The sequence below is a fragment of the Chroicocephalus ridibundus genome, chromosome 12 (genome assembly GCF_963924245.1).
Source record: "Chroicocephalus ridibundus chromosome 12, bChrRid1.1, whole genome shotgun sequence".
NCBI classification, from domain to species: domain Eukaryota; kingdom Metazoa; phylum Chordata; class Aves; order Charadriiformes; family Laridae; genus Chroicocephalus; species Chroicocephalus ridibundus.
Genome location: NC_086295.1, coordinates 6,569,737 through 6,713,915, shown reverse-complemented (window position 1 = coordinate 6,713,915; position 144,179 = coordinate 6,569,737). Strand labels below are relative to the sequence as shown.

At 44.8% G+C, this 144,179-nt stretch overlaps 1 protein-coding gene across 1 annotated transcript; it reads right to left on the bottom strand.

Annotated features, from left to right (window-relative positions):
* Nucleotides 1-88,104: 88,104 nt before the first annotated feature.
* Nucleotides 88,105-135,844, bottom strand: BMP7 (bone morphogenetic protein 7). The gene is made up of 7 exons (XM_063350367.1): nucleotides 135,063-135,844; nucleotides 110,613-110,805; nucleotides 99,816-99,964; nucleotides 94,887-95,084; nucleotides 92,985-93,061; nucleotides 92,235-92,345; nucleotides 88,105-90,930 (listed from the first exon to the last, which is right to left on the bottom strand). Exons 1-7 carry the CDS (start codon nucleotides 135,592-135,594, stop codon nucleotides 90,781-90,783), a joined length of 1,410 nt encoding a protein of 469 aa, XP_063206437.1. The 5' UTR covers nucleotides 135,595-135,844; the 3' UTR covers nucleotides 88,105-90,780.
* Nucleotides 135,845-144,179: the final 8,335 nt, after the last annotated feature.

The following is a 144,179-nucleotide window of genomic DNA, read 5'->3' as shown; positions in this document are numbered from 1 at the left end:
AGGACTACTAGGATTGCTTCACCTCTTTGTGTTGCTGATCTTCAGGGTACAGTGGAAAATACAGACAGTTCCCAAACCTTAAAAAAAGTCCAAGGCTCCTGTTAAGAGGATTTGCATTTGGAAAATTTTGCCAGGTTACACAAGCAGATGCAATACTTGGGATATTTCTGCTTAGGTTTTCCAAACCTCCCTTCTCCAACATCCTCGTGGTAGGTAACATTGCTTAAGATGGGAGCAGATGGACCTCTTTACATAACCTTGGGTGAGTCTCGGGGATTTCTGATACTGGGGTCTCTTAAGCATTGCGGCACCCAGCAAGGCAACAGCCAGATTTCCATGTGCGGAATAGATGCTGTAAGGCAGAGAGCAGCTGTGGCATTTCTTATTTCTTGTCTGTACCACTGTTGTATTACGTCTTAAAACCCACTCCCAAGACACTTACACAGTCATAAGGGTGCTATGTGATTTCTTAATGTTGGCCGCTTGTTCTTTAATGGTATAACATCATAGCATTTTTCAGTGGTGTTTTTTAGAGGGTTTGGAGGAAGGAAGGGTTTGGGTTTTTTTAAATGGTTTTACACAAAATGATTTTGCACATTGATATTGATATTTCACAGATATTCAGCCCTAGCCTAGCAGTGTCTGTACTGGTCATTTTAGCTCTGACCGGCATTAGGAGAGCAGTCTGAGCTGGCACTACAGCCTCTCCGAAATCTCTTGTCGGAGCCATCCCGATGCTCCTTCGGCAGGGCTGCGCTGATGCCCTCTGTTGGGTGCAGCCGGCGAGATGCACACCCGTGCAGCCTGGCTGCTCTCGCGCATCGCTCCATAGTCTCTTCCCTAGAAATATTTTAATTACAAAAGTATTCTGGCACATACTACTCACTAACTCGAGCATTGTTGATATGAGGAATCTGCATGACTATATAGATGTGCAAGATACCAAGATTTTACAATATTTGCATGTTTTTGAAACATCTGCTTTAAAGGCAAGAGCATTGATTGCTTTTTTCTCAGAGACAAATGCAGTCTCGCTGCTGGAGAGAAGTCCTTGGTGTAAGTACGAAGGTTTCTCTAGTCTCTAGACCTTAAGGTAACATATTGGTCAGGGATCAGTACTGTTGGTAACCTTTCACTTGAAAAGCTGCCATCTCTAGGGAATGAAATATTGAGGACAGATGTATAAGCTATTGGACCATGACTGTTTGTTGCAAATTCTGTGTCATGCAGCACATCTTACATACATTAAGCAGCAAATGGGCTCATTCCCATGGCAGCAAACTTCACAAATCAGAACAAAAATTATTTATCATGACAGGCAGGTGGTACTGCAGAGAGAAATGGCTCTTGACCTTGTGGAAATACGGTTGCCGTGGTCTCACAGAGGCTGATTTTTTTCTTCCTGCTGGTTTGAGAGAAATCCTCTGGTTTCAGTCAGGGAAAAATGTTTTCAAATGGTGATATGTCTCAGGCCTGTGGACTTTATAACGTACTTGCTTCTTTGCATCCACTTAAGCTATGAACTTGAGGTGTTACGCATGCTGTTTAAAACGTATTTTTCTTTTTATCAGAAAAACTACTTCTGCCTGAGTTTGAGCTAAATGTACAACACTAGCTATTACACCAGCACAGCGCACGGCAATTTGACTAGAACAAGGTGCATTGATCCTGTTCCCAGAATCTCTTGTGAAAACGGAGATAATTCTGTGCAGGGCAGATTTTCAAAGGCCACGTTTAACATCTCTAAAGATGCAACGGAGGGGCTGGGGGAGTTGTCAGCAGTGCCCTGCTGCCTGGCGCCTGTCTGCATTCTTCTGGGGGAAATCCCGGAGCTGGTGGCGGCCAGTTGGGGAGTGGAGGCAGAGGCTGAGCCCTGGGTCCTGGGGTGTGCCTGATGGAGAGGCGGAGGTTGTCACCTATTCGTGTCAGTTGTGAGTGCTGCGTACCTTTCCGATGTCCTGGATTTAAAGAAGTTTAATTCACACTGGGTCAGGGCTACTCGTAGGATGTGAGAACCTTTATTTGCAGGAAGGAACTGAGGAGCCTGGTATGTTTGCCTTAGCAATGTGAATGCAAAAGGGAGACGGGTTTCTTCTCTCTCGGTGTGACTGGGGAAGGTAAAAAGGGGAGGGAACGTATTTAAGCTAAATTACAAATGTTGGTGCAAGAGCTACTAAGCAGGAACTAGCCAGGACGCTCCTGGGCTGGAAATGAAGAAAAGTTTTATAGCCATCAAGGCCGGGAGGTTTATGTCCAAGAGCAGTGATGGGAGCAGGAGCAACACCTACCCAGGGCACTGTTAGGATGTGCTGGATGGATTTGTGAGATGTGTTAGGAGATAGAGACAGGAAGGGGCAGACCAGTGGGTCAGGATGTCCTTTATATCACAGGACAAAGTCTTAGTAGGAATGTGTTGAGTACGTTTGCTGCTATGCACGTACAACGGCTTTAACAGATAACAGAAAAGTAGCTTTCCAAGGAACACATCATTCAGTGCTGCAGTGCCTCTCAGCTACCCCAGATACACACATGGATCCTACAGGAGGCTGATCCAGCTTTAGAGTCCCTGCTAGCCACCTGCGTACAGGCCCAGACTGATGCTTTACAGCAGGCCAAGTCAGAAGAGTGGCTCTGCTCTTCTCTCTCTTTCTTCCTCCGCTTCTGCAGTCAGGGGAACGGTCTCTAACCCACCTTTTCCAGCAATACCTCACTCCTCTGAGACACAGTGGCTTCATTACAATTTCTGAAGAGCAGATGCTCTGTATACATACAGAATATCAGGGGCCAAAAATGAAGATTTAGGGGTGTTGATGTGCAATTCCAGATTTTTTTGTTAGTGGATGACATATTTGCAAACCAGGGGTGCTGCAGGGGAGGAGGGAGAGGTTCGTAAACTCCTCTGTTGTGGAATGAATACACCGCTGAACTAATGAATAGAAACAAGATGTTTTAACCACCACCTAGAGAGGTTGCTGAGTGGCCATAATCAGTGCTCCCTAGGAGGTGGCCAAAATGTCTCCTTGCTATTCATTAGGTCAGAATAGCTTTCGTTTTATAATGTGATCCTTCTTCTTGACCTCCTTTCTGTTCTTAAATGACTTCAGGACTATAAATTCCCTCCTAGAAATAGCTTGCTTTTTTTTTTTTTTTTTTTTTTTTAATGTCTTGTGTTTATTATGGTCAGTTGTGATCTTTCTTTAGGAGATGTCATTTTGAATCAAAATGGAATTTAGTGGTGACAGAGTTTGGTGCCCCCCAGTTTTTCTACTGAAATATGCTTTGCATGCGCTCAGATTAGTTTGTTTGCAAAATGTTCCTGCTCTTTATAACTCTTCTGTGAGAAATGTTTCTGATGTATTAGAGCTGGTCGTACCAACATTTCAGGGCTAGTTTGCTGCTGCTTTAAATATCAAGGAAGATTTTCAGATGGATCCCTAAGGCCTTGGCTACAAAACTGAGCAATCCACAGCTCCGCGGGCACAGGCGTGCTGTAGCACTCTTGGGACTGCTTTCCCCTTTTGGACACAGCAAGTCTCTGTTCCCAGCAATAGAGCAGGTGATTTCTAGTGCAATCCTGCTCCTCGCTGAAATCCCCGGCGCTGTAAGGAGCTCAGCCAGCCACCGGGGAGCGAGGAAAAACCTCCACGGTTATTAAGCTTCATCAGCTTCTCTAAGTACTTCGGGCAATTCCTTTTGGGACTTTTTAGAATTTGCATAATAGGTATTTTTCCATCCTTGTGAAAAGCACTAGATATTTTACATTATATTTCATCCTTAGAAAGTGCTGGAGACTTCCAGCTACACTTCAGCAGGCAGCTGGGGACGTTTATCAGGGCACCCCCATTTCCCGCAAATCCGTTGTGAACGTGCACGTCCTTGTACTGAGAGTGGAGCACAAGCTGCTCTTTGGATTGAGAGCCCTTTTGGGTCTGTCTGTGGGAAGAAAGTTTGGGAAGTGCGGGGCTGTGACCTTGCAGTTTTCTGTTCCACTCTGTATAGCCACAGAAGGAAAAATGAATTGCCTCTAGAGAGGTAGAGTGGGTTTCTGTGCAAAACGAACAACATGAATGAATGAATGAAAAGTATATACCAGAAGAAATGGCTTGTGTAAAGGTCAGACTTTAAAAGGTTAATAGTAAAGTGAGGGACATAGAATTTAGAAAAAAAGGATAAAAACCTGGGGGGAGGGGGAGGGTGTGCTGATCCAAAACCCATTTAAGTCATCGCAGAGCAGCCAACACCGAATCTGTCCATTTGGTAAATCATGAGCTTTGACTCCGTGTGTCAGTTCTTAGCAGCTGGCAGTGGTGGGAGATTCAGGGCTGAACATCTTCTGGAATCAATGGGTATTGACAGAGCTGTATGAAACGGCAGCATCTGGAGAGGACAGTTGTGTTGGTAGAGATCAATGTTAGGATGAAAAAGTACAATATCTGCTGCGCTTTCAAAGACTTCAGTGTAGAAAGGCTTAAAACATTTGCATGTGGACAGTCGTTCATATATACTTGCCAAGGGGTGAGCTGAAGTGGAAGCTGTATGCGCAGCTTGTCACAGTATGTATGTACCGTTTACACCTACAATAGATATTTGCAGTTGTCTAGAGACCACTATGACAGCCTGAAAATCCATTGTTTTCTCCACGGCACTGGAGTTGCAACAGAGAATTTGCCTGGATCCTAATCCTAATCATTTACGGGAAGTCTGCCAAAGGCAGAGAAAAACCAGCTTTTTGAAAAATACAGGAATATGGCTTAACCAAGCAATATTGATAATGTCTGCAACAGTTTGTCCTGGATATTAAGAATTAATTGGCAGGTTTAAAACCAAACCAGTGGTTTGGTTTTCCGTATTTCTCAGGAAGTTACTGAACTTAAAATCATTTTTGTTGTTTTAATGCAAGGGTAATGAATGAATGAATGAACGAATAAAAGAACCAGGCCAATCTGCAAACCAACAGAGATTTTATGTTTTATTTTATTCTTTGTTTATGGGGTTCATAAAAGTTCAGTTTATGTTTTACTGGGTCTGAGCTTCACACAGTTCCAGCTTCAGGGCCAGATGTGGAAAGTACCTAAATGCTGTAAAAAGCAGTTTGAAAGATCATCTGAGTCAGATGGAGCTTGAAAACCACAGAGATTTCAGAGAGACTCTTGGGAAACCTCCAGCTGAGATTCCCAGATAAACTGGGATTAACTTTGAGATGGTGTGACCCAGAAGTCGGACACTTGGATTAATAAGGTCTCCAACAAAATATCCAAAGCTCTCAGAAGTTCTCCCAAGGTTAAGTGTGGGGGAAGAGGAATTGTGATTGTCAAATAAATTGTATAATATAATGCTTTGTTTGTAGCTTTTGAGTTCAGCAAGCATGTCCGCTTTGAAGATCAGTGCTGTTCTGTCAAATCACTTGAGACTTGGTTCAGAGCCCATTTATATTAATGGAGTGACCCCCTTTGACTTAGTAAACTTGGATACTTCTGATCAGTTTTGAGAGCCTTGCCAGCCAGCCAGCCTTTTCCTGCTGATGTACTAATGGGGAACCAAATCTAGACAATGCATTTGGTGCTGGTACCTGCAGATGGGCTTTAATCGACTGTGGTCGCCAGAGATGTTCTCCGTGCAGAGTAGGGAGCGATTCAGCTTGCCTAAGACAAACATTTGCACTTGGCCTGAATGACTTGCCAGACTTCATTGACTATGTAGGGGGGTGTGTGTGTGTGTATACGTATGTAACCAAAACTATACTTCCATTTTGGCTACTGCTTAGCCCTGAAAGCTCCTAGAGTCCTCAGTAGTCTTGCTTTACTCTAGGTTGCCCAGGTGTCTTGAGTATCTTGCCAGGGTGTGTGCAAAGTATCTGCAGGGCTCAGCAGCTCAGCATCTTTTTCACGCTATGGATGCAAAACCCACATTCAGGGTTCAGAAATTAAGTGTTTTCCTCCCTCTGTTCCCAGAGAGGCATTCAGGAGCATTCTCAGAGCAGAAAATACACTCTGACTACAAAACGCAGCCATCATTTGCTTTTCCAGCACAAGCGTTGGAGTCAGTGGTGGTGCAACAGCAGGGTGAGGCCAGGCAGATAGGGTAGGGACAGATTTTGAAAGCTAGATCGAGTCAGCCCGCAGATTTTGCAGAAGTATGTGAGTGGTGTGTATGCCAGATTCTGGCTGATTACAACAAACTAGGTGAAACTGTCCTTTAATCCCTCTGAACTCAAATTCAGGGGAGTTACCCTCCTCGCTCTCGCTGCATTGGATTTAAGTGTGCAAATACCTTTTCAAACCTGACCTTGCATCTACTGCCCTCCAAATTAGTGCATTTCTTCCATCTTTTTTTTTTTTTATCTAACCTAATTTCACATTTTTTAAAAACTGAAAATGACAGAAAGGATGGCAATCAAAATCACTTGGTAGAGCACAAATGCTGATAACTACTTAACAAAAAATGTCCCTGGCAGATATATTTAGTTTACCTAAGAGTTAATGGAAAGCAGTGTCCAATTCCAAGTGTTGACATGATTTGTCAAGTTTGCCATTCTATATGTTTGAAGTTTCCTTTGAGGGGAACTGACCGAAAACTGTAACACTAAATAAACACCCTCTTCAAATAACCAGTGGCGGTTTCCTAAATTGCCAATCAAATCCATAAATAAAGACACAAACTCTGAGTGTATTTAAGTCATGTTTAGCAGAACAGAACTAAACAATAACATGCTTGTTAAAATGTATTTTCATTTCAAAGCCGTTTTCCCATGAACATTCCAAATGTAAACAGTCCTAAAGATTTCTAAATTATCTTTGCCTTTGCTTCTTGGGTGGGTGGGGGGAAAGAATGAATCCAAAACTACATTAGAAACACTGAAGTTGGATATGAAAGTCACAGAGACACAATACTGCATATTGTCATAATTATCGCTTCTTTCTTAAAGAAAAGAAAGAAAAGACCAGTTGACTTGGGTTATGAAGACTCTAGAGTCTAAGCAGCATTTGAAGCGGTCTTATGTTGCAAAAGACAAGGAAATAGAGTTTTGTTCACAGAAAACACTGTCATTGTGGGCATTATTCACAACCCCCAATTTTAGCATAGACATCCAGGACTAGCATCTACCTTTCCTAAATCTTCTGGGTGAAATCAAGGGAAAGAGAAATTCGGCTCCAAATTGCTTGGTGGAGTGAGGGTTAAGCAGGAAGCAGAGTGTGTGAAAGCAAGCAGGAGAGGGAACAATTTTAGGTTAAATTAGGCTTCAAGTTCTGCCTTTCTGCCATGTCAGCCTGGTTGGGCTTCCCACTCCACACAAGTTTTCTCTCATGGTGCTCTCAGCGCCTTCACTGCTGTGTAAAATTAAGCCTGTCTTTCACTTGCCATGATATTGCACTGTTCTTAACGTCTCTTTGAATTAGGCCACTGGGGAAAATGGAGAAATGTTTCAAGGAAGACAACTGCTTCTAAAATCCCCCTTCTCCTCCTGTTGGATTTGGTATTTTCATGGGATCCCCGGCTTCAGAGCTATTTTCACAAGGAGGTGATTCAAGGCCCATTGGAGTTAACAGATTTTAACTAGCTTCAGTGGGTTTTGGATTGAGATCTTATCTTTCACAGACATTCAATTCTTACTGCAAATAGGCTTTCTCATTCAGATCACGTTCAGATGGTTGCTGGAAGATCTTGGAAATCCTAGTCAGTGTCCCTAAAAAAGGGAGCAATTTTGTGCAGGATTCCCTATAACACATGTAGCCCCATCTCTGAATTAACTGCTGTTTCCGTTTTCATTATAGACATGGGGGCACATTTTGTCAGTTGAAAATAAAGGAGGTTAAAAGCCAGGAGAAATCGTTCTTGCGTTGCAGTAGTCTTACATACCTCCCAAAGATTATCTCCCATCAGGTCTTCCAGAGTTGCAGTAAGGGAACTAGAGCAGAAGCACTGGTTTAGAGTGTAGGTTTTGCCCACGACTCTCATTATTGTCCTTTCTCAATTTTCAATCCATGCAGATTTTTTTTTTTTTTTTTTTTTAGGGCTAAACCAAACCTGTATCAGGAGCCTCCGCAGTGAAGGGGGCGGAGGGCTGGCAGAAATGCCAAGCCCTCGCAGGGGCTTATCTCCCTTTCTCCTGGTGCAGGGGAGGGCACAGCCCCGGGAAAAACCTGCCGAACTCGCTTTTTGCTCAGAATAGCCACCTTCAGACCAGCAGTTTTGCCACCACAGCGATGCCTCCCAAAGGCTATGCATTCCTCAGGCTCCGACCTCGGCAGAGCGCTGAGACAGCTTGCACCCTAACGCCAACAGAGCCCACCTAAATGGAGACAAGGACCAACTGCAAATTCAGCGGTGTTTTAGGCTCTCTCCCAGCTGAGAATTGAGGACTATCTCGCCCTCTCCCACTTTCCAGACAGTGTCCAGCAGAGGAGATCAGGAGGCTCTCAGTGCATCCCCTCTATCCGCTTCTGTTCCTAACCCCAGGATTAGTGTCACCGTGCTCAGGGAGATGTCATTCTGGAGTTTAGAGAGTTAATTTTCCCTTCGTATGAATCAATAGCTATCATCACATGATGCAGAGCCTCTGAAACCTCAAATCTGTGCCAAAGTGCTCTGCATTACGCACACACCTCTGTTTTGCCCTCAGGTGCAATATGCAGTTTAGCGAGAGCAAAGATGCCAGTTTCTGTGCAGGTATTTCACATTATCACTTAGATTTGCCCCAGGGCGAAAAGGAGGAGGGAATCCTCCTTTCAAAAGGATATTTTAGTCTATGGGGCCACTGGGAATGTGTTTCCCTAAGTGCTATCTACAAGCAACAAGAAACAAAAGAGTCGAGAAAGACTCAAACCAGTCTTTGTCACACACAAGGAACACCACAAAGAGCACATTTATTTTTAATCTGGTATTAAACCACAAGAATTAATCCACAATATTCAAACACTTAAGCATTTAAGTAACATTAAAGCTCACTTTTTTTTAGAGTGCCTCACACAAAAAATTTATGGGTGCTAGTGAAAACAGTAGCTGGGAAAAAGCTGCCTTTTGGTATTCCTTCAGGAGAAATCAGGGGGCTGGTAACTTCTGCTGCAGTTTGGTTCAGTTATTAATAATTCATCAAATTTTAAATTCCCTGGAAAGTATCTCTCTGCCCCTCCCCAGAACCACTGAGAAGCCCTGAAGTTAGTGAGGATGAGAAGATTGTATGACAAAGAATCAGTAGTTGTGAAAAAAATAGGAAAAAACCTGAGTACTTTTTAGTTTATTCTCACCTTGCTTTGCATAATGAGCTTTCATTTGAGCTTTTAAAGCCTTTAAAAACTTTGTGCCTGGGCACATGAGATACTAAAAGAAAGCCAAACTAAGTTCGGATCTTCCTGTGTGAAAGGTGGGCGACAGTAGGGGTGGGAGGTAAAACCACCCCGAATTGGCCAGGCTTTGCCATGGGGCAGGAGCAGACACACAGGCATCGCCGCAGAGCAGCTCACGGGTGCTCAAAGAACCCCTTGGGCTCCAGCAGGAAAACCCCAGCGACCAGAATGGGACCGTGATAAAATGGCTTCAAGACTGGGATAAAAACAACATTGTACACATATCTTCAGATTTTAACTAAAATAGTGAACACCTTCAAGGAAAGAGACTTCTCTCAGGGTGATATTTTGCTGAGATCGAAAGGGAAGTCCTGTCAGCTGAGAAGAAAGAGTTGGCAGAAAATTATGTATTACAGCAGTAAATCTTCTAAAATGTATTTTTATAGCACCTTTTATCTGATACGTAAACTCTGTGAGGCAGAAGGACGACATCATTCCACAAAAGCACTCAGAGGTGAAATGATTAGCCACAAATCACATTGATTCTAATTTTATATTCAGGATTGTAAATCTGGAGTAAGGTCTTTGAAGTAGAGAAGACATCCTCAATTTACACCAGGTCAGCATCTGGCCGCTAGCCTAAAATGAAGCTGGGGCCCTCTTTCCCTATTTGGACAATATTCACCACGCCAAAGTAAAACCTCCTCATGACGATGTTTTAAAAAGCAGATTCTTGCTTTTGTTACACAGTACCACTTGGGTTTGTAGTGCTTTTGAGGAGCTTAGCTCTGGTTGAAAATTTGTGCGCTGCACGCCAAGGTGAGGAGTCTGGACGTGAGGTTGGGGGCCACATCATGGAGATTTTCTCTAATGTATGGATAACTTCGACTCCATCCTGGTTTTGGTCTGACATCCCCTCTAATATCTTAGCCTTATGCTGCGTAGTTCAGCTGTTTTTAAAATGTGGTTTAGCTGATAGAAGTCTGGGCTCTGACTCAGGCATCCCATTTAGGAAAATGTCTGGATTCCTATTTTTAAAAAAGTACTTTTAGTTGTTTCCTTCCTTCCTTGGAACCTATAGTCTTTGTCCTAAAATCTGTGTGATTTACTCCAGTTCCTATATACTCCATGCCTGTGCTCGGAAAATGGCACCAAAGTCATTGATGTAACTCCATGGGAAACTGGGAAGTACTTCATTTGCGTTTTGGTTTGGAAGAGGTGCCAGGCATGGTGTGATTTCCAGGCAGGACCCAGGGGGGCTGTTTGTCAATTACATCATTTTCTAGATAGTTTCACAAAGCGCGTAGTGAATGTTAAAAAGGCAGCGAGAAGCCTGAATATTGCAGAGATGATAAATCGTCATGTGAAACTCAATAGGAATTGTTTCTTTAGCCGTGCGATATGTGAAAACTGTGCTAGAGGCTACATCTCTCAGAGCTGCCCATTACCTAAATTCCCTTCAGCTCAAATGTAAATCCTTTTAAGAGACTGAAGATGCTTTGAAGTTGAAGAGTAGCTCCCAATGACAAATTTATATTTTTTCTAAATGATGTTAGTCCTTTACTTCTTCCAACAAATCCCTTCTCACAGTTTCTGTAAGATACAGTTTAACTATAATGAAACAAGCCTGGAGTTATTAATATTTTTGAAACTGTCGCCTCCTGATCTTTCACGAGTTTGATTGCTATTGTTACTCTCACTTTGGTTTTCTTACGTCGTGTCATCGTTAATGTTGTTGGAGTGTGTGAAAAATGAAATTTTGGGAGAGCACGTGGAGGCTGCCGAGCCGCGCTGGGTGCCAGCGTGCTGCGGGGCAGTGAGGGCCCCCTGAGGAGCTGGGCTCCCTCCTGCGCTTCTGTGCCCAGCAAGTTCGCAGCAGTACGAGCTGAGGTGGAAACGTTTGATACACAAAAGCCGTGCACTCTGTGGAAGAAAGCCTGTCCCAGGTGAAACCAGAAAGTCAGTCGGCTTTTGGAAAGCACCGAAAATGAAGCGTACGGAAGGCTGGAGCTAGCACGTGCAGGTTATCGTAGAAATTTCTTGTTGGCAGAAATCTGTACTTTCAGCTCACATTGAATTCTAAAAATTTTCTTTCACAATTTTTCTGTGGGAAATATGAGATTTTTTTTGTTTTCCATGGGGAAATGTAAAATTCTTTTAAAGGTTTAGCTGCATACTTGGGTGAAAAATGTTGACTTTGTTTATAAAGCAATTTTATGAAGTAGAGGTTTTGGGTTGAAAAAATCCAAAGGAGAACAGTTTTGAAATTGCCACTGTGTTCCATGGGATTCCTCAAAACACACGTCAACACAAACACACCCTTGTGTTCCCTGTGTGACTAAATGTGGACAAACAGTTCCCACTTGGATTAATAGGAGCTGTATGTCTAAAACTTCTGTGTCACTAGGCCTTTCTTTTGCTGTATGGGGACGGTCTTCCTAGAAGGAAAATAATATTCCGACTGTTGAGAAACCCACAGAAGCTGCAAGGTCACGGGCTTGGTAGAAAGCAGCATGAATGTCATAGTATTAAACTTTGTAAGTGGTGAACCTTACCTGAGTGAGTTTTTGACCAGAGAACAGCAGCCCTATTTTCCCATATCTTTTCCTTATGTTCACTTTGCTTTCTCTCAGTGCAATTCCCATTAGGGTTTCTTTATCTTGGGAGCTGAGGGTGAAGCTCTCCAGGAGAGGAGAACTAATGTGCTTGGAGAAGCCCAGACTCAGTCGCGGGGAGTTCGGGTCACGCTGCTTGTGCTCTGCATTGTTCGGCTGTGCAGGGGTAAGGAGGAAACTAGGTGGGTTGCAAACTTCAGATTTAAGCCTATCCAAATTTCAGAGCTCTTTGGATTTTCCTAATTATTCACCTCTGAAAAGCCAGCCTACTCAGATTCTGTTCTGGGCTTTTTCAGTTTCAAGATCTCAGTTCGTGTAAGCCGTGAAAGTTAGCACTTGGACACCATTTTGCCTTAAAGGGGTAATTAAAAATCTCAAGTAATTTTTCCTTTTCGAGATGAGTTGCTAAAAACAGAAATTACAGAATTTAGGGTGGGGGTTTTGTTGTGGGTTTTTTTCTCTTCACAGGGCTGGAGGTCACCATGACTAACCTAAAAGGTATTCCCAGGCCCTAATACTGTTTTGCAAACTATTCTATATTAAATATCATCCCTCTAGTGAAAGCTGTCAAAACACTTTCATCTAGCCTTCACCAGTAGAAAAATCTTAGTGATGCCACATAGCAAACATTATACAAATAACTGTCAGGGTTCATTAAATCTCCTTTGAAAAAATTATTTTCTCCTGTGCTGTGAGTGTTTTAATTTTTTAAGGTGTCATTTTTAAGCACTCCAGTGCTGATTTGCTTCTGGTACTTTTAGATCTCATTTTCATTAATTTTAAAGGAAGCTTTAAAATGCAGAATACTAGAGAGCATTTTCCTGTCCCTGTTTATATTGTCTTTATGCCATTTCAGTGACACAAAAAGGACTGGCTATTGCTTCAGATGAAGCAGCTGCAGATGTCTGCATGTCCGTCATGCTTGGGGCAGAAGTGGCTGGAAACTGAGTACGGAGGCTTTGAGCAGCCCTAAATTATACGAAGGCTGCTTCGGTGCCAGCAGACTGTAACGGCGTCTGAGGCGACTTGTCCTTCTGCTTCATTCATCAGCAACGGAAAATCGGTCCAGCTCAGGGATGCTCTGGCTCATGAAAGGCTCTAGATTCCAAATAATTTTATCTGAATCATTTATTTATTATAACACTTAGAAACTCTACTTTGAGAGGGCTGGACCACACATACAACCAAACCACTCTCCTATCCCAGAGACAGGTCCCAAACAGCAGGTGAATAAAGGCAGAAAAGTGTTAGGAAAAATTGAGACCATGTTGGGTCTGCAGCATCAACAGGTAGCAATTTCTTGTTTTCTGTGATAGCTTCTGTAAGCGTGGAACTAAATAAATTGCTATTTTGTACACATTCGCACATCTAAGTATTGAAACTATGTAAGGGAAAACCTTCTGCTCTCAAGTCCTGTTTAGACGCCGAGAGTGCTAATGTAGCAAATGAAGGTGTGATTATAGCACTGCTGCACAGCGCTTCAGGACGGGGAACGCCTGCCAGGGAGGCTGGGGTAGGGATTTCGCTGCTGGTTTGCTGGCGTTGCCAGGGCCGCAGGTCATCCCTTTGCATCCGCACAGGGGCAACGGCTTGGCACAGTCTTCCCATCGTTGCCTGGGTAGTTATTACCTTTCTCTACCATTTCTGTCGTGCTAGTAAAGCTAGGGACGAAGCCAGCAGCCCTTAGGTGTAATTAACCCTGTCCCCGCAGGAGCGGGAGCCGGCGCGGTGGCTCTGGGCAGCCCTGCACAGCCACCGCTCCCCGCGGGCTCTCTGCCCCTCACCTGCAGCTCGGGGCTTTCTTTTCGGTGATAAGATAAGGACCTCGCTGGACTTTGGAGTGCACTGACATTTGCTCCGAGAACAGATTGAACAAAATGACACAGAAAGTTCCCAGAGATCTAAAAGCAGAAACATGTGTTGGAATATGAGTACGGGCTTTTTCTTCTTAACTAAATTGAGCAGTAGGAGATAGGAGTTTGGGTGACCCCTTCCTCACAGTGGGTGTTACGCAGTCTCAGGCTTTAAGCACTTCCTTAAGGACTGTCAGGAGACTGGGATATAATTCAGTCAAAGAGGGCAGCACAAGCTACAATGTCAAGGGAAGGATTTTATGTTTCAATTTAAGTGAATCCATTTGTTTTCTTTCTAATGGGAACAGCACTGTGACTCTGCAAGAGTTAGAAATGAGCTCAGCAACTGGAAACTGGAAAGCAGAAATCCTATTGCTCCTCGGGCTGAGGTTTGTGCGTCGCTGTTGTAATGGTTATTTCGGAGATCCAGGGGATGGCTCCCTGCCTTGCTGTCTCCGTACCTGCACAGATCACTTTAAATCTGTCATCCATAGATTGCCTGTCCCTAAAAAAGGGTATGATACTGCTTGTCTTGACGTTCAAGATTTCTTGAAAAAGTGGGGATATAAAGATCTACACGTATTGTTAGTCAGAATGCAAAGCAGAGATGCTTCCATGCTACATCCTTTGTAGGGTAAGCTTTCTGAAGGTGCCAGCTGAAGTGAGCTGAGAGGCAAGTGCTGAGAGAGCTGGAGCGAGCCACATCTTCACTTGGGGCTCCTGGCGTCGCCTCTGCAGCCAGCCAATGCTGGGCTGGTCACAGCTCTGTCACCTCTCCTGGCAGGTGTTTACAGGCTTGGTGCCAACGGGAGCTTTAATAGCTACCCATTTCCACCTGGAAACCTTACAGCTAAACCTCATGGGCAAAGGGGTCTCCACTGACAAAGGGGTCTCCAAAGCTCCAGGTTTAATCCGGAGTGATTCAAGGAGCCTGGTTTCACGTGATAGTTTATATGCTACTAGATTTTTCTCTTTTCCTTCTCTATACATTTCTGGAGTTCTGCATTTTAGAAAGAGTGATGCTCCTTTTATTCTAAGACATATACAGTTTCATTGTTTTCCTCTTCAGTCTCTGTATCCCGTGGTGGCAAAACTTGGAGAGCCAGCTAACCGAGCTGGGAGAGTTTTCCAGAGTACTGTCGAGTGGATTATTTATGTCCATTACAAAAATAACTGGGTTTCTAAGTATCCATCTTGTGGGGCACTCTTTGCTCAGTGTAACATTTTCATCATGAATAACCAATTAAAAAACTCATCTTGCAAAGCTGTGTTAAAATGCCCATGTGGGAATCTGCAGGCAGTAGCACTATAGCGGATCTGCTGGGAAAATACACCCAAAAAATGAATTTTACAGTATGTTTCAGAAAGTCGTATATTTTTACACATTCTAAAAGTTTTATAATTTATTATCTGGACTGTTTTAATGTTTGATTTGACTCCAGATCCCTAGCAGAGGTGCTGGTGCAAGTGCTATTTCACGTTTGCCCTGGCTGTCTCAAAATAAAGCTGTCTGGAGTTGGGTCCGGGGCCCCGCTGCAGCCCTCCGACCACGTGAGGACGGAACGAATGTGACCTTTCTCAAGTGCTTCGATGTGAATCTGCGGGACAGGAAAGTCCCTCCCCGTATAAGTGAAGGGATTGGATTCGACACCTGCCCGCTGAAGTACAGGCTCTTGTGAACCAGCAGAGAGCATTTCCAGTTTGCTTTGAAGAGGCTAATGTACTTCAGCTGTTCAACGCCTATAAAAGTCAGGCCATTTATTTTGGTGCTTGCAAAGATGTAGGTTTTTAAGGTCAAAAACCAGCATGGATTTCAGTAAGGAAGATTTGCCTTAAAACCTATATGGCTGTGAATGTATGATTTAATTCAAAACTCAAAAACTAGAAATACAAGGCGTTGTATCAGGTTCTCTTTTGACAGATACTTGGCCTTTACAGATCCTTCTGCCTGTCCTACCCGTGCAATGGAGACCAGAGGCGTACCAGCGGGAACTTCGGAAGTGTAGCACCGATCCCCCTGGGACACCATGTGGGCCGGGCTGTGGGGCAAGTTGATTCCTTGCCCCAACATCTCGCTGGGAATCGCTCACGTGCCTCTCTGCAGACCCCTCTGGGCAATGGCCTTGCTTCCAAAAAGCCCCGAAAAGCCTCTTTTTCTGTGTAAATTTGTAATTGCTGTTATTGAAAGACCCATGAGTTTAAATAAAGCCCAGAATCACATGGAGTGTTCCAGTCAACACATTTTTGGTTTTCCTTTTTAAAACATTCTTAAAAACATTCTGCAGTCAGCTGTGTGGCAGCCAACAGCCATTGCTTCCTTCCACATCGGAACATGTAGGAGCATCTATTTTAGTTGGGAGAAAACAAAAAATCACACTAACTTGATTTTCCCTTTGATCCCTCATATTTCCTACGTGCTTTCCTCTCTGTTTATAGCATCTGACATAATTCCTTTGGTCAGATTTTATGCCTGTAGTCATTTAGGCCAATTTTAGCTTCTTTTTTTTTCAGGGCTTTGACGTCTCAAGCAACTTAATCTAGGTCAGTAAAGTACCTGCTGTTGAAAGGAATTTTCTTGAGTAATGTTTTGATGTCAGAAGGGCCGTCCTTGGCATGTGCAGGTCGGAGGTCGCCAAGCGCATACAGTACGGAAAGGGCAAGCCACTGCTTGTTAAATATTGGTCAAAAAGCAGTCTGCAACGGTATATATACATATTTTAAATCCTTTTAGGTGAAGGGCTTTGTGATTTTTAAATGGCTGAAGTGATGTAGTGTAAAAATTCCAGCAATGTTTTCTTTGGGGAAGAATGTGGTTATTAAATGCTTGGGTTCAGGATCCCACCGCAGAAGTAGCAATTACACCGGTTTCAAATAATTCCCAAACCAAATCTAATTGCTGAGTTTACAAGTGTGTGATCCCAGTGAGCTCATTCCTGAGAACAACCACAGGATTTGGCCCATGGATTACAATGAAGCGTTGGTAGCCCATTGCAGGAACAAACCTGATGTAGTTAATATCGACACTGCTGACTTTTGCATCAAGTTCATAGTTTCCAGCTTCTGCTTTTTTTACTACTTCAAGGTGCATTTTTGAGGACCATTACAATAACCTCCAAAAGCCAGATTGTTCCCAGCCACCAAGGGCGTCAGAGCAGTTCTCCGTTAGGGCCTTTCACGGCTGTGTCTCTTGCAAACGCCTAACGAAGGCTCTGGGGCTGGGTAATTAGTGCTGCAGCTGAGGCACAAATACCAGCTGCTGTGACTGGGAGAAAACCGAAGGAAAACAGAAGATGTTGCATGAGCACCAGAACTAACAAAGATTTTTTTTTTTTAGGGTTCATATTTCATGATTGATTTAATTTTATATCTGAATCGGGGAAGCTCTAGATGAAACTTTTCCTGCTGTTGGGTTCAGACGTTTGCAGGGACCTCTCTTCTCTACCTACCCACCTGTTTTCAGAAAAACTGAAGGAATTTAAATGACTATTTATCTGACCTTCTGTCGCATTTGAGTAAGAAGGGTTCAAACATAACTGAGGTGGGTCACAGGTACAAAGGCAAAAATTCAGCAAAATGTATAATTGCTCTTCATTTCCAAATGACTAAAAAAGGGGGTTGCCCAGTCTTTTCCCTAAATTTTTAGAAAAAATAGTGTGAACGACATTTATCTCTTTCTTCAGTCATTTCAAAAGAAGAAGCACGAGCCAATATTTCAGCACGGGTTTAGAGCATCCCCTGAAAAATCTAATTTGAATGACATTACTGGAAACTAAAGTGATTGTGTACGTGCTTATTTAGCTCATCACCGAGTAGTCTATCAGTAGTACACTAACAAGTAGTGATATTTTTGCCCTTTTAAATTGACTTGCCTTAATTTGTTACATTTGGTTAGCTGGTTTCTAGTGGATTAAAGTAAGACACAATGGTTCTCAAATTATGCTCTGCAGAGCATTTTTTGGTGGGCTTGATCGAACCCATGGTCATGAGATGCTGTTTTCCCTCATTTCCAGTTGAGAAGCTGTATTATGAGACTCTAAAAATATATTCACATGTTTTCATTAAATTGTTTCTCCATGGTAGCAATTGTTATAGTTGCAGTGTTCATGTCTTTGATTGCTATTGGGAGGAGTGGTGGCTTTTGTGATTGGAAATGGATGAAGAACGGAGCCAATCCAAATATGTGTTTGCATGAGGGATGTATTTTTTGCGGGAGAGAGAGAAATCCATTTACGTGTGTATTAAGCGGAACATGCCTCACTAATTGTTTTTGCCTTTTCTTCCTTATGTGAACTGCTAAAGTAGGAAGGTTTACTTAATGAACTTATTTTTAGGCTTCCGAAAATGAAAGGTGTGGGATTTATCTCTGGGAAGGTCTTACATGTATGCATACAATGTTTCGGTAGGCAAAGAATAACTTAAATTGTGACCGTTGCATTTTAGCAAAGATCTCTTTTATTCAAACATTTCTTCAGGCATCTGCGTTACATAGGAGGTTGCCAAAACAAAGCTTTGAACACCCAGAGTAAAACACCTTTCCTTCTGCTTGCTCAGCTCTCCTCTTTTAAGAAATGAGATTATGAGAGGTCACCATTCAGAGAGTTTCTCAGTTGCCATCGTCTTTCAAGCTAGACAGGATCAAGAATCTAATAAAAGAAGCTATTTAAATACAGAAATGTTTTGTATCACTTGTATGAAAAAGAATTAAATAGGTGATTTTTTCGTTCCCACTGCCTCTTTCAGAGTTCAATTTTAAGATACAGATTTGATCCTGAAGTTGTCTCAAAAATGCCCTTTTAACTAGGACTGGCCAAAACCTGATTTCCCTACCCTGAAACTTTTCTGAGATATATTTAAAAAAATTCCCACTCCAAATAGCCTGAAAAATTCAAGCTCTGTCCCTCAGAATGATGTAGCCAAGAACAGAACATAAACTTATAAAAGGGAAGTAAACTGAAATATCTTCATACGTAGATGTTTAAATTGAGTTGTTTTTAATAGTAAAGTTCATTTAAATACATAAATGAGCAAGAATTAAATTTCAAATTTGAAACAGAGATTTTTCATGTTACACTAAGTGCAAGAACTCCCCACTTACGGCTACACAGTGTATTTTTAATGTTGGTGTTTCCTGGAGATGGTCACCTGAGCCGAAATCTTTGCCAATCAAGCAAAAAGCAGAATTCTCTAGGATTTATTTCTTAGCCTTGTTCTTTTCTGGGGATTAAAAGTGAACCTTCCTCCTCCTTACGACTATAAATGTTACAGTCCACACGAAAAGAGATCTATTTGAAAGTGACTGAATAAAGTCAAGAAGGTAAATTAGAATCATCTGCTTTCCAAAGCCTTTCTTGTCTCCATAAAACAATACCCTCTCCTGCCTCCCAGGCTGTGACTAATTCTCTAACAGTCCTTTCATTCCAAGTAAAACTCTCATGTAGGCTGACCGTATTTTAATGAACAAATGCAGCGAAGATTGACTTTACAGGATTTTTTCCCCCTCTTTACTTCAGTGGCGGTAGGCGCGCGAGGGACAGAAAGTAGAGAATATTAGCCTCGACGTAGATGTTGAAGGATGCTCAGAGGTATTTTTTACTGCTGTGTGATTTTGACATAGCTGTGAGTCGTGGCATGTGTACAGTTAATTGGGGTTCATAATGAGAAATGTTTAGTACCAGCATATACGTCGGGGGCCTCTGTGAGGAAGCATATGCTGAGGGCTGAGGATGTTCCTTAGAAAACCATCATGTCCCTGCTTTGGCGGGGAGCAAGATGTGGGAACTAGCTCCAGAAGGCTGTAAATGGAGGGCTGGGGGTCTGTGTCACAGCCCTCCCTTTGGAGGCCGCGGGACCAGGAGTGTCCCCAGAGGGCTGCAGATCTGCCCTGGGAGGGACACAGGAAAAACAGCAGCTCAAAATCAAAAAATTGCAGCTCAAAATCAAATGGATTTCTACCGGGTTGCAACAGCCTGCTCAGAGGGGTTAAAAGGGTTAAAAGGAGGACAGTGTGGTCAAATCTGCAAAGAACCTATGTCATTTAAATCCTTGTCATGAAAAGCTTGATATCTTTGCATAGTTCAATAGTGAGCTCCACTTTGATGTTTGACAGCACTAATCTCCCTTTGGAGGTGCACATCAGGCACTGTCAGGCATTCTCTGGACAGTTTTTAGAGGGAAACCAGCTCTTACGACACTCAAACCAGTTGGTGAAAGGGAAGTAACATTTATTTGAAAGAATTGAGGCATATTGGCCACCTCAAATTCTCACAGATTTGACACCTTTTTAGGCTGATTTAGCCCAAAGTAACTGAACCTGCTTTTCTAGTGATTCCATTTGCAGCCCCGAGACCTGTTCTTCCAATTTGCCTTCCTGAAAATTAGGGAACCCCTTGAATGGTCATGAAGGCTGTGGTGGTCATGAAGACTATATCTTCCATATGACCACCTTTACCATTAAAAATCACAAGCCAATTGTAAATTGAGCTACAGGAATAAATCCAGAAAAGCTCTTTTGATTTCAGCAGTTACCTAAAATTGTGTCAGAATGAGAAGGATCATCCTTTTTTTCTTATTATTTTTTAACCTTCTTTTGAAGGTTATCTTCATCAAGGAGATCAAGTGGATTTGAGGCCCCTTTGGCCGACCCAAGTGCCAGAGGGTCATGCAGTGCTTCGTAGCTTGATTGCAGGGGCACTTTATAGGGAATTAGAAGGAAAACTCTAGGTCTTTCTTTTTTTGGACACCAGTGGCTGGTGCAACGCTGAGCATAGTAAGGAATTTGTATTTGGCCAAGGTTTTGCTGGTTCCCTTGCTGCAGGTGCAGCTGGCTGGGGATACACCATCCCAACCGCTGCTGCAAGCAACAAACCATCGGTGTGGAGGTTGTCGTGGCAAAGGACGGAGCCGGGAGGCTGTGCGCCGCGCGCTGGGGTGACCGTGGGTGCGCGTGGCATGCTCGGTGTGCTCACAGCCTTTTAGCAGTGGCGCAAAACAATGGGAATCTGCTGACCTGATGTGTCAGTAATGTGAAATTCGTGTTGCTAAATGCTGCCTAATAGCTGGGGTAATAAAAACCGATGCGCGGATCACACGGGGAGTTCCGTGCCGACAGGCGCCTCTTGAAGCCAGCAGTGCCTCGGAGCGGCCAAAGCGAGCAGCCGGGCTGGGCGTTTGGTTTCCTCTAAGAGCTGGTTGTTTCCTGCTGTTGCTTGACCAGCAATCCTCGGACCAGTGTCTGAAGCGGTGTCCGTGCGCTTGGAGTCACTGCGGCCAGCCCAGGCTTCTTTCTCCCGCTCTCTTTAAAAAAGTCTGTGACTTTTCTTTAACTGGTGGTTCCCGGGCTGTGAGACTCCACACACTTTTGTAAGGACAAAGAGCTGCTTCTGCAGCCACATCTGGTCTCTGAAATCAGGGCTCCTTCGCAGTAACTCCTGCATTGTTTCCCCGCCGGCCGTCGGGGACAGAGCTGGGAACAATGGAGCGATGGAACGGCATTTCAGGAAAACATAGATCCTATTTATGGGGGCAAAAAGCACAATTTATCTGCCTGAAAAACTTAGATGGTTGAAGCTGCAACCTGAATTCAGATGACTTTAAAAGACTGTGGAAATTTAAAAGGGATTTCAATCAACTCAGGCTAATTCCTCTGATCTTCTTCAATTGAATGTCTGGTTTAGTTCCTGTGAACAGGATCCAAGATCGCTTGTATAAAAAAAGGGTCTTGGGGGGGATGAAAGGGGGATGATGATTATATTTTCAAATAACCTTATATCATTAGAAATCCCCATGAAGACAATTATTCCAGTAGTAATGACATTTGCATGTAAGCAATGACCCTACAGTACTTTTTGCTCATAGTCACTTCTTGATTCTACTTGGACTGATTCTTGTTTGTTAGCTCAGGAATGTCAAAGATGAGAGAAGAAACCTGCATATGTCTTCCACTCCCCCATACACATTGTTTTCTTGTTCGCTAGCAAACCTCTCAAGCTTTGTGTTCGTTTGTTTGTTTTTATTCACTATGCGCTCTTGTATCTCTTAGTGCCTTAAAACTATGCAGGCTAAAGGTCTACATACTCAGCATGGTTTAAGCATCCTTAATTTGCTGGTTGTTTTATTGCAGCTTCAGTTGTGAGAGCGTTACAGGAGTAAACATGTTGGCAGCCCGTCCAACTCGTGAGGCAGTACCATGTAACGTCAGCACTGCTATTGGCTGTGCAAACCCAAATGGCTTCTTTAATAACGTTTCTGACAAGAAAAATCACTGACACAAATGTAGTTGATATGCTTCGAATTTAACATCTTGTCCCTTGGACATAGTGCCTGGGGCTTAAACCACAAACAAATCAGCCCTTCATAAGGAGATGCTTGTGTGCTAAATCCTTCTTTTCCTTGGCTTCGACAAACATCAACAAACATCTTGGCAATAAAGTGCAAGAGATTACATGTTATATATATGGGCGGCAAGCATCTAATGCAGCAGAGGGCGGGACAATATCTGCTCCTGATGAAAGCAGAACGCCGAGTATTATGCCATTAGTCATGTGAAATGCACCCAGCACCGGCCTCGTGGTCAGAACTAAAGCTGATGGCTCAGGGGTGTCTCGTCAGGGCTTGGAAAGCACAAACCTCCGGGGGTGTGTCACTGGGTGGGCAGATGTCTACCTTCACTGGGCCTTCTTCCAAGAGATGATCTGCTCCTTTCAGTACTCCTTTGCTGCCCCCTTCCCTTGTTCCCAGCCATTCACGACTCAGGCAGCTAAAATACTGGTTGAAAAGGGCAAATGCTTAACTGGAAAAAAAACAGTTAATTGAAAATAATGTCATATTTTTACATTCTGCAATTGTCTCTGCAGGGACAGTAATTGCTGTTTATTTTAGTGGCTAATGTATATGTTTAGAGTGTTGGGGTTTTTTTTTCACGAGTAGGACATCACTTACACTTAAGTTGCTTGTCTTACTTTTCAGACCAATAAAACTCCCACACATGAAAGCTTGTCTCACGTAAAAGAACTGTTGAAAAAGTGTTTCTATGGACATAAAATCTGACATGATGATGATCTGAAACTGCTCACTCCTCAAGGATGACAAAACTCCAGCAACTTCAAAGCAAAGAAAGAATTGCCAGAGGGGAAATTGTAATTAAAATTAGATAACCTGTATGAAAAGCATCCAATTTGTAGTCTATAAAAGTGTTTTAGAACCACAGTTCTTCACCCCAGGACCATAGCTGTAATAATTATCTCAAGACTTTCACAGTGGAATCAAAACATGTTAATTTGTTAATGAGTCCGTATGTAGCAGTAAGGAAAAGACTCTGACAAGGGAATACAAACATAAAGACTGCCTTTCTATTTTTAAGCAAACGCACTGTTTAAGTCGAAGCTTTGGTTCCTGTGAAGGTTCCCCATCCCTTCCTGAGAAAGTGGTTTTGAACAGAATGAATTGGTCTCTTCCACACTTGATCTTAGACAAAAGGCCAAGAAGCGCGTCACTGAGCCCTTCGGACGGTGTGGTTTCATCTCCAGCCGTTTCTGCAGGAATTCCAGGCTTCTGTAATACCTGTGCCTGGCTGGGAGCAGTGATCGCCCCGCACACCTCCCTTCCTGGCTGGGATCCCTTGTGCCATCTCTGAGCGCCCCCCCCCCCACACTTTCAAGTGATAAAGCATGTGAAATAAGCAAAGCACCCTCTTTTGGCTGTCCTCGGAGGTGAGTAACGGCCTTGCTTGTCTTAACTACCTGCCTGGAGCGGAGAGGCAGTTGCTGGACTAAGGATTACATGGAGCGCTTCTGGCCTGAGAATCTGTGCGATCTCGAAAAGCAAGGAGCAATCTTGAACCCAGCTGAGAAGGTAGATTTCTTCTTGTTTCCCCGCTTCCCAGCAGAGTTTTTCATCCACCCTCTGGTTTGCAGCAGCTAATCCATAGATCTGCCGCTTCTCCCAAGCGACTGCACTGCTAGTGGCTGCTCCCCCAGCAGGGCAGAGATGGAGGCTTCCCTCTTACTCTGCCAACACAGAGCAGCAAAAATAATATTTCCGGCTAATTATTGTATGCCTTAGATTAGGAGAGGATTAAGGACTTCTTTCAGAGTTTGGGTTGTTGTGGGGTTGGAGGGCAGAAGTGCAATGGGGAGAGATAGGCAACAGAAAGAAAAGCCTGAAGAGAAATAGGAAAAGAAAGGAGAAAGAGGGAAAGACAGATGGGAAGATGAAGAGGTGGAAGCAAGGAAAGGAAAAACTGCATGTGAGGAGGAAAAGTAAGGTAGTGGAGATGTCAGAAATCCCATTATATTTACATGGGTTGGACTTCATACAAAAGAACTTCAGCCTCAGGTCAGATAAATCTTATTTATTTATTTCTCCATTGTGCTACTACAGCAGTCACACTTAATGTAAGAGGAGTTTAAGGCCTGACAATATCAGTACTATCAAGTAGTGCAGAACTCAGGGAAGTTTTAAGGCCAAAATAGCCCTTTCCATCACTTGGCTGCTGAGTGCACCATCACTAGATCTGGGAAAACCCTGCTAGAATTTCTGTAAGGAGAATGTCTCCTCACTGTTGTGTTACCTGCAGTGTTGGTAGTCCCCAAGGAAACCCTGCAGTGTGATGGCAGGATGGCTTACATGGAAATTAAGGACTCTGGGAGAACAAACTGGTGTATCAGTGCCCAAAAGCGTCTGAGTCCCTTTCACGCCATTTGTTGCCAAGTCCTTTCTCTTTTCTATGGCCAGTAAAATTTGGGATCCAAAGGTGCATCCAAAACTACCTGCATCTCTCTCATCTTTGCACTTTCCAGGTCTGTCCTTAGATCAAATCCCGTTTGCTGCTCTGTCCTCATTGAGCAGGTTGTAATTTTGGTTTCTGATTGAGCCACAGAGAACAATATATAGTGTTCACACACAAAAGCGTGTACTGCGTCATTGCACGTGAAAGCAGTATAGGTACCTACCGTAATCACCTCCCTTCACTTTATTACCTTTGGTGACTTCACAATATGATAATAATCAGAAGGACTAGATTCGATCAAATAGGGAGGAGATAAGTGTTTTCTCTGCCTTCTTCCACATGGCGCAGTAATCCAATGTGTTGTACCTGACAGGGGGGAAAAGCTGCACATCTTCTTAAACACTCTAACACATGGTCTATGCTTGCAAGCATTTATAATGATAACATATTTATTATATCATTTTTGCTTAAGGCAAAAATATTCTGGTGATCTGATTTAAATGCATGGTGTTATCTCATGCTGGTCTCTATTTATGGGAGCAGTGACTCCAGGTGCTGCTATTATTAGCACTGTTATGAATGCTATTTGTGCTTCATTGCAACACTTCTCATTTAATCTAACATCCCAAGGCACTTTATGAAAAAAGTTGTTCCATATCAGTAGTGCCAAATGTAAGTAAATATGCTTCCAGCCAGGGATTTACCTTTACCTGGGAACTGCAGGCTGCTGGCGACTGCATGGGCCCAGGATTCAGCAGATCTGGATTCCATTTGCAGTTTTTGTAAAGGCTTTCTGTGTCGGAAGAAAGGTTGTCCAAGGGTTAAAACCTTTGGGAGAATAGAGAGATGGTGAAGCAAAGGATTCAACTGCAAGGTTCTTTACCTTTCTAAATCTTTTTATATAAGAAAGACTTCATGCCTTCCATTGAGCTCCCCTCCACGTTGTCAGGCTCTGAGTGATTCCGGCCACAGTCAGGGGACTCAGGTGGAGCAGAAGAGCTTTTCGAACTCACTGCTGGGTGCACAGCACAGTGACCGTCGGTTATCAGGCAGCCCAAAGCGGGTCAGGAGAATTGCTGGAGCCCCGGGAGTCATGGCCAGGTGTGGGCTGGCGAGCTCCTGTTCTCTCTGGTCCACCTAGGACACCACGGATGGCTGGATCCCAGCTCCATACCAGACCTTGACCTGAACGTCCATGCTTCCTGCTTTCCAAGTGAAGGAAATACAGACATGCATTCTAGATGGGAGGAGGTCCAGGTGGGGACCCAGCTCATCTTAAATGGAAACAACAGAATCATATCTGTGTGTCTAGTTGTTATGGATTTACTCAAACAGCAGGATGAGAGATCGAAATAGGGACTTTTCAAGGATTCTGCCTTCTGGAAGATTTTCATCTACCAAGTCCCTCCTCAGTGACACACAGTAGCTGGCACAACTTTGACGCAGAAGGAAAAGGCCATGCAGCACCACTGTCAGTGCATAACTTAACTGTGAGAACAGAGGCCATCAAGTGAGTCTCCCACACAGTAAACGCCACCGATAAATACCATCGATTATAACAGTGTGTGCCAGAAATGTAAATATCCTGGTGAAGACTTTCATTCAGGAAGTAGGGACAGCAATGCATACCAAAGAGGGTGATTTTAATTATGCCTAACCAGGGACAAATATGTCTTTTTCGTTTATTATTTGTCGTTCTGCTCTGGCCTGGAAAGAGGTATTCCACTGGGCTTTATTATCAGCCTTCCCGCTGCTCCGCATAAAATGTGGAGGGTCGTACCAATCCCCTGAATCAATCACTCAGCGGCATTGTTTGGGTTTGGTTTAGGATGTTTCTCAAATTCAAGTTGAGGCTGGTTTGATGTTTCGCTCTTCAAAGTTATTCACCACCCAGCCCTTTTGTGGCTCCATTAAGTTCAGAAGTTGGCGCTGGATCCATGTGCTGTATCTGAGCTTTCACAATAGCAGCCAAACAAATTAATCTTTTCCAAAGATGCAACGTGGAAGACTATTGCGCCTTCTATTTTTATGGCAGTGTTTTTTGCTTTATTTGACACTCAGACTCTTCATCCTGTGCCATTTCCTTGACTTGAGTACTGAATAACTCCTTGCGTGCTGAAGTTACAGTATGTCCTAACTGTAGTTCTATAAAGCAGGGCAATACGCCAGTCTAGGATTTTCTACGAACGAATCTAAACTGACCTGCAGCCTTACCAGCATTCTCGTTTCACAGTTTCACCTTTCGTTTGACAGTCAGACTGGAGGTTCCTAACCTTTTAATTAAAATAATAGAAATAGAAACATGGAGTAGTCTCACGTCCCAGACCGTCGGTGTCAGCTGATCCGTGTTACACAGCATAAATAATGGGACCGTTGGAATGAGAAAGCAGCGATAAATAGCACTGAGCTCTTTTATGGTGTCCATTTGAGAACGCTCATCAACCACACAAACTTCCCCAGCCGAACAAAAAGGTAAATGACATTATACTTTCTTTACACCTAGTTATATAGCCGAACTACACGCAAATCCGAGGAATCCTTCTCTGGGCTCTGCACTGTAATTGTAGCAGACGCTCCCTGTTACATCTAAACACAAAACGCAGACCCAGAATTCATTCCTACCCGACAGTAACGTTTCCTGCCTCACAAGCCGGAGCTAGCTCTGGCCCCAGACAATTCCTGCACAAGTATTTACACAAGTCCTTACATTCGTATTGGCAGTGGGTGTGCGGGAAAACACAAGCGTTGGGTGAATCTTTCTCATTCCACTAAGCAAGAACAAAAAAACTTTTCCCCTTTTCTTACCCGTGGCAGGACTGCCAATTTAAAATTAGATGTTAGTCGTATTTTGTAACTAACACGCGATGCAGTTCAAGTCTGCTGTCAGCTGAAGGCAAGATACTGCTGCAGTGGACTCCAAAGCCTTTTGCATTGCCTCTGGGCCACAACATTACCTCGGGAGGAGCTAAAATAAGACAGTCATTTTAATAGTGAGTTTGCTCATGGCCTGGACAAGGTGGAGCACCATTGGTGGCAAGTTTGGCTCCCTGTTCCACAGCAGGTCATCCCAGCGACAGCGACATGAAAAAGGAGGAGGCAGCGTAATGGCAGAAAAGGTCTAGCAGTATCCAGGGCTGCCCAGCGGGAGGCTGCCGGCAATCCTTGCAGCCTTCCAGGTGGGCATCCCCCCAGAACAGCACCAGGGGCACCTGAACCCTTCCGCTCCGGACCCCCCAACTCCCGACGGTCTCAAGGGGCAGCTGGAGGCGCTCTTCCTGACAACTCGGGCAGTACAAACAGTGGGGGAATCTCTCCCCTTGTGAATCACTGAAAATGGAAAATAATCGTCTTAAATTAAAGATATAATCAGTCTGCAACTAGCAAAACTTTGTCAGCACAAGAACAAGACATTCTCCTTAATCCTGTCCTTGCTGAAAGAAGTTTATTCAAGTATTTATCTAACCTTGTATTTAACCAGGAAATCCAGCTGAGCTAATCACTTTCTGCCAAAGAAGTATTTGGGCGCTCGTCTGCTGTGACATTTTTGAGTGATTCTTTACACTGTGGCCATTCTTTTAATGGTTTAGTCACACGCAGAAAGAGCCACACATTTTTCAATGAGATTTCCTTCAGAAAATCAAAGAACATTGTCATCAGAGAAAACATAAGAAAACGTTGTGCGTTGTTTGTAGAGGTGACGCCTCGAGATGGGAGGCCAAGAGGTTCTGCCTCACGTGCTTTGTATGGACCTTTTCTTCTCCTGTCCAAGTTCATGCTATTTCATTCTGCACTTTACATCTTTAACCTGTACCAATGCTCTCTTCTACTGAGATTTCAAACAAGAGGCTCCTTTTTGTGCCGTAACACCTAAGAGTTTGATGGCTTGGTTACCCCTAGCAATATCTCACCTCAGAAATAATACAGCACTGTGCCTTGCTGCATATCTGCTTACAATAGCAAGATATTCCCCGTGCACAAACACACACATGCTTCCACGCGCGGGTTGTGATGAGCTTATGGGTACAAAGACATAAGAGAGAATGAAGAAGTTATACTTTTCACAGAGAGGAAATTATATGGATAACAGCGATTCTGGGAACACTAGATTTGCAGTTATTCTGGGTAGACGCTTGCGCACAAAAAGTCTCAAGGGCAGTTGCTGAGGGAACTGCCACCCTCAGGTCTGTAACGCCAGAGAGGGCATCGTGTGCCTCAGTTTCCCTGCAGGTAAAACGGTGGTGATTGAACTGACCTCATTCCAGGCCCGTGGCTGAACAGTACCACGTACGTCTGCTCCTGATGCTGGTGCACTCTCCCACCGCGGCAGCTGCAACAGGAGCAAAACCAACCCCAGGTGGCCCTTGGGTTTCACCACCTCAGCCACCTCCGTCTGTGCAAGGCTCACATGTTAAGATCATTAAAAAAGAAGACCAAAAAAAGAAAAAGAAAAAAGGCAGACACTTGAGACTCATCCCCCTCCTCATCCCTTGGAAGGATTATTCAACAATAATAATTGTCAAATAATTAGCTGCCACCACCCCCTCCATTGTCCCCTTCAAATCACGGCCATGCTGAGTCACGCTGTGGCGAGGGCCTTGCAAGCCCTGGGTGTCCCCAATGTCCCAAGGCACTCTGGAAGGCGGCCTCAGAGCGGGTCCGCGTGAACCTCCCTGACCCGGCCCGACACCCCTCCCGGGCGGCATGGAGCTGCCTCGGTTTCCCCTGGGACATGGGTGGGAGCTGAAAGGCTCGCAGCAAGCCCTCCGCACCCGCAGCACCTTCCAGGATCAGGCCTGGAGTTAGAAAGTCATGCGGACGTGGCCACAGCCAAATATGAAACAGCTGAATATGCTGCAACTGGGCACATTGTCTTCAGATCAGGCCCTGGAAGAATTAAAACCAAGTGTGTGATCTGAGCATGCTGAAATGAACTCCAAATGAAATTAGAGTTAGCTCTCTCCTTAGCAGGGAGCACAGGATCAGATTGTTACGTTTTAATAAAGTGTGGCCAGTATTTTAATAAAGTGTGGCTAGTACATTATCCAACATGCTTTTACAATTACTGCAGAAACAAGGACAGGAACTTCATTAACACTTTACAGGGGAAAGAAAGCTGTGCTACAGGCAAATGATATATTGCTATTGTGACTGTAGGTGTCCTGCATTTAAGAAAACAAGGAAAAATCCTGGGGAAGGGAGTAATTACACTGTCAGCAAATGTGTTTGTGTTAGCAATGAACGATTCCCTTCCAAGTCCCGCAGCTGCTGGGAGCCTGCATCGCAACACGGCAAATTTCTAGGACAGAAGGTGATTCCATAAACACAGCGAGAGCCGTAATGTGAGAGACAAAACTCCTGAAGGAAAGAAAAACCCCGTGCAGAATCATTTACAAAATGTGTTTTCCAGGCGGCTGCAACAGCCATTGGCAGGATTACACTTAGGGCTTTTAAAGCGGAGGTTAACTGCTTTGATAAAGCGCAGGTGAGGTGTATCTTGCGAGTTGCATGTCAGGCAGGATTAGCTCCTTGGCAAATTATCAAAGCCAACTGATAGCAAAACAAGTTGGGACTCTCCTACAGTGGCAGTTTAAAACTAGGTGTAACTTCACCTAAAACAAATGAATACTGCGGGGGTGTAAGGGGACTACCTAACTAATTAACCCCTTCATTAACTCCCAGGTGGATTACAGGGTTCTGTAGAAATCAAGGAGGTCTCTAGAAACTTAAGATGGTGTTGGGTAAGTTAGAGTGAAATTCAGTTACCGGGAGAGTTCTTTCTGTGGAGTTTGGGGTGTTAGGAGGGAGGAGGCGGCCGTGAGGTGAAGTGCTTTGTGGCGTCTTCAAGTGCCCGTCGCTGCTTAGCTCCGCAGATTCCCACCTTGCAGGAGCAAGCTCCCAGTAAGACACACACAACGCTGCTCAGAGCGGGGAAAGGCTGCTCTGCCGTTTGGAGAGAGTAGTTCTAAGTGTCCGCTGAGGATGTAACACCACCCGTTGAATCGCTGTAGAGTCTGGAGGCAGATTTTTTCCTGTTTTGAATTAGAACAGCTGAGGCACTACAGGAGAAATCCATATACAAGGAATTATTAATTCCTCCAAATAGCCAAGACAGTAGATATCTATAGTGCCTGCAATAGTATAGATAGTCACGCACAGGCTCAGAAATGCTGCCCTTTATCTTCAGCTGCCTTCTAACAACTTTCTGATTTTGCATTTTTGTCTCACTGTGGGAGGAAATACAAACAATTGTATATGCTCACAGTGAGCATGTGTCCTCACTTGGCGTCCCGGCTACCCCAACAAGATCATGCAGTTTGGGGAAATTCGGAGAGTAACCAGTTTTGTAGCACTCCATATGGAAAAACCCGGCATGCAAAACTGGATGTTGGGCTGAAAATGTGGCTTGTCAGGGATAATGAAAGAGACGGGAGGCAATTAAAAAGGAGAAAAGTGACAATCTGACAACATGCTCAATTAATGTAATCAGATTTCACATTGACTTCATGAGTAGTAAATCAAAGCATAAGTAGGAATGATATGAACTTTTTAATATTAAAAACTATTCCCATAATATGCAAAGTCAGGGAATACTAGTAAATTTCTATCTGTCTGTTGCCGATCATTAACTGATTTAGGATAGACCTTGTTGAGTAATTACGTTTAATAAGAGCTTGTCCATACAGGCTGCTATCAGATGTCATTTTATACAGTTTCAAGCCAGATATAATGGGTTAGATGCACATATTAACTTTCTGCAATACTGTACTGGCTTTTTATGGGAGAGGGGTGGGAAAATTCAAAACTGATTATTGTGTGGCTTTCTTTCAGACAGCTGTATTTGATCTAATTTGATTTATTGCTGCACATTTTGAATGAGCAGAAATGTCTCGAGGGGAAAAAAAAGACTTGTTACAGTAAATGTTCACATTAATATATTTTCACCTGCTTGCTTGGTGGGCTCCATAGTTGGCTGTATTCATTACCGTTTGGGAGTCTTCTGGACTAAAAAAGCTACTCTTTATCTTTTTGCTCTCTCTTGTAGGGATGTAATGAGCTTTCCACACCCTCCACAAGAGGTGATTGTGTAACTAATCCATGCTGGCACAACAATGTCTTCACCTAGATTACTAATATTGCTAAACATAAATGCAGGACAAAGGCAGATGTCTATTTTTGTGAGTAAAGCACAGCTGTAACTCATAGGCAATTTTTCCCAGGTGGTCCTAGAGGATAAACGTCTTGAACCTCAAGGAGAAGTGAGTACGGAGGTTAGAAGTTCCACTTCTTTTTAGAGAAGCATGTAAAAGTTTGGGTGCTAATATTACTTGAAGGCAGAAAACCACAAACAGTTTTCCTGATTGCTCAAGGGTGTCTGGGTCCCCAGTGTAACTCAGCTTACTGTAATGTCACTGGTTTTCTTCAGCAGTGAGACACGGGGAGATGAAGGAGTGCCTTTTCTATCACACTCTTTTTAAGAAAGGCATACACACTTAAAACACATAAGAAAATGCATAAACATCTATGCATCTGAACTACTCGCTCTGCGGTGCAAGGACTCGGGGTTCTTCTGCAGTTTTAGCACAGAATCAGAAAATTAGTATTCTTTGGGCAGACTTTTGTCACTGACTTTCTAAATGATGGTTGGAAAGAGACGTATCTTTGCAGTGAATAGTTCCATAAATCCTTGCTCTAGGAACAGTTTCTTTGGGGAATTTATTAGCATCTGTACTTCACGGACTGCTGCATCCTGTGAGCCAGGGCCATATACAGCAGCACCACAATTTCAGGTGACTTGTCTCCGCATCTGCACCTGTGTGTTATGTGTTTGTAAACCCGCACGCTTTTCCCGATATCAGTCGGACAGCGGGTTGCGTGCACCGGCTCTCAAGTGATTCACACCATTTACTATGTTTGGTATTGACTGGCTTCTGGTCCATCTCCCCTTTAAACAGCATTGCTGATGGGCGCTGCCCGGGGACCAGGGCAAGTCACATGAGTTCTCCTGAAAGCCTGGAGAGGGACAGGACATAAATCACTGCACCTGAAAACAATAATCAAAACACTCAGTACAAATCCATCCCTTTCTGAGGTGGGATTCAAGTTCAAAATCAGGCTTTCCTGCCTTATCTACCTCAGGTAAGTCTCATTCACTAGCATTGCAAAAACTTGTTACGGTTTTATTTGGTACTGTCTGTTCTGTACGTGAACTGTCTCGCTGGTGCCATGTGACGGTAGTGGCATGTGTTCACCTTGTTGAGGGAGATCTCAGACATCAACGCTTTCTGCTTCATGGTATGATTTATCTTAGTCTACAAAGGATTTTTGGGTTCGTTTTGATACTGTTCTTCATTGGGCCAGCCCTGCTTTTGCTCTGTAGGTTACATACATGGGACTCCTTTCAAACAATGATGCAGCATCTGCGTGTGCAACACAGGCAAGTCTGCTGTGTTTGTTGCTGATGGTCTGAAGAAGTACCTTCTAAGTTAGGTCTTGACACGTTAGATGTTGGCTAGGGAGGTAATTTGTTCTGCTGTCACTGGTTTGGATATTTTAGTTGTGTTTGCTATTCACTATGAGATCTTTATGAGAAAAAAAGCGGAATTTATATAAAAATGGAGGAATAGGGATTAATTTCAACATAAAAGGAGGGGGGCTGAGAAAATAAGATAATGCATTCTCGTGTTCTCTTGACCTGTTTGGTAAGGTTTCTGTTGAAATTTCTCCTGTTACAGCATAAGTTTATGGTGTATTTCAGTATGGTCTGGGTATATCTCTAGAATGGTCTAAATGAGAACACCTCTAAATCTGTGGGAACTTCAGATTTCAATCTCCATCTAGATGCGAAGTTTGATTTTTCTCAACTGTATTTGCATCCTGAGATATACAGAATACAGAAAACACAAACATTTGATATTCAGAGAAGTTTATGGCATTTGCATTCGCATCTCCAGCAACTGCACGTACCGTCTGCCGGAGTGCAGCCGACGTTGCGCGCACAGGCTGGGCTGCCCACATCGTTAGGGTGACAGCGCTCCCAAATCAAATATCCTGCGGAGCGACTCTGCCTTTTCTCACATGCATACTCGTTAAGGGAATTTCTCTTATTACCTGGGCTATAATCCCTCCCTGGGGGGGATGCCTTGTGCACAAAATTAATTTCATTTGGCCACAGAAACTCCCTGTGCCTTTGGCATGTAAGTCTTTATACGTAGAGGAAAAACCATCTAAGGCAAAGCTACTTCATTTATAAGACCCAGTAGAAAATATCTCACACCAAGGTGTACTGGAGGTCATTATTGAGCTAAACTCAGACAATACTTGTTTTAGAAGGAAAGTGTGGTTTGTTGTTTTGGTTTTTTTTCTCCTTTGACAAGCCATTTGAGGCTTGATCTGCCTTCACTGATTGAGCCAACTGATGTGCAGAGGGACGAGCTGAGTCTGTTCGGATTTGGAGATGGACTAAAGGCAAGTCTACACCTGGCATCGCCTTTGCAACAGACCTCACAGCTCAAACGGGGTGAAAATTTCCCACATTTCCCATATTTTTATTTTAGTCTTTCCTCCCTTTCCTTTCAGACAGGTAATTATATCTGCCATTTTGAGAGGTACATGTTGTTTCAGCAATGAAAATAATTTTGCAGAAAGTGTCTGCTTTTTTCCAGAAGCATTGTTTTTTATGGAAAAAGTGAAAATTAACTCAGTTGAAAATAAAAATAAAATTCAGTCCAAAAGCCTCTGAGCTTTCAGTGTAACTTGAAATGTTTGAATGGCTGAAATTCCTGCAGAGGATGGAAGGGAAAAAACAAACATGTTTTCACCATTTCTAGTGAGTCCAGTGTTTCACCTCAAGGGCTAAGTTGGGTTGGTTGAAGTTGTTTTTTCCACAGCAGTTGCTATTTGAGTCCTCTCATCCCCTCTTTCTCTTTTTATTGCTTTCTCCACAGTTTAAAACAGATGCTAATATTTCTTATCTTCCTCCCCTCTTTCTCTCTCTAAAACACCCAAATCTTGCTGTCATTTTGCTATTTGTGAAAGGAGAGGGGGGGGAAAAGGAGACGCACAGCTGAAAATGATCATTTTTATCAATGATAACAGAAATTAAAAATAGTATATTGATTTTTTTTCTCTTTTGGTAATGCTTTTTTTAAAAAAAATTGTTTCCCTTCTCTTCCAAAACTTAATAGGCCCTACTTCAGTGTTTCTTAGATGGCGTGTGGATTCAAGGGCTTCACATTTCATCAGCATCCCTAATGAGCTTGAGGTGCCTCTAATAAATCTCAGCCCTTTTAATGAATTCTTTATAGCTCTTAACTGCTTCAGATAGAGATTGACGAGTGTAACCGGTAGCGCAAAATCTTGGCATGCAATAAGACGAACAGCCCCATCCTTTCCCTCTGGCATCCCATCTGAATTTCTGTAGCGGAGATAACCAAGAATCTGTCACTGCTATGAAGTTTGTGAAATTTAATTAGGAAACTAATAAAACAGCTCTCATACAGCACTACAGTTACCTAGGAGATATTATGTATTGTTTAAGAGCTTCTACCAATGGAGTAAGATTGCATGTGCTAGAGACCTGTTATTTGAGCGAAGAGAGTTTAAAATTGACCACTTTTCTTTTGAAATCACTTTCTAGTAGGGTTAATACTTTACTAAAAAGACATGTTTGCACTCCTTGAATGAGCCATTTATACACCATTGAGAAGCAGAGGCTGAGATATTAAACACCACTCACTTTGGAGAGAGATTTGGGCCTTTTTTTTTTTTTTTTCTTTTTCCTGGTTTCTATTCTTGGTCACATCCTCGATAAGAAGGGCCCATTTTCCAGTCCGAACTCCAGTCCTCTGGAAATCATCCTAGCACAATTAGAGCTTTTCTCTTTGGACTTTTCAGAGCCAAAGACTGGGACAAGTTGTCTCGGCTGTAGTAGAGGAGCCATAAATGACTGTAAGAGTAGAATCAGATTAGATTCATCACGGTGGATCTTCCTGCAAGATCTCCTCCCGAGCAGATGCTGGGTGTGATATGTCCAGACCTACTGTTTCGACTCAGTGGACGTTTTGGCACTAACTTCAATCAAGGGAGTTTCACTTCTATGTGATTGCTTTCAATATATCTCATAGTCAGTGGATTCGATTTTATTCTGGCGGTATCCTCTATAAAACATAGTCTTGTCAACTAATCTGTAAGCATATACAGTATACAGCTAGTCTTAGAATTCACCAGAAAATAGGTTAATTGTATCTTGAGAACTTTTAATATTTCAAGCCTTTTTCCCATAGCCCATCAGAAAACCACTCATCTTTGTATTTGTGCTTAGAATTTTTTTTGGTGATAAGTTAACTTATATTTGAAAATGAAAAGCTGCTTCAAATAAAGAACTTTTTTTTTTTTTTTTCCAGTTCTGAAAATGCCCGAGAAAGCTTCTTTGACCATTTCAAAACCATTGTTTTTAGAAGAATAATTGAAATGAAAAAAATCTAGCGAAGCCATCCCACCCCTCCTAACTATATCTGTTTGGGCAAAGCAGCATAGTCCAGCAATAAAAAGAAACCACATTAAAAAGTGTTGACCAAGTCTGCTTAATATTTATTGCTCTTTGATAACTGAAGAGAATAGGAAAGTCTCCTCAGCAAGGCGCCATGAGAAGGATTTTCTTGGAGAGCAGTTTTACTGAGAAAATCATGGCTCCGTTATGACTTTGTCAGCTGAAGACCTGGCCTTTTGGCCTCTCAGTAAATGAACGTTGAGGACTTTTTTGTGCTTCCTGGAAGCTCATGGTAAGGGGATTTAATTGTTTGAGGCTGTAGAGAGCACACTAAGCTGAAAAGGAGGCACTTTTTTCCCCAAAACGCTTGGATTGCAGTGGGCTGCTGAGGGGGTGGTATATGTGTTTGTGCAAAAGCATGATTGTTGGAGCCTTCCAGTGACAGATGTTGTTTAACTGATTTATTATCAACATAAAGGATGTTCAATAATAATTAAAACAATAATGAATCCTCACTTTCTGCTGCAAGGCAGCAGCTCATGGCCTGTGGCAGGCAGATGACTGAACTCGTGAGATGAATTCTACAGACTTCAGCTCAGCAAAGTCAAAATGTTTGTCCTTTAAAAATAATAAGAGAGATCTTTAGCATGCTTCTAGTGCTCCAGAATAAAATACTCTGAAAGGAACTGTATTTTCACAACAGTTCAGGGCACTGTCCTAATGACTGATAACAGCTTTCTCAGCTGTGCTGTGTTTGTGGTGCAGAAAGTGTCTTCACCTGGTTGCGACAAGGGAGTCAGGACTCGAGTCTATTGTTACATCCCTTGTTGTCTTGCAGAAGTGTCAAGTGACTCATTTTACCTTGATGAACAATAGTGACCTCATTAAGGTGCCGACCTGCAACTGACTAATGAACGTGGCACTGAGCTCCTTCTGCAAGGTAGCGAGTTCCCTTGAGCCAAGAAGCTTATGAATTTATATCCATGAGCGTTTGACCTATCAGACAAACCTTGTGCTGAACCAATGACAGTGTTTGACCAACACATCGTTAAGACTTTCTCATGGTTAGAAAGGAACTGTGTGGAATTAAGTGATTTTCCTGCAGGCTGAAAGGCTCTCGGGAATGTTATTTGATTATGGAGCTTGCTGCCTCTCAGTTATGCATTCAAATCCAGCCTTATTAACTCTTACTGAAAAATGACTTCTCTGAGTTATATCTTGTCCCTATTGATGGGGCTCTGCTCCAAATGGGATGTCCGTAATGTGACTTAGTCATCTTTGTTGTAAGGAATATTGGGTGCTATCATAAAGACCAAAGAATGAATATCAGTGTGCCACAGGCATCACCAGAAGCAGAACGTCTCAGAGTAAGGATGGAGTTAAACTTCTGTCTCCATGGTATAATTGCTGAATGAAATGGGCTGTTTGTAATTATGACGATATTAAACCTGATAAAATTTTTGGGCCAGATTCTCTCCTCATTTATACTGGTATGAATCAGGAGACTGTGAGAGGAGCTCTTGGCCAAAGAGAGTTCTTCAGATAAACCTCAGGCTAAACAAGATTGAAATCTTCCACACCCATGATACCCCTTCAAACATCTCTTCTGTTAAAGGCCAGGTATATTTATGGTGCAAACCATATTAAGTTATTGCTATTAATTAACTATGTTCTGAAGTTTTTAATCTCATCCGCTTCAGGAGCACTAAAATAATTTGCATACCAAAACAATAGACAGATGGAAACTTTTTCAACACTTCCATCTTTTCCAAGAAAGTTTTAGACATTGGCCTTTTTCCCAGGAGACCATGTCCCTGAGGAAGCGTACCCTGACCCGCATGCCTTTCACACTACGCTAATTAAGGTGTTGCTGTGTGAGTCACGGGGACTTTCCTTTTCTCTCATGAGTGGTGCTCTTTGGGAGGCGGAAAAAAAACCCCCACATCCAAACAGTGTTACTAATAGGGAGGAAGCACGATAGCCTGTAAATTCATCTGATTTTAGCTGATACAGACAGAACCGTATAAGGGCTACGCTGTCAGATGATGTAAATAGCGTAACTCCACCGACTTGCTGATGAGCTGTCCTTATACATTCAATGTATAAAGCAAATAGATGACATCAGTAAATCTGGTATAGCAACGTGGCTTTGGATGTAAACCATTTCAAACACTGAACAGATTCAAACGCAAAATGAAAAGCTGTTTATGAAAAAATTACCATAAAAAAATCTAAATAAACAAAACTGTATTTATTTGCAATGCACATAATTTCAGCAATTTATAACAAAACCTCAGTTCTTTTAGAGATAAAAGCTGTTATACAATGTGTTATCTCAGTGACTATCTAGCAATCATTCTTAACTTTATTTACTTAAATACTTGCAACTTGTCTTAGTGCATACAAAGCGACGAGAAAATCTTGATCGCTAAGTGTAATTTCTCTAAATCACCGCTCTCATAACAGGAGTTCTAAGGAAAATGAAACGAAAATAGGAAGCTCTCCTACAGCAGGTGTCTCCACTCCTAAAACTCTCCTCTCAACCAAAAAAAAAATGTAATAAATTCCTACTTTTCTACATTCTGTACACTTTGTACATGACCAGCAATGTTGCAAAAAGTTAGCAATGAAATTGGTGGTGTTAAATTTGTAACAAAACCACAATGATGAAAAATTGGTCTATGCCAAATAGAAGTTTCAAAGAGTTGTCCATTACAAAGAAAGTGGGAGAGGCTGTTTGTAAAGAGGAAGGTATACTCTTTTGTGAAGAAGGCAATAGAAGATGACATCATAGCAAGAGATCATCAAAACTGCTATACTGGCTCCAAGTTTCTGTGGTTTTCCCAAGTTTAGAACTTGTCCACACAGCTGTGGTTCCAGTTCAGGTCAAAACTGGAAAAGAACTGTCTCCAAAGCCAAACTTTGTGCCCGAGGGCACAGGAATATCACAAGAGTAGCTGATATTGCAAAATTTTTATTATTTGGGACTTAAAAAAGCCCCAAAAGCAGCTGATGGGATTTTGCCATTCCTGCTGCAAACTCCGCTGGTGGCGTTTTGATGCAGCCTCGAGGCAGAAAGCCCTTGCTGTCTTGGAGACACGGGCAGCAACTTTTTAGTCATTAAGATATTTTTTTAATAAATGCTTCACCAATCCCCTGAAGAATTACCTTATTGCTTCTTATCCCTAGTCTGCTGTTTTGAATCCTTTTTTTTGTCGTCCAGCCTTGGCTAAGAACTGAATCGTGTTGTAGAGTCAGTGCAGCAGACTGGTGCATGAAGGTACTTTTAAAGTTATTTCATGAGTCTCATCTGGACCCAAGTCTGTGCTCAGGCCAGGCACAGACCCCATGGGGAAGGGAAATACGGCTGGGTGTGGCCTGTCCCATGCCGTGGGGTGCAGTTCCCCCTGCCCAGACCAAAGCTGCACGTGCTCCTGCTCCAGCCTGGCAGGACTGAGCCCTCCACAGGTTTGTCCCTGGCGAGGTGCAATTCAGACCTTTCAGCACTGTCACCGCAAACTGCTATCAAAACGTTTCTTGGCAATTAGGAAGCGATTGTTGCCTGGGGAGCAGCGCTACGCGCAGGAATAGCAGAAATGGGACAGTCCTGTACGCGCTTTTGACAGATTTCAGCCAAAACAGAATCGTACGTGACAAGGCAGGAATTGGTTCTGCCAAGTATAAGAATGTTTTGATTTTGTTTATGCTGGTGCCACCAGGTTTATCTCCAGACTGTGCTGGACCAGGACGTGATCTGAACGGGTCTCTGGGTTAGAGGAAAGGTGTGAGCGAAGCAGCTGCCAAATCTGCAGCTAAACCCCCTTGTCCTCCTCCCCCAGCCTGGAGCTGAGGAGGGCAGGTTGGAAGCCACCACCTGCCTCCCATCCCGAGGGGAGCCCTTGGCCAAGGACAAAACTGCGGGCAGGGATGCCCTGGGAAATGGGTATTTCTCCTTCCTCCACCTGAGGAACTCCATGACCCAGACATGGAGGAGGGCAGCGGCAGAGGGAAAGGGCTTTGTTCCTTGCCTTCCTTTGAACTGGCAGTTCGCGTCGCCCTTCTATTTTCACACAAATGGGTATTTGGTAATTTTGTATTCTATAACAATGAGTCTGGTATTTCCGTAGCGACGCATATTGTTATAATCTCTCTCTGCTTTGTTTCCTCGACATATTTTTTTATTAAAAAGTCTTCCCAGCCTTAAATAAGTACAGAATAAGTGTGGTCATTCTGGGAACATGAGAGGCCTGATTATCTGACCATCAAAGCCTATGCTGTAAACAGGATACTAGTAAACAGGAACTGAACCCCATATGGAGAGTTTGTGGTTTTCTTCAGCCTCTGTTTGTTATGTCTTACATCCTGTTAATTATAGAAAAAGAGCTGGAAAGTTGGAAATAATCTTTTCTCCAGATTATTTCCAGCTTCCCTCAGATAGAAGAAAATGCAGTATAGTACTGTCTTACCTTGCTTCCTTCAGATGTAAAGCATTAAGACAACTCGTTCCAAGGGGATCACTTTTCAAGAGGATTATAAGTAGATTCATTTTTTTTTAATTACAAAATGAAAATTAAGATCTTAGCATCTTAATCAGGGAATCCGTTCGATTTTAGCACAGCTTTTCAGCGTATTTGGAGTTTGAGAACTTTTGATAACTTTTTTGAGACCGTTTGTGTGGCTGGTATAATTCACATCTGAGTAGGTGGGTTCTTAGAATGAAGATTCTGTTGCATGAAAACAAATGACAGAATTTACTTTAAAGTTGTAGTTTTCAAGTTATCTATGTTAGGACGTCTGGATAATAGTGTATCATTCCTAGGCTACTGGCATTGCTTGCTTAGCTACAGCAGATTGTCCGTGCATCCAGAGAGGTTTCTCCAGAGCTGGCCGAAGCAGTGGGCAGAGGGGACAGCTAAGCCTGTGTTCCCACTGCTGGTTCTTTACCTTTGGTTTGTATGAATAATTGCCCATCTTTCCAGGATGGTTCGATGTTCCTGATTCAGAAGCAAAATACTGTAAAGTTTTATCTCTGACGTTTTGCATTCTGTGGTATGTTCCCTGTTTTTCTTGAGAGCCTCTTTTATAGTGTTGGTGCCTGATGGAGCCCCATCAGAGGACGGGTGTAAGAGAGTCATGCTTTGTTTAGGTCTACTCTTATCAGATTAGGCTTTGGTTTTGCAAAGCTAAAAGCCAAAATCTATTTCGTTCAGGGTTCCATGTTATCTGTGACGAACTCAAAGTACTAACCACTGCTTACGTTTCTTAGACAGCCCTGAACCAGAGACCACAAATAAATCTCCTGTTATGTTATTTTTTAGCTCTCTACTCTCAACGCTGTTTCTTTAAACAGCTCTCTGATGCTAACCATCTGCTCCAAATTGCTACATTACTCTTGAGCTCCACAAGGCCAAGTCTCGTGCATTTTACCCCCAGCAGCGAGCTCAGCATCCCGGCTCGGGCCAAGTCCTCCCTCTGCGGTGCGGAGCCGCAGCTGCTGCCGGGTCCCATCCCCGCCGGCAGGAAGATGGAAGAGCTCTTCTGCCCCGTATCCGCTGTCTCGAGGCCTTGCAGCAGCTCCAGTCCTGGGGCTGCCACTGGGGCAGGAAAACGATGTCAGGATTATCGGTTCACCAGAAAAAATTAAAGCAACGTCAACAGAATTGACTGCTTATGGACAATAAGGTTTGGCTACTATAAAAATGCTCAGTTCTGGCATAACTCTCCTATTAAACTCAAGGAATAGAATCCCTACCAACTTTACCAGGAGCAGAGTGTGGCTAGTGCTGAGAGCTTTTGAAAATCCCACTGTATAGCTGCACTCACTTTATGTATCCTTTTTAATGACATGATTAAGAAAATACCAGTGGAGCTCCAAACAGTTCTGTGTTCGTTTTCCAAAGCAGTTTGACTCATCCATAATCATAAGCAGACTTCCAATTACACTGGATTTTAATTGTTCTCCTTTAAGGGTAATTACTGGTACTCTGAAAAAAATTACTATGAGTAGCTGGTGATGAGTAGGAATAGGCATCCTCGCTTCTCTCGGTCTGCTCTGTCATTTGAGTTACGAGGAATGTAATCGGATATGTGACACCCAGACAGAGAGTGGTTTCCAGGATCTGAGAGTGCTCTGTTTCAGTTAATGTGTTAATTTGGGTTCCATCTTCTCATTTGTTCTGCTTTGATCTATCATTTCATAAAGGCAAAGCACCAGATTATTAAGTGTGTGTGCTTGATTTATGTGCAAGACTGCATTTGCATACACATTAATATTTTTAAAGTTTTGGTCCAAATTTCTGCAAGCCATGGTATGGAGTAATACAAGCTGTAATTTCACACTGCATGGCAACAACTGGTGGGAATAAAATTGTCCTGCAATTTGGCCATATTCACATACCAGGAGCTATTTTCCATTTGGAAATTTTGAATATTGCCAATTGAAATATATCTGTAAGCAAGCTGCAAAGTGAGGGATTACGGGAGCTGAAGGGCATGGAGCAGTAGGCTGAATCTCATGCTCAACGCATCTAGACTTTCAAGAACATGACATTAAAATCTCAGCAAGCGAGATTTATTCTTTTTGCCAGAGAATAAACAACCAGGGACCTTGTCTCCTGACCAGGAATAGTTAGGACTGAGTTTTCTGAGGTGGTGCCTGAGAGATTAGACTTGTGATTGCTTTTGGCATGACTGTATTTATACTCGCCTAGTTAAAGTGCCAATGCCAGGATTCTGATGCCATTTATCCATAAACACAGGTTATACAAGGGTAAGGAGGGTGTCATTGTGACAGACTGGGCCTTTAAACTTTCAGGGCTCTGGAAAGTTAAAGATTTATATTTTTTTCTCTGACAGCTAGCTCAGAGAGGTCAGCAGAGCTGCTAAGATCCAGAAATTATTGTACTTCTGTAGTATTTTCTACTTATAATTCATGTAGGATCCTTTGAGACATAAAGTAATACAGTATTGTAAATATCATCTCATAATCCTTTAGGTTTTATTATAGTAATTATTTGTATTAGATGAGTATTCTTTTAATAATATTGTTTTTCTTCAAAGAACTCCACAAACTCCATATGATAATTAATTTTATTTTTAAAAAGGTTTCCAATGGGAAATGCTGACCCTTAGAAATGTGTAGTCTTGCTTGTAAAAATAGCTGTTCCGGTGATACTTCCACCCATCACGGGTGAAATTTAGGAAAATTTCAGAAAAAAAAAAAGGTTGGGATGCCAGCTTACAACTCTGCCAGGCAGATGTCAGGCAGTACGGCTGAGGGTCTCCGGTTCAATCTCTGCGTCGCAGCCTTCAGCTGGGGAACGGGGACTTGGCACTCTCTTAAATAAGTTGCCCCCTGAGCTATGAGATAAACTGGATCTCCCCTTCTCTGGTTGGAAACGTTTGACTTTATTCTTTGCTGAAATGAAAAGCTCTGCTTGAGTTAGCCTGATTTCTGGTTGACTGGTTGGCTTCAGAGATGCTGGTTTGTATTTTCTATGAAGTATATCTGCCCCATCGCTGCTGTGGCTTTGCATGTTATGGTGGAGAGATCTGTGGAGTTTGAAGACTCTCGCATTTCCTAGAAGTGGCCAGTGCCCGGGTTTGCCTTCCAAAGTCTAAGAATTTATTCAGTGGAAAGACCATCTAAAATGTGAACCAATGTCCCCTGCCCTCCGATGGTTAGTGATTTGAATCTGCTGGGGAGGGATATGGTTGTCCTGCCCATTCCCGGCCTGGCTCATCAGTGAATCTGAGATTGCGAAGGTCCGTGACTTGCTCCGAGCTACCAAGCCGTTATCAGATCTGGATCCAAATCCAGAAGTAGATGATTTTGAGAACTACCCTCTCAGTTGGAAGACATTGTTTTCCCTCCATTTTGTTTCTGCTTCGTAAATGTGTAGCAAAATTTTGCCTCCTTTGAGCTTGTCAGAATAATCTAATCCAGACATTTCTGATTTAAATTATAGCCTTTTCCAACTAACAAACTTTCAGAACTGGCTTTCCTTTTAATCCCTTTTTATTTATTTATTTTTATATATCTTGTCTTAACAAATTATGTTGCTTCATGTCATCTTAAACGATGTGGTGTAAAATTAAAAGAAAAGCCACTTTGTAATGTATCAAAATGTTATTTAAAAAAAAAAAAACACCAAAATGTTTGTCATTTATTTTGCTCACAAGTAATCCCAAGCGGCAGCGCGCTGTGAGGTTTTCTGTGAATGCATTTACAATAGGAGCCAACCACACATTTCACTGAATCAACAGGCTTGTCTCGAGATATTTATGACATGAATGTTGAGACTTCTGTTTAGTCAGCCATCCCCAGGGAGGACAACATTTTTGATAGCGCCTAAAGAAAGCAGCCACATGTTGTCAAAAGGGTCTTTGAAACACCTGGAAAATCACTGAAAATACAACTCTGACAGCTAAGTCATTTAGGGTCTTGCAAATACTGTGCTGAGTACCTAATTCCCACTGCTAAAAGAATGGAAAATGAATGTGCACCACTCCCGGCAGCTGGAGCCAGCGGCAGCACAGCTATCTTCACCATCACCAGCAGAGACACGACAGCAACAATCCCATTTTGTCGCAGGAACTGAGAAACTACCATCAGCTCTGGATGTGTCACCTATAAAAAAATCACTGGCTGTCCGCACAGCTTAAAGGCTGGCTTTCTGTCACTCCCAGGGAGGACGCTGCCCTTCGGTTCACCCAGGGAAGGCTGGTCGCCTCTGAGCTGGGACTCTCTGGCCCACTTCTGGGGGGGGGCTGTGTGCTAGTTGACGAGTTTCTCATTACTCCGTGTAATGTTTGCAGTCTGTGTTCACTCCAGAACAAAGAGGAGTTTTTCTTGTATTTGGGGCTCCATCCACGGCATCCCTAAGCAGCGTTAGCAGCAGACCCTGAGGATGAAAGGCAGAGGAATGTTCTGCAGCGGCTCATGGGTGCGAGGGCAAAGCCCACCCGGGGCAGGGCTGAGCAGACCGACCCCGAGGCTGATGCCAACCTTGGTCCCAGTTCCCCAGTCGCCTCCTCTTACCACAACCCCTTTGAGTGTCATCTGAACTATTTTTCCAACTATTTTTCCAACTAGCGCCAGACTACTTCATCATGTCCTCGGTATGAAAAAACTTGCGAAGGGGGCAACCTTTGATCCCTAAAAGCTTTCAGAAGTGCTAATTCCATGTCTGGAATATTGTCACGAAGCGGCTGAATTCCAGCGCGTAGAAGAGCAGAGGCGGCACCCAGGGGGTGAGTGCAGCCTGTGCCATGTGGAGAAGGGCATTTCTTGCTAGGCTTTGTGTTCAGGCTTTTATGATGCTTTTAATATGAGAGACTCTTATCATGGTTCATTTACTTCCATGCTTGTGGTTTTGCCACTTGGGAGCAATTATAGGATCCTCTGATTCATGCTAAGGGAAGAGCTGACGTTTGGATGGTGAATTATGTGGCTATTTTTTGGTGGACTCTTGTTGGTATTGAGCTAGAAGATGTTAACGCACTTTGGTCCAATTAAGCTGGCGATTATCTTGTGCGTGGACACACAGCGTATTTTGTTAGCTACGCTCTTGTTTGAAAAGGAAATATTGATAGAAGTTTGAACACAAGCTGTTAATGATTTGCCTTTGCTATAATAAAGGCAGGCTCTTAATTAAGATCCACTATGTTTATTTTCCAGTGCATTTTTTTATTTATTATTTGCTTTGATTTTCCAGAATGTCTATGCTCTAACCATTTCATTTGGTTTCTTTTTTTGTCCCACAAGTATTGATGTCACTTGGAGATCCGATCGTCAACATCATAAAAACAGTCCTAGGAAAAGCCACAAAATACTGCATAAAGTCCAGAAGGACTGAAAGCTGAAGGATTTATTTCAGGAGATAGATTTTTTTTTTTTTTTTTTTTTTTCACTTGTGAGTAGGTGGGGCCATTTTATTTTTCCTAATTACAGTCAAGAACAGCTCAAGTTGCTGCGACTGGTAGTTTGATGTCATTGATCATCTTGCTGAAACAATTTGACAGCAGCTGTGTTTTTCCCCAGTGCCCTTGTTGTAAATTATATATGTTTCATACTCCATTATTAATTAAAAACAGTTTTCTTCCATTTAAACAATGTAATTTCTTGAGGTGGGAAGAGGATTTCTTTGACTGATGATCCTTCATTAAATTGGGAGTAGAAACGGTTTGCATCTTCTGAAGTTGAATGTAAATCTGGCAAAACATTTATTGCAAAGTCTGAAATTGGGCAAAACTCTTTGGAGCCCTGAGGCTCAGATGAAGTCTGGAGTGGTGGTCAGAGGAGTCCTAAAATGAGCTGAAGGCAGGAATTTTAAGGAGAAGAAAACATATGTGAGTGTTTGTTCTCCTCTCAAGCATTTGAGGGGATTAAAAATTGCACCCAAAGTGGAATGTTAAATTCAACCTCAGCTATGGAGACTCGGGCTAGAAATTGCCGTCCCTTTGTAGCATTTCAGCAATGGAAAGAGCGCGGAGAAGTGCTGCAGCTGGCCCTTGTGGGGCAGATCCTCGCTGGGGCAGGGTTGTGAGCAGCCCCAGTGCCGCAAAGGGCTGCTGGAGGCGCAAATCTGAGCAGTTGTGCTGGATGGAGGTAGCCCCGAAGATCAGGGAGTAAGAATAACTTTCTCCATGCTCCCTCCTCTTTCTCACCAATTTTTCCACGTTGAACACTCGACAGATGTAGAATAGCTTCAAAACAAGTTTTCTTTCCTCTGTCAATTATCTTTCTGTGAAAAATAGCCTACAGACCAGCCAGCCTACTCCTCTCCTACACGCTTACTGATTTCAGCCAAGTAGCACTCCCGGAATCATTCATTCAATTAATTGAAAGCCATATTTTCATCTGATATATTCAGATTTCTTAATGGAGTTTTTTCGGTTGTTAACCTTCTGCCATCTTAATCACTTGAAGATAGGAGAGAGCCGGACAGGGAGAAATACATGCTCCACAAGGCGGGTATTTTCCCTGCTGGACATTTGGTCACAAACCATTACACAGGCAACAGCATCCACCTCAGAGACAGCGATGGGTTTTGGACAGGACAGATTAACCCAAAATAAATTGTCCGTTCTGAATGGTGTACATATCATGACTTTACATACCGTGTCTCACGTTGGCAACATTCTTCCCCCAGATTTACATGATCCAGGGAGAAAGGAAAGGAGGGACACTCCTCTTTTGGTTTTGGAATCTCCAGAGCTGAAAAGGAGTTTGTTTCTTTTCCAAAAAATTCAGCCTTACCCTTACGCTTACTCTAACTGTACGGCACACTGGTTTGAAATATCTCTGAAGTCTTCTAAATCGCAGGGAAATCTCTCTCTCGCTTGGATTTCTTAATTACTAGAGGGGAAGGCTGTTTCCACAGCTCCCCCCGACCGATGCAGGCTGGGTCGCTGTGGTTTTCCCGCTATGTTGATGTGAGCTGGGAGCTGCAGACCACGGGAGCGGCTGGCAGCCCTGTCTCCTCGAGGGGTAGGCTCCCCAGAGCAGCCGTGTGCTGTGTTCTGGGAACACGAAACAGGTATGGCATACGATGCTCTCCAACCTGTTCTTCTGTTGGACTGTCCTTGCTTCACGGGCTATCAAAACAAACAAGAGATTAGAGGGAACGGAGACTGATCTGGCTTCAGTTTCTGTTTAAAATAAATAAATTAAAGGATAAACTGACCACAGCAAAACACGTTACAGAAATCCAGACTTTAAGTAACAAAAAGCATGGATAACTAGTTCAAGATTGGGGATGGGAGAGGAACAGAAGGGAGTGTAGTGATATCCCTTAGATGATAGAAGCCATCTGAATACAACACACTTTCTAAAGGACAAAGTGGAGTCAGTCTTTGCTGGCTGACATCCCACCACCAAAGCAGGGACATTTGATTTCCTCCAAAGGAGCTCAGAAGTATTAAGAGGATTTCAGTCACTGTTAAAGGTGGGGAGCTGGGCTCATGCCCTGGCATCCTGTGGGGCAGCAGCAGGGAGACTGGGCAACACGAGATGGACCTTCGGCTCCTCCAGGCTCTCCCCCTCTTCACCAGCCTTGGCTTAGTCTTTCCCTGACTCAGCTTCAGCCAGATATTTATGACAGACAAGCTTTAAAAGAGCAAAGCAGAAAGGCTGTTGGTTTTGTTTATTACAGAAGAACTGTTTTACCAGGTATCATCTTTGTGCTTATCCTAAAACTGTATAAAACATTCTGTCAGTTACAGAATATATACAAATAACATAGACTCATGGGGTTTAAGAGGATGAAATCCAGATGGAAGGTTGTTTTCTCAACAGAAAACATGGGCCAAACCCTAATGTGCTGCAGACTGGCACGGCTGCCCGAGGACAATGCCAGTTTGCTGTAGGAGAGCCCAGACACATTTTCCTACGCGTTTTCCTACGCAGGCTTCGCTCCTGCTGCCTGAGCTCCCCCACAGCACGCATCTGCTGTACAGTTACCTGCCCCGGCTCCAGCGAGCTCGTAGAGACTGGGATTTTTCATTCACCTGAATGTGATTCTGGGGGTGAGAGCTGGGGCAGCAGCATGAACATAACTTGTGTTTATCCCCTGGGCTGTGAGGCCAGCAGCTGCTCCTATTAGGAAGATTTGCATATGGCCTTGGCACAGTTTTAAGTGAATCAACTGTTCTTCATGGGTGGGGACAGAAAATCTGTCTCCTTTGGACTTGCAGTCATTGCTGTAACATTAAACCTGCATTTGGGGTGCAAGAAAAAAATGGATTAAAGAAATAATGATCTTTTAAAATTAGAGTTTTTAAAGTAATTAAAACCAGAAAATAAGTGGTGTGAGAAGATGAGCAAAGAGCACGTATGTATATTCATAGTCATCTAAATATAAACCTCTTACTTTCGAATGCTAATCTCTGCCTCTCCCCATACAATCACAGAATCATCTGGGTTGGAAGGGACCTCCATCCTTCCATGTCCCCTGCCAACAGGGCAGTGTAAACCTGGAGAAGGAACACATCTAGCAGTTAGTGTCAATCTCATCAATTCACATCACACAACCTGAGTAGCTTATTTCTTTGCAATATAATATCTTATTTCTGTGCAGGTATCTGTTTGTCAAAGCAGGAAGGGGTAGCTGGGACAAGGGCATTGCGGATGTTGGATGGCAGACCCTTTTGAGTCCGTTCCGCAAGTTTTTTAGGTTCTTAACTTTGGTTTCAGTGGCAGTTTGGCACCTATACAGCAATCGGGTATTTAAACATCGCTGTGTGTCTGGTGGTTCTGTGCTAGGAACAATGGACGAGGAAAGCATAGATGTGTCCAAAGCCTGGGTGGGACAGAGAAGGTGAGCAGGGAATGTCTCTTCCAAGAAAGCAGCAAGGGAGTATCAAAATGAAAGGAGCAGATGGCAGATTCAGAGTCAGGAAAAGGAGATTCTTCTTAACACGCTTCATATTTCATCTATAAAACTGTCTTCTAGGAGACATTGTGAATGCTGGAAGTTTAGGTGGGCTCACATTTCAGGGAAGAAAAATCCGTTGAGACCTATTACGTGCAGTAGCAGTAGCTGTGAGTGCCCTTGCAGCGCACATCCCGGGAGGCTGAGCATCCTCCGGGGAAGCCTTGTGCCATACCGGCTGCACCCCCGCGCTCCCCGCCAGGCAGGGACAGGACCGCTTCCGACAGACCTTCGGTCGGGATGGCTACAGCCATTCCTAATGCTCTTAAAAAGCCTCAACAGATATTTCACAAGGCGGCTTTGAAACTTGATTAATGCAGACAAATCACTTTGAAATTTTTGGATGAAAGGGGCTGCATAACTGCTAAGTCTAGCCCAAAACTGGCTTCGTGCGATGTGAAAATGATAACTGAGTTGACAAAAACTCATTAAATGCAGCACCTTTATCGTGCAGTGTGATCTGTAAAATGTTGCAACACAAAATGTTGGCAGGTTACCAGCACATCATCATCCTATTTCAGTTACAGAACAGTGACATGGTGATAAGCTCCTACTTGTTCAGCATCAAGCGCTCCTGAGATGATGTATTGGGAAATTCCCCACCGGGTACCTAATGTTTTATTTATTTCTGCCCCGACGGCTTTGTGCCGGACCGGGGAGATGAGGAGCTGCGCCCACCGGTGGCTCTGGCTGCCATCGGGTTGTGGGGCAAAGGCTCCAGCAGTGCTCCAGCAAACGGCGATAGGCGTGGGCAGCAGTTACAGAAAGCTGCTTTGAAAAAGGCTGTACAGATTTCACAATTAGGACACACGTCAGTCTTTTGAGGATTAAGACGAGCCTGGTCCTTCTCATGCAGCTGATCTCCACTTGAAGGACATAAGAGTTGTTTTTCTGGTTTTGTTGTTACAAGCAGAAATAATTAAGGTTTGGATCATGCATATTTTATCGTGGGGGGCAAAGAGATTGAAGAGGCTTTTGGCATGGTGATAGCGTTTTGGAAACACTTTTGTGAGAATCCGGATTTCTTGCTGCTGTCTGGAATAGAGAAAAAGTTGCTAGGGTGTTTTCCTGGATTTTCTTATAGTAAAATAAGTTTTAAGTAAAATAAATCCAGCGTTTTAGCAAAATGGTCTGCATAGTCTATTGTTGAGTTCACAGGCAAATGTAACAAACAGTATTTTCAAGTGGTTTTGTATTCCAGTGAGACTATTTCGCAAGCTTGTTCTTAGCACTTATGGAACCCTTTATATTTTCAGAGCTCCTGAAAACAACAAGCTTGCTAAAAAAAATACAAGCACTATTTTTAGCACTGCAATGTCTAAAATAATAGCACATTGACAGGAACTTCATCAATTTCAATAGGATGCCACAGTGCTTGGTGGTTTACGGTCCCTTTCCAGTTCCCAACTGGCTCGGCTCAGGCAGACGAGCCGGGCTGGCTGCGATGGAGCCTGGGTGGGCACATTGTCTGGGCCGGCCAGCCCCCGCCGCCGAGCCGTAGCAATCTCTGAAATGCAGCCACCTCTGTGATAAAACCTGGCCTCTTTTGAACGCCACCAGCGAGTTTTCATCTCCAGCTTTCTGGTGTGAAGCCTGAACTTGGAAAAAAGTGGATCTTCAATCAGAGCGCCTCTCCCTTCTTACCAATTTTTGACCCTCTCCTTGATTTCCCAGTGAAATCTCTCAGCCGTTACTTCTCCCATCCCTGAATTCCTTTTCCAGTGTTTTATGAGAGAGAGCAGAAGCTTTCTTCAAGCACTGAGCACCTACTTTGGCATAAAGACATCTGCACGGGGAGTCGGGCGGACATGCGGTTCCCATCCCGTGGCTCTCTGAGCCAGCCATCCGAGCCGCCTCTGCGCGGCGTATCCATTCTCACTGTAACCCTGTTGCTTCTCACAAAATGTAATATGAATCCGGGAGCAGCTTTGTTGAACTATAATCTGGGTCAACAGTGTCTGGTAGGTTGAAAGGTCACGCTGAAACCCCATCTGTTTTAGCTCTCCATTGGAACCATGAAAGTACTTTAAACTTGAGACGTTCTGTAGCATTCCTAAATTATCAGTAATGTGTAGTGACACCAAGAACTGTGGTCTAGAAATGCCATGTTTCTCTCTCTTTTTTTTTTTTTTTTTTTTTGATCTAACTGGGTGAAACATCAGATTTAGGAAGCAAATTCAAATCAGCTGGACATAGGTCAGTGGAAAAGGGGCGGTATGGTAGGTGCCTCTGGCCCATAAAAAGCCTGTCCTACTGAGATCTGGCTCCGGGGCTTATTAAATACCATCCATTTTTGACTAGTAAAAGACCAAACAAAACGTGCTTTTTCTCCTTTGATGATTAAATTCAGCCTGAAGTGAGGGGTATCATTTATATAAACAATTGCTTTTATGTATGTGCTGTCCTAAGAGATTGGCACATTTGCATGCTTACTTTTAAGGCTTTTTTCCTTCCAGGTGATAACAAACATAACCTATAGACCGAGGGACGTGCCAAGGTGTCAGGGAGGGCAGGGCACATCTGCCTTTCTTCTGTCGCCTGGGAAGCAGCCAAGTCTCTTCAGAATCTGCCCTGGAAGTGCTCAGCGCTGCTGGTTCCCACTGCTCCTCGGCCCAGCTCCAGAGCTCTCATGAATCGTTTCCAATGCCGTTAATTTCTGTGTGCACCAGGGACCCCTCTTTCAGCGCAGTTAATTCTGGAACGTAAAGGAACAAATTCACGTGGGAGGAAGGTCAGGAACACCGACGCTTTTATTTCACTCTAGGGGCAAGTGTAGATTAGGTCTAAGTATCTCTGATCATCTGATTTGTTTTATCCAGTTTCCATGTTAGTGTTAAAGCAATAAGGGCTGCCTGATGCAGGGCTGTGCTTGGTCAGTCTGGGCTGTGGAGTATTAACAGGGGAGCGGCGGAGACTGCAGCTGCAGGAATTGGTTTTGCTGTTAAGATGGGGGAATCATCAAGCTTTAACTTCAGCAACTTTTCATAGTTTTCTTAATGTCTCTGTTGGGCCGTGTAAGGCACAAGGTGAAACGCCCCGTGAGAGTGACTCTGGCCGCACTCCAGGGAGAAGAGTGTGCCCCCCGTCAGAGAGCACATCCTTCTGAGGATGTAATGACTGCTCCAACCATGCCATCCAAAATCAGGCAGGTTACCTTGGAAATAAGTCTTTTCAAACTCAGCTGGGTAGGGAAGGAGCAATGTGTGGCTGGCAGGGGGCTGGGGCAGTTACCTCCTGACGTGGAAGAGGACACTGCAATTGCAAGACCGTCAAGAAATGGCCGTGATTTTTCACACAGGGCTTTTTTCCTCCATTAGAGACCAAAAGAAATTGACTGGCACTGCGACTGCTTAGGGGCTGGAACGCAGGGGCAGCTTCTTCCTACTGGAGTGTTCTTGAGAGGTCTTCTCCTACCGACAGCCCCTGCGCTGCTTGCTGCAGGCGCAGACCTGCCTTGATGCTCTCTGTACACGCATTCCCAGCACCTCACTGCCAGCCTCCAGTATGGTGTGGGTTTAAAGCTGGGCTATAAACTAAAGACCACACTGGTTTCTGTTATTTATGGCTAACACAGAGACGGTGACATCCTTGGCGACTTCCTGCTGCCACCTTTAACCTTTCAGCTCTGTCCGCTGCCTCCCCATCCTCCAGTAACACAAAGATGAGAACCAAACTCCTTGCTCTGGACTGCAGTGTGATAATTGAGTGGAGTCACGCTAGCTCCACAGAGACAAATCTGCAACTGATTATGAGGTTTTCTTCTCAATTAATTGTCAGAAGCAAAGGGACGTTTGATGTTTAATGTCTTTTTCTTCTTGTTAAATGCATTCTCTTTGCCACCCGTCCTCAGACACTGGGAATAGACAGAATTGGACAATGCAAAGGCTGCGGAGTCGTCAGTGTATTCATGCGTAATCCGTCTCAAGCGTTCGTCTGCTCTTTTGATGTTACGCACAGGTCTGTAGGGGACTTCAGTTTTAGCTCTGTTGACAAAGTGACATCGACATCTTACTTGGAGGCACCGAGTGAATCCTAAAACCGAGTTCAGTGTGTATAAATGTAGATGCTGTGCATATTCTCTGGGCCAGGAGAGGGAGGATGTGTCTCTTCTGCGCTCCACGGACACGGTATCTGACTGTGAACGTTAAAGCGTGCCTGGACTGTCCTCACGGATCTGTCTTTGGACAGAGGAAGACAATTTCTCTGTCTTCGAATATCTTCTATGGAACTGATGTTTCTTTATGTGGTCTGAGCCCAGGAACAGCCCTTTGGCTGTCAGGAGTATTTGCAGGGAAAAAAAAGTAGGGAAACAGCAATGGGAGGGAGGTCAGTGAGCGTTCTAAAAGGGAGAGGAATCAAGATGTGCCCTGCGCAACCAAACAGCAGAGCCTTCATTTAAAGTGAAAATTTGGGATCAAAAGGACGATTAGTTTGTGAAACTTTCTGCTTTTGTACTTAATTCATTTTTATTTTAAAAAATTGTGAACATCAACAGTTTGTGGACATTTTGCATCTTGGGAAGTGACAAACTCCTCCAGTATTTTATAAATTCGGAGGCTTCACAAAGGTGCAGGGAAGCAGCAGTTCATTTTTGGGACGGGAAGATGAAGCTGAGCATCCCGGGGCCTCTCAGTGCTGCGCAGTCATTGCGGGAGCTGGCGGAGAGCATCCCTACCGCGCACAAAGCAGAACCCCTCCGAATCAGGCCCGTGGGCGAAATCCTAACCCCAGTCAGGTCAATGGCAAACTCTGTGCTTGTTCCTACGGGACTCGGTTTCAGCCTTAGTGCCTTTCATAAGGCTGCTCAATACTGTTGGGACTCAAAATTAAGCACAACTTGAAAGATCTGAACTAACTCAAATTAGTTCAATTCAGCAAATTACTGGCAGAACTCTGATTAAGACTTGAAGAATTCCTGGCTGCCAGTCCTCTGCTGCGACCGCAGGCAGGATTGAACCGATTACAGAAAATCTTTGGGAGGCTCATTATTTTAGATCTAATATTTTGAACTTTCAGGAAGATCTAATGTAGATCAGAAAGTAATGAATAGCTCTATAACAAGGTAAAATAGAGGCTGGGCTCTTTTAACTTTGAAATTGCTGGAGAAAACAAGTAAATCATTCTGCAATAGACTGTATTTTAAGTTACCGATTGCACCAATTACTTAAGATAAATCTCTTAATTTGTTCTATTTTAGAAACAACAGGGATGCCATATTTCACTCAAAAAGCTTAATAAAAACCATATTTGACGTACTATACATCCCTTTTCAGATTTTTATAGGGAATCTCATGTTATATTAATGATGGTTTACATGCTGCTTAACCACTTTATTACAGCTAGAGTGGAGGTTTATATATATATGTTCATAGGGTATACATGTATATAAAATGAATAATTGCTGAAGTTTGGCAATTACGGATGTGCTGAATGAACTGATGTGCTGAATGAGATGGGGAGCCGGACAGATTCAGAGGAAACCTCAGCCCTGCGTATGAATCTGCCTGACTGATTTTTCTAGTGCAGTTAATAATTTCCCTTGAACGCGCTGCAGAAGCCGAGTTGATAATTATTTGTTCAGCCCAGATGCACAAGCCAGTTGTGCAGCGCGCACAGTCCAGCTGGCGTTTCTCCTGGCTGGTCTGTGCTTTTCAGGCACAAAGCGCAGAGATCCTTGGCTATTCGAGATGAAGGTTTAGCTATCGCACAGCTGAACTTCAGCACTGCCTGCTTTCATCCGAGGTTTTGAGTCTCCTTCATGCCTAGGGAAAAGATTACAATAACGTGGACTTTTGGTTTGCTTTCTTTTTCTTATAAATTAACAACATGTTTAAATGTGCTGTCAGATTTGATTTCAGTTGCAATGAAAGTTCAAGTCACTTCTTGTCTTATCCAAAAGAGTGCATCCTATCTTCACCTTACGCACACACAGCCTCTTTCAGAGGTGTCAGACTGAGCACCCAAACTCCTTCGTTAACTTTTGAAAAAGCTGGGCAGCATGAAAGCCCCCTGCCTTGTTCAGGTCATCTCCCTCTGCTTTGCTGAAATCTCTCCCTATATTTCAAGCAAGGAAAATTCCAGCACTGGCAAAATCAGCAGTGTTGGAACATTAAAAAAAAATACCACTTCAAGAAGTACGCAGACCAATTCCCCAAAAAGTGTTGAATGAAATTAGCTGTTCTTTTGGCTTTATCAAACGGACCATCGCTTTTCTGGATCCCAAGGAATAAAAGGACAAGTTCAGCTCGTGTCATCCTTCTCAATTTCCTTAGCTGACACCTATCTTACAGTTGGATGCATCGTGTAAGTAGACACAATACTTTGCAAGAGACTTCGTACAAAGTCCTTCCTGTGAGGTCCTGTGGGCATTATAATATACACAGCAGCATCGTTTGCATGGCAGCCCTGGCTGCAGCGCGAGCCCTGGCTCCTACAACACGAATCTCACTTCTGAATACACTACAAAAATTAGTGAATTCGAAGCAAAAGTCACTGCGGACAAGGGCAGAGGCAGCACATTGCATGAAGCATACAAAGAAAAGTTGCTTCTGTAATGCATTAGCTAAGGCTTTGTAACTCATTCAGGTTACAAGCAGCAATGAAAAACTGTGGGGAAAGGAGGGCTTTTCAGATAAAACCAGAGCGAATATGTTTGTTTTCTCACTGGAACCAGAAAGTATTTCTGTTCTTGCTGAAATTTGTTAGCTGTTAGAGACAAGATGTCCCATGCAGAATCTTCTACAAGAAAAGAAATAACAAAAATATAGTCCCAGCACTGGGAACCACTGACCCACAGGTGGAGGTGCCAATGTGTTCTTCTCCGCTCCTAAGTTGAAGGGAAGAGAGATGCAGGAAGGCTGCACTCAGTTCCCATCTTTGCTGTTCTGTTTTGAAAACAAATGAACAAACAAACAAACAAGCAAAATCCCTGGACCTTAGAAATAATCTCTCTCAGAAGTATATACGTGCCTTTTTCCATGAACCCCAACAGCTCCTGTTGGAACTATTCCACTAAATCACATCCTGAAGTGGTCAGTGAATCTGTGGAAGATGACAAAAGATGGGGTTCGACATCCCCTCCGGCACTCCGAGGTGGGCTCTCCCCCATGACATGTACCTGCTCTAACCACTGACCCACAGGGAAGGGGAATCATCTCCCTGGATTTGGGACGCGGGACGCTCACCCTGGAAAGGTTTCTTTTATTTGAAATCGCAGAAATGGCATTTTTAGTGTTGCCTGGATCTGTTTCTTAGTTCATCGCATCAGCTGCCAGGCTTGATGTCGAGGTTGAAGTGAGGTCCTGCCCGTGGCTCTTGCATTGCAGACAGACACGTTATGAAGTCTCCTGCCATCACCAGTAACAGATGATGAGGGTGGGACGTGTTTTGCACACCTTCTCTGCTCAGGCAGTTCAGATGAACCGCCAGGACGTGGCTCTGGGTTGGGTTTTTGGTCTTTGCCCGTTGTGCTGGGCCAGCGCTGGCTGGGGAAGTGCAGACTCTGGCTGTACTCGCACGCACACGCCGTCATTTTGGCTCAGGCGGGTGTAAGGCAGGCTGACGTGTGGTTCATTGGGATCACTGCGTTATCTCCAGGCTGTGCAGGGGGACCTGTAGGCTAGATGCTGAGGGTCTTCCAAAACTAAGCCTCAAAACAAACACAGTAAATTAAGCTACAGCATATGCAACACATCATTTCAGTATTTATGTTTGCAGCCTCCAGCTCTGATATCAAAAAGCCTCAGAGATGAGTGCAATAAATAGCCAGTTCACAGAGGAGTTGGCAAGATTTATTATGTTTATGATTCTGCACAAATAGTGTTGACAGATTTCTTTTGATACAGAGATAGCTTCTGCACTCACATCACTGAGGAGAGCTAGACTTGGGAGGATTCGTCCCCAGATGAAGTCTGTATCACTAGGTGCCTACAATTCCTTGCATGCTGTGTTTTAAACACTGCCATATAAAGGGGCTTTACACAGACAGTGATTTTGTGCTGCCCCCCTGAGATGGTAATCCTAGCGTCATCTCTTTGGCGGGTGTTATATCATTGCAATTAAGTGATAATCGTTATTGGCTATTTCAACGGAGTCCTAAATGTGTGTGATGTGCTGCAGTAATTGAAACATGCGGAAAGCATCCTATTAAATTTACAGTCTGAGGCTTTGGTACAAGTGCCATGGAATCAATGGGAAGTTTTTCCTTGATTTCAGCAGGAGCTGGATCTTGCCCAAATAGCGCAAAGCAGCCTCCCACGCTCCAGAACAAATACAGCGAGGCATATGGTTACTGTCAAGGGAACAGGTGGATATTCATATGGTTTGTAAAGGAGTGGGAGACAGCTTATTGCATTTTGATAAGAAGGTTATTCCAGGCGACTGGAATAGTGTGAACATGGGGAGAAGTACAACACGGGCAGAGGAGGCAGCAGAAGCAGGTACAAGTGAGACTGGGATATGAGGGAGAGGAGAAGCCTGACAAAGTTATGCAGAGCTTTGGAAATGAGGAGGAAAAGCTCAACCAAACATGTGAAATAAGTAGAGGGGAAACTCGGCGTGTTCGAGAGCAAAGGGCTTTGTGGTGGTATTTGCCAGGGCTGGAAGTGTTTGTGGGGGATGGAGGGAATGGGACGGTCCACGGGTGGGTGCAGTGGGAACAGGGCAGTGTCCCTCTCAGCGCAGACAGCTGCGCCGTGGCGGCTGCTGCTGAGATTTGCCCCCTTCCTCTCCCCTGCCCAGGCATGTGGTTACAGGGAAAAGCAGCCAGGATGGCCCCCCCGGCCCAGGGCACGGTGCTGAGCGGTGGCAGGGGTAGCCTCGTCACACCCAACAGCGGCAGCCTGATACAGCCCGGGCTTCGTGTCGCTCACACCTCTGGAGAGCAGTAAATTAGTGGAACCGGGGGAACTGTTTTGCTCATGCTGGGTTTGAAAACAAGCTCCCCTTTCAGCCCCTGCCACTCAGCACAGCAGGAAACCAAAAGCTTCTGATAGCAAAGATGAGATACGGCTTCAGTGGGGCAGAACTGGGCGCAGGGACTCATTCCTGTGCACTTGTCCCCACCGCAAAGCTGGTGTTGCGGTCTTGCGGGCACGGAGCACGGTCAGTACGGCTCACACTGAGAATATTCAGCTGTTTCCTCTGCCCCGGGCTTGGAATAATCTTTGTGTGTGCTGGGACTGGGTGGGGTGGGTTTGGATCAGCCTAGGCTGGGAAACTGAGATAATCTCGTGAAATGAGCAAGTGAAGACATTTTTGTGCAGCAAACCTGAATATGGGTTAGCCCATTGCGTTGTGGTGAGATACTGCAAATGCTCAAAACAGAACAAAGATTTATATAGTGTTGTCATGCAGCAGATCAGAGATCTGCTAGAGATCTCATAAAGACTATCGGAAAATGTTCCATGTAGTAAACTGCAGTGCATAACTTTATAATGGGAGCCATTGTACTTTTGCCATTTGCAAAATGAAGGCAATAAAATGTAATTAAAAAAAATGAAGAATCCTGTGTGTATGAGAAAATTTTGTAACTGGAACTCCTTGTTTATACTTGCTCAGCAATTAAGCTCCTGTGATGCTAAAATAGGAATGTTAATAATTTGGAAATGCTAGATCAGCACCGTAGCAGTTATTCTTCTAAAAGATGTGTTTGGAAAGGTATTGAGAGAGATAACCGATCCTTGTTGCTATTTTTTATTAACTCGGGAGTAGCTTGTCAGGGTCCTCTTGAATATTTATCTGGTGTATCTGCCAACCCCAAGGAACTATTTCTGGGTGAACAAGGCCCTGTTTCTCCCAGAGAAAGCGTTAACCAGCCACCCTTGTTAAAGTCGGTGAAGAGGAAACCCAGCACAGAATCCTTTCATAATCACACTGAGATGGCATGGAGGCATGCTAGTGCCAAGAGACTTCTGTTGCTTGTCTTTGAAACTGAATTTTCATTTTAGTCTTAAACTTGAAGCTAAAACAAAGCATAAAAGCGGATCATCCAGTGCGCCTTTAAGTTGTAGGAAATCCTTGCCTATCTCTGTGAGAAAGACGGTTGTAGCAGAGCCAGCGGGTGAGTCCTGTGGCCGAGCGTTTGCGCTGCCAACGCACTCGCACAAGGTCCTTGTCACCGGGCACTGCTTCTCACCAGTTTCTGTGGGCACACCAGACGCGACCCCAGGCTCGGTGAGGCCCGTTGCTGGACCCAAAATAGGAGCCATTAGCAACAGGGGGCTCGAGATGGCCGGGCACGTACCTGCGCTAGGCCGATCTGCGCTCGCTTGTCGGATTTACTCGGGCTTGTGTCGCTGGTGCGAGCGGCCGGGCAGGCTGCACGCCCGCTGCGCTGCGCCCGTTGCGAAACCAGGCGCGGCGCCCCGCGGGCAGCAGCCGCGGCTGGAGGCAGCGGAACGGTGCAGCGTGAGCTCCCCCTGCGCGCAGCCACCGGCAAGGCCCGCCGTCCCCAGCCCTCCCTCCTCAGCCCTCTGCTCCCCTCTTCCCGTGTCACACGCTGCGAAGGAAATGCACGCCGCTTATTGAAGCCTTTTTTAAGTCCAGTAAACATCGATGACTCGGGAGATGTCAAGTAGGTGAGCGCTGTCTTCGCAAAGTGCTGCGGGCAGCAGGTTTGTCCCCTCCCGGCACACCCTGGCTTCCCCGTGCTCTGCACAACGGTGGGTGCTGCAAGCCCCAAAGCAAGTGCTCCTTCCCCTCCCGCTCTCTCCCTTACCCGCAACAATACGATCAGAAAGTAAAACTGGCATCCAGAGTATCTTGCACAATAAACATAGCAGAATGTTTACCTGGGTACTGCATTTCAATGAGGCGAAAGGTTTGTGGGTTCCCATTTGAAGGTGAATGATGCCAGAGGCCAAAGCCACAGGTCGGGAGCGGCTCAGTGATCCTCTCAGCTGGGAGGGGAGAAAAGGGCCGACAGCATATTCTCAACAGAAAAATCATATAGATACAGATATGTAAATAAACACATAAGGTAGCCTAAAGGAGAGGACCTGTGGACCAGACTGGTGCCCTGAATGATGCCAGGTACTGTGTGAGTTGAGTGGCAAAGGTTAGGAAAAGGAATACTGCATCCATATAAAATGTGATTAGTTAAATATATTTTTTTTAATTAAAGCAGGACCATTTGTGGTGTGGCTAGCTAAGTTATTGGTTCCGTAATTGGTTCTGGCTAGCCTCTGCTCATGCAGGAGACCTGCTATATGCCAAATCCAATGTAGCGTTTCTGTGTGATATAATTGGCACACGCGGCTCCCGTCCAGTTTAGAAGCACAGTAATAGTTTCCACCCCAGTGGTGTGTGCGGTATAGAAATGTCACAGAAGTTAACTTGGGCTGCCAAAGCGGAGTAGTTGGAAAATGTTCTTATAAGGAAAGTAACAAACACACTTGGCTAAAAAGTGCCAGTCTGGCAGTGCTTATGCAGGTTCTTCCCTGGCAGTCTGGGTATGTTATGGAGAAATGGTTGCTTTGGCCTCGTGCATCAAAGCAGGGAGCAGCGATCCCACGCTCAGCCCCGATGGAGGGGCCGTGCAAGGGCCGTTGTCAGTGTCTGCACCTTGTATGTTCATGGAGTTTCGCTTTCCAAGAGCCGGGCTGAGCCTGGACAGCTTGTTCACGCTCATCCACGCAGCGCTGTCATTGGCACCCGCCTGTCCCTTGTCTCCTGCGAGTGGCCTCACGCCGCACCAGGCAGCACGTGGTTTGGGGCAGCTTTATGCTCTTAGGGTGACTTAGAGAAATCAGCTAGCGTGAACAGACCCTGCTCTGATGCCAGCTAAGGAGCTAAGTGAGCACTTTTTAAAAGAATCTGGACCGTGTTTGTTTTTTAGGAAGCGCTGAGAGCAGCGCGTGTAGTCAGTGGGGCTGGGGGTACAGGGGATGTGGGCTGGGGGCACAGGGGATGCGGGCTGTGCCGCAGGAGAGGTTGGTATCACAGGGGAAACAAAGAGGTGCCTTGATTTGTCGGTATTTCTAAGCTCTGCCACTCTCCTTTTCTCACCCCTCCTGCTAAGACCTCTTCTTCTTGCTACCTCTTGTTTTCTCTGTTTTCCCCCAAGAGCTCTTGGCTTTCCACCTGCTCCCGTAAGGCAGAAACATGGAGCCCAAGAAACCCCTCTCGGTCCCGGTCTTTTTCCGAACCGTCTCGCTCTTACCAGCACATCGTACCGTGGCTCGTACTCTGTTTTTTCCCCCGTGGTGCGGTGGCGTCTCCCGTGTTTCGCAGCCGGCCCCGCTCTGCCGGCAGGGGTCAGCAGCCCATCTCCAACGCCGCTGCGGGCAGCGCCGCGCCGCGCCGGGCCCCCCCCGCGCCGGGAGCCCCGTCGGGGCTGAGCCGCCGTAGGGGACAAATGCCGTGCGCGGTGACACTGGGTTTGCTTTGCAAGAAGGGGGGAAATAAACGGCGCTCAAAGTCAATCCGAGGAGAAAGGCTGATAAAGAAATGGGTGTGTCTGGAGCGTTGCTGAGGATGGGGTCTGGAGGGCAGAGCTCCCCGGGTTTTCTGCGTTTTCTGCCCTTCTCGGGGGTTCTCAGGGAAGGAGGAGGGTGTTGGGGTTTTCCTTCGGGGGTGGGGACACTCCTCGCTCTGGCAGAGGAGCTAATTTACCTGCGGTCTTCTCGTGGTGCCTGGAGGTCTCGGTGACAAGTGACAAATGCTGGCCCGAGGGCCTGTGTGCGGGGTGGCACGGGCACAGGCAGGTAGCATCCCCCGGGACAAGGGTCGCTGAATTCTAAGAGCCTTAAGGGAGCCTTTCAGTTGCAGCAACACTTTCGATGGCAGCAAGTACAAATAACCAAACTCTTGCAACCTCACTTGGTGAACAGGGTGAAATTATTCCGTATCAGTAATGCCTCCAGGAGGTGAGAATTGATTTGATAAAAAAAATACTTAAGCCTAATGGGGGAAATTATTTTACCTAAGGAAAACAATATTCTTTTTATATTATCGACAGTGAGATGGTACCTGTGAGTTGCAGAAATGACAGCTTTTTGCGTCTTTCATCCACAGTGATTCCTTAGTGAATAGTGAAATGTTCATTCTCATGCCCCAGAAATGCTGTCTCTAATATTTAGGTCTATCTCTGGCAATCAGAAGATGCAGTTTTGGTCTTGAAAAGTTTAAGGGAGCTAAAGACTTGTACCATGGGGAAGGTAGTTAGGTCACAATAACAGGAGATCTGAACATTTGTTCCTGCTTGACTTTCTGAAATAAAAGGCACCATAAGGAGGAGCAGGAGTGGGAGCCGTGTGCGGCAGTGTGATCCTCCCCTTCTTACTCAGCCCTCTGGGACACTGCTTACCAGTTATTCTGTTGGTAATAACAAATAGCAGCATTGCTTGATTCTCCTCCAAGAATTTGGAAGTGATTGCAGTGGGATTACACATTGTCCCTGGGTTACAAACATGCCCACAGAAAAACAGGATTATGTGGTTCTTTCAGTTTAAACCATTGGGGAGGGCCGGCCTATAAGATGAAAGAGACTTTTATTCCTGGAAATCGGGATTTCCTGAGGCCAGGGCTTAGCAGACTCTTCCACTGGCGCTGGCGTAAGCTGTCCCCACGCTGCACCCCTGGCATGGGGGCTCTGCTGGGCCACTGCCACGTGCACGGGGCCACGAGGGCACCCCACAGCTGGTGGTCCCAGCGATGGTGGATGTCCACGTGAGACGTGCAGCACCAGGGCTCTGCACCAGCCTGCTCGGGTGCATAAAGCTGCAGAAAACACAGGGCTAGGGAATGCTTTTGGCTTCTCCTGCCTCTGGTGTTGCTGGGGCCCCCAGCCAGGGCTCTGTGGGGTGTGTGGCACTGCCGTGCGCACTCCTGCAACGCTTTCTCAGCCACCCCCAGCAGCTCCATGCCCTGGTGCTAGTGCAGACAAGGCTCAGGAGAGGAAGGGCTGCTCTTCCCACACGCTCGGTCTGGACACCTGCATGTACCAAGTGTCCTGGTCTCAGTGAGCTCCTTTCCTGCTTCACTTCTAAACACCACAAAAACCTTCGTCAGCACAATTTTTCCACCAGAAACACTCCTCTTTTCTTCTCCCAAGTAAAGGCATCTGACACCAACTACTCATTTGGGAAGGAGGAAATCCTCCAGACATAGCCACAGTTACCACTAAGCCCTGCTGTGCCCACAGTCTCCCTGATTTGGTTCCCATCGTACACATGGGCTACCAGCAGCCAGAGGGGACCCTAATTCCCATCAAGGTGCTTCAGCATTTGCTACCTGGGACTCTCCCATTCACCAGTCTCCTTCCACACATCCCTGCTCCTGCGTTAACCCCCAGCAGCTGCAGTCTCCACAGCTGAGGGTGGGGCTTTGTTAGGGTTTAATTATCTGTGATCTGGCCCCCATCAGAGACAGCCTGTGTTGTGAGCGGCTCAGTGTCATGGAAAGCCATCCCATGATGTTAGAGATTGTCTGTGGTCCTCACAGGTTCTACCTGGACAAGGGTGTGTATGAGGTGCACTGTGCCGTGTATGCTGGCACTTGTGTGGAGGTGAGGCTGATCCCTTCAGAGAAGTTAAAGCCGTACTTAAAGACTAGTGATTTTTCTCTTCTGAAGTCACTGGCGCTGCTGCTGCATCTCTCCAGGCCCCGGGGCAGCAGGCAGCGCTGCCCATCTCCAGGCAATGTCACGCTGAGGAAACATGGTGCGGTGGATAATTTAGAAAAGCAGCATTTAGCATCTTTTCCTGTTTCCTTTATGTCATATAACATTGACTAAGTGTTTTAATCGATGTGGATTCTCGGGGGATATAAAGGAGCGCAGCTCAGCTGACTACTGGGTAAAGTATTTATTTCCTGGGAATCTGGTACTGGGTCTTATCTCCTTGTTTCCAGCACAGGGCTGCTGATGTTTGTTTGTTGAAGGATGTTGAAATGTGCTATTGTTATTATTGATTTAATAGTATACAATTTGTAGAGTCTGCTTCAGACGTTTTAATCTCAGGTTTGCCTATTACTTTGATAGATTTAGACAAATATTGTAGCAAAGTACTCATTTAATCTCTCTTCGCTGGGCCAATTGAAAGTGCTTTGTATAATGACAGTAGAGAGTTCTATGTTTTGTATTAATATTTAAAATTCTTCTGTGCTAAAAGAGTTGATTATAACTAAAAGCGGGGTCTATATATTTTTCATTTGTAGTTTGGATTCTTTTCATTGCAAGGTACCAATAAGGCACAGCATACCAAAAATAGCACAGACAAAAACAGTTTGGCTACTTAAACAATGCCATGAGAGATTAGCAAAGTATACGTAGACACAAACCATGTGCAGACAAGAAAGAAACAGGACAAATCAAAACGGTTTTAGCAGGTAAGCACCCACACAGCAGCATGTGTCATATATCAAAGAGGCACAGACTGTAAAACAGCGTCCCGCAGTTTGCAGCGAGTAGAAAGGCTCCCAATAAAACCTTGATCGTCCCTCTTTGGTTTCACAAGCCGTCCTGGATAGTGATTGCAAAATTGAGTTGCAAGCATCAAAAGGAGACCAGAGTCATCCTAAACCATGGGTATAAGTTTCCCTGGGATCCAGCAGGCTGAGAGTCTTGAGTGCTCGGCTAATGCAGGATTCCTGCTCCGTTGGAAAGTCTCTCTTTGCTTCATATATGGAGCTCATCTATGCACTATGAGGTAAAACCAGACAGCACAAGGGCAATTCTGCTTTCCTCTCAGCATCCATAATATGGGTGAAGTTCCTAATTCCCACTAAAAAATACTAAATAATACTAAAAAATAAGCCAATTTTGAACTGATTAAAACCTGAGAGGAAAAACTCTAAACCATATTTTTGTGTATGTAAGCGCACTGCAGTAATATAATAAGAGAGAAAAGTGCTATTTATTATTTATGTATTTATCTACCTTCCAACTGTGTTGACTTGTTTTCAGGGTCTTTCACACTAATTTGCCGGAGTAGGTGGGCAGCGATGCCAGGAGGCAATGCCATACAACCAAGAGGAATATGCAGTGCACTCTTTTTGGAAGAAACCCTTGTTTGATGGGTTTCCCACACCAAAATGAAGGTCACTGACTTCGTGTGTGCAGGATGGTCTCCGTTTAGGGAGTGTGTGGCTTTTGTTAGTATGTGAAATGCAGAGATGGTTACAGAATTCTTTTTTAAGGTTAAAATTATCCTTCTGCCTCCTGTCTCCCAATACCTGTGGGAATACACTGGTGCCTGAGGGCAGCGCTTCTCTGTTTAGCAAAGGCACAGCGGGGAAAATAGCAAGAGTCTTTCGAGATGTCCCAGTACTCAGTGTCACTCAGATGACCCTGGTAGAAAGAGCAGGGTCAAAGGGTGGAGGCACCTGGTGTACCGGAGGGCACATCAGTCTGAGAAAAAGCCGGATTAGAGGCTGTATAAATTAAGGTCAGTGCAGCTGGTAATTCTGCAAAACATCAAGCTGGTTGGCTTTACGTTGCTCCGGCTCCAAGCCACCAGGAGATCTGGGGCAGTTGGGACTGCGCAGTTTCCCAAGGCATATCCAAACCTAGCACCTCCCTGGGTACAACAAGAACTCTTTAAATGCAATTAGGACTTGGGTTACAGGCTGCTTTTGCTGTGTAATTATTAGCATTACTGCAGCATTATCAAACCTGGTTTTCACCGCTGATCTGGTGGATAATCCTTACACGGGTGAAACGAAAGCCTTGCTGCTCCACCCCGATCTCAGCCTCCCACGCCTGCGCCCGCAGCAGGCAAAGCGCAGGACTTTCCACCCCAGCTTGTGTTTGCAGTATCTGTAGTTTGCGAATTATCTGCTTTGGTGAATACATGGTGTGCGAATGGGCCAGGGCAAAGGAGGAGCCTTTTAGTTCAGCCCTTAACCAGGGTTGAAGAATACTAGCAAAAATTAGCCAAAAATATTTGTGTTTCCTGCCAATCCCTCTCAGTGATTTCTTTCTTTTTCCTTCTTTTTTTCCCTCCAAGTTTCACACAAAGCTCCGTCTTTAGGATTAGCTCTCCACAGGCAGCTCTTTGTATTCAGCTGAATTTAAGATTATGGCTGAGCCATAAAAGGGGAGAAAGGTGACACTGGAGAGTTTCTGCAGCAGTAAATCCTGAAATATTTAGGCCCATGACATTTTTGTAGCTGGCAAATGCTGAGCGAGGCATATCTGGTCGACACTGAGGCCCAAACCTGGTTAGATTTCACAGAAGAACCTGCTGTGAGTCTTAAGTTTGGGTGGCATCATATACATTTAGAGAGATCTTTCGGGTCAGATACCAAAACGCTGTTTTCCTTTGCTGCTGTTTGCAGTGAAAATGCTGTTTGATGAAAACGCTCCTGTGGTTAAACCTCGCAGGCTGGAGAGCAGCCAAACAGCAGAGGAACTGCAGGAGGGAGCATCGTGTCAATAAGGGCCGGAGGGACAAACATTGTGCTGTCGTGGCATCAGGACCTGCTTATCGCACATTCGTAGGCTTTTTGAATTCACTGTGAGGGAGCGGGAAGGGGATGTTCCCACCCGCTCTCCACCCTGGGCTGGAGGAAGGTAAAGGATAAACCCTCTCTTACCCCCACTGAGGATGGGGAAGTATTTGCCGAAGTCATCTGGCGCCCTGCAGTGCATCCATGGCTCAGTGCAAGGAGTTTGTGTTGTGCAGGAATAAACCGATGCGCTTTCTGCTCTGGTCTGCCCCATGCACTCCCCTCTGAGGAGGGGAGAGGTATAAACGCAGCTTCCCCTTGGTGCAAAACCCGGTCTCCAGTGTCTGGATGTAACTGTCAGCATTCACGTACAAAGACGTGTTTATTCTAGGTTAACAGCAGGGTCTCTTATGATGCAGCGACCAGTACTACTATTTAGAGAGGGAATGGAAACGTTAAGCTGCGTGGTGTGCAGTGTGTAGTGGCTATCAAGGGAAACCAGCTATGGTTGTGTGGAAGCTCATGGTTTTCCCAGAGCTGTACAGCTGAAGTTGGCACAAGTAAAGGTCCTTTAAGGGCAGAAGGTCTGCTACCCAGAAAGCAGGGCTAGAGTGAAGGGTGCTTTTTCCTGCTGGTTTCTGAGCCTTTTTTCCTAGGGCTTCAATGCCAAGGCCTTGCTGTGGAAGCACCTACCCGGAGGACTGCTTGGAGGGGTAAATAACTTATAGGAGAACGAACCACTAAGAGGTTTTACACTGGTTGCCAAACAGTCCTGAGCTGTGGATAGCTATGGAGTATTGGGATGTGCTTCGACTGAGGTGGAAGTACACGTGTGTGTGCATGGAGGTGTATGTACATCAGTTAACCCTGGCTGAAAAGGTTAATGGCTTGAGGCTATGCAAACCCAAGCAGCCTTATTCAAGTTCTAGTTCATCACTGGAACCACTATTAAATCAACCACTAGTTAGAGACGCATGTCTAAGTCACCGAGCTTGGATTCACAGACCTTGAGACAAATGGGATCTTGGGGATTATTGACCTAACGTGCTTACCACAGGCTTCCGCGATGGAATTCTTGTGCTAGAAATCATACTTACACAAGTGAGGCTCATACAGGCAATGAATTTTAACTCCAAAATTCATGTCTCTGGTGCTCAGAGGCAGGAAGGCAGCTTGAGATGTGGTTTCTCCCCATATCTAATGAGTGTTATTATGAGGAAATCTTCCACTTGATCAGATGTGTTCAATGATTCTTTAAAAGGCTTTGGATGTATTTAACAGGGTACCAGAGCTCACCACAAATGGGAAGAGGAAAAAATTTATGAAGTCTGAGGCTTTGTCACCATGGTGACATCTATTTGAGTTTGGAAGTTGCATTAGTTTGAGCTCACAGATTTTTCGTTTCCTGTCATTAATGTCACACCTCTTATCCTTTCAGTTACCTCCTCCTCCTCCTCTTCCTAGCCCACGATGACTGCATTTAAAAACTAAATTTCCTTTCAGGGAAAAAATACACAGGATACATTACCTCCGTCCATTACTGCCTCCAGCAAGCTGCAACTGGTGTAGTCCACATCTAAGTGGACCTTAGGTATAAATGCAAAGAGAAAAAAATAGTCTCTCTTCTCTTGTGCCAAACAATTTAACAGCTATGATCAGATATGCCCAAATGTGAGAGGCCTTTATCCATCCTTTAATAATCACAGAGCTGACCACGTTCACCCCTCCAATGACTCCACTGGATTAGGTGGAGTTCACAGCAGAGATGAATTTGACCTAGTAAGTACATCAGTGGTCTTTAGGGTTTGCTTTACATAGCACGCAAAGAAGCTCTTCAAAGGTTTGTGGTACAACATAACCTTGACTTCAACTCTAGTTTTAATGGCTACTTGGAAGATGACAAAGACCACACGCTTTGGGAGACTGCCGTAGGGTGAGAAGCCTCAAAACCACATGGCCAAATCTGAGCATAAGTGAAGTCTATGCAGCCCACACAACTGCAGTGGCAGCTGTCGGAAGTATGCCAGAGAAAGCCATGCTCCTGGCTGACAACTGGAGGGTAGAGAGTCTGAAGCACAACTTAAAGGAAGAACGTTCCTTTGATGGATATCCAAAATTGGTGACTGCTTCCTTTCAGGATGAGCATGCTGTGCCTAGGGAGATGCTGATCATCTCTTGAAACAACACTGCAATCAGCATGGATTGATGGTGTGACAGGAACCATGATCCATAAGCAGTGGCACTTAAAGCACTTGGTTTTGATGAATTTTGGTGTTTGTTTAACTTGTCAGAGGGAGAAGCCAAGCTGTGGTTGATGGGTAGAGACGGGACCAGATTTATCCATTTGCTAATGGTTTTCTGGCCACTGAGGAGCTTACTCTTGAACAGCAGAAATTCTCTCCTAGCACCTGATTTTAGAAAGAATTTTCTCCCCAGCACTGACCAGCATCACACATCATCCCTCCCTGCCTCAGTCTGTGCTCACAATCAAGTTCACTCTCAGTAGCACGTATTTTATTATATTTGGCTGTGAGAATGTCACCAATTATGAAGGGAAAAGCAAGAGTGAAGGTTAGGGGGGAAAGGTGAAGGTTAAATTCAGACATTCATGAGTTTATGGGGCAGTTTGTCCTCAAATCAAAGCCAGGCATTCATGTCCAGCTACGCAAACAGGAATAAACGCTCATGTGGAACTTGCTTAAGAAGCAAAAACCCATAAGAATGCTTGCAACAAAATACATGCTTTCTTCTCCCTTCCTCTCCTCTCAGCCCCGAGAAAGGAGATTGCTCAGAGCATGTTGCTGTCCTGGACAACGTGATGCCTCTGAAGATAAAGACAAAAAAGCCCTGCCAATAGACACATTCGTGCTCGGAAGGCTGCTGTGTGCTGCGGCCGCTGCTGTGAGCACAGCCTGCAAACTGGCTCGCGTGGGATCCCAGAGCAGAGGCGCGTGCCCAGTCCTGGCGTTAGGAGGACACATCCCGGTCCTTCCTGAAGTGTCCAGGAATGTTTTTCTTCAATATCACGCTCCGTAAAAGGTTTAACTCAAGGTAAAGTTTTGGGAAGGAATAAGAAAACCTGTGAGAACGCTTTTTTTAAAAAGCAAATTAACCTCAGATCTTCAGCTACCTTTTATTTACCAAACAGAAGAAGTTTCCCTGTGTGATACATTTCTTAAATTATAGGTTTCCCATTTCCTGGCATCCTAATAAAGTCTGGATGAATGATGAGAGAGTCTGCTGGGAGAATGAGTAAACATCTCCTACTGTCTGGAATGTAAGAGGACTACTGTCTTATCCTTTGTTACAGGTTGTTAAGATAAAATTACCCTATATATCAACAGCACTGTCAATGAAATTAGAAAGGGCATTCTGCCTCCAAGCTGCCTGGAGGGCTTGAGGAGGGAGGAGGGAAGGCAGTTGCTTCTCTGTTTATTTTGGTTTTCCCTTTGCTATGAAAGAAAGAAAAGGGGTTTGTTTTGGGGTTTTTTTTGGCTTTGTTTTGTTTTTTAATGCAAATGGAAAAGAGGAGAAAAGCCAAGGAGGATGCACGAGGCAGGTGCTGGATATTTCACCAGCTGTGCGAGCAGGAGAGGAAAGACGTTGTGTCTTGGTGAAAATCCTGGAATCGCCTGAACTGCAGTGGCAGCAAAACCTGGGTGCAAAGAGACCCCGCACCTGTAGATGTTGCCCCCATGTAGGGCTGAAGCTGTGAGTCCCTGAGCCAAGGACGCTTCACCTCTCCTGGGCTTCTGTCCCCCAGCAAGCGTGACCTGCGGTGTCCTTAAGGGCGCTCTCCCACGGGGATGCTGGTGGCCAGCAAGCAAGGAGCACCCTGGGGTGTTTCACCAGCGGCACCTCTCTCATCCAGCGCTTGAAAATCCTTACTGTCGGCTGTGGCTAAACATAACCAGTGGGCTGAAAAGTTAAGAGGTCTTGGGAAGACAGAGGCGTATGTGTGTGACATCTTCCCCGCAGCCTCATTCACATAGGAAGCGAAGCTGACAAGGAACACTTTCCAGACAAGTGTCATCTTTTCAATTATTTTCAATTCCCTTTAAATAGCCAAGGCTGCTGGGGTAGTGTGTGCAGGCTCTGCTCGCTCTGATGAGTATTAGCTTGCGCAGTGGGTCCTGCTGGAGGTGAGCCAGGGGCTCTGTCCATCCCGTTGTCCGCGTGCGACTGCTGGGGAAGGCAAAGCAAATCCTGGCACCCCCGTTCACACAACATCTGTCCTGGCTCCAGCAATGGCCCCTTGGTCCCAGGGAGACTGGCTGGAGAGCAGGGAAGGGTGTACATCAGCATCAAGCTGAAACAATGGAAGGTGAGGGTTGGCATCCTGAGACATTTGCATTTTTTGAGAAGACCCATTCTAATCTGATTTCTAATTCAGCTCTGGGAAGTGCCTACACATTTTCTGCTTTCTCCGGGTTTCCTCAAGACACCTCTCAACGTCTGGTATTCTCCTGATTTGCCCCATTTTTGTTTCCACTACTCTTTATCTGCTGCTGCAAATTTGTCAGCTACAGTTTTAGGAGCACCCTCTTGCACGTCCCTGTAATCCACTACTGTGTCTCTGGTGTCTTTTTTATCAAATTTTGATGCTGTTGCAGTTTTACTGGTCTTTAGAGAGAAACAACTGGAGGAGATCTCCTTCTCCCAGAAAGTATTTTCTGGAAATATGGAGTCTTATAAGTGTGCACTTGATTGCCAAAATACTAGAAAGCAGTCTATATTATCTGCCTTTACTCAGGAGAAATCCAATGTTGACCTGTTTTCCTTGTAATTAGGCTGTATTGCCAAAGTTATTACCTGGTTTCAACTTGTTATCTTAATTGTGTCTTCAGCTGTGACTAATCTTGCATCCTATAGCTATGAGAGTGGGATCCAAAACTTAAATCCCATTGCCCCTGTTCCACACAAAACTGTCTGCGACAGACCCCTCCCTGAGACGACCCCTGGGCGCCAGGAGGGGATGGGCTGTGGTGGAGCTCAGGAGTTTCTTGTGGAGGGACGGGGCTGTTGTGGAAGTCGAAGACAGCCTCGTCACCTACAGCTCCTCTCTTGTATCCCTGCCAGCATCTGTTACAATCTCACTCCTTTGCCTTTCCTTCCTCTGTTTTTACCAAGCACTTTGTTTTGCTTCCCCCCCCTTTTTTTAAGTTGTTTTTCCATTTTTGAAACTCAGACATTTCACACTTAGAATATTTTTGTTTTGAAATCAGAAAAAAAATGTAACTGAAAACAATACCGGAGAAAAGCTGGAAATAAAAAGCTGAACTTGGGTGAGAAAGGCTCTCGGATTCGCAAAGCATTCCTCACTTGCCACCGTCTCATCTTGTAGTGTGTCAGAAACTTGCCATGTCACTCTCTCGTGCGCTTGTGTATGTGTACATACATATACTTACGAGAATTTTCTCTGACAAGGGTTTTGCTGCAGATTTTCCATCCCCAACCACGTCAAGAAGAAAATATCTTGATGCTCTATTTACAAAATACTTTTGGCCTGTTTCCATTTGCGTGTTATGCTTGTTTGCGGAGGCAGTTCATAGGGGAGTTCATAAAACCTCTTTTTTGCCTGCATTTGTGAATGCCTGCCCACTGTATGGGCTTAAAATGAAATTACATTGGAAAAGGGACTATTTTGGGATGCGCACATTTTGCACGTATCCTTTAAGTAACTCAGATGTGTTTTCAAAGGAGGATGTTTTTCCTATGGACTGAAGGACACGTTTGTACCACCTACTAATTTCTTGAGCTCCAAAACAGCACTAAGTAAATAGTTGAGGTTTTTGCCAGCTCAGTGTTTTCAGCATTTGTATTTTCCTCTTAGAGAGATCTCTCGTTAAAGGGCAGCCTCTTACTTCAATTCTCGCTGCTTGGTTCCAGCAGGAAACTCTTCTCCTACCTCCGTTCCCAGCCTAATACTGTGATAATGGGGACAAAACTGCTTTTCGCAGTCCTGCTGCCCAGCCCCGCGCCGCGGTGCCAATAGCAGCCAGCACAAAACGGATGTTTGCCTTTATTAATCATACACACGCAATCTGCAACCTGAACTGTCTACAGACAGGAATGGAAAAAGTGCAACCTGACCACAAAAGTATTATTTTATAAATAAGGTCCTTTCGTAGTAGTTAATTGGATACACATTTTGCTAGATTCATGGAACATTAAAAACTATCATATCCGAATTGACTGACTGAGTTCATGTTACATCTCCAAATTACCAATGACCATTTCGCCTTGCAACATCAGACCTTGGGTTCAGAAATCTAGCTCGAGGGCCTTTTTTAAGTACATGGCGCTTTTTTTTTTTCTAATAGAGATTGATTTAGTGTATGTTTAATGGCCCCATAAATCACTCAACATGCCCAACTTGCATACAAATTCTGCCAAAAAAAAAGTTTTCAAGGAAGCAGATGCCTTGTTCTTGGAACCAATTTGCCTTGCTCTCTGCGTGTGCGCGAACCCACCGTTTCAAGATCCTCCTTATAAAAATGTTCTGCTCTCCCAGGTCTGAACATTGGTCATTTTCTCTGGGACTGCTTTCTTACCATGCCAAGTTAAACTCGGGCGATTCCCCTGCTGTGCCCGTTCTGTTCTAGTGCCTTTTAGATCAGCAATAAATAAATTCATTGTGCATTTCAACAAGAAGAAAAAGAAAAAGCCGGAGTCGCATTGTGCTTGCTCTTGTGAAGATCTATTGTGTGCAAAGTAGTGTGCTATCAAGTGGCGTAGGTCATTTTTCATTACCCCACTGAGGATGCAGCTCAAAGCAGAGGATTATAGAAACTCATTTCCTTTGGTTAAGGAAAAAAAAAAGAGTTAACATTCAATAAACTCAAGGTCTATGACGCAATGTGGCCCTCAGAACCTTCCGAGTGGAGCTGTTAATAGCTTCCTTTCCCAGGACGCGGGTTTGCCCCATTCACTTATCGACTTTGATGCATTAGTAAAAGAAAATATCAACCCCTCATAACTCTCAGAAATGATACAATACATCACTTGAAAGTAAGCTAGGATCAACACATTGTTAACTGTTTGATCTCTCGAGTCAAAATTAATGATAGGTGTTTTGCACACAAAAAAATGAATGTTAAAAGCCTATTTAAGCTAACTAAAGACATCCATACAACATCAGGGTTGAATTGGAGGTGATTTCCTGCAATGCAGCTGTTATAAGTTTATCAGTCTGCGGGTGGCAGTAACCAGTAATCATAACCAGATTGCAGAAGGGTGGGATGGAACTTATCTTTAAATAGAAGATCTAACTAACTAACTAACTAAAGAAAGCTGGTTGAGAACTAAGTTCACGGTATTATTCACTAGAACACCCAAGGGTCTGGGAGAAGCCAGTTTTCTGTATATTTTAAAGAAATGAAACGATTCTGAAGGTTTAACTGCTGGGCAGGGAGAAACCAAGGTTCGTAATGATTAACAGCAGACCTCCTGCGCTCTTGTACTCGCAACATTTACACAATAATGATAGCTAATAAGAAATGGCATTAAGAAATGACTTCAACTTTCTCTGCTGAAACGTTGCCATAGGCTGTTGATGAACTTTTAGCTCATTCTCTTGTGGCATGGAAAGGAAAGATCTGAAATGTAGCATATATTTCAAGCAGAAGAGCGATTGAAAAAATTCCAAGAAATCTCTCTGAAGAGCCAAAGAGAAGTGTTGCACTGCGAGACAATGCCTCTGGACAATTACAGCCTGTTAGTTTTAATGCATCTCGAATTGCTTCCGTCTGCAGCTAATCTGACCACTGGAAACAGTCACTTTTGCAATGCCCTTTAATTTTTCTGATTTGCGTGTGGGTGGTATCTGTTGGTATTAATATGAATGTTTTCCGGATTGAATTAGAGAAAACAAGACAAGCTTTCAAAGTAGCATCAACTTTCTTTGAGAAATGTGAACTCAGGAGCATGAACGAGGCGGTGGCAAGCCACACGGGTGATGTAGGTCTGTCCCACGTCGCTGTCGCGCAAACACAAAAAGGAGTGACAGAGAAGTCCCACTGGATCCTCCGGTCTCCCCAGCACTACTCGATAATCTCTTTAGCCCTTTTTGTTCTTAATTTTGCCAAATACTCAGCCCTTTGTGGGCGCTGCTTCAGGCAGCTCCAGCTCCGTCCATTCGAGCCGCGCTTGCAGCCGGTGGGGATACCCCTGTTTCCGAACTCACTGACCCATGCGGACCCGCGGTTTTCTATGAATGAATGAATCCCTTAAACAGTTAAGGAGCGAGCCAAACTCTTCTTCCATCCCCAAAGTCAGACGAATACACGCTTTGTTTTTAAACTGACCCAAGTTTAACTTATCTGCTGCCTTAGCCTTTCCCATCAGCAGACCCAGCTCCTGCCGCCTCTCAGCGCTCCCTCCTGCAAACAGCCACCTTCCCATCGGCTCCTGGGAACGGTCTTATGCCTGCGCTCAAACCTGATTTCCGGAAACTGCAGGCCCAGGGAAGTTCAAATTTGCTTTTTTTTATGGAGAACAGACTGAAAAATGGCAACTACATTGTAACGTAAAATTCTGGTAAGTATTAGTATGTTTTTAAAAATTCGTCACACAGCTTTCCTTCAGATTTTGACAAAAATTTAAACGTAAAAATTCTTCCCCATGTCTGACATTATGTATACAACACCTTTTTTCATAGATTTTTTAAAATTTCAGGCGGTGTTCTTCAGTGGAGAAAAAGAAAATTATTGATAAAACTGAAAAATTGAAATATGTTTCAATTAAGACACTCGGCCATTTCCATTTTTTTTGTTTTCTGAATCTTACTCAACAAAACCTCTTAATTATTTCTCCATAGCTATGGGGTCAGCTCACTCCCTTCTTCTCCCTCATGGGACTATAAAATCCTCAGCTGGCAGATGCGTACGCCCAGCAGTGAGATGTGATACATCACAAATATCTGGAGAGGGTACATTTTCCATTCAGCAAAGCAGCAGAGAGAAGCAACGCCATTGCCTGTGTGAGGACAGGTGGGTGGTGGCCAGACACTTCCCATTTTTTGACTTGCTATGTGTTTTCCCAGTTGCTACTGGTTTGGAAGTGACCCATCCCAGGCAGTCTGGTTACTGGGCTGGGACAGCTGGACTGGGCAGGACCTGTGGACACCTGGTGCTTGCCCTCACACCATCTGCTCCCTGGGAGCGGTTACTCCTCGCCAGGCTCCTTGGCACAAACTGTGCCCTCCCGCAAGCAGTGCCAGGGCTTTGCATGTTTTACAGCCCCTCTCATCCTATCAGTTCTTTTACAAATTCTGCCACATCTGCCAAATCCAAACTTTACGGGCAGGGAAACTGAGGCACTGATGGGTGATGCCTCTTGCCCATAGTTGTGCAGTGGATGATGAGAAACAGAGATCGGGACTCCAGATCCAACTCCTCCCCTATCATACTGAGTTACGTCTTGTTTAAAGAACCAAAGTGAGTGTAGCAATTGCCAAAGTTCAATATAGGAACTTTTTCTGCAGTAGGTTCTGAAGTACCCTGTTGTGTTAATCATTTAAGATACAGTAAGAGCTACGTTAGGAGCTTGTGTGGTTTAGCGCAATCCTTAGACTCACAAACGCACTGTTCAAACACAGCCTTGCGGGAGCATGGGAAGCGCTGCCCGTCAGTTTCAACTGGAGGAAAATCTATATGCAGAAAACGGGAATTGGTAAACAACCAGTTAAGCGGTTCATCCCGCTGTCACTCTATCCCCGCTGCATCATCGCAAAGTACTGAATTCCTAAATGTGGAACGCAGATGCAAAAATAACAAAGACCACATTAAAGTGATGCTAATCATACAAGCTATGGCTCTAGAGGAAGACGCGGAAGTGCTTGGGAGGCTGATATAGGACAGGGGGAAAGATAGCACAGCTTCCAATTGCTTTTTCAAATAACGTGTGAGGGGAAGAAGGTTTCTGTGCCTCTACCAAACCTTGTGTGCAGCCTCGGGCATCTGAGACCCTGTGCGTACGCCCACACGGGCTCCCAACCCCTCTGCAGATGTGGGGCCCCTCAACTTTCTAGGCAAGTTTGGGAGAGGACTATCTTGGTAGCAATCCATACTATAAACCAACCATGGGATGTGAAAAATCTATGTTTTTTATATCAGGCTTTCCGGGGAGCCAGTGATTGCACTAGAAACAGCCCAGCTGGCCACACGAAAGCAGCCCAAGCCCCCGCTCAGAGAAACACCTGGTCCTCCTGCTTCTCCTTGCTGGTGGCAGGACAGGCCTGGCTGGGAGAGCCCCCGGGAGAGGAAGCCAGGACAGAGGCAGGTTCCTCCTGATCCCCACTGTGGGATCAGGCACACAGGTGGCTTCTTGTGGCTGGCAAAGGAGTCTGGCAACGGCTGTGTAACAACACAATACAATTAGTTGAAGGTGAACACCAGCATGCACTTAGTAAATGGATGATTGCTTCATTAGTGAGCTCTCTGGGGTTGGAGCCTGTGAGAAGGGCAGATATAGGCACCTCCATACTTAAGCCAAACCACCTGGGGGAGAGGAAATGATGCCTTGTGATTGAGAAAACCTGATGGGTAAATTATCACCAAATGAGGTGAAAATCAGAAGCTCCCAGAAAGGAGGAGGTTACAGGACTTTGAACCAGTTGCTGAGAAGCTGAGCTGAGAGCTTGGTGGTGGAAGAGGCCTGGTTAGAGAGGGTAGGGTTTGTCCTGAGGAGGTGAAAAGTCTCGTGGTCTTTGGTGACTTCAGGAAGGTGTGAGCTCTCCTTTCCCTGGAAGGACGAATTGCTGGTGCTATCTTGATGTTGCAGCCTGCTTCTCTTGAGAAGACTCTCTGTGGGGGAAACGGAAAAAGGCGGCCTCTGTACTGGAGAGGTAAGCATTGTCTTTTGAGTCCTAAATAAAATCCTATAGTAGTTGGGAATGACTGAGAAACACAGCAGTGTGGTTGATGTGGGGGTAGAGCTGGAGTGGCCAGAAGTAGGGTCTGGAGGAGCCCAGTCTTGGGCAGAGCTACCACCCTGTGTTGGGGCACAGCAGATGAACAGCCCCTTCTACCTTTATCTGTTGGCCTTCTGCCAGGCTAATTACAAGTCTGGAAGCAGAGGTGTTGGGATGTTGGGGCTGATCGCTGAACAGAACAGACTGCGGCTTAAAATACTCTGTGAATCCTGTGAGAGGAGTTTCTGTGCAATGTTTTTAGAGTAATGTTATTTTAGTTATTTTTTTGAATGCTTGATTTGCTCTGGCTTTATCTTCTTGGTCATGACTAGGGTTGGGGCTGGTTACGTACAGAGGTAAGTTAGGCAGTTGCCTCACTTGCTGTGGCTAGCAAAATCCGTCTGCTGGCTGTGTGTTTTGTGCCTTGTTCTGCTGCTACCCTCTCTGCTCTGCTCAGCAGCAGGATTGAGTAAAACACGGAGTAGGGGGAAGGTTCCTCCAGGCTTTTCCCACCCTGCAGACAAAATAATCCTGAACTTCTGAATTTTGCTGCTGTAGCATAAGCTTGGCCTCTAAGGAAGAGCGGGTGTTTCTTTATCCATATAGCAGACCAAAAGCATTGCCTGGAACACGGGGTGCAGAAACCAAGAGTAGGAAGTGATGTTCTGCCTTTGAAAGCTGATTTGCTTTTGTCCTTGGGACAGCAGAGCTCAGCCTGCAGTTGTGGCTGGAGCGATACTGCTGGTCTGCACCCCAACCCTGGGCGGGACATGGCGTGCTTTATCCCGGAGCGAGCCGATTCCAGCTTTCTGAGTAATGCTGGCTTACTGGAACAAGTTTTCCTTTGATCTTGTAGACAGAAGTCCACAACAGCTGCTCTGCAATAGATAAGGACAGCCATCCTCCAGGCTGATGGTGTTTGGAGATTAGTCCTCAGGACATTGCGCAACGAAGGAACGCAGCCCGTAAAGGCGGGATAGTCCTGCTGGTGCGCCCACCTGCAGCAGCGGTGTTGGGGAAGGAAGCTGTCTGCTCGTGTACCAGGGCTGTAGCGTGCTAGGTGTGATGTAAATGGATGAACTTCTGCTTTGTCTCTCTGCTCTATTACCCACAACACTTGCCTCTTATGGAGACTGGGGAGAACTGCTATTTTTGCCTATGTTAAACCTGGGGCGTGTATTTTTTTCCTTTTTTAATGGACACTACTTGATTATAAACTCTGCTCTTAAAGTTTTTAGTAAGAAGTTCTTCAAATTTGCTAGTCTGAATAGACACACCAACATGCCTCTTTGTGCATTACTTTGACTTAAATGTTGCTTTGGTCTTGAAAGAGAGAATGACAGCATTCACTTGAGATGGGTGGGTTTGGCAATGCTGATCTTGGGCTTCCTTCAGGGATCACAAAAGCCTGTCAGATGCATGTATTTTCAGTAGGAAAATAGCTCCACGTTCCCCTCAAAGCTTTCGGAGGGGATGAAAAATATTCTGTATGGATGATCTCTGTTGGGTCTGGGTCACCACGAGTCAAAGCATTGGTCCTTACCAGGAACCACTACATCTCTAGGCAAGCTGTCCAACAGAGTGAAGGGCACCTACTTAATGCCTGGAGCAGGGCTGATGTGGCTCGTGGCTCACCTTTCTAGGCACTCGGGGATGTTGTGAACTGAGATTCCCTTAACAGCGGCGCCAGCTCTCCCTGTGAGGAGCAGGGCTTGGATTTGGAGGCTGACAGAAGTGTGGGTGAGACACTGGAAATAACCTTTGCCTGTAGTTGAAGGTAGTCAGGAGTGGTGGTGGACATGACTTCACTGTGCCCACTGCTTAGCATGAGTAACCAGTTCCATGCATTTCCATGCCAACCATTAATTTCCAGATGCAATGACTAGCACGGTATTTTCCATTTCCAGATCTTGTTTGTACTGGCATGATTTAAAATACTTTGTAATTACAGTGGTTCCTATAGTCAAACTGCTAGAGCGGTGCATGGTGCTTGGAAGTTTCTTTAGCTAGCAATTTCAGTAATGACAGTAATTCAGATAATCTATCTTCGTGCCTTTGTGGCTTTCAGAAGTATAGGGCTTTTTTTTTCTTTTTTAGAGATGTAGCCATGTCTCTATATATAGCTCGGTGGATATCTAGAATTCTAGATGTGTTAAAATAAGCGTGACTGAGAAATTTCAGTCCCATCGCCGCAAACTTTCTGATGTTGCTCTTCATGTTAATGCAATCAAGTAAATGGGGGCAGAAAATGGAGGGGGGAGCTTGGCAGGCTGCTGTGGGCACCGGCTGGTTATATTGCCAGGCAGCTTCAGGGGTTTGAGTACGTGCCAGCAGCGTCTCCTCCTTAAATTGGTGATATGCTGGACTTTTTCCCCTGAGCTGAGCAGGCTGGAGAGAGGTGGAAGAGGCCAGGGCACAGTGAGACTCCCGGGGTGGTGGCACTGAGGTGTGCAGCCCGGGCTGGGCTGTCCCTAGAGGGACAGGCTGGCGATGCCTGGCCAAGGGCTGTGTTGCTCGTGTCTGCTCCCCGCAAGTTAAGAGTTGAGGTGGGATATGGCAGCTTTCTCTCAAAGATGAGGTGGCCTCAAGGAGTACGACTTCAGGCAGCAGTTGAGCTTCATTTTGGCTGACAACTCACAGCACAATAAACAGTTTTGGCAGCCAAATGTGACAACATCCTATTGAACAGGGAAAATCCTTCAGTTTTGGGAAGATGGCTGAATCCCAAAGCTGCTCTCATTTGCTGGTTAAGTCTACTACCAACAGAGACGCTCCTAAATTACTTCTGGGAGAAACTGGTCAGACAGATCAGAGGCAGACATCTCCCTTGGCATGCAATTATATGTGCTGCTTGCTTTGAGAAGAGGCCAAAGCAAACAGGAGGCAGCAATTAAGGTAGGCACCAGCAATGAAGACCTAAAGCATAGGGCACGGTGTTTATCAGTCGTCACTGTACAGAAAAGGTCGTCCCCCCCATTCACTCTCAAGAGAGAAGAGCTGTGGCTCAGTATTTTTGTGTATTGATTAACTGTTATTTTTCCCATAAAATTCGCATATGTAGAGGAGGGTGGGAGGGGTAGATGTTGGTTAAATGTAAGCTCTTCTGCAAATGTGTGTGACACCTCTGGTGAGTTGCTCATTCTTACTGTCCCTTCAGGGGCAGGGGAACAGAGGTGGAAAGGTTTGCCATGCCTCTGCCCAATTAATCCGTGTGTTTTCAACTAGGGGCTGATAAAAATGGGGGATCCTGCACCTACAACATGCCCGTGAGGTTGCTACTGTCATACCACCAATAAATCAACCAAAATCGTTTGGTTTTTTTTTTTTTGAAGTGTTGAGCAGTAGAAGGAGCAGTAAGTGCAGTCTCTCTGATACTCTGTGACCATGGAGGACATGGAAGATTGCAGGAAAGAGCTGTTGGACACACAGCACATCGTGTCTAGGATGTGTTTGTGTCCATAGTGTGCATGGGAGGCCATGTGTTTCCTGTAAAGCAATAAAATTTCACTGAAATCTAGCTGAATTCAGAACCTCTATGTAAATAGAGATTCTGGTTTTGTGGTAACCTATGTATAGGGTTGTTTCTGCCACTTTCCAGAGATCTGAAAGCTAAAGCAAATGAAATATTGCTCTCACCTGGCTCTAGAACCAGAGACCAGAGTTAACAGACCCATCGAAGCCCAGGTGGCAGCAGGCCCAAATTGCTTCTGATTGTGTACCTGTGTGCGTAGGCAAGGAAATGCTGTGGAAGGTGTTTTGGAGACATAACAAAAGAGCTGTTGGGTATGTTAGACCTTTCTCCATGAGGGTGTAACTTGAGGTTAGCCCCATCAGCAGAAATAATCAATTTGATCCATGGAAATCTGTTGTCTGGCACAAGACAGTGTGCTTATTCCTTCCCTTCCCCCCTGCCCCTGGCTACCTTCCAGGCTTTGCTTGAAGCTACTGTAGGTTTTGAGGTCCTCTTCCAAACCTAGATGGGGGTTCAACTCCTAAGTTCTTAGGGCAGTAGTCAAATTACCTTGCTTTTCTTATTTGTATGTACACACAAGTATGTATTAGAAACATGTAAACATATACATAGATGGCCGTGAGGGTATCCAAAGCACAGCAGTGGTGAGGACTTGCCAAAATAGGCTAAGAGCTGGAAAAAATCAGGCAGTTCAGGAAGATGGCTTGAAATTAGTGCTGGAAAATAAGCATTGGAATGGTTGGAGCTAGCTCATTTGCAAGTACTAAAAGAACCATCTGTGCCTGCCTCCCCGGTGTGGGGTCCTCCTCTCCGCAACCATCCAGTACCATCAGTGGCTCCCTGTCGACCTGTCTTGGATGGCTCCTTCCTTGTTTGTGTCCAGTGGACCCCCGTGCCATCAGAGATCCCGTATCTTCTAAACAACATTGCGAGACTCATTCTCTAACAGTGTGATCCTTGACGTCGTCACAGTTTTATTAAGGGTCTTAGAGGCTGGGGAGCCCGTGGTCAAGTTTACTGCTTTCCCCACCAGTGAGACAACTGTACCCTGCTGCCATCAAGAAGCATCAGGAACAGCAAAGCTCATTAATGCTTGCTTTGCTAATGAGACATAGGAAGTATTACCTTCAGCCTCAGATCTCTACTTGAAAAACAGTTGCCTCCAGAGTAAATGGGGGGCCCACTCTGCCACTAGATGCAGGGTGCTATGCTCATGTCCTTGTCTAGTAAGTGCCCCTCTGTAGGGACGTCAGCATCCCAGGTCTCTTGAAAGCCTGTCGCTTACACAGTTCTCTGGTAGTTTGTACTACAGGTTTTTAATTTGTCCTAATGTCCCAGCAGAAGAGGGATGTTGTGTCTTGCTTGCAGTGCAGCAAGGGGCCACGGAATATCTGTGCCGTGCTCTTACAGACTGAGTATGGTTCCTGTGCTTGATTGGTCAGCCGGGGACTGACCTAGGTGATGACAATCTTCATGATCTGTTCCAGCTCTCCATTTGCTGTGCGTCTTTCAAGAGGAGATAGGCGAATCACGGGCTTGATAATTCCCTGGTCTTCTACCTCTTTTCATGAAGGGAAGGAGGACACATCTGAGGAGACATCAGAGTATGTCTGACACATGGTCTGGAAATGAAGGAAAAGCAACTCCAGTATCCTGCAGTGTTGGCAGAGATGTTTTTCTTTTCATTTACTGAGAGGTGCTGCAGCAGAAAACCAGATCTGCTTCCTCAAAGACTGTCACTCCCATCTGGAGAACATAATATTTGACCTGCGGGCTTAATTTGCTGTCAGTCTCCCACATCTCCCAGGAAGGAGCCTCTGTCTCTTTTAACTTGAGACTGTTACCTCTTGCCCAAACAACAGGTTTCCCAAGACTTGTTCTTGAGCCAGATGAGAAACATGAAATAAATGAATGCAAAATATAATCTTCTTCCTTTTTAACTAATACCAATAAAAATGCTTTGAAGAGAGAGTGCTTTGCAAGTGATAATTAATAGGATAGTCACTGCAGCTCCACATTGCCACTGCAGAGGAATTGGGCTGCAAAGTGCAGTGTGTCACTGAAGACACATGTCTCTCTCTGGTTGTGAGATTTTCTTTTTTATTGAGCATCTTGTTCTCAGCTGCTACTAGAAGCAGGAAATCTCTCAAAGCTGGGAAGAGCTGATACAGTTTGTGCCTTCAGTTGTTTATGCTTTTCCACTTACTCCTGTGAAGCTGGAGCAGCTTCTGAGCAGAAGTCCCTCCAGCAGCTCTCGGAGGAAGCTGGCTGCCATTCCTGACTAGAGATTGAAATGGCTGCAAGATCATGACTGAGGTGGTGAAGGCTGGGGTGAGGGATACCTCAACCTAGAGCCTAGACTTCATCTCCAAGCACACCGGACTCATGGAAGTCCTTTACTACCTTGTCTCATCCTTTTCTTTGGACCCGGCAGAAGAAATTGCAGGACTTGGAGACAGTACAGTGTGGTCCCAATCAAGTATGGTCGAAGTGCATCTCCACTAGTATGGACTACGAAGAGCTTTGTTTTTTCCTGCAAACCAAAAATACCAACTCTTTAAAAATATCTGGAAATAAACAGTTACATGATCCACTGAATTCATAACAAAGGACAAATTGAATCCTTCATGCTGTGTAACAGCCATAAATAAAGGCTTTATGGCTGAGAAGTTGTAGGCAATGTTCCAGCAAAATCGGATTTATTCCCTCCCCACCCCCAGCAATATAAATCTCTGGAAATGGGGGTTCTAAGGGCTGTTCTGACACAACGTTAACTGCAGCTTCTTAAACCAGACTCCCTGCCAGTATTTATAGTTCACGTTCTGTGCATGGTATGTGTGTATATAACTGCACCAGCTTTTACAGTTGATTTCTCAGTAGTCATGTGAAACCAAAACAACTGATGGGCTGAACTTGGAATCACTTGTGCATTTCTCTAATTTAAAAAAGGAAAAAAAAAAAAAGTCTGCCTTGCTGTTAGGAAAAAAGATCTCTTCGTTAAAGTTGCTCCAAGTTGATGGTGGCCCAACCTCTTTTAGCATCACATTCCTTCTCCCCAAAACCACTGGCTGGGTTTCCAGGGGAACCCTGCAAGATGGATTTCAACACCCAGTTGTGCAGTTGCAAAGTGAGTAGCTGCATACTTTCTTCTTGCACATGCCTGGCCCTGCCTCTACTTGTTGTCCATTCCAAAACTTAGCCCTGAGGTTTTGTGACATACGTCCTTGGAGTAATTAACCAAGTCCTAAAACTGCAGTCCAGCCAGGTCATTCCCTGTCAAAGAACAACAACTCAATTCAGTGGATTTAAGGGATAGATTCTAGCTTCAGGAGCCAAATATAGGTCAGTAGCGGCAGTAGATCACTGTGAGAAATTAGTAAACAGATCAGAAAGAAAACTGTTCGTATGTCGGTTCGGGATCAGCTGAGTATGTTGGTTTGTGCTCCTTTCTTGTATGCTTAGTATATAGTCAAAGACAGAAGCTAAAATGAGGAATTTGTTCTCATTAAACAATTGCCCAAATATCTTTTTTTTTGGAAGAGGCAGGCTAGTACTTCTGCCCAAGGCAGACAGATGTAGAGCCATCGACCTCTCTGCTCTTGTCTACAGCTTGTTATAAACGCTGAACAAAATGGCTTAAATCGTTGGGACCTGAGAAATGATACCTTTGAGCTCTGACCCTTCATAACCGAATCCAGATACTGAACGTCTCTGCTTCCACATATTTTATATGAAGCACCTGACACAGCAGCAACAAATAACACAGGAATAAATCCAGCAGCCTGCAACAGTTTGCCTTCATTAGCCAAGCCAAAGGTCACCTTGCTGGTGTCACCATTAGTGTCTGGCCACTAGCGGGGCCGTTGCCTGCTCTAGACCTTGGCAGAGAGATCATGCAAGGGAGGGGAAGGTGGGGAGCCAGGTTGAAAAGCTCCCGGTGCCTCTGTGGGGCTTCTTGTACCCCACAACTACAGCGACATCCCGCACCTCTATGTGCTGCTTTGGAAATTTAGCCTAAACCTGAAGTTCCGGGCTTGAGCTACAGGTGCTGCCATGCTAAAGCACAACAGATCTGCTGAAGTCCTGGCATCCCCCTGTTTTTCTTAAGAGCTGCTGAAAATAAGACCGTTAGCCCAAAGCTATCAGCAGCACAGAGCCGCTAACTCGGGAGTCACTTCAGCTTCCCCTTCAGAAGGGGTAAGTGCATGTTTTTAATTACAGGCAAGCCCATGGACATGGCAGTGAATACAGCCACTCGCCCCCTCCCAATTCCAGACACAAATGCTCCATTCCCCAAATTACTGCTGACTGGCCTGGGATTGGGTTTTATTGCAGACAAGCAAGCCAATTCTTTGAGGCTGAGGTTAATTCAAGCAGCCCCATGTCGAGCCTTATCCTGCAAACGGTTAAAGGCTTAACCATGCCTGCAGAAATTAGTCAAACGCAAAGCTACCTTCCGAAGGGTTTGTGGGACGGAGGCTGTAGCCCCCTCTCTCTCCCCTGGTTTCCCCAGTACTTTTCCCTGATGGAAAAAAAAAAAAATAATACATGAAGTTGATGAATCTGACTATGACTTACCCTTTTTTTCCTTTTAAATATAAAACCAAACTGAAGCTGTCTAAAGACTGTGCTGTCTTCATTTATGGAATTAATTCAAACATCGGGATTCTATTAATTGGAGAAAACAGCAGATTTGTCCCAGAGTGGCAAACCTCACCGTATCAAAATAACTGTCAAAATGTTAAAAAGTCTGCTCCCACTGCCTGGTCAGCCAACAGGCCCTAGTGTGCACGCTAGGAAAGGAATCGGTGCATTAAATGTCTGCTATCCAAAACTTCTGATCTTTCTTAGCTACTGGCTTAGGAATACAAATTCTACTGCATTAAACAGAAAAAGGGAATAGATATTTTTATTTAAAACAGAGTAACTCAAAGTGGCCATAATAACCCATTTGTGTTGCTTTTGTACTTGGGTAATGAATGACTGTAGTATAAAGCGCTCCTAGTTTTTGCCTCAAGGTCTTGTCAATCATTACCTGATAAATAAAAACTTCAAACGGGCTCCTTTTAGCTTAATTGGGCAGAATTTCTCTCCAAAGGAACGGCTGAATACAGAGAATAATGTGTTTGTGGCAGCAATGGAAGTCAGCAAGCAGGGTATTTGGATGGAAACATAGAGGATGCAAATTCTGAACTCAAAAGATGAGTCTTTTTGGTGTTATTTATCCAGAAAGCGCCAGTTCCCGTTGCAGGCAGAGCTGAAAGGATTGAATAGAGCAGCCGAGGAAATCCCGCGGTCCTTGGCAACGCCGCTGAGCTGCGCTTGTGCGAGCTCTGCTCTCCCTCCCTGGCTTTCGGCTTTTTACAGCTGACACTTCCATAAAAATCAGAAATCTTAAAATTACACTAAGGCTTACTTAAATCATTATCTTTTATTATATGAGCGTTGGCAGCAACGGCGGCAGTTTCCTGCATAGGGACAAAAGGATCCTACTGTCAGTACTGAAACAGATCTAAAACAGCTCAATTAAGCAAACACAACATCCTCAAAGTCTGGCCTGAAAGGAAGTTAAAATAACTGATCTATAAAATGTTTCAAATGATGTGCTTTAAAATGTCATTACTCAGATAAATCTAGCCGGTTTGAAGCTGGTTCACTAGTTTTATGGCCTTGCCAGTTCATGGCAGCGTACGTATTCATGTCAAGAGTTCTTCTTCCAGAGCAGCAGATGAGGAGACAAAGCCACAGTAGCTCTGTGGACCGAAGGGAGCTGCAACCAGCTCGGGAACGGAGTTTTGGCTGCCAGGCTGGGAAAGCTGCTACGAAGCACATCCAGCAAGTTGTGTTTGTGGCAGAGCTGGAAACCAACCGATATTTCATGATATAAGGCTTAGACGTGTTGAAGTTAGTGGTAAAGCTTCTGTTGGCTGCAAGACTGGCACTGTAAACCGGGATTATTTTCCTTGGTTTATTTCCTTTTTTTTTTGTTGATTTTTTTTTTTTTTTTTTCCCCCCTCCCCTTGCTGGAAAAACCTCTGACTTACACTGGGTCCAAATGCAGACCATCAGGACCATAATGAGAAATACCAGAGGATCCTCCTAAAATTAGTCTAGGCATACAAAAACCAAGTAAGCATCAGTTTAGGACAATAAAGGTCTTTCCACTGATGCTTTGCTGGACTTCAGATCAGTGAACGAAGCAAATTTACTTATGAATTTCTAATTGCTTGTGAAAGATGATAGTTTAACTGCAAAAAGCCGATGATTTAAGCCTCTGGATCAGCAAATGCATCTACATAAACTGGCACAACTCTGCTCGCAGTTAAAAGTAAACAAGAACCCCCAAATTGCTGTTATGCCCTGAAGATACAAGGTTTAGTTAATACAGGGATTTAGACCATTTTTTTTTTTCCAGCTGCCTCCATAGCAATGCGGTGTGGTATCCACAGTAGGAAACCTCATGCCAGCAGCATCTCTGAAATATGCTAAAACAATCTAAATTAGAAAATGTCAGCTTCTTGGCCGATGTTCTTTTGGAGTTCCTTTTTTCCTTTCTTGTGCCTCTATAATTTTATTGGGATGACTAAATCTCTGAACTATGTTAGCAGTAAACAGAACTAATTTACCCCCTGCTTCTTTGAAACAGCTGCTGACAGCTGCACTATAATTCAATCATGGATTTCTGCAGTGCAGTCTGCAAAACATATTCATTTTTTTTTTTTATTCTTCCCTCTCTGTTGTATTTGGACTGAAGGAGTCGCAGCAAATAGCGCCGTGTGCTGATTTTGCCCGTACACAGAGACTGATCTACAGGAAAACAGAGGCTCAAGATAAAGCATTGCCCGGCCAAAAAGGTTCTTCGAATATAGGGAGAATAACCACACAGATACACAATGTTGTTGGGATATCTTTTGTAAAGATGCAATGATTTATTTTACTAGTTTGTACAAAAGGCTTCTGACAACTGCTCTATGAAAAGAACCAGAAACATGTATGCGTTTTTGCCAACTGTTAATAAATATCATCTTAAATAAGGAAACAAATGTGTTTAGGAACCGAGAATCATTTTTCCTGGATGTGATTGAAAAGGAATTCAGAGATGGAAATAAATAATTCTTCCACTTGTGACAACTATTTACATAAAAAATGTACAAACAGTGAAGCTGATGTTGAGCCTAGCAACAGAAATCCTGTTAGTATGTCTAAAAAAAAACCCAACTAAAACAAAACAGAAACAATCCCCACATAATATTTAATATATGAATCCTATACAGCAAGATACTGTGGTCCAAGTTAAAAATGCAATACACCACCGCAGTGACCACCAACACTGAAACACCCGCAAGAAAAAACTAATCCTTGACTACTAAATAGTGGAAGTTTAGGCATGATTAGCTTTTAACTTTCTAGGCAGCACCTTCACTTCCCTTAGGAGGTTTACTGAAGCACTGCTGTATATACGTGTACGAGGTCAAAAGACGCCTCCAACCTGTGTGACTTCAACGCCTCGCTCTAGGTAAGAGACGCACTGAGGGCGGTTTTGGCCGTTTGTCGTAGACAGTCTCTGCAGGCTCCGGGGACTGATGGTCTTTTGGCTTCAGGTGTCGTCCTGCCGTTGGGCTGTCTGTAACTGTGCGGTCAGGGTCTCGCCGTGGGGCAGTTAGCAAGTTTGCTGGAGTCGTGCCCGCGGAGCGTGGGTGCCGCGGCCAGGCTGGTCCTGCAGGTGTTTGGGTCACCTGGGTTGGAAGCCGGGCACAAGGGGCAATGTGGCAACCGCTCACCCAGGCGGCGGTCCAGCGCCTGTCGATGCCATGGAGGGACTGGCACTTTCCCATGAGCCTAATCCTGCTACTGGGAAAACACCAATTGACTTAAATGAGATTAGAATTCGACCATCAGAAACAAGTTTCCAATTTATTTCATAATATATTTTTTTTTCTTTCTCCGCTTATTCTTTTTAAAGCGAGGCATCTGGTCTGGATTTGATCTGTGACTTAAAGGAAGAAGAGCAGTGACTGATTTCCAGAATGGGGTGGTTGTGTTCATTTATCTTCTTTCTCTAACTCTCCTCTAAGGCAAGACATGGAGCCAAGTTCCCGCTGCATCCGCATCGCCCTGTCCGCTCGCTGTGCAGAGATCCATCTCCAGGGATCCATTATGTTCTGCACCCAGCTGTTGGAGGTTTAGGGCTTTGAAGTTTGGAGATTTAGAGCTGGGTGTGCTGAGGACCTGGTGTTTTACTGGGCACAATTTTCTTTTTTTTTTTTTTTTTTTATCTCCCTGGTGAAAGTTCTGCCAATCCTACTTTTGTTAATGGCAAGGTATGCCGAAGTGTGCAATCAGTTTGTGATTGGTTACTGCTACTTTGTATTCTTATTCACAACAACTTTAATTGAGTTTTAATTACATAAGCGTGATGTTTGTGTAACCTGTGACTTTAAAAGAAGGGAAAAGAGAAGCCTTCAGGGGACGTTTTCTTGCTCCTGGTTCCAGCTTGTTGCTGTGGCTCTTGAAAGGGAATTACTTTTTTTTTATTTTTATTTTTTTTAAAAGGCGAAGCCAATAACAGAGCACGGCTTTTATCGTAAACGCTGACTCTGGGAAGTAAGGCTTCCTAGCTTGTTTCTAGCTGAGCCGTGTGGTGCTGGGTGTGCGTCCCAGCTTACAGCACCTTCTGCGCTTGAGCCTCCGCGAGTTTGCAAAAGCGTTGGAGCTTGTTCTGTCGGTGAAGTCAGTGGACATCTTCCGAGCAGGATCTTTAGCTGGCTTTCACAACTCCATAGCTGCTTAGGTTTAATCCCTGTTTCTTAACGTTCTGCTGCTTTCTTGTTTCAAGTTCATAGCAAATTCAAATTCTTACTGGTTGCTAGAGGAAATTTCTTTCCCTGTTGACAAAAAAAAGTATACCCAAAAAGTCTTGCTCTTTGGAAGTATTTTCTTCAGTTCTTTTGCTTGCCAATTAGAAAATTCTTTTTTTTTTTTTCTTCCCTTAGACTAATCTGTCCTTTGAACTTGCGTCAATCCAGATACAGCTTTTGCTACTGTAGTTTAGAAGTTGCACATACTTGATCTTTGCTTTTGCTTATGAAATTGAAGCAAACGGAGGGATGGAGGTAATAATTCTTTAACAAAATACCTGTTCACTCCAGGTATATTTTCTTTACTTATTTTATTGCAAACTGTATTACAGGAACTACACATGCTTATTAGTCACAGCACATTCTCACCTTGGATAGATTATTATTTTTTAACTCACAATCAACACTAGTGAGTTTGCAATCTTCAGAAAGACTCATTTGCAAAAGTATGTATTGTAGGAGCCAATTTTGTAGGCAGATTTGGTTTTACATGGTTTCTCTGGCTTGTTTCAGTTTACAAGCTCATTGTCTGTAATAAACGAAAACAAAATGTGTTCAAATGCCACTTAGATCCAGAAACTGTTCCATTGTCTGAACTTTCAGAAGCCCGGTCCTAAAAACCGTTTGGGATTTTTTTTAAACCCATTGCTGGAGTGCTAACCTTTTCCCCTCCCCCACATAGCCCTACAAAACCACTCTTTACAAATAACTTCTCTTTTTTTTTTTTTTTTTTTGTGTCTTTCCTACCAATCTAATGACAGCCACATGCTCGTACCACCATGTTCCTGTATTTTTTTAAGATAACGTTGGAGCTGTCATCAAAATAGAGCACTGAGATGGCATTGAGTTGCGTAGGAGCGCAGCAGGGTTTCGGCACAGTCTCTGGGTTTATAAAGTGAACCTGGGGAATGAAAGCAGACGCCTGTTAAGATTTACTCTTCCCCTTTCTTCCCCCATATTTTTATTTCCCGGGCAACCTTCTGTCTGTCCCATACAGCCACTCAGACATGTTTTGAACACCTGGCTTTGTGTACAAATGTCTCGAGATGTCCCCTGCGCGTACGGAGGCTGATGCACGCACCCAAGTCAGATCTCGTTGGAAATCTTTCAGTGAGGCAGGTTCTCATTAGAAAAATCCCCATTTGTCAGAGCAGTCGGCGCTCTGCAGAAGCGTACCACTTACGATAAACTCTGTGGGACGTGTGGGCGAGGTTTTGTGAGAAACCCCACCAGGGCCCCCATCCCTGTGCCTGGCAGCACCGAAACCCAGCTGGGGCCAACGGCTCCAGGTCCCCTTTGCTCCCTGCTGCGGGACCTCTGAGGAGAAGTGGGGGGCAAAAAGGCAAATAAAAAGCAATCTACCAGGAGAAAAACACCCAGATATTTCTTCCCTTGGAAACACAGATGCTTCTGGTTTCCTTAATACTTTTCGCAACGGTGTCCTTAGATGTGCCCAGGACACGGGATGTAGATGAAGAGGCGGTGTGAGCCTCCTCGTGCCCTGCCGATGTGTGCGGGGGGCCGGGGCTGTTGAGCTGAACCTGAGCTGGGGAGGGGAGGGTGTCCGGGCAGGTCAGCCGGGGATGCTGCACAGCCGGGGTACTGGGGACCTGCGTGTCTTTTGGCCTATGCCAAGAGCTGGGGTGCGTTGGCTTTGGTGACACCGCTGGGGCCGGGTGGTCCCGGGGCAACAGTCCCCCTGAGCACGGGCACTATGCCATGAGGACATGCCAGCCTGGGGCTCCCATCTGGACATCTTTGCACAATTTCATAACGTAAGTACACCCCCAGAGCAGCTGGGCTGTGTCATTTTGAGATTCACTGATCCCTTCCTCAGTCTGTCCCCAAATCCGCTGCGGGCGGATCCGTACAGAGTTTTTCCCAAGAGATGCTGACAGTGGGTCTCACATCCTGCTCTTTCCTTCCCGTGCGGTGGGACTGTACCGCCATTAAGATGTCTATCATAGGGCCCTTTGAAACTACAGAGAGCATGTCAATGCTTGCAGCAAAGGCAGGGTAATTCTCAGCCAACTATTAATTCAGGCCACTTGGCTAGACATGTTTAGCCAGATGCTGCAGGCGTCTTAATGAGCTAATGCAGACCTTCCTTCTCTTGTTAGCTTAGAGACGTTTTTTGTGTAGAAACTTATTTCTGAGTAGCACCTATCGGAAATAACCCTCTACTAGGAGCTACGGTGCACCTACCAGTGTCTGTACAATGGCATGGTTTGTAGCGTTCATGTATGAATTCAACGGGAAAGCACATTCTCCTTCACAGTAATAGGCAGCATAGCCCTCCGGAGCGATGATCCAGTCCTTCATTAAATTGAAGATGTTAGATTGTGGAGAAAGACAGAAATATAGTACAGTGAAACAAAGCAGAACAGCACATAAATCTATCAATTCATACGTCTGCATACAGTTACAGTAGTCTGCAACACACAAATCTGGTACTCTGGCTTTTTAAATGCTAACTTAGGCACCTCTTAAGCGGCTGTTTTTCCCGGAGGGACATATCCCACTTGGCAAACATGCCCATAGTGTAGCTGCGTTTCGTTTATCCATTCAGCAGCATCTGCCTGGCAGCCCACAAGGATCACTTCACCCGCTGCTGCAATGCAGGTACGAGCTTCCAGAAACAAAAACGTCTTTAACTGGGTCTAAAAGAAATGATGAAAACGGAGAGCCGCGTGCGCTGCCAGAGGGAAGTCAGGGGACCACAGTTTCTCAGAAGGACCCAACTAATGTTGAGTTTCTCGCCAGTCTCACGCTAAATATTTGGATACCCTAACTTTGCAGAAGTGCTCCTTTACCATGCTAAAGGCAATATACTTCCCCCCCGACCCCGGGATAAAAAAAAAATAATCCGGTTGTTAGCTTGTTCTTACTGTTGCTGCTCAATAAGTGATGTGCAAAGGCGCCCCAGCCCACCGCCCGGCCACGCACAGCCCTTACCTGCCACCCCAGGTCCCTGAAGCTGACGTAGAGCTCGTGCTTCTTGCAGGCTTGTCGCTGGTCGCTGCTGCTGTTCTCTGCGCGGGGAAAGGGGGTGCGTCAGGCTGGGCTCACCTGTTGCACTTGTGGCTTTTTTTTTATTATTATTTTTTAAAACATTTTCAATTTTAGTCATAGAATAATGGCTGAGTTTGAAAAAGGTTTACATATGAAAAGCCTCTCTGGCCTTTTGTGCAAATCCAAAAAAGGCCTGGGAAAATAGCTTTTTTTTCCTTTTTTTTGTTTTTTTTTTTTTTCTTTTTCTGGGCTTCCTCTGACCTCATATTAGTAAAAAGCAGATCTCTGATTATTGCCTACTCTAGCAAATGAGGACCTGTGAAAGGACTGATAGGGAAAGGCACCATTTACCTATTTTCTAAATTTCTAACTGTCTTTGAATCACCTGCGTTACTGGTGATAGTTGCACCTTCAGGCCTAGAAAGGCAATGTTTGACATGAAGATAATGTAGAATCTGTTCTGTCCAGTGCAGCTGGGTCCAGATTACAGACTTCTTGAAATGGGTGACGATGCTGAAGCCAAAGAACAAACACGGGTCTGAACCGTAGGTGTGGACAATTGTAAGCTATCAGTGCAGTTTTAAAGTTGTGTGCATCCTGGTCATACAGCCTGAACTGGAGACCCAAGCAGAAGTACCGGAAAAATATTTTTTCAACTCTTTTTGATGGTAACTAGCTCAACATGGGGTCCCCAAGCTGGAAGCGGATACTGGTTACAGGGACTTTTCTAACCTACTCACAGAAGTAAGAAATTCTCTTGTCCGCTATTGAATTGATATATGAAATAAATCATAAAAATGCACACTTAAAGTGCAGACCATCTACGTTTACAGAACTGCAAAACCCAGAGCTCGGAAACATGAGCCATGGAAAACCATTTTAAGAAACTCCAGGAATTTGGGTGAGAAGTATGGAAATACACATATGCGGGCAGGTCAGAGAAACACATCTGTTGCCAGTGCTGCAGAAAATCATCATTAGTCCTCAGACAGGAATGACATGATTAAATATTGGGAAGCTGCAACAAAACCGATGGGAGAGAGCTCTCCTATAGCCTTGTAGGTAACCCCGAGCAACCCAAGGCGAAGGTGAGTTGTGTAAGACGATGTTGTGCCCTACGTCGTCCTTTTCCTTCCACCCCTTGCAAGCTCTCCTCCCATTCAGTGAGCGCTTGCAGAAAACGGAGCTGGAATTTGCCACTGCCCTTGGCAGAGCTGGCCCCGCGCTGCGGTTCCTGCTGGGAAGGTCACCAAGGCCCCGTTATTCTGAGGTATCTCGTAATTAAGCCACGTTTCTATTTCAAATGCCTGATGGAATTTTCTTCCATATTAGGAAGCGCAGCTCCCCCCAGAATAGCTGCGGTTATCCTCAGCAACAAATGGGTTTTCCTCTTCCATGCAAAACTTTTGGGACTACTAAACTTTTTGGGGGCTAAATTTAAAATCGCAAACTCTGATAATCTACAGTATTTTGATTCAGATCCACTGAAATATATTATTGTTTCGATAACTTACTCATTGGTTTAATGTAATTATCTTACATTTCAAAATGAGAATTTATTTCATCTGGGAGAAAAGGAGATTTTCTGGTTAGATGGCTTTTTTTTTAATATCGGATTAAGAAATCCCTCAATTAAACATTGTTTCAAAGAAACATTATTTTTCTAATTTTTTTTTTTAACAATCCTTAATCCCAAGTAGTTTCAAACCAGCAAGAGAATGCTAGCGGTAGACCAAAGACACAGCAATCAGGCTGAGTATGGGAGAAACCATTCCCATCCAGTGTCAAGTCCAGCAAACCATTATCCCACACCCAGAAATACGGACCCAGAGACCCAGGCTGTACCTGCAATGTTCGACACCCGGAAAGCTTCCTGGTTCTTTGGTGTTTTTGATCGATTCTGGCTCCTTTGCTTCCCTCCCGTGGAGCGAATGCTGCGGAGATGGACCTCGGTGGCTTTGAAGAAGGCTACCGTGAACGGCTGCTTGTTCTGTGGCCCGTGCCTTCCGATGAGACCCGCCAGTTTGGGATTGATGCTTTGCCCTTAATGACAGAAGGGACTGATAAGAGGGACAGCAGTAACTCTTCCTTTGCAGCAGACATAGTAAGGATAAGGAGGAGAGCTGCCGGCTGGCTGGGAAGGGTGATTCCTAGGCACATCCGTATGCGTCGATCCGCCAAGGGCCTGGACTTAATCGGCAAAGCTGCTTCTGACAAGAGCAGCCCAGCCCAGCTAACTTCATTTTATATCTGCGTGTAAAAGTTACATAAAATAGTCCTACATATAATTATTTTACCCTAAATCCGCTTAGCATTAACTTTTCCTGCATTCTTTAGAGGGGTTTCTTTAAGTTCACCAACCTATAATTTGAAGTGATCCTATAAAAGAAACCATAAAACTTAGCCCATAGGAACACTAAATTCCCACTGGAAGGTTATTAACTTAAAATAAAAATGCTTTGTATGAAATGCTGACAGAATTCCAGATACACTGTAGCTGAGAGAAATAAATAGTTCAGATGTTTAGAGACATTTTGGTTATTGCAGTATCTCAGCGCTGCTGTACCCGCTCACGTTGTTGCAAAACTGTTGATTCCCGTTCATGCTTCCTTCATCCTGGGCTTTTAAAATAAACGGGTTTTTGGTAAAAGATGATTAGGTGGCTTCTCTGTAGAATTAAATCGATTATTCACAAAAGATGCAAGGAGAGGGTGGCAGTGGGAAATTTAACATTTCTCCCTGTTGCCCCTGAAGGACGCCTGGGTGCTGCTGTGACATGCCGAGGTGATATCCAGGATTATTCCATTCCAAGCTCCTGAGTACTGCTGCTAAGTCAGTTATGTTAATGGCTTTCGTGATCCTTTTGCTAACAACAGAGCTGGGCCTTGTCAGCAGCAAAGCAAATACGCCAAAGGACGGCTGACGCTTTCCTAGGGAAGCAGCCCTGAGGGGCAGCTGGCCGGGGAGAGCAGGCGAGGGGCTCTGCCGTCCGCTGACAAAAATGTCCTTATCTTGCTAGTTTCTGACTGCCGTGTGAAAAGAAGCTGCTAACCTGAAGTATTTCTAGGTAATGTTCTATAACTGCTGTGTTTAAGATGAGCAAAGTAAATGCCGAGGCTCATAAATTTGCTTTATAGGATTGCTTCCATCTTAGCTCTTGCACGTGGCCGAAAGAAAAGACATGCGACAGACCCAGAAAAAAGGGGGCCGTGGTCAAAGCTCAAGGCCAAGGACGGACTGGCCCAGGCTGGAGTCCGCTCTCTACTTGTCCAAAAGTGTGCAGCTCGGTGAGTAATTCCCATGCTGCAGCACCCGGGATCTGCGGAGGGGACGGGCTGAAGGGGCGTTTCAATGGGAGCGCGGCAGCAGCGGCGCTGCCCGGCGTGGCCGGCTCCCGTGGCACGCCGTCCACGGAGGAGCCCACACATCAACAGCTCCTTCACCTTCTGCTTAAGCTCCTTCCCAGAAACTTGTCCAAACAGTTTTCATTTTTAACATTTGAGGCTGAGCCCACAAAGTGCTTAAGCAAGTAGCTAATGCTAAATATATAAGTAGTTCCACTTGTGCTCAGGCTTTGCCAGATCGAAGCCTTATTTCCTGAAAACAAGCTCAGCTGCAGGAGTTGGAGCTCACTGAACACTACTCCTACGGCTTTTCCTGCCCCTTCAAAGAAACCTTTCTGCTTCCCAAAGCAGTTTAAACTAGCAGGGACATCTATGGCTGTGGTTTGTCCGGTGCAAATTATTTTACCTCTACCACGTCTCTAGAGAGTAGGTCAGCCATGTGCAGTGAGGGGACCCAGCTTCACACGCACGGTTAACGGGTTTGTGCTGGTGCAGCAATACGTAGCATTTCACCAAGGAATTCCTCGTTTTACACCAACATGTCGTGTTCAAGCCCAGAATGGTGGCAATGTTTCCTTAGGGGGGAAAAAAGGCATGCAATGCCCTGTGTGTAAAGTAGCATACTTCTTTTTAATGAAGATGGGGAAAATCCACTTTCTACCTTTCCTGTGCATCCAGAAAGCAAGGATAAACACGAGGACACATGTGTAGTCCCCATTAGACAATGATAAACTTCTCCCAAAAGAATTAAAGCTGTGCTCTCAAAGCAGAGGGCACGGCTTTCTCTGCTTTTATGAACCTGCTTTTTTAATACTGTCAAAAATAGGATCTTTAGTATTAAACTCGGTAAACCGAAGTGGGCAGCTGCTCTTCGCGAGTGCGGGTGCCGGGCTGAGCTCGCTGAGGCTACTGAGTCACTCGAACGTTCCTTTTGCTTGCTGCTTGAGCTGATCCCCATTTTCTAAGAGCACACAGATACCCTTTGATTCCACCCTAGTCATACACGTTGATAGACTTATTTGGCAAGATCAGAAAGAAGTACAAAGATCAGTTAATTTCTGTTGTATAATTCCATGTGGACAGTACTCATGATGTCAGAATTTTTTTTTAAATAAGACTATTGCCTTCATGGTTACGGATCTCTATTTGTCATGACAGATACGAAGAAAGATTTTTTTTTTTTTTTTTTTTTCCCTAATTCACTTAAAGCTCTGGGGGTTGCCCAAGGATATAGTGTTGCGTCAAAATCCTGCTGTGTTTGCAGCATGTGATTTTCATATGAAGTCCAGGTGTAAAAGCAGCTTTCTTGTTAGCGCACACAGTTGGTCTAAATCCAAAATGCGACTTGGGGAGCAAGGAAGGACACGTCCTTGCCATTCAAAACAGAAAGAAAAACTCACATGTATGGCGGAGAATTGTGAGCGCAAAGGTGTGCTGCCAGGGGACTTGGTTACAGAAGACAAGCAGACAATCAGCTCCTGTATCTGTGTATTTACTTTTTAAACACTGCCGTTGGCTTTTCTAACTTCAATGACAGGCTGATTAAAGTATTTTGTTAATCTGTTTTGAGAAAGCAGCAAGCCACTCTGTGTATGATTTCAAGCCTTTATGGACTCGGCTAGATTTTTCAGGAGGGTAAAAAGAAACCAGATTCTGAATTTTCATTGAGTTGAACAAGGATGAGAATGCACTTATCGCTCGACCTGGGAACTCCTGTCTTTGAAAGCTCTCTGTGACAGATCTGGCTGTGTGCTTTTAAGGGTCCGCTCCTGATTGCTCCAGCAGAGCAGACAGTTACTGTGTGTGTGCGCCATGTTCCAGCATTTCCTTGGATGCAGGATCCTGAAAAGTCTCCACTGAAATCTGTAACATATTCATAAATTAGCTGCCTTCCTCCTTAACGCTGAAAAACGGGATTGACTTTTGCTGTAAAATCTCTGGGTGAGGATGGGGGAGGACAGAGTGATAAGAAGCCTTTATCGGTAGAAGAGTGTGAGCGTGATACTGCAGGATCTGCAGTGTTTAGAGAGATGAAGCCTACTTCCAGCTTTTCTGGGGACTCTGGGCTGGGTCTTGATGTTTTTTCTATGCGTGAACCACAACTGAACGATTGTGCTGTGGTTGTGGACACAACTCCTGTATTTCCAAGTATTTCCTTTAGGAGGCAAACTGGAAACTAAAAACAAGGACAAGTGCTCGAAAACGGGTTAAGCTTGTCCTGGCTGTTAACTCGCCTCACTGTTTTAGCTTTACGAGTTTAGATTAACTTGTAAATCAGGTTGAATTTGAATCTTTATACAGAGCTGGCAAAAGTCATCTGTCATTGGGGTGGGGACTAGGAACTTCCACGGTGAAGCTCCTGCTTTGTATCTGTGTTTGGGTTTCTGCGTTCGCTGATCGTTCAGAAAGGGCAGGTTAAGACAAACCCTGTGCACCTCTCTGTCTGCAGGTGTCTCACGAGTAAAATCTCCCTTTCCTGTAAATGACTCCCCGCAGGTTGCCTGTTTCAAAACTGCTTTGCACAGCCTTTATGCAAAATACTACTTACTGGAAACATTCAGTGTGTTGCATAAAAACCAATAGCAAGTTGATCTTGTAGATGCATATGAGAATGAAAGTACGTCCTTAGAGAACTATCTCCAGAGTATTTGTAATGGGCTTGGGCTGGGTTTTACTTGAGTTTTCCTGTGGGGCAGCCAGGCAGTTCTAGATGGCCCCAGGTCCTGGGAACCCCCTAGAAGATCCAGGATACTTTGGTTTCCCTGCACAAGTCTCCAAGTGAACATCACAAATTTTAACTTTAAGAGAAAGCAGCATGACTTTTTAGTTAAGACCTGGTTAGGAAAATTCCCTGCCTGATTCTAAACACACCCTTTCTGGAGATGTTTCAGAGCCAGGTCTTCCCACCCATTCCCAAACCTCACAGGTTTGTACCATAAGCACACTACAGACCTTGGAGTCCGGACCAGCATAACTTTACTGGTCATTTCTGCTGCCACAAAGGAAATTAAAATGGTTCCTAGCTGTTTTCTGAATTTGAAAGGTCTTTTGTACCACTTAACACCAGCATTCTACATCACTCAGTTGCATCTTTTCACACATAGCAAAGTTTCTTCCTTTCTCCTTGACTGGACTGCGCTACCTGCTGATCAGCCAGCAGCATATACGTACCTTTACGGGGATGTGTACAGGGCTACTACTGAAATGACTGCAGACAGGTTACCAATCTTTGAGTACATCCTTAACCTGAAATACGTTTATGGATTATTTTTTTTTATTACTATTATTTGCACCTTAAGCAAATTTGGGAAAAAACATGCTTAAGAAATCCTATTCAAAGGAAAGAGTACTGAAAGTTGAAGGCTTCTCCTGGGTGGGAAGTGTATACCCAAAAGGGACTCGCTGCTTGCTGTTGGTGCCTGACACTCACCGTCAATGCCTTCCACGGAGAGCTGCAGGCCAAGATTGTGTTGGGGATTCACCACCCAGTGATTACTGGTTGCGGTAATGTCAAACACCAGCCACCCTTCTTCTGCCGCCCAGATTGTTCGAGAGTCGAGCAGGAACAAATCTGAATCCCTGAAAAAAAGAAGCGTAATTCCCAGTTACCCAGACTTTCCACTGGAGTCCACAGATGTTCACAGACATGTTTGAACACACTTGGTCAGCCTGTCAGCAAAAGGCAGGTTATGCCGGAGCTGGGCTGGCGCGCTTTCCCCTCTAATCACCTTCAGATGAAGCGCTTTTCTTCTCTCTAAAAAAGGGAGGATGGGTTGAAGCAGAGTTGAGGTGGTTTTGGGTTACTTTGCTGTGTTACAGTTAACCTTAGAGCTGCTGATGCAACTCCAGAAAAAACGCTCGCCAGGCACAGATTTGCAAAATTATTGTTTGCATATGCAAACTTGGTAATTGGGCAGACAATGCTGCTCATTACCCTTTCCATACATAATTTCCTGACTTTTATGCATAATGGTAGCATTGGTGCAAGTCAGCTGGGACACTGGTATGCCTTTATTAACATATGTAATGGTTTTTTAAACTTGTTCGGTCTGAGGTTGCAGGTAACTGATCGAGGCAATAACCTTCTGCACGCTCACAGGTCTACATTACTTTGGGTGGCAATTTTCTTTCAATTCGTTGCTTGAATTTTTTAAAGGCCGCTGCTGGGTTATTCTGGTTGAAGAACTAATACCAGAAAGTGAGAAAGATCAGAAATTGAGAGGATTTCATGCATTTGAAAAGGGTGAAATCACTCTGGATTTACGAAACATTTCCTGGCAAATTTCTGTAAAATGAAAATTTGAGGAAACTCAGTTCTGTAAAGGAAGGAATCTTCTCTTATCAGAAATTAAGAAAGAGATAAAAAACTTGGATGAAAATAGTGGAAAAAATTGGATAGTGTTGCAGTTCCTCTATAAAAAAACATCTTTACAAGAAGAACAAAGAAACACGGTGGAAGTGTCTAGACAAGTCCCACAAGAGCTGGTTTTGTACTTAACAGTGCACAAACATGATAACTTGTTTAAGTGTAATTATATCCTTTTGAATGAAGAAATATCCTTGGAAAACCCTTTAATTATGTCCTCAAAGCTTAAAGACAACCTTATTAATTTTGTCACTATTGATTTGTCAGTGCAAATATATATATATATATTTAACTTAGTTTACACAGTGCCTCTTGTTTGCACAAAATATCAAGTGATCAAAAATGAATCTGAGAAGTGCCGTCAGCATAGAGGCTTTTGTCTCGTAGCTTTTAGTGATTCTTCTCCTTGTGAGATACCAGGAAATTAGAGGCTTTTCTCCTACACAGCTGACTCAAAACAGAAATGGAGTTTTATTGAGTTGTTTTTACTATCTAGCTTTCCTTTCAACCTTTGTGGGCCAGGGCGTATGAGCGATGATGGCTTTTCTCTGCGAGCTATCGGATGTCACTGCCTCTGGCTCGGTGCTGGCTTCCATGAAATTAAACTTCAGAAATTATTTCCTGCGGAGCACGTGAGCGCGTCACCCGGCGTGCGTAAGAGGAGGATTCTGTCTTCTGGATGCCGCACCGCCGAGGATGTAGATACAGCCGGCGCTGCTGAGGGTGCAATTAGTGCTGCGTGTGGCAGCCTGAGGGAAAGCTGTGGCTTTCTGTGTCAGCTCAATTCAGAAGCAAGAGGCAAGGTCTGACGCTCGCAGGGGACGTTTTGCAGGCGTGGGATTGTAACAATTGTAATTCCTCCCTTTGCCAAGCATTTTCCTACTATGGAGGAAGGCACAGGAGAGGGAGTTTTCCTTTCTTTTAAACAAAGTTTTGGTTTGTGGAAGAAGCCCTCCATCAGTATTAAACTTGCCAATGCTTTCTTGCTAACGCACAGGGGATCCAATGGAGAGTATTTCGGCAGATGTTTGGGCAGCCCAAGCGGGTGGCTCAGGAAGGGGCCATGGGGCAGCGATGGAGAGCCCCAAGCCAGGCGTTGGGAGCTGCTCTCCGGAGCTCCGTCGGCTCTGCTGGGCGCATCTAGGGCAAGTGAAAATAAACAGTGCGAATAACCCCCTCCCTCCCCTACTCATGTAGACATGAGTTCCAGCAATGTCAGATGCTTGAACCCTAACCGGGGGACAAATTTCCTGGGGTTTCATCCCCACCCAGAAGCAATGGCCCTGTTCCCACTGTGCATGACGCAGCTGCATGGACACCTCCCGCCCTTCCCTGTTTACAACACACTGAACAAAACGCATCCCAGAGGAGCTGGGGACGAGGGAGTAGTACGGATTGGCCCGTTCCAATGGCTGAGTCCAAGTTTCCACAAGTAAAGGGTTTTTATATTCACATACTGCATCATTTAAGCATGGCCCCTGACTGGAACTCATGATTCACACAAGGTTTAGTTAATAGCGACTTGGCTTGCTTGGGTTCTCTCCCTTGTAGTTTGCAGGTTGAAGATAATAGCAATAATGATGATAACTTTTTTTTGTTTTTAGCTACTGCTCAACTGCAGTATTATTACTCAGAAAAACCAGCCTTTAAGCTTCCCATGCTGACATGATGCAATCAGGGTAACCAGACAACATGAGGCATCAAGTACCAGGGTGAGTCAGTCTGGGAGATTGTATAATGCGTTTGTTTTCCTGTAGTTACAGCAATGTGCAAACAATAGGCCTGGAGGGGAAGCCCAAAGTGAGAGATCAAAGGGACCCACTAAAGGGAAATGTCCTTCCCACACACGCTCGGAACATTTGGACCCAAAAAGGCCCCATGTCAGATGCTCTGGAGAAGTTCAAGCACTCCTGGATTAGCACTTTCCACTCTGGCCCACCAGCAGCAGCCAGGGATGGGATGCAAAACCTGAGTGGTGTTGCAAGCAGAGGTTCCCGAGGTTGCCTGTTCCGATGAAAAGAAACCTCTTGTTCTTTTAAAAGGAACAACTCCCTTTAAGTCAAATGCTCTGCTCTCCAAAGGCTTATGGCAAACGGCATTAAATCACTAGCTAATAGACAGCAAGCCCTTTAGACATCATTGTTGGACACGACATAATAAACATGGCAAAGGAATGTTATTCTGTTAGACTTAAACAAAATTTGCTCTAGGGCTCCTCTCTAATGAGTTGTCATATGAGATAGTGCTAGTTAAGTCTAACTAATGTGGCTGGTTTGGGGTTTAGGTTTGAGATAAAGATCTAAGCACAAAGGGAAAAGGTTTCTAGTGCACATCTCGCCCTGTGGTACCTTATCTACCAACTGTACGCATATTTAGAGCGTTCTTGGAGCAATGTGAATAATGGCTCTGCAACCAGGAGGCAGAAAAGCACTTTGGTTCCTTGGCCCTGCATTCAGTCCCTTCATTTGAGAACTTCAGAGCATGTGATAAACTGTACTGAACCTCCTACGAGACCAAGAGATAGGAAAAGGCACATGATCCTCATTTTACAGAAAATTAAGCTGGGACATGGAAATGTTAATGTCTAGATTAGAGTTACATAAATGATGAAGTCTGGATCCAGACCACAAGTATGTTTTGTTGAGACCACATCAAAATGGCTCGGCGTTCAAAGTACTTGCATCAGCGGGAGTGTCAAAGCTTTTAGCAATGATAAAACTCAGGGCTTTCAGCTCAATTTTCTCAAGCATTGGGCTGTCGATGGAGCCTAAGATGAGGACAGGAGGTTGGCACTTGTCTGCCGATCGCTTTGGTAGTGGCTGGTGCTGGATGCCAGAAAGGAGAGGCACCTCCTGTTGGAAACGCTCCCAAAAATTTGTCTACAGGTCATATAACTGCTGTGTGGTCTATGAAATTTCCTTAGTAAACTTGGTGTTTTCTGGAATCAAGGATGAATAACGAGTATTGCAAAGTGAGGGTGGCCGGGCAGGATGCACGTGAGATGGTGTCTGGAAAGCAGCTGGAGTTATGGAGGTGGAAGGGCTGAAGCTGCCAAAGGGCTGTGGAGGGCTGGTGGCATGAGTGGGGTGAGAAAAGGAATCACAGGTCATTAGTGGAAGAGAAAGGGACTGAAAGGAGAAATAAAGGGAGACAAAATACAGAAAAGGCAAGAAAGAGCATCCTGAAAGGAAACAGTGAGGAAGAGAACTGCCACTTTGCAACACGGTAATTCTAAGATAAGAAAAAGGATTAATAACCACGAAGGTTATTAATCCAAATTAATTAATCCAAAAAGGATTAATAACTTCGTGGAAACAGTATGTATGGGCTCTTTGCCTTTTGCTGGGGTATTTTTTCAGCCTCTAGGATGCACTTTGGTTTGTAGCCATAAGTGTTAGCAGCATATCCAAAAATCAGAAGTGCAGCATCTCTCCTAATCACCTCCCTTGATGAGTTGGGGCATGAAGAAGAACGTGGACTAGAGAGACCCAGCTGGCAATTCAGCAACAGCAAGAGAGAACATGCGACGAAACTCTGCAATTGTATACAATACTGCTATGTAAGGTCCATACTGCTCCAGGGTAGCCCTCTCACCAAACAGCACCTGCTTTTGTGTCCGTTTTCTTCACGCGCTTTCCCCATGGCCCTCGTCAGCTCTGTTATTTCAAGCTGCTGGTTGACAAGTGGTAGTAAATGCTAATGACCACTTCCAAATGGGATACAAATACATGGCAAGGGGGTTGGAACTAGATGATCTTTAAGGTCCCTTCCAACCTAAACCACTCCATGAAATACGTGTCAACCTTCCTGCTTCAGTTTTAAAGTGGGAAACACTGGAGGCACAGATATGTTAAATGTCTTATTGACTCGGCATGTAACCCCCAGCCACTAAGCCAGGAGCATAATCCTATCCTCTGGACTGGTATTCTAACCCTGGAGGGGCTGTTTGGGTACAGGCATGGTGCAAGTTTACTAACGGGCAGCCCAGGGACAGAGCTGGCATGGGAGAATAGGGGCAATTCCTGTCCAGGTTTGGGGAGGTGGAGGGAGGAGAAGGCAGAAAGGGCATCCTGGGAGGGTGAGAGGAGATCGGGGGTTAGAAGACATCTGTTTGGATTAAAAATTGCAGTATCCAGATTCCAGTTTGCTTGGTGTCATTGCTTAAAGTCGGCTGCAGCTGTCCAAAGACAAGCTTAGGAAAATATTTTTCAGACTTTCCTACTTTGAGAGGGCCCCAGGATCTCCCTGGGCCTCTCCCTGGCACGTTTGCAACACCCTCTGTACACAGACCTGATGCAGCCCTCCTCCCACACCTTCCCTTCCCCGCACGCCCGCGATCCCTGCTTGTCCTTCCTTCTCCCTCCCCACTGATAAAAACCCTCCCCATGCTCCCGGGAAAGAGCCGCCGGCCAAACGCAGCCCAGGGTCTCCTCCAGGTGAGGGGATGATGGCCACAGCAGGAATACAGTTGGCCGGAGGTGGTTTCCAAGGACTGGTCTGAAAACTGGCTGTGCTGGTAGTGAAACAGATCTGTGTAAATTTTGTTGAATCTTAGGAGAAATTAAATTCACTTTAAAATTTCAGCAAATTCTTAATTCTGCTTTGCGTGTCTCTAGTAGTCTTATTCCCTTTCCTGTGTGGTGTTTGAGAAGAGTAAGAGATTTCAAAGACTGATTAAAAGCGGCAATGGGAGTTTGTTACAGAGGGATGCAACGTGTTTCCTAAATATGAAGCCTCTTGTAAAAGCAGTGCTGAGAGAAATGAGGTTATAGACATATCTCTGACACTTTAAATACAGCTCTTTCTGTTCAGCGTTGTATCCCTGGTCGTTAGTGCATCGCTTAGCTGAGCAAGAGCCCACTGGGGTATGCAAAATGCCTCCTGCAGCTCCCCAAGGGCCTGGGAAGAGTTGTGCCTTGCTAAGTGGGTTCAGGATTTGTCAGAGGTTTTGCAGGCTGCAGTGGCTTTTAGGAACAGTCTGAACGCGATAACTAGATGCAGCTCTGTTCTTGGAGAGCCACAGGGCTTCCATGCTAAAGTTCCCTTGCTACTGTGTCCACGAGCATATCGGGATGAGTAGAGTTATCAACTGATTTGCAGATAAGTCACAAAAAAAATAATATCAAAGCTATTGTCAGTACCTTTCTAGATGCTGTTAGTACTCACAGGTACCGTCGTGGTGCTGGGGCACAATGTTAAAACAAACGATACCCTTCCTTGGGGCACCATCCCTGGAACCATCGCACTGGTACTTTAAAAAGCTCCAAAAAGAAGGCACATCTGCTTGCGGGTTGGGTGGGCCCGAGCCTTTCTTAGTTACTAGAATTACATGTTTCAACCCACAACATGGAAACAGACTCCAGTGAATGGGAAAAAGGGGTCTGGAGAGGGGCTCAGGTTTGATCTGGGTGGAGAAGTGGCAGAATCTGAAGCACAAACTAAAGCGTTCCAGCTGCAAGTCAAACCCAGGAATGCATCTTGCAAGATCTTATTTTTCTGTAGGGCTCGTAACATGAGCATTCAAATCGTTCACTGCCTTTGAAGCCTGTGAAATCCGTAATGGCCACAAAGTGAACATGTAGCAACTACATTTCAATTACCAAAGGCTGGTCAAGTACCTGGCTTTATTCTCTCCAGTAACAAAACTCCCATCGACTTCAAAGGGCTTGGGATTTACTCCACAGTGCAAGCGCTGGGTCCAATGAAATCGGAGATGGAACTGTGGGACGAGGTATTTTAGCTGCTGAAGGTGCAGACAGACGGGCAGGACCGAGCTCTGATGTTGAGGGAAGCTATACAGCCTACAGTTTTTCCTGCAGCTTTACACTAATAACTAGAGGATGATGTCCCAGCTGATAATCTGCCCCGGAACTGCATGGGCGCTTGTTGAAAACACACGAGTTCCTGTCAGCTGCAGTAGGAGTTAGGTACCCAACCTGCTTAGCCACTGCTAGAAATCCCACTGAGTACTTGCATGTCCCTTCGGCACTTAAGTCCTTTTGCAATTCTTGCTTTGGCCATTGCTTACAACAGCAGCGGAGAGCCTGAGGGTAACGGATATTTCTTTTGGAAAGCAGTTCACAAACTATTTCATTATTCCCCTGTAAAAGTATCAAAGTTCATTTTTCTCAGGCTTGTATCCGTAAGCTTTACATGTTCCCTGCGCGGATGCCTGAGATAAATAAACCTTCAACACCTTGTAGCCAGCCCGGTGATGTGCGCTGCCTCCCGCTGGAATCGGCTTTGCTTTCCCACAGCACCCAGGAGGGAGGAGACGAGGCTTGAGCAGCACCCGGCTCCCTGCTGGCAACCTTTAGCTCCAGCTAGCAGGGTTCGCGACCACAAACAGGGACCTGATGTCCTGCTGCTCCGCACCCTTCTCAAGCCAGTCGCTGGCTTTATAAAACTCTTTCCCAGGCTTTTGGGTGAGGGAACGATGAAGACCAAACAGAAGTTGGACATGAGTCACTGGACTTTAAGTTATGCACACAAAAGCTTTGAGACATGTTATATTAGTCAAAACATCAACTGTTTTCACAGTGTTTACGATATTAGGAACATTTTTGTTCATGAATGTACTTGTTTGCTTAAAGTGAATAACTGATGCTTTGTGCCTAAAGAATGCTGTACATGCCTTTTTGTAAAGGAGATGTTGCCAGTTTGAGAAGCTTACCTTGCAATGAATTCATAGATTTGGAAAAGAATATTTGATCATTTAGTCTGGTTTCCTATGAACACCTGTAATAATATCTTCAGTTTGACAGAGATACAGTTCCTGTTAGTCAAAGTCCAGGGTGGCATTCCCTCCGCTACAAAGGACGGAGCTGGGCTCTCGTGTTGATTGCCAGGGTTGTTGGGCGCCTGTCTGCCCACGACCGAGCAGGGGGATGGAGAAGAGCTTCCACCCTGTGTTCAAATGTCGGTACTATTGAGGGGCAGGATTTCAGAAATAGTCTGCTGTGGGTGCAGCTGTTTGTCTGGAAAGACCTGTGCCTGTATCTTTCACCGACAACAAGTTGCAGACAAGAGATGTTGCTGCTTAGATACCTGCCGACCTGTCTGAACTCGTAACGCAAGGCGTTAATTGTTGAACTGCCTGTAGTTACGGTTTATTTGAACTGAGGGCACACCATCACACCCTCCACACTGGAGGCTCATCTGAGGTTTAACTGAAAATCAAGCCTTCAGCATATCCAATGGTCTCTTCACCCTCAAAGGAAAAAAGCTCCAGCCAGCCTCAGCTTGGGCTTTTCAGCTGATCCTGTGCTGGTTTTGTGTCCCTAGAAGGTGTCCCGATAGCTGCTGCGCGTTGCTGTTACGAAGGAGAGACGATGCTGCAGCTGCCTCTGGGGAGCCCGGCGCTGAGCTCCCGTGCCTCGGGGCGCTTGAACAGGAGGTGCCGGGAGAAAACCTCCCGAAAGGCAATTCCAGCCTTTCTCCTGGGAGATCCCACTGCTCTTGGATCATTGTAAGAGCACAGGGAGAGGGAAAGCCATTTGGGTTTTTGTTGGCCATTGTACCTGCCGTGCTCTAGGAAGAGGAATCTACAGAGCCAAACGCGAGCAAAGGTTCTCTTGCCTGCGTGGGGGGGAGGCTTTGGCTTTGTTTTGCTCTTGTTGCTAACAACGTCAGATGGGTCTGACTTTCCAGCTTGCTCAGGATGAGACAAACAGCCAAAGAAGCATCAAAGTGAATGGGTGTTTTTTGATCAACACTGGAGAGAGTTTGTTTTCTTTCTCCACTTGCCCAATGACACACTGACTTGGATGACTGGCCTGTGACAGAGCCGCTTGGAAAATGTCAGTGGAAAAATGCAGAAAAAGAGCAAATATTTTGACAAATGTTAGGGACAATATTTTTACCTTTGGTCAATCCAAACCAACGTGAATATTTTTTCAGGACAAACTGTTCAAAACTCATCACTGCCTGTGCCAAAACGTATGCGAAGGGTGAATATGCACCAACACTCATTGAAAAAAGCGTTCCTGTGGTGAATATGATGCAGTAAAATTGCATCTAATCTTGTAGCTGGAACATCTGTATAATTAGGAAGATTCCTCACCTCTTCCAGCCTGTGGTTCGTGTATATGCCTGCCCTTTGCATACATTTTTTTCCTTTAGGAATAAGAATTTGTGAAGAAGACAGTTTGCAGAAATACTTGCTGCTCCACACACAACCAGCCCCAGTGGGTACCTTGCAGCCCTTTCTAAATATAATTTTAACAAACCTGTGGATGTATCATCTTAAAATTGAGGTAATAAATGTCATCCTAACTCTGTCAGTAAGATTGCCAGTGAGTACCTACCTCGCTCCTCAGGATCTGAGGAGAACTTCCCTGGCACTGATGAGGAAGGACATTTACTCCAAGAACAGGTTTCTGGTAATTCCCTGATGCCCTGGAACACTCGTTACAGCCTCTTCACCTGCCAACACATCTCTTGTTTCTGCTCTACCCAAGAGTGAAAAGTCATCCCTGCAGGCTTGTACCTAAGTAACCTACTCGAGAAATACGGCAAAGGGAAGTTCTAACCCTGGAGCAGCCTAAGATGGAAATAACTGAAATGCTTATGGTAAACAGGACATCTAATGGGTCCTGTGCACATCTGTGGCTCGTTGCCTTCTCCTTTAAGAAAGCCTGGTTAAAATGTATAGTTTGAATTATCATTGTTCGATAAAAATAGCTTAATATTAGCATAGTCCCCAAACCCTGCAAATAATTGTGTCATTAAAAATGCCAAGAGAACCATGACTTTTTAAGCCATAAAATTAGAATTTCACATGTGGAAGAAAACGCACCAGTGGTTAAATACTTTTACCATACAGCAAAACTGGTAGAAACTCTCACCATTTAAAAACGTTGATAAAGGTTTCCTGTTATATTTCAATTTATTTCTGCATTTTTATTAGCTCTTATAAAAATATAAAGCCAGAGTCCCGATTACACTTTTTTTTTTACCCTTTTGGACTTTCCGGTCTTTAAATCCCTAGTGTTTCTCTTTTCATAAACCTAAATTAGGGCTGTATTATTATTACCCCATATTTAGTAGTCCTAAAGAGTAACTTCTAACTAGCATGTGACTGTAAATACTTTTTATGTAAATAAATGCAGTCTCACATTTGGTAGGATTTGTATGTAAAAGAAATGTGTGCAAATGAAACTAAGTGCCTTTGATAAATGGTTTGGGATTGCTGATTAATTGGAACTAAAAACAGATGAGAAAATTGAACATATGTTCTTATTCAAGTTCCCTGGAGGATTTGTCAGGGAGCTTGGCATACATTAATAATTGCTTGGAATGGATTTAATAGCTCATCTTGTAGTTTTGCACACACAAAACAATCAGTCAATATAAAAAGCATGGTGTCATCTGTCTTTGTTAATTAGGGATCTCGAACGCCTTTGGTAATACAGGCTAGTAATTAAGGAACAATTAGAAAGGAAGCATTGGGATGTGGTTTTGCCACCTCAGGATCCATAAGCAGCAGGAGGAAGAGCGTAGGTCTTCCAGAAATCTTGAAATACTCTGAGTTTATGATCTTTTCCTGCACTAGCACGTGGCCAGGCTTGTTGGCTCCTCAGCTACCGAGCGCTCCCAGAGACACGAGCGACAGCGCTGGGGATGCTCCTGGGGACACGCCAGGGGCTGACGGGGCACCTTCTCCCCTTGCCCTCGGTGGCTAACCGCACGTGGCAGCTACGTGCCCACTGCATCTGCATTGACTGGGATTTCACTGCCTAAACCCAGCCCTTCAGACACTTCTGCTGATGGCACTGATATTTCTAAAAGAATAGGACACAACTCTCTGAAGGAACGCACTGTGCTTGCGCTTCCATCAGGATTTCCCTGTGGGTCACTCACCTTCCCGGGTGCTCCTGGAGTACCTGGTAGACACTAATCTGGAACGTTTCATTATCGAAGCGTTCGCGGATGTAATCCTTATATATCCTGAACTCAGCAGCCGTCACCGCTTCCCCCTCTGGGATTCTGGAGAGGTCAAACCTGAACTCTCGGTAGTGGCAGCGCTGATGGTGAAACTCTCTGTCATGCTCCACTGAAACAGAAAAACAGCCCATTAGCCACCTGCTTTGTTCCCGCTCCCCTCGCCATCAAACACGCTTGCGAGTTGCCACAACAGAGAAGGGCAGGAATATCTGATTGCAGCATCTCGCGCTGTTGTTCGGTTCATTAAAGCACGTAGGAAATGCATGACTCTATCTGGGCTATTATAAGCATATAGTGTTTATCAGACTCCCTTTGAAACAGTTTTACAGCTGGCTGGTACAGGGTGTGGGTGACCGTTGTGTTTTAATGATTTTTGGCAGCTTCGTGCTTGACAAGTGACTCTGGACATTTGCCACTGATAATGACCAAGCTGCTGCGGGAAGGAGCTGAAAGAAACAGATGGGGCTTTTCAGGAGTGCTGGTTCTTGGTCCGAGTCTGCTTCTGAAAATCACACGCGCGCCCGCATGCCCGCACACACATATATACACAAATTCCAGTCCTTGAGGCTTTTCATGCTGGCAACCCGCGTTCGGTGCCAGCTGAATTCACCACAGACCCAGAGCCCTGCTTTGAAGGGCCGAAGATTTAATTTTAAAGTATCTTTAGCGATCAGGGCTCTGAGGCAAACGTGCAAAGCAAGGGCCTTCTTCCACCGCCCAGCCATGACCATGAAGTAACAAGAAGCGCCAGCGTCCTCCCAAGACAGCGTTAGGACAGTGCGTTATCCCACCCAGGGACAGCTCTGCTGTCATTCTGAGGGACAGCTGATGGCCTGGCGTAGCGCTGCTTGTGGGTACTGAAGCCGAGGGTCAGTGCTGTGAGAAAGATTTCGAGACTGTCCTCCAACAAGGGGGAGGCGAAGTGTCAGCGCCCCATCCCAGCACATGAAGTGAAGCACCCTTCTTGGAACAAATTCCAATTTAAATAGACAAGTCGGACAAAGGAAAACGGGGAAACGGAGGTATAAGGGATGAACTGACTCGCCAGAGGTCACACCCCAGGACATTTTAAGAGCTGAGGTTTGAACCAGGGACTTCCCGTATGTCCCAGTCCCGTCGTCTGTCCACTTGACCTCCCTGCAGCTCCCCTGCACAATTCAAGTAGTTAGCTCTGAGATTTTCTTGGCAAAGAATGTGTGTCTTTCTACAGGCCTGATTCTCTTCTGGCAGCAGTAAATCCATTGTGTAAATCCATTGACTTAAATGGAATTACTCCCAAAAAAGAGGAGTTTCAAGCCTGAGTCTGGAAAGTGCTATTTAAATTTACAGCGCTGCACGGTACAAATGTACATGAGCACTGGCGAGGGCCTCCCCTGCGGCGGGGACGGAGCGTGGGGAGGCTCCGGGAAGCGGGCTGTGTCCAAGCGCTCACACGGAGCAGGTTCAGCGCTGCTTTGCTGGCCCAGATTCAGCGGCTGGCCACGGGCTCTTCCTCCTCTCGCGCTCTGCTTCTGCGAGGAGTCCAGGGCTCGCAGTTTGCCACTGTGTGATTGCTGTTCAGGGAACCACTTCCGAGCTCTTACTAATAGCGGGGATTCACCTTAGAGGAGCTTTTTAGGTATGAAATGCCTCAACTTTCCAAGATGAAGGCGGCCAAGTTCAGCAAATGGTTTTTATAGGTGGAGCAGTCTTTGCGTGCACTGAATGAGCAGAGCTGCACCTCTAGCTGTAACATCTCGTACAGCCTCCAGAAGATCATTCGGCCCCTCATACACTCAAATGAGGGAATATTGGGAATGTTCACCAGTGTTTGTAAAACAGCTGGCAGGCTAAAACCGTCCTCTAAGGGCTAGCAACACTATTAAATGCGCCTCAATCCCTTTCCTCCAAAGTATTCTCAGCAGAATAAGATATGAAGAGTATGATTTCAGTCTCAAAGGAATTTGTCTGTGCCTAAATTATAGAGGGGAGGAAAAAATATTTTAATATGGAATAGCTCCTTTAACCACAACTATAGAAGAATGAATATAATGTTGTGTGGTTTTAGTTATGTTACTGATAACATCACCAGCGGGGTGTATTACAGAGAGGTCTAGCAGTAGGATGTACCAATATGATTTGCTTCCAAAGACACGGGAATGCCGAATTTTCAAAGGAAGGTGGGTGCACCTTTTCAGTGTACGTATGTGATGACAACTACATCAGCCAACACCGGTCTTTAGCTGCACTTCATACACAAAGTCTGACAACAAACACATGAAGATGAAACTTTTTCGGGTGCTGGTAGAGTTCACAGTGATTCCCACTGCAGAGCCCTAGAAAAAATGTGTCATATTAGTATGAAAAATTAACGGCCAGGGTCATAAAATAAAGAGCCCGAAAGTTCGAACTTTCCCATGCTTTGCAGATGTTTGGATATAGGGGTTTGGGCTGAGCCATCTTTAGTGTTAAAGCAAACATTCCTGTGGCTATAGTCATTAAGATCATGAAAATATGTGGATATGTAACTGAAGAAAGAATCCCAAGAAACCCTTCAACCCAGTGTTTATTGTTTTTCCCCTTTTTCTTTGCACTCTGGACCTATCTGCTGACCCAGAAGTAACAAATCCTTTCAGAACTAATTTATGAGAAACACTGACCCTGAATCAACATCTGTTAGATGACTGCAGTAAATCTTATTACATAATTAAACACCAAAATCTATGTTAAAATAACATTAAGGGTCTGACTTGAACTCATAAAAGCTAGACTCTTCATAATGAAGGCTGAAATCCTATCCTTAATTCATGCTGCTGTGCGTTGTTATTTGTGAACACATGGTACAGTATATATGATCGTGCACTGTTTGTAGACCCCGGCGCTACCTTCAGCGCAACAGCACGAGGTAAGCAGGGGAGCGCTCAAGAAGTCCGAGTCTCCTGGGTTTGATGGGTGTTAGACCTTTAACAATACTGCAACTGGGTCGTTTCCAATTAATTACCCCAGGAGTTTGAACAGTGGGGGGGGTGGGGAGTGGGGGTGTTTTTAAACATCAAACGGGAGGGGGAGAGGAGGGGTATTTTAAGTGTTCACTGAAACAGTCAAGAGAATTGATTGCTACAGCTCTCTGACTACAACTGTAGTTTCTCCGTTACATCGGTAAAATCCGTGATCCCTATTGACACAACACACCATAATGAGAACCTTTTGGTCATTCTTGAGGGACGTAATCTCAGCTGTTTGTCAGCCATTATGTGTTAAGTGCTCCCTTAAAAGTCATCGGGCAATATGAACATTTGCTGGGGATACTTAATAGCTCTCCTGCCCAAAGAACTTGAACTCATGTTCGTCCCATAGTTCTTACAAACCGCTACAACCCAAAGGCTTTTGGTGAATGGTTTTAGCCCAGTTCCTGATTTTCAAACATTGGAAATTCCAGCTCAGAAACTGTCACAATTCAAATGCCTTGGCAAGGCAGCTGCTTGGAGAGGAAGCCAAAGCTCTGGATGTGCAATCAAAGGTTGTAAAATATAAAAAGGAAGAACACCCTTGAAAAATAATTCTGCTATGAAACAGGCTGTGTGCTTTAGCTGTGGGAAAACAGTGGATTTCCTCTCCTAAAGAAAGAATCCAAAGTCACTCACAGGTGACGCACATGTGAATGCGCGCCTCTCCTCATTTCTAGAAGTGGTATGGCATTTTGGAGGCACAATCACTGTAGACAAATTATGACCTAATTTAAAACGTGGTTCAAAATCTGCTGGTGCAAAATAACTCTTGGCGTGGTGAGTAGTGTGGCAGCTAATTGTAGCTACGTAGGTGGGGATCACCAGACACTCCCTTTTGCGTAGTCCTTTGGGAAAGAAAAGGTCGACAGATGGGACTTGAAAGCTGTAGCATGGAGGCAGACCACAGATTCAGGAAAAAATGCATAAAAGTGTGCAGGACAATTACGGACAATTGAGGTGATCCAACCAAAACAAGCACGCATCTTAGGTTAGTGGTTATCAGTAAATTTGCCACACCTTTGTTGCAAATATGCGAGTAAGCTCAGCATCTTTGAAAGTCTGGCCTTGACTATCTGTCTACAATCTGAATGCTGCACAGACTGCAGTCGTCTATCTGATAGAGATAGGGCTCTGATCTCTCTGAAGTCTTTTACCTTTCCAAACCGACTCTGTTGTGGCGTTGTGGTGATGCAAGAGGCGGCAGGACAGCATAGTTGTGCAACAACGGGGACGGTTAAAAGAAAACATGATGGATACATGTGCTCAGATGTGAAGTAGCCAGGTATCAGATCCAAAAATATGGGAAAACTGGAGATAAAATGCCAACAAATCCCTGGGGCTTGTTTGGACGTATCCTACAGCATACTCCTTTCAGATACAAAACTTAAAAACGTTAAGATGCAGGGATGAAAAAGTGTAGTCACACCTAGAACTTGTCGCAAAACGGTTGAAACCAGTACCAGAAACGTAATGTTGGCCAGAAAGTCTTGCGATCCCGGTTTAACACCCCAGGGTACCCAAACTTCCAAAGCAAATCGTCATACATCGGCATAAAGCTGGGAAACTTGAACTGATCCCACCTTTGGTCATTTTCACAACAAAATATGTTGAGGCTCGAAATAAGAGCCCTGACTATTTTCAGCGACTTTGTAAATCACTACCGGTAAGTGCAAAGCCAACCTGAGCCAATTCTGTAAACACTGCCTGGACTGCTGATTTTGTACTACGGCTTGACGGTAGGCAAGGCACGATACGTGACAGCAAAGACTGCGTTGAGATGTGGCTGGAAGTACTCATTACTTCTCTCTGCGCACACCAAAGAAACCGTACGTTTCGGCCTGAGGACCGAGCGCAGCAGCACAATGTCAATCACCAACTCCGTGTGTCAAGCAAAGAACCAGTGAATCACAGCAATAATTTTCCAAGAATGACCGTGTTAAAAAATAATTATTACAGAAGCGCTAAAGAGCTAATCCAAACCCCAGGGAAGTCAATAGAAATACTTCCACTAATTTCCGTGGATTTTGTGGGAGGCCTTACTTTTGCCAATCTACCTACCTAAGTACTTTTTTGCTCTTATTTTCTGAAGATGTAAAAAATCTCTTTTTCACAAGCAAAGTAAACAATAGATGAACAGATTCTGTGCTCAGGCTGCCAAACTGGGAAAGCTTCAGTAATTCCGTACCTCCTCCTCCCTGGCACGTTTGGGTGATGCACTCGGAGTATACTTTGATTATTTAAACAAGTAAAAACTTAAATTTTCCTGTTAACACTTTCACCTGATAATATGTTAATTGTTTTTATAAGGCACTTTAAGAGTAGTTGTCTCATTCATTGGAGTGCTCAGAACAATTAGAGCGCTACTTGTTTCTCATTTACAATGAAGAAAGCACCAAAAGGAATGTGCAGTAGGGTGTCTGTAACTTCTTTACTCCCAAAAAAGGCCAGAAGGGATTTGTAAAGGACTTTAATCTCAAATAGATTAAAGGTCCTGAATTCCTGAGACTGAAAGATAAGTCAAAGGAAAATAGATTCCAAAAGACAACACCCCCCTCGCCTCAGCCTCTCGGCCGGGCGGGAGACTCGGCTGCAGAGCCGTCAGCAGTTCCCGGCAAAACCCCTCAGAGATTTGGATGCCAAAAAAAATCTGCCGCACTCGGGCATCAAGGTCTAACAGGTTTTCAGAGTCTACCTGGGCCTGCTTGGCCCCAGGGACTGAAGAAGTCATGTAGGTGAGTTCAGTGGGCAGGAAGGTCTTGATCTGCTTTGCCTCCGACAGCTGCAGACAATGAGCGCTATTTCTTCAGAGATGGCGGAGGGCCGGCTGGCGGGTCCAGTGAGCCTGAGCATTTTCGCCTTTGTGTTTTTGCAAAAGGGTAAACTATGCTTTGAGTTACACCACTTTCACCCAGCAGCACAAAATCTTGTTTGAATTTTCCTAGAGAAATTACCTGTAATTCCCTCCATCACCACCCCTAGAGATCCAAGCCAAAACTTCAGAAACTCTCTTGCACCTTTTCACTCTAGAGCATGAAATTTCTAGAAACCGGCTGCCCTGGGACCACCAGCTCCCCCTGGGGTCCACGAGCATTTTTTGCCTACGTACATCACTGCTTTCAAAGGGAAGGTCCACTCCTATCTACTGCGTCACCCTGCTGCCTCCCTTGGGAAATGGATTCAGCTGGAATATACTTTTCCCTTGCCCAGATAAGTTCTCAGGTGGATCCCATCCTCAGCCGGCTCCCGGCGGTGCTCCAAGAGTAGCGGTGGCAGGAGGAGGACCAGGGACCTCCCAGCCTGGCGGGAGGGTGGCCAGGGCCCCCCCTTGGACTCCGGGCTTGCAGCGGTTGTGAAACTGCGCTGTAAATTTTCAGGATGCCAAATTTGAGACCTCTTGATGGGATTCTAATTAACAGGCATTAAATGTTCCCTCTATAAATTCCACTTCTTTGTCTCTAAATTGGTGGATAAAACCATGTCACTTATGAAATATAGGCCTTTTCTCCTTATGTTAGTGAGGTTCAAGAAGGAGGAAACCAATTACAGGGGAAGGATCCAGCGGTCTCCGCAGCTGACAGAGCCTACTGGGCTCAGCGGGATTCCCGATTGAGCAAGAAGTGCAAGGTCAGTCCTTACATTTTTCTGAGGAAAAGGGGGAGTATAATAAAGATTGCAATAATGTCATGCCAGGCCACGGTCTGCTAAGGCGCATGTTTCCCTCCTCATTGTGCTTGACAGCAAGAGTTACAGGGGCAGCGGCAGTAAATTTATAATGGCAAGAATCTGGGAATGTGAAGTTCTGTGATTGGTTTTCATTTGCTTCATCCTCTCGGCTACAAGATTTACACGCTGACATTAGGCAGCTGAAGCAGGAGTTAAAGAAATACTTGAAGAAATAGTTAAATAATATAAATGGGGAGTCCTGTAAATGGAGTAGAGCAAATGTCCTGGTTTGTGTGATGGGATTTTTTTTTTTTTTTGAGTGATAAAAACAGCATTTGGAGGCCTTTTTTACATTGGATAGTTGTGGCTCTCCAACTCTTCTAAAAGCTACTGCAGGTTTTTGGAGAAACCTAAGGAAAAACAAATGCACCCTTGATTTTGGTCGGCGAGATAAGCTTACTAGAAAAATAGTCTGTAGTTTTCCTATAACTCATTAATGCGTCCCACGGCCAGGGACTGCCGCCATCCTGCCACTTCTGAAAACACGGTCTGTCCTTCGGACACAGGCCGAGGACCCGCAGGCATTCGGGGCGGGTGGGTTCATCTGCTGAAGCCCTGTCCTGGTGGTCTCGTCCCCATCTGCCCTTTGCAGAAGGGGCTGCTCTGAGCCAGGGCAGCGCCCAGCAGAAGGCAACCGGCACCCAGACGCTCGGCGCTCATGTACCCATTTTACAGTCGGGTAAAGGGAGGTGAAGGTGATAAGCTGTTTCTCGCACGGTAAATTCAGTGTGTGGCAGGGCAAAGTCCTGCCCTGTCTACGGGTGGAAAGCAGGACTAACGCATGCATTTCAGATGAGATGAAAAACAGGCTCCGTAAATCCTGATCCCCAAACTCAGGGGTTTAGAAACAGAGGGGCTCGAAATTCTTTAGTGCTCACTCTGCAAAGCGATCCCGGGGTAAGCATTTTTGCTTCGAAAGGGGGGGGAAAAAAGCCCTCTGGAGTTAATATTCTTCCTTTAGCCATCACTTCATTTTTTCAGCTTTCAGCATGAAGGTGGTGTTGCCAGCAAGACCACCTAGCCACAAACCCAGCAGGGAGCTTCCAAAATTCTTCTAAACACTGACTCCTTGTTATAAGTTGAAAAGTGGTAATAGCAACAGTGCGTATCACATCTGTGCCAGGCTTCGGGCCCGGGAAGGAGCACTCTCCCTATTGCTGAACACCACTTGGAAAGATCCTTTCAGTCCACACATGTATCAGCATTAGCCATTTCTTTGTCAACAAATCCCTTAATACGTACCCTTTCTATCATGTACAGATGTCCAAAAAATAATGGAATACTGTACTACAAGATTAAACACTTTAATGTCAGCATATGTGTTGCATGACTCTGAACAATGGTATCATTGTGCGTGTACAAACAGCGGGTTGAGGGAAGATGGGTTTAATTATCTCCGAAGCAGCAGCAAGTTCTTCCTGACTAAGTTGAACTTCAGCTAGCAAGGACCGCTCAGGGCAGAAACTGGTATTTCTCTAACAAAACGCCTGGGCCCTGTCTGATGTTCTTCCAGCGCTGGGGTTGGTGTCGCGCCCGCCTCGTGGAGGGTGTCGGAGAGCGATGCAGGGCCACCTGCTTCCTTGGGAGCCGCGGCCAAGGAATGCAGCAGGGGACGAGGATGCTGCGCGTCACCACATCCTCACGCCCCACGTGTCACCCAGGAGACCTTTAAGTTAAAATTCCTTAGGATGGTAGGTGCCAAAGGGGAAAGATAGTAATTGGGAGGGAAAGGACAGAGAAGCGTGCATGCTGCCTTCTGCGTTTGAGACATTTCCCTGCGGGGATTTCTTTGCAGGCGCTTTAAGGCAATGCTGGATGGTAAAACTATTTCTCCTTAAAGAACATCCATGAAATATCTGGGCAGGTTACACACAGGTAATCCATTTTCTTTTCCGAGTGTACCCTGATCAGTACCCGTTTACGCTGTGGTTTCTCTGCTGAAATCAGAGCCAGACTAGATGAAAGGTATCGTGAAAAATTTACACGTGGGACTGTTCTGTGAACACGAAACTCTCCTAATAGTAAACAGACCGATTGTGGTGCGAATCCTGATGCAGAGTTTGCAGCGTCTGTACGTGTATCTGGGGAAAGCAAAGTTAAATAAGCAGAGAAGAGTTGTGTTTCTTCAGAATACCTTATTCACAGCCTTAGCATGTGAAACGCGGCAGCACATAGTGCTGCGATCCATCTGCAGCTGCTGTAACGCACTCAGGATTGCTGCGGGATTTGGGGGGTGTGAGGGAATGGACAAAAGGGGAGGTGACAGGGAAAAGACATAAACAGGAGTGAAGTTATTCCCTTAGACACAGTCTCTCCATTTCTAATTTCATCTTCCAGAAATCCAGTACAAGGAATTCTCCTGTAGGGCCTCCCTCATCAGCCTCTCAAATCTCATTTCTCTTCCCCCCTGGACTGGGAAGGGGGGACCCAGGACAGTCTTGCCCTGGGGATTTGCCCCCAGCAGCTCTCCCTTTAACCAGCACCTTGGGGTGGCATTTTTCCAGAGGAGAGGCAAGCTGGGGACTGTGGTGATGCTGCAAAACGTGGCTCCTCCTGTGTCCTCCCAACTGCCCAGCGTTGCGGCCATCACAAAACGTCGCAAGCTCTCATGTAGTCATGGGGTCAACCGAGGCTGGTATTTACCATCGAGAGACCACACCACCGACAGATGGGGGCTGTTGCGCCTCGCTGTATCTGAACGATGGGGCTGCATGTGGCCACCAGCTCGGAGCAGGGGACTCCCGTGGTCCCTGCAGGGCTCGGGGGCTGCGCAGGGCAGACCGCAAGGCTCCCTGCCCACCAAAGGCAATCTTCGCTCTTCTCCACACCCTCCTCTAGGAATGTCCCTGTAGTCAACCTGAGCAGTGAGCAGAATGACAGGCAGAAGCTCATCGTTGCTCCTGCTTTCTTTTCTCTGCCTGCACCGTGATGCATGGCATGGAATAACGTGGCCTAAGAGCAGAGGCGCGCTGCTGCCTAATCCATCCCCTAAACCCTCTGGACGCAGCTGTGGGAGGTATGCGAAGATACAGGAATACGTTTTTCTTTTCCCTCTTTGAACGGAGACGATGGCTACGTTACACTGCGCTCTCTCTATTTTTGTCCCGGCACCGTGAAATCCGGGAGCTGTATCTGCTGAGGCCAGCTTCACGGGGAAGCTGTGCCAGCGTTAGGTGTGAACACCAAGTCGCACATTTTGCCGGTGCATCCAAGGGTCAAGGAGATAGTGGCTGCCTGGGGAGGAGGGGAAGGAATCACGGGTGAGGGTCGGGACGGTGGAGGCCGAGGTGGCAGCCACAGCGCAGAAAAGAGTAGTACTGGTGTAGAGGAGAAAGCAGGGTGATGGGTGTCTCAAGGGGGAGGGGGCTGCGGGCCACAAAGAGGGAGAAAAATTAATGACAATATGGTTCATTGAGAAAAATAATCGCCCAGTCCAACCAGCAGACGAATGGGGCCCAAGGTGTTTCCTGCAACCTGCTCCGAGGCTGGGGGCCTCTCAAAAAAACACTGATGCAAAAACCAGCAAAAGCCGGCCCTGTCTGCTCGTACACACAGCGCTGAGCAAACGGGAACAAATCCCCAGGCCCAGGGAAGCAGAGAGAAGTGCCTGAACAGATCTGGTCAGAAATAATGTGTATGCAGCCAGGGAAGGTAAGAGGCAGCGCGAGAGACTACCACAGGGAAACCTAAAATGGGTTACACGGGATGAAATGCAAAATTGGTAACAAAAAGATCCAGGTCATTCTTGAAAGCTTCCAAGTGTGAAACAGTTCTTCAGCGTGGCCCAAATTTCATTGCAGGGGGAAGACAGGAAAGTTTCCCTGACATGTTTTTAGCCAGCTGTAAGCTAACATCCCGTAAAGGGAGACGGCCCGCTAGTGAGGGGTGGTCTGGAAGGGTGCTCATCCTCGGAGGGTGCAATCCAGCACTGCCGGCTTCCCCGCTCCTCCCAGGGCGTCTGCTCGTACCCCCATCTCTGCCCACGGGAAGGGCTCAGCATCTCTGCGGGAGGCTGGGAACCTGCAGCACAGGCACCTCCATCTGCAGGAAGGCGCGTGCAAAGAAAAAACAAATCGTCATATAGTCACTCTTCGACGCAATGATTTGATCGCGCAGAGATGCGACAGCAACAAATTATGCCCTTGCATTCCAGTAACCACGCCGGGGCAATCTCAGAAGGCTTCAAATGTGTTAGATAAATTAGATACTGTTCATAATAAATAGTTTGAGTCAGTAATTTGGGGAAGGTCACTGCCCAAGCATCTCTGATGCGTTTATACAGACAGAAATGGCTGAACGTACCGGTAATGCCCTGGAGAGCGTGTTCATCCCCCGCGTGCAAGGCCAGACTCCTCTGCCCTCCACCGGGCCCGGCAGAGAGGATATTGCCTACCAACTTAGTTTCAATTTTTTCCAATCCTTGCTTCCAGAGCATGAAGAACTTTCATAAAGTTGTGCTCATAAACTGATGCTTTTCAAGCTTATATGCTGCTAATTATCTTCCACTACATGATTTTTTCAAGTTGCCTTCTGTTCCTTATTACTATTGGTGTATTATTATATAGCATAAAGTTACTTAATACCGCAAAAGATTCAACAACATTTGCAAAACTGATACAGAAAGAAGGACTGGGTTCTGGACTGGTACAGCTGGTTTAAGGTATTTTAGAAGTAAATGAAATCAAATGAGAATTTATAATCCTTCCTGAGGTCTGGATTCCATCAGACTAAACTCATTAGGCATTAAGGTGCAGGTGCAGCTAAATAAAGGATTGTTCTGCTTTCCTTAATACCATAGATTCACATCTTGAGTTCAAAATAAGAGTCTTTTAAAAGCACATGTATATAGTGTGCATCTACTGGCAGCACTTGAAAGAGAAAGTTCAGCTGATGGAATCTTCAAATGCCTCATTTTTGTCAAAGGAATGTGCCCGTTTCTGCACGGCCGTGCTAAGGGACGCGAGCGGAGAAGTGGCTGCACACTGGCCTCTGAAGGCTTTTTCATTTCATTGGCGTTTGACTTCCTTTCATCTGCCCAAATAAACAGCATAAATCTAATTAATCCCTCTTTAATATTGTATTGCCACAACAATACCAGCATCCCCCCAAATATTCCAGAGTGTGGGTCTACACCTGCGCAGCCTCTCGGGGAAGGACACGGCGGGAGTCGCGGGGAATCCAGCCTTTTTTGTGGTTTACTGTGATAAACGGAAATAATTCAAGAACCAGTTTTCCAGGTTTGAAACCATATGACTTGCTGGATTTCTCAGCTGAAATCCCAGATTCTGGTTTTGTTGAGAAGGCAGTTTGTGGGATATTACAAAATCACCAGCCGGTATCAGACATGCGGCCATCAGATAAGAATCTTGGCCTTTGATTGTAATCAGCAAAATTTCGACTTGGAATGTATACACGTCGCGCTGCGCCACGAGGCCGCGATCGGCTGGACCTTTTGAGCTTCTCTATGCAATAACAAACATCTGCGCCTTCCTCAGTCAGGCAAGTGCCGGAGATTAGGGGGCAACAAACTATTCAGGGGAAAGGTCCGTCTGCCCGGGAGGGGAAATCCCTGCAGGGGCAGAGCTCGTCTTGCACCCTCGCTGCAGAGGTGTTCTGTACGTGGGAGGTCCAGTGACGTTAATACAGTTTGTAAGCCAGGATTATTAGATAGAAATGCAGCGTTTGGAGGGATGGGAGGAAACATTTTGGAAAATAACGATTTAGAGACTTCAATTATTACTTAAAAAGATACTCCGGAGTGCCCTTCCGCATGAAAGTGGGACTTTGTGACCTACTTCACATTTTTCTTTGAGATCGTCGTGTTTTCCTCCGTGCTGCCAAGGTAGCCGAGATCAGGTGGGGCACTGAGCGCCGCCTCCCGGGGCTGGGACAGGGGAACTGGAGCGGGAGGTCATCGCTCCGCGCGGCCCTCGCTGCCAACCGCCGCGCGGCCACTCGCTCTCCTTTTGCCTGGGATGAGCCTCGGAGCTTGTGCAAACAGTCTTTTTGCTTTCTAGGAAGTTTTACTGCGCAACGCATTTATTTTTCTGGAGAAACAGGCAGGGGACTCTATTCTTTTAATAATTTGGTATATGGGCCTGAGAACTATGAATATTAAGGCTCTGTAAACTGATGACAGCCACGTATATTTCTGTTGGAAGGTGTAAAATGCTAGTGTCTGACAGTGACGGCAAGTCTACATGAAGTGTCCTCAGGAAGACATAGATATATAGAGAGAGAGTGTGTGCGTGTTTCTATCCCCTTTACACTTTAAATGTTGGTGGCCAACGCCCCAGGCGTAACAGCATCTGAAGGTTAGGAGAAGATTTATTTTCAGTTTAATTCCCACCCACGATCCCTATTATACAAGAGGAATTATTACTTTTTTTTTCTTTTGGTAGAAGATAAGCCCATCGGTGACATCAGCAGCACCTAGCCCTGCATACCACGCCGCCAACCGCAGGGCTGGATTCCTGACGCTGAGCCTCTCGCTAGGGTTGGGCCATCCCGGCCTCCTGAGTCAGCCCCTAACAACGGCATTTTCTGTTTTGTTTTGGTTTTCGTGTCTTCGAACGCAATTTTGCAACCGCAGTTCGGGGGTAAAAGATCAGCTGCTGTAATATACACCCATGTCCTCACACGGGCTTGGTACGGACGAAGGGAACGCGGTTCACGTCCTGCTACCTGCCACCATTAAAAATAGCACAGAAATGAGAGTATGGCCCTGATGAAAGTGTCTCAAGGAGCAGGGACACGAATCATTCTTCCCCAGCTCGGTCTCGTGCCTACCAGTCACTGCTCTCTTGCTGGACCACAGCTGCCCATACGGGGAGGGAAGACTTTGAGCGCATCAGACACACCGACTTGCATCTTTCCCCTGCTCCGTAATGTTGCCAGTGAAAACAGCTCCCACCTCCCAGTTGTAGACAAACGAGCAAAATGACATTTAATGTTTTCTCAAAAAATATTTGGGGTTTGCTTGAACATGTTCCTGCATCATTCTGGATTCTCTCATGTATTTCTGTATTCCCCGTGTCAGGTTTTAATGTAGCGTAACGGTCAGATTTCTGTGGATATGGCGTCTAATATTCTTGTAATTTGATTATAATGCGTGCCGCTGAGCTGCAGGAACTATTGTAGTCAGCGGTCGAAGTTGTGTTCCCACCAATGAGAGGAGTTTTACACCACACGTCGGATTTGCTTCTCCTTTTCACCTGTCTCGGAAGACAAATGATTCATCACACAGTGCTGAAATATCTTCATCTTCTCGTTGGGGCCAAGATTTAAAAGAGTGGTTACTCAAAGGCTTCTTTGTGAGTGGAAGAGAAAGATCTGTGCTGAGTGATTCTTTTTCAGCTCTTCTCCTCTGCAGTTTATTACAAGTATATTTGTGTAATTAGGGGGCCCAGTAGTAATGTTGTTAAAATACAAGCGGGCGCATTTATTGTTTCCTCCAAAAGGAAACAACCAATCTCCAGCAGTTCTGGTTTTTCCCTGTCTCAACTGACCATTTACTGCTTTATGTAGCTAGCAGATTGTGAGGCTAAAGTTACTTCTTTGTTTTTTCCTATTTCTTTTTGTTAAAAAGAAGAAAAAAAAAAATTCCCCTCTTAACAAATGCTGGATTTTTTAAGGATATGGTCAGAAAGGGGAACTTAAACTCAGCACGATGTTTACAGCGCCACACAAGCTTCAGCAAAAGTGATGTGCAGGACTCACTATTAACATCTAAAAAGTCCCTGTGGGATTATAATTGCTGCACGGTAATAAATAAAAGTAGCAAGATTAAAATGTTCAGAATATTTTTAGTGATAGAAGCAATTAAGTTTGAACCTTGAAAACGAGGGGAGGAGCAGCTTGCGAGCATCGAGCATGGGGGTAGAACAGATACGATTAGGAATTGATTCCCGATAATGGGGAATGATTGTTATTCGGGGCGTTACGGATGCTTGGCTGGTGTACGGAAGTTGTTAAAATACTGATACAGAAGTATCTGAACACTACTACAGCCAGAATTCTGGTAAGCACCAGAATTCAGAATTTCTAAATCAGAGTCGTTTTTAATCTTCCATTTAAATGATAAACCTGAACTTGCTTCCCCTCGGGGTGCCGAAGGACTCATTAAAGTCAATGGGCGTTTCGGGTACGTGAAATACTGCCAGCCCCGTTCCTCAGCCTCACGCAGTAAGAGACGTCTCTCTCCACCGGAATTATAACTCCCAACTACTGATGCTGTATTATTTTATGAGCATTTTTTAGTAGTTCTCCCAGGGTTCTTCTGGTCTCTTTTAAAAAACTTTTACTGCCACTGTGCTGCGGGAAGAACAATTGGCAACATCAGAGGACCGAGGCAGCCCCTCCGGTGCCAACGCAACCAGGTGACTGAAGGCAGGATTTGGCCCAGTGGCTCCAGTAACAGAGCCAAAGCTCGAACTGATTTGATTTACAGCCCTCCCCTCCCCAAATTTGGTACAGACGCGGTGGCAGCTCCTCAGATGGTGTCGGTGGTGGTGACTTCGGGGCTGGGGTGGCCTGGTGCCGGGCTGCTCCAGCTGAGGACACAGCCCGGGGACATGAGTGGAGGTGTCGCCCGGACCAACATCGCGCGGGGAGGCTGCAGCCTAGCGAGAGGAAACGTTGTGCTCGTTTGAGAGGCGGTTGTGCTCAGCACACAAAACTTTAAAAAACGATGCGCTGCGAGATTATCGGCCTGATCCACACAATGCTGCTCCCTCCCCGTAAAGAGCCTGAGGCAGCACTTGCTCGTTTTAATTATTATTTAGAGGGAAGCGGTGCCTTCCCTCGCCCCCTCCCTTTTTTTTTTTAAAAAAGGAAGGTAGCTTTTAAGAGCTTGCCATGAAGATCTAAGTTAAAGGATTTTCTCTACTACAAAGCCCGCATAGTTTCCCAGGCCAGGTGGACCCGATAGCACTGACTGCATGCTGAAAAATCTCATCCCCACCCTTCAGGCACTTTAATTGTAAGCCTTTCCAGATACACTGGATAAACACTGTCAAAATGAACCTGAAAGGGTTGTTGTTGTTGGTTTAGCCCTTAAATAATTACGAGTTTGTCTGTCTAATTACAACATAATCTTGTTTAAACTTGGATGGCTATTTGCAGTATCTTTTAAATGAGGCGGAATCAGAACGAGTGAAAACCTGAAAATTTACAATTCTTCTCTTTTAAGGCAAGGAGAAAAGAATTTTTACTTCTGTAAAATTTAATTCAGCCTGACAACAAGGGAGTCTAAGTTGGAAGCTACTGCGGTGGGATAAAGATGATAAAGAATAGCGTGTGACTGCCGAGATGCAACAGAAACTTAATACTCTACGGATAAAATTTTTCAAACAGTTTAGAAATAGTTTAAGGTAATTTACGGGAAGACTTGAGTGACAAAGCACATTACTTGAAGTGCCTTTCCTTCACTAGGCACTTTCTAAATTCTTTCTCTTTCATTTCTTTACTCTCAGGAGACTTTTAAATCCAGTGAACCAAAACACCACTTTGTTTGTTGGTATAGCGCAGGGCTGGCACAGATGGCAGACACTGCACCTGTTCCAATAAAAGGGGAAAATTGAGAGATAAACCATAGCGCTCATTAAGAGGAATCTACTGAAACACGAACAATTTGTATTTTGAATATCCGCCAGGAATAAAAGGAGAAATACATAAACAGACCTTGTTTTCACCATCATCAGCTTAAAATAAATTTCTTTGAAGGGAATTTCACATTTGTTGCATGTACAAAGACAGTACATACCACTAAAGAAACTATGCTTATGCTTGAATTTCTTTAAGAAAACAAATGATTTTATCTAGCTACTCCTTTGAAAGAAAAAAATCTGTTGGCAGTTTTAATCGAATCAGTTAATCCCCCTATTCCTTAGTTGTGGCAGCTTTTTCTTCTTTTACATTTTCTCCTGCTGAGTAATAACACATTCTTACAATCTATTTCATAATGACCAGAGAACAGCAAGATAAACAAAAGTCCTTCTGCTCATCCATTAATAAAGAACTAAAATTGTAGGAGGTAGAGCAAACCATAACACTGTTTGGACAGTTAGCAATAAAATTCACTGCAAAATAGGTTTTTCTAGGCAGAAGGAATATGCTGTGCAACATCCGATCGGTTATCAAAAAATCTTAAATGAGAAGAAACATAAAGTAACAGCCACTCAAAGGATAAATTTCTTCCAACGTTCGCCTTGATCATCAGTGGCTGTGCTGTTCAACATCCCACTCTTTCTCTCACACATACACACACAAGCATTAAATACAACATGTCATGAAAATTCCTAAGTATCACTGAATGTTGGCAGCCCTGCACTGTAAAGTCATTTATATAAAACTGTGGTTGGCAGCTCTCACTCTTCCATGGGAACAAATTAACATTGGCATTCCAAACACAGGAAAGTAAGGAAATTAGAAACACAGTTTATATTTGGCCAGTGCTTTGAAATACTGTACCATGCTACTGATGTCAATTAATGAAAAGCAGAATTTTGCGGAGAGGGTCTGGTTTTGAAACACATTAACACACGTTAAACATGTTTGCACAGGAACTGGATTGTAAGCATCTTGGTTCCAAAACAATAAAGCAATTACGCTAAAACTTGTAGGCTCAAAGTTGCCATTAATTCAGTCCACTCGATCTGGATCGCTACGGGATTTCCACTGACTCCAAGACGTCGTCGACACAAACGTTTAAAAGAAATGGCGAGGCAGGGTATTGTGGGGCTCGCACATAGGAGCTCGCACCCGAGATCCTCTTATGTTACCTGCTGTAAATCAGGTAAATTTATGTATAAAGAATGGAACTGCACAACGTACACCCAAATAAAGGGGGTCTCGGCAAACTTTGTAGTGTTCCTCAACAAAATGAGGATTTCCGAAAGAGACATCTCAATTAGAAACGGTTCAAACTTTGCTACCTGCAACCTTTTTCTTAGCGAAGATGTTTACCCACAAAATCTTAAACACTTCTGGTTTTCACATGTACACCAAAAAAATCTAGATGGCAGTTTATCTCCTGGCACAACTCCACTGACTTCAATGGAATTACTCCAGCACGGAATTTGGCCCTGCAGTCTTTACAACACGCTGTTTATTTGCACTGTGATTCAGATATTTTGATACCAGGAATCTTTCAGCACTGAAGTTTCTCCATATGAAATATGTCTTGGATTAAGAAATATCAGTTTCACATTTTTGTCAAACATTATTTGTTAAATTCTGTTTGTTGCAAAGATGGGAATTCAGCTGTAGTTCAACAACATGGATTGGGCTAATAATGATAAGCAGTGACTAATAGGAGCTAGTTCGTGTTTTGATTGTTTGCAGCAAAGGAAGCCTCCCTCAAAAACAATTTCAAGATTAGGAGAGAAAACCGTTTGAAGCTCTAGCAGAAACTACTGCCTGCTCATTATTTCAACACGGGGGCATTTCGTTGGCCCAATTCTGTTCTCAACTGTGCTAGTGTAAATCAAGAGGGAGTTTATGGGAATTACTTTGGACGTAGAGTTGTATAAATGAGAGCAGAGGGCCAGCTTCAGTAGAAATTTGACAATTTACACCAATGAAGACCTAGCCAAGAATTTTCTCTTGGGTTTCCATTTTCCAAACATATGCATGTGCAGAAATTTATCCATGTGATTAGCCCTCGTGAGCAGTCCCAGTTACTTCAAACAGGTGTAGAATGAAAATCTTCATCCTGAAACTAATTTAGAGAGCTCTGTCCTTCCTTTAGAAGCTCCTTCCCTTTAGAGAAGTATTATATACATATAATAGCATATTTTATTTGTATATGTATGTATATACAATGTATATATACGTGTAGTTACTTCACATGAGTATTTTGATGCGGGCCCCAGAGAGGAGGGCTGTACCACTGGAAAGGGCTTAAAATATCGTGTCTCTTAATGCTGTGTATCAACAGGTAGTCTCGATATTTATCTGCCACGCTATCAAGATTTGCTTACTTGTGTTCTTGCTCAGATGGCTTCATCCATCGTTGCAACTTCTCACTGGTATTCATCCAGTTAGAACAATTTAGAGGCATAAAACTAAATGTGTTATCATTTTAACCACAAATTAACAGTTTCCATATAAATATTAGCATTTCCTCACTTGGTTCAAGGATAGAAGCCATAATGGCACTAACAGTATATTTGATTTAAACTAATTAAAAACAGAGGCTCTTGCAATTTAATATATTGATTTTACCAGTGGGACTTAAATCTTTTATAATAAGTGTACACAGCTGCACCACTCACCCACCGCCACTTTTAAACCTAATCCCCGCATTCCTCCTGACAATAACATGACAGGATCCACACATCCCAGTATTAGCCTTAACCCCGGTGACACTGCCAGAATGTATTAAACTAAAACATCGCAGTGTCCTATTTAAAAGGAGCCTGTCAACAGCTCTGACTGGGCTTTAATAGTTATAATCTTTTTTTTTTAATTAATGTTTCCAACCACTTGTGTAACCTTCTTTCACATGTCTCTCCCCCCGCATCCGAAAATGTGTTTTGAGCTTATTTACAGGCGAAAACGTAACGCCTGGTTTCACGCTGCCTGCCCAGGGGCCATTAAACCTCCTTTGCCAAAGGAGCGCTGCGGGGGGGATGCACACAAACGCACACGCGCACACACGGAGCGCGCGCACACTCGGGTGGGAGCAGGTCCTGCACGCTTCACTTGTGCCCAACTCCCGTTACAAGCGTCACAAGATCTGGCCATCAGGGCTTGTCTCCTTCAAAGCTCTTGACAAGCCCTTGTGTTTTGGCTTTTAAACCCCGGTCACTGGAGAGGGCTTCACCTCCCTGGGACAGCCTGTGTGGGAACGCGGGACAGACCCTGCTTCTGGGATAAATCCGCCGCAGAAGCACGCAAGCACAGGGGGACAATTTCCACCTCCTTTTTCCCTTGCATGAGGACATCCGTCCTCAGCTGCTCCGTTCTCCGCTACCACCGCACCCGTATGGTGCATGTAAATAGTTCAGTTCTGCCATTTTGCACCTGAAAATTGGAAAATGAATTCATTCCTCTCTAGAATAGGTCTGTACATTCAAAGAACCGCCGCCGGTTACCTGCTGCGCGGTCAGTGTACTCCGTACCTTTAGCTTGCTGCAAGCTTTCTACCTTCACTGATCTTATACCACTGCGCGCTGCACATATCCATACTGTCCAAAACAATTCCAGGATGTACCTGTTCAGGCTTGAGAGGTTCTAACAGCCCTAGGTGGAGGAAGGGAAAAAAAAAAAAAAAAAAAAAAAAAAAAAAAGGAAAGAAAAAGCCGAGGGCTTGGCCTAATGTATGGACAAAGCATGTGATCATGACCAGGCATCCAGGGCTAACATTTAATCTGCTTTGTTTCAAGTGGGAAATATGTGAAGATCAAATAAGTTCAAATCCAGGTCAAATATCCTTGAAAATCTTTGATTTATATAAGCAGGAAAATGAGGTTTAAAAGAAGTGATTATGAAAGGGTTACTAAAAACACAGCTGTACGCGTACTCTTATATCTGAGGCTCTCCAAAGAAAAACTGTGTGACATCTATATTAACCTTTGGCTGTACACCAATGAAGGCCTGTAGTGAGCTGGAATGCAAGGCAGCCCCTTCCAAATTTTAACACAAGCCAGGTTACAGCTGCAAATGCCTGCAGCCCGTGCTCACTTTATAAAGTATTCCCCGAAGGAAATTTTTTAACTGTTATAGAATCTTTTTCTAATACCCTACAGTGTTAAAGCCTGTTATTAAAGGGCAAAGAGATGGTTCTCCATGCCAAACACTTGTCAACAAAAAGGATAGCCAGATGGTATGAAATAAAAGGAAACTTGGGGGCTCTTCAGCTTCTTGATTTACATTAACAAAAGCCACTTTCATGTGCTCCTTCCAAGAATGACTAATTCCCCCCCCCCTTATTTTTTGCCAGGATTAAACAACGTTGTGCATTTTATAATCAACCGCGAGACAAATTAACAAACTGCGTTATCACTTGTGCCGACTCTTTTAAAAAAATATTCTAAGGAAGTCTGTTTACCAAGGCAAGATTACCCACATAAGGACAACTCAATTATTTTTAGTAGAGAGGGTCTAAGTAATCTAGAGGATGTTTACTCCTTAGTTGCTGTTTATAAACTTGAAATTAAGCTTGTGCAAAAAATGCTTTGCATTTTTTCAGTTCCTAAAATGGATCAGTTTGTAAACTGTACTTGGACAGGATCCTAAATGAAATTCCAAATACTGAAATTATAGTAATAAATTTTATAAAATTAGCCAGTAATTAACTGGCTAACTTAGTCAGACCACTGTGGCTAAATTCTCTTTTAATTTACATGTAACTTCATTCTTGACACAAATCCATTCCCCATCCATCTTAGCACAGGTGTAAGCTACGGCAAAATGTAGCCTGTGAATTAACTGGTTATAAATCTAAATCTAATTAATTGTCAAGATTTTACAGTAACATTACATGCATAGTACAAAGCTCCCTGCAACACAACCCTGAGAAGGAGCACCTGTATTCTGGTTCCTCCCTACCAGTACCCGGTATAAATTCTCTGGAATAAATATGCACAGTATCTCCATAGAAATCAATGGGGGGGGGGGGTGTTGTTGGTTTTTTTTTTCCTGTGTAGCCCAGTAAATCTTGCAATGTAAATCTTTATTTCTCCTTTTAATATTTTTTCCTCTAAAGTTGGACAACTAGATAGACGAAGAATCTGAATAAAGCAAAAACCAAAAAAGTGGTTTCGTAGATTGGCGTGTGGAAGCCTGGAATAACATGTTTTATTTATTGAAATTTAAAAGCATTATTTCTTTGCTCACTTTTACTTCCTCCATCCTAAGATGAAACTTATTATGCTGTGACACTTCCTCATTGTGATGGCTCTCGTATAGTAATAACAGCCTACCTGTGAAACGCAATGCTCACAGAGTAGCTCTTACAAAACTAGGACACAGTTTACTACAGTCTGCATCTAGCAATTCAGCTCTGCTTTAAAAGGGAGCATTGTCGAAAGTCTCCCAAAAAAACATCAGTTCTACAACAGATCTTCTAATTTTCCCTGAACGTCATAGAAAACTGTACATATCGAAGCAGGTGGTGTATTTGACTATATACGGGAGCGAGTGGCTGGTCTAATTCATTAAAACGTCCATAAACAAGCCTGTCTTTGTCCTATAAAGATGAAAGAACCAACGACTATAAAGGGATGAAAGGTGTGCACAGTGATGAAGAAAGCTATTCTAGATCTATGTCCTTTTTAAACTCGTCCTGGCATGCACTGTTGACAAGGGAACAAAACAGTACAGATAAACCTCCAAAATGTGGCTTGCTGGTAATAATTCCACCTGTCCTTCTTAAAAGTATGGGATTTTGCCTGCGCTCTTAGGCACTGGCCATGCTGACAGCAATTAAAGTGACAACAAAGCGTTTTGCAGAAAGAACACTTTTGGATTTCTAAGCCGACTACAAAAGTCAGCAGGTCGAAATGAATGAATATATCCACGACCGGCATCACATCGCATCGGGATGTCGATTATTGATTACGTGCAGTTGGTACAGGTAAAACCTGCTCTATGAGAAGTTCTCACTTAGACACAGACATAGACAAAATGTAATTTTTATTTCACAGTCTGGGGATTGATCCCACTCATTTGTATTCAACGTAATCGTGAACCTGAACATTAATTCCTTTTATGTAAAATTTCCATGGGCTGCAGAGGAAGCACAGGACGGGAGCGCTGCAGTTTCACTGATGAAAGTTACGCAGTAAATAACTACACGGGAGGAGCAGAGCTGCTTCCCCAGAGCTAAGCTCCCTTCCATTAGGTACTTACATGTTTCATAAAGCTTCTCTCCTCTCTACCGCAATGGCAACAGAAGTGTGAATTTAGCTATTGTTATTTCAACATCCTTTGTCTTCTGCTGGGGACTCTCCCTGCGCTCTGGCTGTACACAGTGTAGGACCCAAGGACCACAGAGAACAATGTTAGCGAGATCCCTCTTATCTCTAAAGTCAAATATTTGACCGCCATTGGTACTTCTGGCTGCTCAAATATTTGATTTTAAATGTATCATTGCTGATCGGCTTAAGTATCTAGCAGCAATTAGACAACCATGTGTAATACCAAATGGAAAGCACCAGCGCGCTCCGAGCGCGCAGCCCCCGGGCCAGATGTAATTCCGAGCTTCCCACTGTGAAGCTTATGGTAGTTAATAAGGAGGTGCAGCTCATGCAAACTGGAGATCTCCCACAGCGTCCCGCGCCTCCCTACCATGCAAGAATTGTCCCAGGATGGCTACCGTGTCTAATAATTATTAACGTGTGTCACAGAACCTTTACAGCTACTGATCTTTTTCAGTTAGTTAAAGCGTTGGGATTAGAGAGGTGGTGATTTAGGTGGTGATTTAATCTCTGTTGCCTCTGAAGTTCCAGACAGTGGAAGTGTCCAGAAGAGTGACATCCATAAAGGCGTTACTGGATTTACTGGCGATGGGGGTGTCTGTAATCCCTAGCGGGCTACGTGACAGAGATGGGCTCCTCCTGCTCTTTGCGTGTCCCTTTGTTTGGGACAAAGTTTGAGTTGATCTTGGTTTGGAAATACTACTCAGACCGTGTCTTGAACTTGCCGGCCCCCAATCGGTACGTGTGGTGGCTTTGGAGCTGCACATGACAAGGTCTAAAAATGGACAGAGTGACCCAGGGTCTGTAATTATATATTTAAAATAGAATGCTCATCCCAACAATGTTTTACTCAAATCCGTCCAAGTCGGTCCACACGGGTGTGCAATCTACAGCAAGCAAATAGAAATCAGATTGGGCTGTGGCATCCAATTAGAGAGGCCTAGCGAGCCGCATACAAAGCATGCCAACTTTCATATCATTTGCATAAACCCATCCACATGTGCTTGTGAAAAGAGGCGAGTTAGCTGCATAAACCAGGGTCAACGCAAAAAGCTGCAGGAGTAAATAAGGATTTACTGTGGAATCCCTCTTGAGCCATTAGGAAAACATGTGCGAGCCCCTTCAGCTGCAGGAGCGCGGCGCTGGGATGCCACAGGGAATTATCCGTCTAGGCAGCCCCGACGGCTCTGCATCCCGCAAGAGTGCCAGCCTGATGCTGGGAGCCGTGTCGGGACCCGTGGTCCTGCCTGGGTTTCGTGTCTTCCGTGGCAGTGCGGGATGCAGAACAGACCTGCTAATCGTCCTGTTCAGCTCCTACCTGCACATCCAATTTCTGAGGTGCGGCAAGTAACTATCAAAGGCAGAAGACGACAAAGAACTTGGTGTGTCGGTGTGCGGGGTGTTGCAGGGTGGAGTGCGGCCAGAGCTTGTGGCTGTCCAAGTGCTGTGTGACAGTCAGAGCCCTCTCCACGTTGCTGCCGTGTAATTACCGCCTCGCAAAGCAGCCGCCTTTCCAAGGGCCGCTACCTGCCTTTCCTCGCCCAAGTGGGCTGCCACCCATGATCGGACCCACTGCAGAAACAGCTCCCTACCAGGTGGCCACCTGCGCCACCAGTCCCTGCCCTCCCCTCGGTGGCCAGGGCCCTGCTCCAGCCTCCCCCCCCTCCAGCACGGCTCTCCCGCCCGGTCATCCCGGCTCCAGCCCCGGGGCCTCGCCGAGGGCAGGCACTCACCCAAGTTGACGAAGCTCATGACCATGTCAGCCTCGGTGAGGAAGTTGCTGTCCTGCAGGCTGGCCAGGGGTGGCCCCTGGGTGCTGAAGATGGGCTTGTAGGGGTAGGAGAAGCCCTCGCCCTCCTCAGCGGCGGCCCCCGCCGCCCCCTCCTCCACGGACATGGCATTGTAGAGGTCCAGCATGAACATGGGGGCCGAGTTGTGCTTGCCGTGGAGGTGGGGCCGCGGGCGGTGCGGCAGGCCGAGGATGGAGAGGATCTCCCGCTGCATCTCGCGGCGCTCGGGGCCGCGCAGCCGCCGGTGGATGAAGCTGGAGTGCACCTCGTTGTCCACCGTGAAGTCGGCCAGGACGCAGCGCAGCCAGAGGGCGGGGGCGGCGGCGCCCAGCACCAGGAGCCAGGAGGCGGGCTGCCCGCGCCCCGCCGCCGGCATCGCGGCGCGGCGGCGGCAGCAGCGCTGGCGGCGGCGGCTGCGGAGGGGCGGCGCGGGGGGCGCGGGGCTGCCCCGCCGCGGGACGCGCCCCACCGGCATGCGCGGGGGAGGGGGGCGCGGAGGGGACGGCGCGGCCCCCGCGCTCACCGGCGGCCCCCGCGGAGGCGCCGCAACCCGCTCATGGCCCGGCGGGGCGGGGGGGGGGGGGGGCTGCCGCCTTAGCGACCCCGGCCCATGGAGGGAGGAGCGGCGGCGGCGGCCCGAGGGGCTTCTCCCGGGAGCGGCGCGGTGTCTGCCCGCGTCCCGCACGCCGCGGCGGAGCCGTGTGCGCTGTGCGGCTCGGGCGAGAGGCAGCGGGAGGTTGTCTCTGGTGGGAGGAGCAGGCTGGAAAACCCAAGCGCTCTCGCTCGCCCGCTCCAAACCGCTTGGGAAGAGGGGAAGAAAAAAAAAAAAAAAAACCCTCTCTGTGTAACTGCCTCGAGGAGGAACATCCGATCAGGTTGCTTTGCAGGATGTTTGTGGAGGCTGCTGGCTTGGGGGAGAGGATGAGCCCGTCCCAAGTGCTTAAATTAACCTGCACGTAATTAAGGAGAAGACACCCCAGGAGGGAGGGTGGTTTATGTGTAAGGAAGGGGCCCGGACTCCCAGAGAGTTTATAGATGCAAGTGTATCGTCTGTCTGCACGAACATGCATACTCTTTTCTTCCCTACCGCCCTGTTTTTTAAAGAAGTACAGATGGGGAGAGACTGTCCGGGACAAAACCAACAGCACTGGATTATTTAAAATGTGATGCTTATATATCCACACATGTAGGCACGTATGTCTGTGTGCATAGAGCCCCAGGTCGTCACTTTTTCCAACTGGCAGCGAGGAGAGTTAATGGAGAAGCACAAAAAATCCAAGGGGGGAGTTGTCATACGACAGTTGTAAAACCAGCATCGTTTCCTTGGAGTGGAACCATCAACCTGTGCACACGGGTAGTTTACATCATTACATTATCCTGCTCTCTCGCCTTCCCCTTTTCCTCAGCTCTCTGGTCCACGCCTTTGTGGAATACTGGCTTGTGATGGACTGTCAGCTTTCTAAAGCAATTACTTTTTTTTTTTTTTTAAGCTCAGTGGGTGTTACATGTGCTGTAATGGAGCCCCAGTCCTTGTTAGTCCAGGTAGATGTCTACTGCAATAGTAAATAATAATAATCTCAGATAACAAATGCAGACTGCTGCTTCCCAAATCTTACTTGGAAAGCAAGGGGAAGGCAGGATGTAAGGGTTTATCTGGGTCACCGAATCCAGCCCGAGGTAACTTCAGAAACCGTGTATATACGCACTAAGTTTATGCTGACATTAAGATTCGTTCCTTAGGCAAAAGAGGAAGAAGAGGGGCAGGGGATAAAGGAGGTCAGTGGGGTTTTTTTGATAGGTTGTTCATCTGATGTTTTCAGACGAGCAATGTCCAGTAGTATCCAGCACCAGGTCCCGCATCTGTTCTGGAAACTAATATTCAGCACTTCTTTTAGCTCTTTATGTTTAAAATCCTTGTGTGAATGGCAGGTAACTAGTCAAAAAAGCCTCATGGGAAACCCATTGAGTGATTTGGTGTGTTTGTATGCATGCATGTGCACCTCTTAATAACAGGGAAACTGAGGCATGACACAGAAATGACTCAGAGCTATTGAAATAGTGGTGGAACCAGCATTGAACTTCTCCCTCACTCCTAACCCACGTTTAGGAATGGCTCAAGCTCTGGGAGGATGGGGGGGGGAAAGAGGTTGTGAAGCCACATCCACCTTAGGTAATATGAGAGCACTTGCTAAACTCACTGGTGGTAATGGGGGTGCTCAAATGCCACCCCTGTAACTGCCTTCCCGTTGCTCCCCACTAATAAAAACACCAACACCTAAGCAGTTGCATTTTGGATGCCCAGTTAAGATTAACTTCTCTAGCATCTTTTGTACTTCCTGAGGAGCAGCACTAACCTGCTCTTAGCCAGGCAGCTATTTGCCTAAACTTCTCTCTTGCAGAGGGTGTGGTTTCTATCTACATCAATTTAAGCTGATTTAAAGCCAGGTTCCTCCTGAGAAAGATGTTTTTTTTTCTCATCCCACCCCAGCCTGGACCTTCAGCTGTGCAACCCCACCCCTCTCCAAAGCTGGTGCTGACCTTTAACATCCACACACAGGTCAGGAAACCGATTCTGGTTTTAAAAGTAATCTTTTTTTAACCATTTATGTATTTGGTTTTGCTGAATTAATTTTCTGCTGGATCAGCTCCTTGTTCTGACTGACTACGTATTGTGCTGGAACTAGGGAGGCCACAGGAATGCACAGCTGGGGGCGAGGAGAGGGTGGCTGGGCTGGGCTGGGCTGCCTTAGGTTGGCTTAAACTGATGGTGGAAGGGCGGACAGATGATTCAGTATCCCTCTGCTCTCCCTTTCGGCTGCAGATAGCTTGATTTCCCTTTCTTTTTTGTTCCTTGTGGGCAGTTAATTTTTCCCCAGTTTCGAGTGTTGTCTTTTCATCAAGCAGCAGTAGGGCAAGGAGACTCGCCTGTGTCATGGACAGTGAGATTAAGAAATCTGTAAGGATGGAACAGCAGACTGGAGAGCAGGTGTCTCTGCTGCCTCAGTTACTTACACCTGAATTGCTTGTAGCTCACATTTAAAAACTGACTAAATTTCAGGTCAGTGTCATGCTTCAGAATGATATCACTCTTTGAGAGAAAGAAAAGAAAAAGATAGTTTGGGGGGTTTGGATCCTGGCTCCTTAACACCTCAGGTAACGACTGTTGAAGCTGTATGTGTCACTGAGGAAACCGCGGAGAAATAAAAGTAAACCTTGAAACCCCTTGATTTGACAAATTTATTGAAAAAGTGATGTTTGAATCTATTTCCTTGTTATTTTATCTGTTTAAGTGGCCTGGGTTTGGCCACATTTAGATACCTCCTGATTTAATGTGGGATATGCTCTTTAAAGAGCGGGCAATGCTGCAACTCTGTCCGTTGCTTTCATAGGAATAGTTGTGAGAGTTTGATCTTTTATAGCAGTGTTTTCTATGATCCCGTGGCACAAGGTACAGCATTACATAAATGGAAGATAGTTTGCAATGGGGGTACTGCTTGCATGTATTCTTAAAACAGCATAACAAAAACACTCTAGAAGTGTGCGATGAGAAAGGGAATCTGTTAAAGAGTAATTTTTTTGAACGTGAGGTCCTCGGCTCTTGACTTCAGCCTGCTTTGGGACACAACAAAGAGCAGCCTTTATTCTGCTGCCTCCAACAAAGGATGATGCAGCTCCAACTGCAGCGGTTCAGTCCTCAGAGCCGAGCTTGAATTTCAAACAGCAAAGGCACAAACTGGATTGCCTTTCTCATGGGCCACGTCTTTCTCTTCCCTCCTTTCTTGCCTGCCGCGTAAAGCCCGTCCTGCTTCCTGTAGGATCAGTTGCACACAGGTCGCTGAAATATTGGCACCCTCGTGTCATTGTCTTCTTCCTCCTCCTTCCTGGATCAATTAAGAAACCAGTTTTTCCTCTTACTCTTCTCTGCTTCTCTTGTCTGTCCTCCTCTTCTTAAGAAGGAAAAGTAAATGCTTATGATGAAGTAATCCCTGTGTGTTGGCACTTGCTGCTTCAGATAATTTCTATGAAAACAAACTCCCAATGTTTCTGAGGTTCTGCGCAAGCCACATTACCAATTGAGTAACTTTTTGATCTCTTTGAGCTTTGCGTGTACGCTCTTATCTGATTTTTGTACCAACTACTGCCATTGTTTTTGTTTGTGTGGAAGTCAGTATAGTTGGAAGCATGTATTTAAGAGATAAAGGGTCTAATTTTAAAACATGAAATGCACAAAAATGTGCACGTTTGTGCGTGACGAATTTGTATGTGCTGCTGTCATCATCGTGTACCTGTATTAGGCGGATGCCAGTGGCAGAATTTGGCCATTTGCATTCAGTTTTACCAAATGGCCAGTAAAAAGCATGGGTTCTGCTCACAAACTCATTTCATGACTCTTTAAACATCAGACACAAAGCATTTTTTCCTCTTTTCTACTGAATCAATTTCAAGCTCCTTGCCTTCCGACTTTGATGTCCTCTTTTTAACTTTAACCATGTTTCTTTTCCATTCTGGTTTGCATCTTCTCTCATTTGTCTTGAACAAAGTGCAAGTCCTAAATTATAGCAAACTTTTTTCTTCTTCCAAATATTCCCACTAAAATAGCATGTGTTTGGGGAATTTTGAACCGTTCCTTTGGGCCCTGTGCTGCATGCAAAACACTTACGTAACAAAAATAATAGCATTATTATTTGTATAAGAATGCGTAATTAGCCTGCATATTTAATTGCACTATATTGGATCATTCTTATCAAAAGTTTCTATTCATCTCTTCAGCATTATTGCTGAGAACGTATTCACCAACATGAAAGTAATCGCATTAAGGGTAAGCCATTGTATTAGCTCTAATCGGGGAATTTGAGCAGATCTGGGTTGAACTGGGCTGGGCTGGACTATACCGATTATGTTATCAAAATGAAGCATTGATGCTCGTAGCTACTGACCAGAGGAGAGTTCGAAATGAAATCTGTGTTTGCAGGTATGAAAGGGCGTTATTACTTCTGGAGATGCTCGTGATAGCTAAAATAGAAAATGATCTTTGGATTTATGAAACGGGACTATAGTGCTGGATCTAATGTGCATCAGCTGAGGAAGGTGGACAAAATTCAGTTCTTCACAGTTCAGCCCTTCAAAGCACTTCACTTTATAAAGCTGTATCTCCGTGGGGATTCTTTTATTATTATTTACTCCAGAGAACGTTAGAAATGAGTTCATATCACTCAGACATTTGTAGTATTGTATTTATCATACATCTATATGCAGCTTGGATATAGCCCTATGTTATATTTTATGTGTAAGTTTGTATGTAATTGTTTGTATATTGGTATGAGCACGTGTGTATGTGCATACACCAGTATACTTCAATAATGTCTTTAAACTTTATGTAAGTAATATATTTCTGTAGCACACGTACATACGTATGAATATTGTTTAACGTAGGACCGCTTTTAGGTCCATATATTGCCAAAGCAGCCCAATCAAAACGGAGTTTAATTTTGTACTATTAAATTATTCTGTGCACGCTTGATTTGGTTGAAGCTTTTGGCGAAACCCCAGGCGTTTCCTTCATTGGTAACATTGTAACCTGGACATCTGAAATATTTGTATTTACATTTGTGAAAAACTGTGCTGAGAGCACACTCGTTCATGTGTCGCTGTTGGGAGCGGACTTAAGCCGTGCTGCAGCACCTTGGGAGTGTGCCTCGAACTCTGCGTAGTTGTAATATTTTCTTGTAATAAACGATGATCTTTGCTTCTACAGTCGCGCATCAGACAATCAGGATTCTTCTTATTAACATATATTGATGTCTCCTAGAGTATTTTTTTAGTTTTCTGCTCTTTGCATTTGCTGAAGATAGAGATGTTTGGTATTTTTACACTCGGCTGTGTGCAAAAAAGCATGTAAAACCTATTAATTGTTTTCAAAGTGAGCAATAATAACTGATTCTGACCTGTAAAATGCAATGGGACAAATTTGGATGGCTTTACTTTTTCTCTCCAGGCAGGTGCAGAGTAATACCTCAAAAGAACCATTATTTTGTGCCTTTATTCCAATGTGTACATAAATGCTTGCATAACCCTTGCACAGCTGCTGTACAAACTGCTCATGCCACAAGTATTAGTAATCCTAACAGGGGAGGTTGCATGGAAAATTGGGGTGTGTATGCTAAACCATATGTACCATGCCCCTGAATCATAAAACTTCTGCCGTTGGAGCAGAGAGATCTTTGGAGACTGTGGGTTTTACAGGTCTGTAGGAAGCAGGATTATATACAACAGCTGCACCCCACAGTTTCTCTCCTGCTGAGGCTTATCTTGTGCATTTAAATAAGCAGGAAACAGAATTTGGTCCAACATCATCTTAATATGGTCTCAGCTTCTACTTTTATTTATATTTCATTTCCATAGGAACAATTATTTTAACAGTTTATTTTGAATACGTATTAGGGCCATTCAAATTGGAAGTTCTGTGCTGCCAATTTCGAGCTGTGTGGGGCTGCAGAGATACAATGCGCACTTTCGTCTCTGGTTCTGCCTCTAAAATAACTTTCTTTATATCTGCGATGATTTATAGCAGCGTTTCTGAACTGGTCTGAAACAAGATGGAAGCTGGAGGTTCATTTGATTCTCTAAAGCCCTGGCCACAAAAATCCCTCTCCAAGTTGCGCAGAGTCGCACGGTTTGGCCCCGATTCTCCATGGTTTGAGGCCGGTTCCAGCTCCCGCTCTGACCCAGGGAGGAGGTTTGCCACAGTACAAGTGGCTGCGTGAAGCAATCTCCCAGAGCTTTAGCAGCAGAAAATCATTAATCAGGAGTTTATGCTGGAGGATTATACAATAATACGAAGGGACTGTTTCCTCTGCTGGTGTAAATTGGCATAGCAGGGTGTGAGCAGACGGAGGTACGGTATTTACACCAGCGAGGAACTAAGCCGGGGTGGCTGGTGTTACCGCTGCTCTTTTTGTGGAGGATACTTTAGTTGTCCGTGCAAGGCTGGAAGAGTTTATCTTTCTGAAACCGGGACTTCTAAGTTTTCAGTCGGAAAATTTCTGCGGCCGAGCTAGTGCTTAGCGCGCACTGAGTTTGCTTTGTGAAGTGCATCTTTTCAGCATTCATCCAAAGCCTTTTCTGCAGTTGTCTGAGCCCCATAGGCAAATATATACTGTTAGACTATTAAGATAATTTTTCAGTTAAGACATCGTCAAAGTGCAAGCGGGACAATAGAAACAAAACCCCTTTTGTTCTGGCTAAACTGTTCCTAATGACCCCCTCTATAAACAGTGGCACCAGCGGAGGTCTCAACAAGGCTCTTCATTGAGACCCCTTTCAAAAGGACAAGCAGAGCAGAACATGGGGCAGAAACTCGCCGAGTTACTGCACTTTGCTCCGCTTTGGTGGTCTGACCGCAAGAGAGAATCTGTTGTTTTTGTTGTTCAAGGCACCCAAAAAGAATAATTTAAAAGCATGAATCTCCACAATTAGCATCCTATAAAGAGTTCTAAATATTTGGATTGTCGGGAAAAGAGCAGAAGGAAGCAGTTTGTTTGTTTGTTTGTTTACTTAAATCAAGGGCCTATAAAATAGATTCTTATGAGTTTCATATAAAAGCTTAATTCATTTTTTTCTGGTTTTAGATTAGTTATCTGTTAAGCTCATATCAAAATGAAAATGTAAAGTCTGAAGGAGTTAAGATTTTTACAGTTCAGTAAGATCCTCACGTTTGTTTTGGGGGCAAAAATCATCTTTGTGAATAATGTGTTTATCACGAGCAGGGGAAAAGTTTCAGTTGTTTAGTTTCTACAGAAATTGGAGATACGGTGACAAACTGAAACCTCTGAAGACAAAACTCTAGTTCTTTCACATGGACACGGTAGGATGCTCTGTACAGATGCGTGTAGCATAGATAGTGTGTCTTCACGCAGTTGAGGGCTATGGAGATTATGAATCACTTCCTGATTATTTCTGTTCCTATTTCTGTGTCCTGAATACATCAGAATAATAGCACAGACCTTGCATTTAAACAAAAACCTATTTACAGAGCGCCTTCATTGTATATAATTGGGAAGCGATGATAGGTCAGGCGGCAAAAGTCCATAATTTGGATGATTTGGGAATAACACTGATTACATTTGCAAATAGAAATGGCAGTTTCTTCTGAAAGAAGCTGGAGTTTGCATCCTGGCACCTGATTTAGTAGGGTTATTTCTAACTTAAAGCAAGGGCTACTGCTTCATCTGGAAACAGATAGGAAGAGATCATGGAAAGAGATGAGAAAAGAACATCCATTAAGACAGGAACCGCGTGTTGAGTACAGGCTAAATCGTGGAGGAAAGATGCAGAGCACCTTCAAGTCTCTGCCATGTGGAGGGGGGCTGAGGGCACTCTGCCATTTGTGGGAAGCGTTCAGCAGTTCGCGGCTTTGGGCTTTTGTTGTTCGGTTATGGATAATGTCCACACTCTTCCTTCGTAGGGGAGTGGAATGGAAGGTTTGAGTGTGTCTTGGAAAAAGGAAGGATTTGGGTAAGTGCAGGATAAAGGTCTAGTGCCCTGTGACAGGATACTGAGAGAAAGAGAAATGTCAAAGAAATCTTTAAGAGATTTCCAGTAGAAACAAAAGAATCTTTGTGAAGGATACTGTTAGCAAGCCTAATGGAAGGAATGGGGACTTGAAATGAATTGAGAGGATTTGCAAGTTGCTTCTAAGCCTTGAGGCAAGAACAAAAAGCTGAGCATTTACTGTTTACTATATTTGGTATGTATGGAAGAGCAGTTTGGACATCAAGGGAGCTAATAAAATGCAGAGCCTAATTCGTCTCTCTGCTGCAAGCTGTCTTGTTGCGCGAGGGATAGAGAAAATGCTTCTGTTGAAGGACAGTTCTGGGGAAGAGCAGCTGAGACTTGACCTGGCCTTTTGTGAAAACAACCATTTTTCGTGGCAGCGTAGCCGAGGTCCATGAGCACCGCCGATATTTTCCATGAATGCAATTTTATTTTTCTCATTTGTATGCATTGTAGCATTGTACAAAGTGCCGGAGATCTAGTTTTCAGGATTAAATATGGTAACTG

Bases quoted from the DNA above. Each gene is read 5' to 3' on its own strand.
- BMP7 (XM_063350367.1), bottom strand. From the start codon at position 135,594: ATGCCGGTGGGGCGCGTCCCGCGGCGGGGCAGCCCCGCGCCCCCCGCG. The intron at 93,062-94,886 runs GTACAGCCTGGG...TTCCCCGCGCAG, and splicing joins CCGGGTGTCGAACATTGCAG to AGAACAGCAGCAGCGACCAG. The intron at 92,346-92,984 runs GTAAGGGCTGTG...AATTTAATGAAG, and splicing joins TCAGGGACCTGGGGTGGCAG to GACTGGATCATCGCTCCGGA.